This window comes from Indicator indicator, chromosome 32 (assembly GCF_027791375.1).
Source record: "Indicator indicator isolate 239-I01 chromosome 32, UM_Iind_1.1, whole genome shotgun sequence".
NCBI lineage: Eukaryota > Metazoa > Chordata > Aves > Piciformes > Indicatoridae > Indicator > Indicator indicator.
Window position 1 is genome coordinate 4,316,884 of NC_072041.1, and position 142,723 is coordinate 4,459,606.

Below are 142,723 nucleotides of genomic sequence, written 5' to 3' on the forward strand. Positions count from 1 at the left end.
TCTTCATGTCCAGGAGAATGGGACCATTTTTCTAAGTCATCACCTGATCCTTAGGTTCACTGCATCAGCTGAAAGGAAGCCAGGGAAGCATGGTTAAGAGTAGGCTTCTGAGAGGTGAAAATCCTCACATTTGTCCTTTGTTGCCTTTTCTAGCATGTGACCCAAAACTCCCCTACATTTCTAGCGGTCCTGGTGCAGATTAAGGACCTAATCCTTGACTTCATTAACCCCATCTATTCCATTTTGGATAGCCACTAATTACAGACAGCTCTTGAAACAGCTGTTTCAAGTGCTCCTCAGGGAACTCCAGAATGATCACTGACAGCCTCTTCACAGTTTCTCAGTAGCTGCCCCCTCCAGACCACAACTTCTTCAAACAGCTTTAGAAGAATCAAGCAAACAAAACCCCACCCCACAAGGAAACACATTCCCTACATATCTATTAAGAAGGCTCAGCAGCAAGGCAGTCAGATAGGTGCAGACACCACAGAGTCAATGCTCCTGTGGCTTTTCTTCTCAGAGAAAGTTTTCAGAGATTGGAAAAGTTTCCCTTGGCAAGCTCCTGAGCTAAGACAGCTCTGTAACAAGTACAACTAGGTACTACCAGGCTGAGCAGGAGAAATTCAAGTTACACCAAGGGAGGTTTAGATTAGGTACTAGGAAAAAATTCTTCACCCCAAGGGTTATCAGGCACAGGAATAGGCTGCACAGGGAGGTGGTGGAGTCACCATCCCTGAAAGTGTTTGAAAGATGTCTGAATGAGGAGTTTAGGGACATGGTCTAACAGCTGTGCACAGGGAAATGTTAGGATATGGTTGGACTTGATGATCTTAAGGTCTTTTCCAACCAGGCATTTTTACAATTCTCTGAAATCCGACATTTGCATGCAGAGTGATGCTGGAAGCTTGGCACAGTGAGAGGCCACGTCACATCCAGAGAACAGACTTTGTGGAAGCAGAACTGCAGCACACATCAAAGCACATAGAGCCAGAACACCAGTTTGGAGCTCTAGAGGATGTGCTCTTCTCCCTGACTTGCCTTGTGTAGGAAACTACAGAGCAAAGGTTCACAGCTTTGTAACTCAGTGGTTTGATTTCTTTCTTGGTCCCCAGGAATTAAATGCCAGACGAACTCCCACTTTGTCTTGATCATGCAAGACCAAATACTGTGACTTTCTCTGCTGCTGCTACTTCTAGATGAATCCTCACCACTCTCCTGCTCCCCATCCCACTGTTGTTCAATGCCACCACAGCAGAGTGCCCTTCGAGGCAGGCAGGTCACAGAATCACAGAATGCCAGGTTGGAAGGAACCCCAAGGATCATCTGGCCCAACCTTTCTAGACAATAGGATAGTTGAAGTGAGATGGCCCAGCAGCCTTACAAGCTGACTCTTAAAACTGTTCAGTGTAAGGGAGTGCTTTACAGAATCACAGAATCAACCAGGTTGGAAAAGACCTCAGAGATCAAGTCCAACCTATTACCTAATACCTAACACCTCCTGACAACTAAACCATGGCTCCAAGTGCCACATCCAATCCTTTTTTGTACACCTCCAGGGATGGTGACTCCACCACCTCCCTGGGCAGCCATGGCCAATTACTCTTTCTGTGAAGACCTCTCTCCTCACCTCCAGCCTAACCTGCCCCTGGCACAGCTTGAGGCTGTGTCCTCTTGTTCTGCCACTGGTTGCCTGGGAGAAGAGACCAACCCCCACCTGGCTACAATCTCCTTTCAGGTAGTTGTAGAAAGCAATCAGGTCTCCCCTGAGCCTCCTCTTCTCCAGGCTAAACAACCCAAGCTCCCTCAACCTCTTCCCTTGAGAAATAATTCCAAGACCTCACTGTTCTTATCTCTTTATCTCAACCCTGAGCTCACTGTGGAGCAGGCAGGTTACCCTTGCCCTAAACCACTACCACCCTTCACCCCTTGTCTTTTCCATGAGACTCCTTGCAAAAAGGAAGACTCCCTCCTCTTGGTAGCCACCAAGGTCTGCTTCCAGAGGACTAACTTTGGTGTTAGCTATTACTCCACACTGGCTCCTTGTGATTCTCAGGACTGAAACACTCCTTTAACCAGACCAACACGACAGGCAACTCTTCCAGCAACAAACTGCCAGCTGTTGGCAGGCTCAGCACTAGGATGGCCCTGAGGCAAGCAAGGCAGCATAAAAACCTGCTGGATCAAGATGAGTCTGAGGTTTGTGCAGCCTTTCGTGTTCCTCTCCAGAGCACCAGACCCACAGAGCATGTGTGCACAACTGCTGAAACAGGACACGCTCCTCACCTACCACAGAGCACTACGCTGGAGCTGCTCAGCAAGGAGACTGCACAGGAATTCAAGACAGCAACTCTCCAAAAAGCCATGAGCAAGGAGATTTTTTTTTTCTTTTTCTTCCTCTTTTTTTTTTTTTTTTTTTTTTTTTTTTTTTTTTTTTTGCAGGCAGAATGTAATTAGTCACACTGCTGGAGCGGAGTCAGCACAATCAATGAATTAGAGTATGCTCCATGTGTTGTGGTGGGGTTTCATTTCAAATTTAGATTAGGAGATGAATCTGGGATATTCCTTCATGCTCTGGCTGCGTGGTGAAGAAGAAAGGTATTAATGTTGTATGTTCACATTGACAGGGAGGATGCCATGAACAAAAAGAAAAATACTCAATTGAAGACCTAGTCTTAAGGTCACCCAGGTCAGACAAGTATGGAGCAGAGGCACTTGGGGAAAGGGCATTAGCACAGCATACAAAGAGGGACTCCAGTGAGCTTGGTGGCAATCTTTCAATGCTGTTTTTTTTTTTCTTCTTCTTTTTTTTTGTTTTTTAGCCATTCTCATTCCCTAAAAATCAAAATGTATTGACTGCATCTCTTGTATTCAATAGTAGGAAATTAATAGCAGGACAATAGGCCAATAGTAGGACAACAGGGCAATTTTGAGGGTGTAGCTTTTACTGTGATTAAAACTGGAGGTATTTACACTCTGCTTTGCAACAGAGAGGTCTGCCTGCAGCATGCAGTTTTAACACAGATGAGAGAGGAATATAAAAATTAATAATGAGACCCTCAAGTAGGAGAAGTCAAAGCATGAGAGCTTGCCTAGTTACTGAGCTAGACATCTCACTCAGGTTGTTTCACACAAGTTATTTCCAAAGTGTGACGCAGCAAAAAGACAATTCTGTTAGGGGAAAGGGTGCAGCAGAGCCCAGGAGACTGCTGACAAAAGGATATTCAACATCTACAATCCCAACCCCAAATCTGACCTCGAAAATAGGTTGCAAAGCACCAGCTCACCCTCCTTCTTTGCAAACAGACATAAAACATTTGTGTTAAACAATTCACAGATTCTCTCTCCATCTGTGGGTGCTGACTGCTCAGCTCCCAGCACAGCCACTACCATTCATCCAACTGAGGAGTCAGCCACAGTCACATTCCCAATGCAGAGCTCCAGAACACCACTTGGCATTCAGCAGTGCTGTCTGCAGCAGGCCTCCTTCCCAGGCAGCAAAGAGCACATTTAACAGACCTGTTTGAAACCAAATGCCCACATTTCCAGAAACTAGCTGGCTGGTCAGTCACTACTAACCATCCTGGTTTAAGCACCACTGCAAAGTTAAGCAGAGGAAACTTGAAGAGAACTTGATCTTATAACCTGGAATTCAAACCCACTGATTTTGTAAGCACAGGTGAAGTTGCTCAGCCATAATACGCAAAGTGAAACAGGTCAAGCCCCACATGTTTGTCACCCCAGCCACATTCCAGTCATTGCATCAGTTCCATTCAGCCAACAACCAGCTCAGACTCAAGTGTGGAGCAGTGGGAAAGTGGGAGAGTGGGAAAAGGAGCTAGAAGGGGCCAGAATACAAAGAGGCACTCTCAGTAACCATCTTCATGGCCATCTTCCAATGATATTTTTTTAGTCTTTCTCATTACCTAGAACACCACCAAACATGTGGCACTGATGGTCATCTTTGGCTCTATAAAGGGAAAAAGAAGCAAAAAGCCGTAGAAAAGGAATATTTTATCAGGAAGTGTGATGTATTAACTCAAAACATCTGTCTCATGACAAATATTCTGCAAAGACAGAGATGAAGCTTCAGAAGATTTGCAGCAGATGGGCACCATGCTCCCTTCTGGCCATTCATCATCTTCTGAGTGCACAACTTCTACAGACAGTTCATGGAGTTTCACAACTCCCTGTAATCAGTGCAATTTTGTTCATGTCTAGGAAGAAAAAACCCAAACAAAACCATGCAGAAGTGTGGGCAAAGTCACAGCTGTTTTTTTAAAGAGAGCTGGGCCTCCACTGACCCTGGATCATGACACCCAGGCTCATGCCAGGCTAGTGAGGGCCACAGAGAACAACTTATTTTGATCAAAACTAACATGAGCTCTTCTCCTTTATGGCAACAATGGAAGGTTAAAGATTTAAGCAAAGGTCAGGGTGCATTTTCTCCCTTAAAACAATCCCATATCATACACTTATCCCTTCCATAAATCCCCCTTGCCTTCCTCCTGTCCAGACAAGATAACAAGCCATGTCCCATTGCTTAATTAAATCTAATTTATTCTTCCCCAGAAACATCAGCTGAGGTTTTGGGCACTTGACTGCATGTATTTGCTGCTGACCAGCACCCAGGAGAAATAGTGACTGGAGGTGAACTGCTCCCATGCTAGGCCCAGAGCCAAGCTGGCTTGTCATCACCAGCCTGATGTTGAGGCTCAGATGAATTCTTCCTAAAAGCAAGCCCTTCTCTCACTATCTGGAGCTGCATTTTTGCAGTGTAACAGAGTTGGCAATTTCCTCTCAGGAAGATTCTTGTGGGGAGGACAAAGAAAGAGCAAAGTAACTTCAAACTCTTTTAGGTTTTCCCCATCTCTTGCCTCTGATGCAGTGACCACATCGAGGATCCTGTGGCATTCCTCACAGCAGCCCTCTGCTCCATCAGACACCCCAAGCTCCAGTGCACCACTGCACACCTGGGCAGCATCCCAGCCTGGATCCCATCCACCTCTCAAGCCACGGAGATACGAGGCAGGCCCAACAACGTGTAGCACTTCTAGGGCAGTATACTTGCTGATTGCTTCCTTGACTATTGTTCACAACAACCAGCTAAGACACTGCCAAAGAAACACTCACAGCTGGCATCATACAAGGAGGGAAGTTAGGGCAGGTTGTTCAAGCTCCTCCTCTTCTCATTCACAGAAGGGGAATGTCTGGGGACAAAGGAAGAGTCAATGAAGCAATGGCAGCAGTACTTAAAAACCAACAAGCAAACAGCTTTCAAGGGAGAAGAGGCTCAAACCCATAAACTGACAATCACCCTGTCCCTTAGCCCCAGTCTGGGTTAAGGCTTCTAAATGACAAGCATTAACAAGACAAACCCAGCTTACTTGTCTGCAATCCACCTTTCTCTCAAGGAGTTCCCACCTTCCACACAGCACCATTCAGGCAGGACAGGGGAACAATGCAGTGTTTCCAGATGCTTAACAGTTTAAGACATAAACCTGTTTAAACTCTTGGTGGGTTCACTTGTCTGCACAGCTCTGCTCCTAGGTCACACACAGGAGGACTCAGTGGGAACACAATCACCTGCAAAACAAATGGAAAAGGGACCAGTACTTATCTGCACTGAAGCCACTTGGCATCCCTGTTATACAGCTGGAACAGCCTGAGATACACAAGAGCTGCAGTTAGCATTCTTGTAGTCCTCAGTTCCTGGAAACACATGAACATGTAGGAAGACAACCTTCAGGGCAAAGCAATTCTCAGCTCTTGCATCACAGCCTCTAAAGCAGGTTATTACTCGAGGGTCTCTTGCGCAACACTGGAGTATGAAGGTGAAATATGCTGCAGGACTAGAAGCTCACTGGCTTTTGTCAGCCTTCAATTTCTCTCAGTGATCCACTGGCAACACTGTCTGGATATTGAGACATCTAAACCTTCTCTTCCCCTCCTAATGCACCAGGTTACACAGTCCCAAACTCAGGAATTTGGTTTGTGTTTGGATAGGAAGACAGAGCTCAGATTTTAGATTCTGTCTTGCTCTCACTTCGTTTTCACAGAATCATAGAATTGTGTCAGTTGGAAAAGACCTTCAGGATCATCAACTCCAACCATCAACCCAACACCACCACTGCCACTAAGCCACATCCCCATGTGCCATGTCTACACTGTTTTTGAACACCTCCAGCAATGCTGACTCCACCATCTCCCTGGGCAGCCTGTTTCAACACCTGACTTTCAACATTAGAGAAATTTTTCCTAATATCCAACCTAAACCTCTTCTGGTGCAAATAGAAGCCATTTCCTCTTGTCCTATCCCTTGATGCTAGGGAGAAGAGACCAACCTCCACCTTGCTCCAGCCTCCTTTCAGGTAGTTGTAGAGAGCAGTAAAGGTCTGCCCTCAGTGTCCTCTCAAACTGTATTTCATCTACCACCAAGTTACCAGAAACCTGCTATCCTGCAGAGGAAGGCAAGAACTGGAAACTCTTCAAACTGCAAAGCAGGGTTAAGTTAACCCCCCAGGTGCTGGCTGTCAGGATGTTTTCAGAATGGGCAGCATGTTTGGGTTTTGTTTTTCCTGAAGACAGGCAGTAACCCAAGACAAAACTGCTGGGTTTATTGTGAGAGTCAAAGTCCAGTGATTTCTATCAGGTGATGGGGAAGGCTCCTGCCCTCTGTAGAGTATCAAAGGGGACTGACAAAGGTGAACTGAAGTGCTGGAACAACACACCAATCAAACCAGCCCAGCAGAGAACAGCCATACCCACCAGGCACTGTGATAACAGGAGGAGGGCTCCACTCCCTGGGTCCCTGGAGACAGCACCAATTAATTAACAAATCACTCCTTGACTGTCACCTTTTTGCCCTGAGGAAAAAAAAGCAAACAATTCCAAACCATCAAAATCAAGATTTGACAAGCAGTACCCATCTTCCTGCCCTGAAAACCTGTCCCACTCTGCAACTGTCTTGTTTAAACAATGACCTAATCATCCCTCCACCATTTCCCATCAGGAGCAGAACAAACCAGACTATCTCAAAGGCAATTAACAGGTCAGGGACAAGCACAGCTATAGGAGAGCAAAACAATCTGGTACAGAAGAGGAAGATACTACTTCATCTTTCATCCTTCTCTGGGGACATAGGAGACTGCAGAATTGCTGTTTTGGGAACTGTAGAGCTCTCTTTTGAGCCACTAAAAATTAAGCCTGACAGAGCCAGGGAAAATGATGCTTTTAGGAACAACCTTTCATCTGTGCAGCAGGATAACGATCCTGCTTTTAATTTTTCAATACATTTTAGCTCCCCTCTACTGCTTGCTACCTATGAGAATTCCTAGTGCTTTAGGAAAGGAGGAAATAAGTCATCCAACTGAAACTGCTTAACACTCTGGGAGAACATGGAGCAGCAAAACCACCCCTGTACTGCAGCCTCACAGGAAAATCCCCTCTGCAGAGACCTAGAATCATTTAAGTGGTTATTCACTGCTGGGGCTGCAGGAAAAGCAAGCATTAGCAATACCAGAGGAAGTTCCCCAGCTCTTGAGCTTGCTCTGATTTCTAGGTAGTCAGAAGCTGTCTTTCTAGTGATGGCTGACTTGGGAACAGCATTGAAGTCTTATGGGGAAACCAAACAACTTGGCTAGTTGAGTTAGACAAGACCTCTGCAAAGGTGCTGGCCAACAGGCTGAGCAACTTTTCTTTTTCAGCAGCTTGTCCAGCAGAAAATCCTTTTCCTCTCCCTTTAGTTCAAGCACCTGGCAGATTGCCTGTGATTGTGCATTTCTGGCAAGCACTCTGCTTTAGGGAATTGTGACCAAACCCACCAATGACAGCAGAGTGAGCAGGAGCATCCCCTGAGCACAAGTTCAAGGCCAGAGCTGTGACTCTAAGTTTACAAGGTCACACCACACGTAGTTGGAATTGCCAGCTAAGGGCTCACTTGCCCCCAACAGGCAGGGTTTTTTCTTTAGAGAAAAGCTAACACATGATCTGCTTCACTTCACATTGGCTGTTGGGGTGCATTTCCTCAAGAGAGGTGACCCAGTCTGCACCACCTCACATTCATCTTGCCCTGGGTCAAGTGGCTAGATGCAAATTTGTGCTCAGTCTGTTACTGTGTGGGTGATAAAGCAGCAGGAAGAAGTTGTGTGGTGGATCATGTAACAGTGGAAGGAATTTGCCTGTAAAGAAATCACCACTACAACCCAACAAGCTGATGGGTGTGGAAGATGGAAACACTCTCCTGTTACAGAAATACTGCATTCCAAGAAAGGTAAGGAGTCCTGCCAGGTAAGATCTGCAGCACTCATTTTGTCACCCCAGAAATATGTGATAGCATAAGCTTCATTAGTCAAGCACATCTATTTCAAGTTCCTTCCCAGCACTGTGTCATCCTCCTGTTGTTAACAAGTGGAGCTTTAAGCTATGACTGACCCAGCCACAAGCCTTCAAGCTAGTACCTGAAGAATTACAGACAATTTCTGTAAAGATTTGAACAGCTCCTGCTGGAAGCCTTGATGCAAACAGATCCTCTCTCACTGGAAGTTTCAAACACTTCCTGTTTTAAGGCAAAACAAAGTTGGATTTTTTTCCTCTGTGACATTTGTGGGTGAAATGCAGCAACAGCAAAAAGCTTGAGCGATAAGAATGAAGTTTTCAGACTTCAGAAGGGTTTAGGTTGAAAGAGGCTCCTGGATCCTGGCTATCAGCTAGTTCAATTGCCTCCTGTAAACAAGGCTAACTTCCAAACTCGAGCAGGATGCTCAATGTCTTTTACACAAGTTGTTATTGCAAACCCACAGAACTAGAGCTCATGTCTAGCTGAGTCCATTCTTCTCACCAGCATGAACTGGCATCCCAGAGAAAAATCACCTTGAAGCTATACCAAGCCACTCGTGGTGGCTGCAGAGCAAATTCTCTTTTCTCCCCAAGAAGTGTCAGCTTCTGCTATCATGAACCTTCAGGGAGGGGAGGAAGTGTCTTGCTTCCTCAAACTCAGGCAGTTTTCTTTCTAACCTTACAGGCAGATTTCCCTTTTTAAGATAAGAAGACATTTGATTAATTCTGACTTGGACTTGGCACAAGTTCTACAACATGGATCCTGGGTTTTGGGTTAGTTTCTCCCTAAACTACCAAACTAGAGCTGTATGATGCCATCTTATACTACCACTCCTACAAGATGCTCCCAAATCAACCAGAAAATGGTTCTAGGCTATGACTCTTGGCAATGCTCATGAGGCATTGTCATATTACCACACTTTCCCTGTCACTTTCTTCTCATCCCAACTCCCTGTAGCATCCCAGTTCCCCAAACACAGGACACAAGCTGCTTAACCACTCCTGTTTGCCTTTTTTTTTTTTTTTTTAATTAATCATAACACAGAAACTTTCCTTCTGAGATATATTGACATGACCCTCGATAGAAAAAATATTTACCAGTTTCTTAACAGCTGTGTGGTAGGAGATGATCCAGCTGGCAGTGGTACCTGAAGTCCATCTAAGCTCCCAAGTGACTTCATCTTTCCAGTGCTAGGTCTGGCACCCCACAAGCAGGCTGAGCACAGGCTCCAGAGAGGTGCAGACACCTGCTTCAGGACTCAGACTGGCTGTGAGCTCCAACAGTTCCTCCTTCCTTGATACAGTCAGGGCTCCACCCCATGAGCTGCCAGCACTCCTGCAGGCCAACCTCAGCTCGTAAGGAAATGGGACAATGCCTTTGCAGTGAGTCACAGGCTGCCTGCAATGAAGCAGACAGCATTAGCAATTTCTTTCTGTAAAGCACAGTAAGGCAGGCAAAAAAAAAAAAAAAAAAAAAAAAAAATCACACGAGAGGTAAGTGGCAGAATGACAGGGGGGAAAGATAGAGTCCTAGTCTGAGAAGGCTCAGCATTTCTGCCTGCAGGACAGCTGACTCCCTGACCCAAGTGATTTTCAGCTCAGAGGGGCACAGCCATTTGGGTAGCAGGCTATCTTCACCTCATTGCAGGTGACAAGTGAAAAAGCAGCAGCAGTTGTGTGGCCCAGGGATCATCTTGCAGATGGAAGCCAGACCTGCTCTTGGTAGCTTCTTTCCACACAGACTTTCCTGCACTCTGAGAAGCACAAAAGTTCTCAGACACAAGAGGGAAAATTCAGGAAGGAGTTCAGGTTCTTACATTGCTGAGATCTGCAGGACAGCTCTGGCTGCACTCAGTCACCCTCTCCATAAACTACAGGCACAAAAATTCCATAAAACATGGTACAGTTGAGGATGCCAAGAAGAAAAATCTAGAGCAACCATCTCTTCTATTCCTTAAAAAGCACAATATGTAAAATCTATTGCATCTCACCCAAGTGAATCCTCATTTGGGATCTCATTGGGCCTGGCTGACATTGCTGGCTTAAGCAATATTAAATCCCCACAGCAAAACAAGATAAAGTCATGGAATTAATATTCACCTCATTTACTGAAATCCTCCACATACCCTGCAACAAGAAATACACAGAGCACATCAGCCCTCTGTCTTCTTCTGCAGCAGGGTTAAACAGGTCATTCCCTGCCAGATTCAGAGCAATTTCTTCCTTTTCAGACTTCATTTTGCTTTTTATATGAAGTGAAAAAAAAAAAAAAAAAAAAAAGAGCCCTCCCCACTTTCCTCATTCTAGTAAATTCTTTTCCCCTTGTAATAACAGTATTTAACAAAGCTTTTTTTACCTTTTTTCCTCTAGCTTCTCTCTCAAGTGAGATCAGAGGTGTCCAGCAGCAAAATCTTAACTTTGACTGCAAGCTCTTTCAAGTGCTGCAGTCTCAGTGGCTGGAGGAGTACCTAGCACTTGTGTCACCAAAAGGCTGATGCGCCATCCTGTTTCACACACTGAGCTTACTGCCTGCTATCTCTTCCCTTTACACAATTCCCTCCCCATATCTTATCTCACTTACATAAAACACACAGCCTGAACCCAAAGGTTTAAGAAGCAGCAGCAGTAGTGTTTTGTTAAACCTGCTCTGTGGTCACTTGTCAAATACCATAAACACTGATCCTTAGCATCTCGGAGAAGGTCTTTAAGGAGTTGCCGTCTTGGAGCTCACACAAACAGTTCTGCTAGCACCTGAGTTAGGAGCTACATAACACAGAATCATAAAGGCTGGAAAAGACCTCTAAGATCATCAACCCAACATCACCACTGCCACTAAACCATGTCCCAGAGTGCCATGTCTACATGATTTTTCAACGCCTTCAGGGATGGTGACTCCATCACCTCCCTGGGCAGCCTATTCCAGTGCCTGACCACTCTTTCAGTATAGATTTTTTTCCTAATATCCAGCCTAAACCTCCCCTGGTGCAACTTAAGGCCATTTCCTCTTAAGCCCTTTCTACTTGTTACTTGGAAGAAGAGACCAACCCCCACCTCACTCCAACCTCCTTTCAGGGAGTTGTAAGGCACAAGAGAGTCTCCCCTCAGCCTCCTCTTCTCCAAACTGAACAACCTCATCTCCAATCTTCTACACCTACCTAAGTGCCATTACTTTTTGTGCAGACATGCCCCAGGCTAAACTCCTTACCAGCAGTGAGTTGTGCTGGAAAAGAGTAAAGCATGGTGGCTAGTGCTGCTGTAACTCCTGGAACCAAGGTCACCCCTCTTCCTAGCTGGCTCCACTCTGCACCAGTCTGGATAGGCAGAGAACACCAGGCTAGTCAGGGTTCTGCTGACTCAGTGCCTCAGGAGAGGCCTGGGCAGAGTCCATGCACTGCAGGTTTCAGAGGACTGTAAGCCACACAAGCACCATGAGTCATTAATCAAGCAGTGCACAAGCACTAGCCAGAGATCGAAAACCCAGAGTCATTGCTAGCAGCAGCCCCTGCATGACCATGGAAGTCAAAAAAAAAAACCCAAAACAACACCCCAAAACTTGTTGTTTTATAGCCTAGAAGGGCTTGGAAAAGACAAGTTTATCCAGCCCAAGAAGTTCCTGATCTGTCCCCCTGAGCTTAGTCTGCTGGGACAGAGAGGGCACTGCCAGGATGACTGAGAGCAAAGGCTTTACCATCACAGCAGTTCTGTCCTTCCTTGCTTGTTAGGACCAGGCTCTTCCTCATATTCTAGACACAGTAAGTCTTCCATCTTAGCTCTTCCTTTGCAAAGAGGTACAACAGTAGACTCATATCACCAGGAGAGAACATCTACAAGAGGACTCGAGGGGAAAAGACTCAAACTCCATTTCCAGTACTATAACATTTCTTTAATTCCTCTTACCAAAGCCTTTTCTTGTCCACTGAGTGAAAGATTCATATTTCAGGGAGAAGATTGCTGCAGCCAGGCTGGGCATAGCTTGGATGCCTGGTCATTTGTCCTACGATACAAATACAAACAGAAAAAAGTACATCAAAGTGAAGGCTGGAATTAGAGTCCCACAGTTGTATAAGCCCCTTCAGCTGAGTCTCTCTTTGGAAACAAAACAATGGCTCATGTGTTAGTCAACTTCACTCCATATGTATTAAGAGATGGTCTGTACCAGTTACTGCAAGATTACTGGGTTCTACCTTCAAAAGATGAGGAAACACAGACCTGCTTGTGAAAGGGACTAGCAAATTTCATTGTATGCACAACAGGAGACCCCTGTTCATACAGGGAACACTGGTGAGGAGAAGTCCTCTCCATCCAGCTGTAAAGGACAAGCAGAAATCCCTGTGTTTTATGAAGAGGAGGATGGACATCTTTCCAGCAGGAAAGCCCTGGGGTTTTGTTTCTCATTTAAGCACCTTTCTTCAAAGGCCACAGTAAAAGTGAGCAAAAGGAAAAGACTTTTCAAACTCTGTACTGAAAACCCTCTAGTTCTCCCATGCTTTGAGACAAGGTACAGGCACTGAGATGTCAATAGGTCAGGACAGGAAAAAAGCTCTCTTCTCCTTGCTGGTATGAAACCTGCTATTGTGTCACTTAGTTCATAACCCTGTCCATCCTCCCTGACACAGAACAGAGTGAAACAAGAGCAAAGTATCAGACAATACAACTGGTCAGCTAGCACAGACTATTCATGAGTTACTGTTCTCAGAGGAGCCTTTCCTTTCCTGCCCTGATCAAACTCCTTCTCTAAAGCTTATCCATGGTTCTATCTAGATAGAGATATTTTTTGTCAGCATTTAAGTGAGAAGAATGTTCCCAAGTAATGGAAAGGTTCCTCTCCTGTGTGCTGCAAGTTATCTACATAACTTGCATACAGATAATCTCATAGTTGGTTTCCACACACACCTGAAACCTCATGACAAGCAGGTGAGTGATGCACAGGACACCCAGGTGGAGGTAAAGCCAAGCTTCATGAAGGCTGAACAGGGGCAGTGGGGAGCAGAGCCAAACACAGCATTACAGCTTCCTATCCCTGTGTGAGCATCAGCTGACAGCAGCATTTCAGCTGTATTATTTATCCTTTATATCATCAAATTGATGCAGAGAGAACGTGCTGAGCCAGGTAACCACACTGTAAACAGCACAAATCGTGCCCTCCATCCTAGATGTGGCAGGAGAGGGGGAGAGCTGTCAGGTCCTTGCAAAGAGAAAGGCACTAACCCCTCAGTTTCCTTGTTCCCTGATGTGAATGCTACACAGGACAAGGAACCACAGCGTGGCTAACCCCACGTGAATTCAGTTATCTGGATGTAAAAATCCTAGGATAGTTTGGGCTGGAAGAAACCAGGCAAGTCATGAGAACCACCCACCCCTCAGCAGACCCGAGCTGCTAAGCAGCATCCCGAGCTTTCCCCTCACAGCTGCAGCACATTCAGGCAGTGGGAGCACACAGCTGAGTTTCTGGGTGCTGCTGCTTTCTGGGCTCCCTCAGAAACCCCACTCACCAGCATCCCCACCTCCGCTGTGCATTTGTGTTTGGGGGGCTTGAAGGCAGTGGGCTACAGAAAAGGAAAGAAAAGGAAAGCAAAAGGAGCCCCCCCTTTCCCCCAACGGCACAGAGTAGCAGGGGCAGTTACTGCAACATTCTCCTACAGGACTTTGAAGCCTTTCAAGCCTTCTGAAAGCTTACCAAGCTGTGCATTTTTACACAGACCACCACCCCTTTCCCCAGCCCCACACAGACATGGACAGGCTCTGCAGAAAGCAAGCTGACAGAGAGTAAAACACAGGGAGACAGAGACAGGGTATCTGCAGGGACCAGTACAAACACAGACTGCACCCACCTGGGGTCTGAAAAGCTCCACTTTAGGGGATGGCTTCTGGAGTCTCTCAAGGAGGTCTTGTCAGCAAGGCAGCTGCAAATTGCAGAGGCAGATCCCCTCTGATCCCTGTGATCACAAAGACAAAGGCAGGCTCAGGCCTGAACAAGCCCAGACAAGCCCCAAGAAAGCCTCTTCCTGAGCCTGCCCCTTCGGAGAGCAGCCAGCCCTCGGCATGACAGAGCGAGGTACCATGGATGGTCTCTGGTGGCCCTCAGGCTGGTGCAGACTGCAGAGGTCACCACTCAGCAGTCTGTGACAGCCCAGACCTCAGTGCTTCAGTGTCTCACCAGGGATGGCAACGACTGCAGCGCACTGACACCTCAGCACCCTTGTGCCAGGGCGGAATTTCATCTCTGGCTGAAAGAAGCCCACGCTAGGAGGAATGCAAAGGTTCCTCCAGGATTCCTCCTGGCAAAGGAATGTAAGCCACAACTTTGCAGTCGCATCAGAAGCTCCAGTCATTGCAAAAAGCAAACTGGCAACAGAGGGAGAGACTGCAGCAGTGACATCAGAAACCCATCGGAGCAGGTTTGAAACACATTCACCATCCCACCCATCCATCAGCTGGACACTTCCCTCCTGCCAGCACATGCAGCTTCAGTCCACCCCTCCCAAAATCTGCTCCCCCCTCTCTCACCCCAACACTAATTTTGTCACAGAAGCCAGGGTTGTGGGGGGAGGCTGAGACACCTCATTCATTCTCCAGAGCAGCACTGAGTGTGCACACAGCTAATTAATAACCAGCCCTTCAGAGACAGAACCACAGCAGCCTCCTCCCCACTCACACCGTGCAGAGGTTTCTCCTCTCCTTTGGATCACTCCGTGCCCACATTTACTTTCCTGCACAAAGCTGCAGGGCCAGATTCCTGCTCCAGTGCAGCACAAGCTCAGAGCTACTGCCTTACTGGGCACTGGTACCTGCTTCAGAAAGTACAGGATTGGGCCCATTACATCCATAAAGGAGAAGAAAAACAAACCTGTGCAAAATGAAGCCAAACTTACAACTTTCGTGGGTTTGGGTTGGTTTATTTTTGTTATTGTCGTTGTTTGGTTGATTTCAGGTTTTTGTTTGGGGGAGTTTTGCCTGGTTTGGTTTTGTTTGGGGTGTTTGGGACTTGGTTTTGTATGTTGGGAGGGGAATTGTTTGTCTAGGGTTTGGTTGGTTCTTGGGCATTTGGATTTTCTTGGTTTGCTTGTTTTTGTTTGCCTTTATTGATCTGTTTGGGGGGTTTATGTGTGTAGTTTTGGAATTTTTGTTGGTTTTTTAATTTGGTTTGTTTGGCTGGTTTTTTTCTGTTGTTGTTTTTGTTTTGTTTGTTTTTGTTTTATTATTTGCTTGTTCAGGGGTTTTGTTTGTTTCCCCTGGTGCTGTTGTTCGGGTGTGTGGTGTAGTTTTCAAGTTGCACTAAGAGAGGTTTAGGTTGGATTATTAGGAACAATTTCTTTACTGAAGGAGTGTGATGCTCTTCAGATTAGGGCTGCAGCACAAGAGGACTCCTCAGGTGTGTCCCTGGGCTGTGCCACTCTCCACACTCATGCACATGGATTCCTTTGGGTTGACCTTATGGCATCACCACAGGCCAGGGCATGCCTGGGAGCTCCATTTAAAACAGGCTTTGAAGCCAAATGCTTGAGATTTGCCAAGCACTGGTGGCTGTTAGTCTGATAGACCCCAAGCAGGTTCAATGGCTGGAAACAGACTCCTCCTAGTCCCTGGGCAGGGCCACCACAGGAACAAGTGGATGTTTGTCAGTTCCCAGACAGCTGAGACACTTTCCACTTGAACAGTAAACCTGAGCTCAATGCCCTTGTTAAGTGCACACATTTGGAAGCCAGCAACCCAAGGCTTCCTGCAGGCAAGCTGGCAGCAGGACTGAAGGGTTTTTTGAAGGACTGGCAACCTGCCATGCAAGGGGCAACTGCTGCCTTCAACCTGCATGAGCTGTCACCACTTCAAAGCCACAATCCCATCCTAAGTTCATTAAGGATGGGTCTCACTGATGAAAGCTCTCCAGAGCAATGGAAACAGCAACTAGCAGCTGAGCTACTCTTGCTGTAATGCCAACTCAGCATTTAGGCCTCTACTGACACTTGGGGAGCACTTGAACTGGTCTCACTGAGGGAGTCCTTATTGCTAAACCAAGCTGCCTTCAGACACAACCTGATTACAGGGAAAGAAGCTCTTCTGAGAGTGAAATGCTGGCTGCTGCTGCTGCTTGTTCTCTACAGCAGCAGTGGGAGGCAGAAGAGCCAATGGCTAAAAGCCAACACCACAGGTTCAGTTTAAGCTAAACAGAGAAACTGCACCTAGGATTAAAACTCAGTATGTAGGCAAATGGTGGAGTATTTTATCTTCAAATCCAGCTGAATCACCTTTCTGGTATTCTGGTTCATCCCAATCTAGTAGACTGAATCATAGGTCCCTTCCCACCCTAACCATTCTTTAAAGCTCCAACCCCCTGCAGGAACATTCCCAACTAGATCAGGTCTGCTCAGAGCCCTATCAAGCCTGAACTCGAGTATCTCCAGGGATGGGGCTTCCACTGCCTCCCCTGGGCAACCTGTTCCAGTGCTCTACCACCCTTGTGGTAAAGAACTTGTTCCTAATGTCCAATCTAAGTTTGCCCTTCTCTAGTTTAAAACCATTGTCCCAGTGAATATTCACTGCTTAGTAGTCACTTTCCTTTGGCAGATTCCTTCTATCCTCGAACTCTAGGGAACTATGAGCTGAATGTGAATTTACTTCAACCTGTATTTTACCTTCACAGCTTTATCCTTAATCACAGTATCATGCACTAGTTAAAAGCTTGCATTCTCTACAGGTAGCAGAAGTAGGGTTTAACATCAAATGAGAAAGAGAAATACATATGCACAGAAAAATGACTTACCAGTCCTCACTGAGCAGCAGCCTGCTGACCTCCACCCTGCAGCCAAGACATCATCAGGCCAAGTTACCACATCACCTACCAAGGGTTAGAGGATATTCTCCAATAACCTGGAGGAAAACAACAGGATCAGTACCTCCCCTTTAGGTTCTCACCCATTCCAACCCTTTCCCCTCAAAGGTCCCACTCTGGAGGCAGGCTCATGGACACATATGCAAACTGTCTGTCACAAGTCACTACCATGAGACTTCTCTCCCCTCAAAACATATCCCTAACATACAAATGGTAAAATTGTTGGCAAACAGGAAAAAAACCTCAGGTTTTCCCCAAAGTGCATGTTTCCAGGTCTCCTTTACAACAGCAGGTAAGAGAGGGCTTTGTAGCTATCTACCTGTAATGAGCAGAGCACCTCGTTAGCTTAATTACAACAAGGTGACCTGTTAACCAACAGAAAGAGTGTGGACACCACTAGTTACTGTGCTCATGGTTGTATCTATTACATAACCCTAATAGCTTGTGCATACTCACCAGACCCTTTCACCTTCTATTATGAGCATTTCTCACAGGCTATGCAGAACATGGCTGAAACACAGCCCCAGGCCTTCATACAAACCTGACAAACCTCAATAACTTGTTTTGCACCTCCCATCGTGGAAGCACCTTGGTTAGCATCTAAATGGGGAAACTTTAGCAGCCAGTGAACGTGGAAGGCATCCAACTGCAGAGTCATTGCTTTGCACAAGCTCCCTTGGCTTTGCTGGGGAATGGCATGCTTCAGCAGAGCTGGGTTGGCTGTCTGGGGGGACAAGCTCACAGGCTGTGTTCACATCAGATAGCACAAGTATCAGCTCACACTGAGGAACCTTAGCCTCAACCAGCTACCTCTCACATGCTGCAGTCTAAGAGCATGAGGGCACATTTCACCTGATAAGATGGTCAGGGTCTAAGTACATCAGCACTGAACTCCTGAAGGTAGCTCTCTGCTGGAGTTTTCGCTCACAGCGACCAGAAGGACAAGGGCTGGAGAGGGACTAAGACACATTCACCAGATCAAAGAATCACAGAATTATTGAGGCTGGAAAGTACCTCTGAGATCATCAAGTCCAGCTTATGACCTAACATCACAACATCAGCTAAACCAGATGGAATTGAACATAAGCACAAGGAGAGATCTCAGGCTGCTAGAGGAGCACAAGTTGACATCACCTCGCTGACTTGAAAGCTCAAAGACAAGTTCAGCTCTCCTCAGCAGATACTCTCTCCCTAGACTGCCTGCTGGCAAGACTGCTGCAGACATACCTGCCTGGACATGCACACTGTGTAGAGGCTAACTACAGCTAAAGAGACAGGAACAAAGACTCTTCAGGCATAACCATGGAGCAGAGTGACTAGCACCAGTGAGCACACTGCTGCTCAGCAAATGCTTAGGTTGCTAGGTCACTGGTGCCCCCATCCATCCTGCAAAGCTCAGTTACCACAGCCACATGAGGGACACAGGTCCTTCTAATCCTGAAGATAGTTTGTGTAGCATTTGGATAGTTCTTTAGCTGTCCCATTCTGCAAGTACACCTGCCAGTGCTGGCCTCTCCCTTTCTTCACACACAAGGAAAAAGTGACTGGAAAGACTGCCAAAGACCTGGCAACAAGAGCAAAGAAGCCCTGAGACACGAGTCTGCAGAGTTCACTGAGTCTTCCCCAATCCCTCCATGGCTGGCAGGTTGTCAAGGATCCTGTATGGGCCAGGCTGCTGGCAGCAGTAGGGTTTCATCCAAGAGGGCAGAAATACTTTGATATGAGGAAAGACCATCACAGATAGGGGGCTAACATACAAGCTACCCCTGCACACCACATGCTAATTAGTCTCCCCTCATCAGTGCACAGCAACTCAGGTCCAGTTCTGCCTCCTGTGCTGCTTTTGTCTAAACAATCAAACCCCCAGTTAGCCATCACCAAAAGCATCATTTCCCAGAAGCTCCTGGTCTCCAAGAACACTGGCAAATTCTTTTCTGAACCACTTTGTGGGTAGCACAGCTTAGGAACCTCCCCCCGCTCCTTTCTGCAGAAACAGGAGAGAGAAGCAGAGTGATGAGCACAAGGAACAGGACTAACTCAAGCACAGAGCAAGAGGTGACATTCCAGGCAGCTGAGTGTTTCCAGTGATGCCTGAAACATCTGACTGCTCAAACTGAAGTGCCTTGTTCACTCTGATAGTCTGCTTGGCCTTGCTCAGACATGTACCAGTTGCAAGAACAGGATATTTCTTTCTTAGTTAAGATGCTCTCTCTCTCTCTCCTGATCAGATGGAAACCAATGCAAGGAGACACAGACCAAAACTCCAGGCTGCACAGGAGATGGCATCCAGCAGTAACAGGGACATTCAGGTACACCTCAACACATTGACCTGGCTTGCAACTGCTCTGTGAGAAAGGACTGCCCAGGGAAGTGGTGGAGTCACCATCCCTGCAGGTGTTCAAAAATGTGCAGATGTGGCACTTCAGGACATGGTTTAGTGGGCATGGTGGTGTTGGGTTGGTGGTTGGACTCGATCTTAGAGGTCTCTTCCAACCTTAACGATTCTCTGATTTGTGCCACTGAGACTGGGAAAGGGTGGGCTGCAAAACCCCAAGTTGAGGCATTTTTGACACACTAATTTTTCTGCAATGCAAAAACCTGTCCCTGTAGTGTCAGGGAGCAGAAAGCTACAGGACCCAGCAGTCACATTGCTCCTCTAAGAAGCAGACACCTCTTCAAACAGCCCTTAATCTCCTCCTGGACTGCATCACTCCTGCCCCGTGTCACTCCCACTCACAAGAGCAGAGCCTGGGTGGCACAGGGATTCTGTGTATTAGCTGGTGGAACAGATAAAGCACAGCAAGCTGGAGACAGCTTCAGATCCAAAAGGCAAGAAAACAAAAGGACAGACTTTTGTAGTAAGGACGTAAGAGCAAAGAGCCACAAGAAACTGAAGTCATTCAGTCCCCTTCCTTGGGCTGAGTTAGGGCTAGCTACAGTTCACCAAGTTCATCCATCCACCTTGTCACTGCTTTCCTAGCACTTCCATCAGGAGTTGACTTACCTCTCTCAGAAAAGCAGGGTCTCCATCAGTCTCTTGCATGGCTTTGCCTCTTAAAGAGAAGGAAGATGCTGCCCAGTTCACTCATTCAACCTCTCCAAAGGCACAGACCAAGCCTCAGCATTTGCTCTGGCATGAATCCAGTAAGGACTGAGCTAAGAATAGTACCCAAGGTGAAGGACAGAGCCTGCTAGTAGGATTAGCTGCTGCAATTACAGGTAGCAATTCCCTGCTACTCAAAGGCTTTGTCATTAAGCAGCAAGAGAAATGCCTCTTTTTTCTTTTGGTGAAGTGTTGGGGGGGATTTGTTTGGGGTTTTTTTAATGACACCAAGGCTGAAAAAAAAAAAAAAAACAAAACAAACCACATTGCAGCTGAAGGATGCATGACTGCAACTTGGTGTGCTGCTGCCTCCCTCTGCTGGGAGTCTGGCAGCCAGCAGACCCAGCTGAGGGTCACCACATCCTGGGGACAAGGCATCCTGTCCTCCTCTAACGTGCTAGTGGGGATACCCCCCCACTAAAGGCCTTTGCAGATGGCCAAGGTCACAGGAGTAAGGAGGGGGTTTTCTCTCCTAGTTCACAGCTGGGGACAGAGGGGCACTTTGCTCAATCATTTTCAGAGAGCTGCGCTTTCTGCTCTCAGATTTGGCTCCCCCCCTCAATGCCCAGCAGACTGCAGGTATTTTTATGGAACCAGTGGAGTTTTCTGTACAAAAAGGGGTCAAGTTCAGTTGCCCCACATGCAGAGCAGAAAACTAACAGGTCTGTTAGCCCAGCCATGCTTTTTCTACTGCTGCTGCAACACCTTGATTCCTCTTAAAATGCCATGGAAAGAAATAGTTTTCCTAACCCATCCTTCTCCAAACTCCCTGCTTGTTCCTGCCTGGACAAAAGCAGCTTTGAACCCATTGAGATGGGTCCTGTGCTTACAAAATCACAGAATGCCAGGTTGGAAGGGATCCCCAGGATCATCTGGTCCAACCTAGTAGTCAAGAACACAACTGCAGCAACTCAGAGCTCTGGAAAACACACAGGGAGAGGTCTCCACATCCCTCCCGGCTGCTACTGTGGCTCTTCAAGACAGATGAGGAGAACATAGCAAAAAAAAAAAAAAAAAAAAGAAAAAAAAATTCCATTTAAATCAACTACCACACTTAAGACACACAAATGGCAGTTCCGTGTCCACACCTCAGGTCACTGGTTTTAGATCCTGTGCCACTCAAGTTTATGTGACTAAACACACCAACACTTCCAGCAGTGTCTCAGAGTGAAGAGCTTTGTTACCAGAAACACTCACCACATGTAAATCTGAGTCAGTTTCTTAAAATAGAGGGTCTGAAAATAAGCATCAGCTAAATATTAACATCATGAATGCTACCTAGCAACAGAAATAAATTCATTGCATGATGTATTCGACTTGTGTGTCATAGAGGAATGGTCAGAATAGAAACAACTGACCACTGCAATTTGGGGTTTTTCCACATCTGAGGTCTCCTGCAAACTTTGCTTGTCCTATGCTAAGCCATCAATTCAATAGCATCACAGGAAACTACACATAAGGTTATCATCCCTTCTGCCTCAGTATGATGACTGTAGTGTAAGGAGTCACAAAATTTCTTCAAATCCATGGCAGCCCTGCACCTGGCCCATGGATCAGTGAGTCTTCTTCCACTCTTGAGCTGCCCCTGGAGGTGTAATTCTCCTAAGAGCAGCAGAACAGATCATCAGGCCAGGTGGCCTGCAGGTTGCAGTCCTCCTCTGCAGCAACACTGTATTTGTTGGGGGGCCAAAAAAGGTTGTTAGCAACTGGAGAGTTTTTAATCCCTAGTAGATGAGATGAAGGAACTGCCCCTTCATCCTACTGCTTGCCTCCGGGCACAGCCCAGGCACCTTGCTGCATGCTGCAGCCATCATCTGAGGAGCACCTGCACTGCATCAGCAGCTCTCCAGTTCTTCATTCCACAGTTCCTTTCCATTACCTGCTCTGCATCAGCAGTTCCTCAGCTCTTGGTTCCACACGTCCATCACCACTGCTGCTGCACAGTGTGCTACATCTGCCATCTTCAGCCCCAGCACATGACAGCAGCCTGGCTGAGGCCACTGCAGAGCAGGTGCTGCAGTGGTGGTTTGTCACCCAACTTCAATTGCCCTGTTGGAGCCTTGCTGCTTCCTCATCCTGGCTGTTACAACAAGCCCCTGGGGACACATCTACATGAAGCACCAATCCCTTGTTGCAGTTGAAGGACATCCAGGAAAAGGATGCTGCATTGTACTCAGACATAAGGCACTGCACTTGGCCAACTCCATTGCTAAATGACTGGGGGGTGGGAGCAGCAGAGTCCAAGGGTTGGCTGTCACAGAGCTTGCAGCAGCATCTTTCAGTCCTGTGCGGTCAGCTGTTGCCCCCCCCACCCCCCCTTTCCCTGCAATGTCCTTTGCTGAAGAGTTCTCAGACAGGGCTTTTGCTGCAGTGCATCAAAGAGTGGGTGACTTGCCAGCTAACCACAAAGTGTTCCTCCTCTCCACTTCTCCCCCATCCACCCAAGGCACAAAGCTGATACTTGGCAATGGGACACAGAAGGGCTGCCCAGCCTGTCTGTAGGGCTGAGCCTTCAAGGAGGAGCAGGACTTATTTGAACCACCCCTGCTTTGAACAACCCCAGGTGTACACAAAGATGCTGCTCAGTTCTACCCTCTGTGCACCATAACCACATTGCCAACAGCTTCTCTGCAGAGCACTTTTGTCTCTGCCCTGAGGCATGCTGATGTTCCTAGCTCTTGTAGGCAAAGCAGCCTCAGAGCTAGGAACAGTTCCTGGGATTCAGCCCAAGGTCTGTCTCCCCAGGACTGCAACCCAGTGATCTGACTCACATGCTCTTCCACAGACTAGGTTAATTCTAAGGTAGGCTTCAGTGACTAGATTTCTCCTGCCCTTCAGTTCAAGGATTTTTGCTTCAGGCCCCTGTCTGCCCAGAGCAGTTCAGATATTGCTCTCAGAAGCACCACAGACACCCTCAAGCCCTTCTTAGAAACTGTGCAACAGAGACAGGTGAAGGTGGCACATTCTGCCACTGACAGAGCTGCTGCATTGCAATCATAGAATCCTTCTGGCTGGAAAAGACAGAGAAGTTTGAGCCCAACCATAATCTAGCTACCAAGTCTTGTGCTAAACCATGTCCCTCAACACCACATCAGTTAGCACAAGGAGGACTTCTGTCAAGAAAAGCATGTTCTTTGCTATAGAGGTACACTCAGGTATCCCCTGGGAAAAGACAGGTGTGGGGAAGCATTTCAGAACCTGGAAGCTCCACAGGAGCCAAGACACAGCACCTTAGGGATGACCTCAATCAGCAGCTTTCTCCCCCACTACCCCCAGTCTGACAGTGACCTTCAAAGTTGAAAATGGCTTTCCACATCATTTCCCTTTGTTTAATCAATCTGCACATAATCAGCCAACTCTCCACTGTTTTTTGAGTGCCAGGACTGGCAAGGGACTCATGACTGATGCTAAACTGCAACCCACTGGTAATTTAGCCCTAAGAATTTCCCCACCAACTCAAGGTCAACAGCTAGTTCCAAGCTTTTCTGCAATACAATAGACTCTTGTCTGTGAGCTTTCTAGGGCAGGGACCTTCTTTTGTTTTTCACAGGACTCAACACAACTTCTGCTGCTAAACCAAGTGAAGGGCATCCTCAATAAGCACACCCTCACTTAATTTTGCTCTTTGAGTCAAGGGCAGAGGTACTTTCTATTCACCACAAGTAAGCTTTTAAAATGAGGTAAGCTTTGCCCTCTGTTTGTAAACACACAGAGTTATTTGCTGCAGAATATTGATGTGAATTAAAACCCATTTAAATCTGCCAAATTTTAGTTCTTACTCACTCAGCAGTAGGGATTCTCCCTTCTCAAAAGGTCAGCTGTCTGAAAAGCAGGGGACAGCCACATGAAGGGTAACCGAATGGCAACCTCGCTGCAGCTCAGCACTCCCAGCATAATTAGAAATTCTAAGGGCTGAGCTGGAAAAAATTACATCTTAAGGAGGTTTATGCCTAGGCATAGAGGTAGGAGAAGGTAGCATTAAGATTCCTGACACATGGGAATTCTTGTGTTCACGTGTCAGAGAGGGATGGGCAGAAAGCAATGCACAGCAGCTGGTGAGGCTTTTTAAATACACTGGTGCATCACATCACACGAGTGAGCCAACAATTTCCCCCACCCCTTGCACTCCTGATCACTCAGGATTCTGCAGTGGAAGAGCCAAGTGGAAGAATCTGCAGAGGTTTTGCAAGCAGCAGCCTCTTTCTCCCTTGCCCCAATCCAAAAGCTTCAGGACTGTGGGACAGGGCACACAACCGCTCAATGCTTCACATGAGTCAGGAAAGGAAGCACATCTTCCCCTTCCTCAGAGGCTGGACATTACCACCAGTGACCCTCCAACTGAGGTCCAGTAGTCATTTTTAAATTGCCCTTAGTACAAGAGATTCTTCCTCAAACCACTTCTGTGTTTCTTCACACAGAAAACCAGACCTCCTGGAAGCAAGAAAGATAACTACAACATGTGAGTTTGCTGCAGTGCTAGGAAATACCCATGGAGCATGTCATCCATTAAGGGGAGGGCAGCAGAAGCACATCCTAGCTTGGAAATCAGCTACATCCCTGCAGCCTGCTGTGGCACTACACTACATTAACCTTAGCAGCAGCAAAGACGAGAGTTAAAACAAGCTGCAGACATATCCAGATACCTAAAGGGTATGTGCCTTTTGCAGTGGGGCATCAGGCACAGAATCCATGACCTTCTCCAAAAATACCTGCTGTCATCTGACCCTGTCTCTCTTAACCATTCCTACACCAGCCACGGGAAACAGCTAAGTCAGTAACAAGAAGCAAACCACCATTTAAATCCCACTCATATACATGTGGTGAAGCAGAGTTATCAGAGGCTCTTCTTGTAGTGCTGGCTATAACCACAAGGAATTTGGTATGGCATATCTCTGTGCAAGCTCAGGAGCCTCAAGAGCTGGCACTAGGGATAAACCTCTGTTTTATAAAGTCAGGTCTCTGTCAAGACACCTTACTCATAAGAAAAAAGGACTCTAGCAGAAACAAATACCCCAGGCAGCCCAAAATGCTAAACCTCACTCTAGCATCAACATGGCAGCCAGGAAAAGATTGCTGCTGTCCAGATCAGAGACTGGCTTTAAAGGAAGAAAGCAGCTGAAATATGGTCTTTTACCAGACACAGCAAAGTCAACACTCCAGAGGCAATAAATCTACACACTCAGGCTTTTCAGTACACTGGTTTATGTTATATTCACACTATCTGGAGATCTATCATGTTGGATAGCTGTAGGCATAACACAGAAGTTTAAGGTGGTATTGGAGGACCAATTAAGACTTAATGTGTGCTGAGGATGCCTTCCCTGTGGAATGCAAAGCAAGAACTGCTAGGGCAGTAAGGGATGTAAGAGGAGAAAGAACATGAAAGCTCATCCTCCCTCCCCAGCCCTTGCACTCAGGTGGTGTTGTACTTTTGCAACTTGTCCTCCCGTTGCTCAGCACAGAAGGGTTCTTTGCCCCTAATTTCCTCACAGTGGCATGTAATCAGTTGTACTCCACCTGAATGGGAGCTTACCAGTGCCATGACACTTAAGTAACAGGCACTACTGCTGGAAATGCACAGACCTTGGATCTGGCTCAGTTTTGTCAGTTATAAACATTGTTTTCTCTATCTGGTAGACAGTCATCCTGCCAAGATTTCAAGGAGATATGAAGAGATCTCTTTCAAGAGGCTTTCATGTCCACTTCTCAAAAGCTGAACTCCAGAGAGCATAGCTGCCTCTCTGCAGTTCCCATGCTTTCACCACTTGTGCCACCTTTGCTGAAGTCTGTTCTTCTGTTCAGTTTCAGAAATTTTCTTTCAATTTTAGGAAATTTTCTTTCAATTCCAGGAAATTTTCAATTTTCCTAAAGGCAGAGACCAATATGCCTTTCTGCCAGCTGCCCTTCCACAATGTTCCTATGTTGGAACACTCTGTCACGCCCTCGGTGCTTTATATCAAGCCTGGTGTTAGCTTAGACATTTCTATTTTGTTCATACCCTACCACTATGAGTGGTTCTTCATTTATGCCACAAAGTGCTGCATAAGCACTTCACAAGTGCACTTACTCTCTTTGCTCATTAGTATGATGACATAAGGCAACCAGAAGTAACAGTATTGGTGGGCTGCATGAAGTCTGCATCACAACTATCTGAGTTTCAGCAATTTGTGATCTCCATCATGCAGAATTCAAGGGTTTGTGCTTACATCCTCTCATGTCTTCAAGACTTGGGGGCCAGAGATCTCTGCTGGAAGATCTGAAAGTTTCCCTGAATTTAAAAGAACGACTTTGCAGTTGAGGGTGCCTAGGGGCTTGCCTCTCCCAGCAGCTTGTGATGTGTGACCTTGAGAGATCAAGCTTTGGGCTGATGAGGAGAACACTTACCTTTCCTACAGATCTGACTGACTTTTCTTAGTCCTTGTGCAAGCACATGATAAAAAAGCCACCGCAATTACAGATCTAATCAATGTAAACACACACACCACTACTCTCAAATAAAGTTGCAAACACAAGTAATTGCCTCAGCCTCAGGGGGGCCAAGAGCACCCTGCCTGATGTCAAGAGACATCACTAAAAAGATTAGTCAAATATTTAGTCATTTCAGATGCTGCTAATGTCATCCAGCATCAACTCCACGGCAGCAGCAAGGATCTAGTGTGGTATGTGCTGTAATAACTGACTGCTCAGTAGCTTTCCCCCCTCATCCCCCAGACACAGAATATGAAATCCTTATCTAGAGGGGTTTTGGCACAGTTGACTTCACTGTTCTGCTATTTCAACAGAACCAATAATTGCTCAAACTGCATTTTTCCTCCTGCCTCGTTCATTCATACACTTACCGTGACTCTGGAATTGGGAAGAAGCTACCTTTTACTTAATAGAAGCATTTTTGTCCTAGGGAAATGAAAGTTGCTAATACATATCCAATGCAAACTGTACTTTTGAAGGCTGTAGAAAGGTATTAGTGCTTGGAGGTCATGAGACCACTCTTCACAGGGTCACAAACCACACTTTTGCAGCTTGGTTCAGCAGATACAAGCACACAAGGATAAGGTCTTTGGGGATAAGGGTGCTGAAGCTGTGGGCTGAGTCTGAACATTTCAGGAAACAAACGGCTTTTAATGGTTTGCTTAAAAATTCAGAGGTTAAGCAAGTCAGTTTGGGCAGCAAAACGCCCAATTGCAGCTGGCAGCTCCGGAGGGCTCAGGACTACCGCGAAAAGGGGAATCCCTGGCTAAAGCTGCTGCTTTGCAGATCACTTGAAGGAGAAAAGCACTGGCACTGCTGCACTCTTAAAGCTGCAGTGTCCAATTTCTCCTTCGTCCTCCTGCATCTTGTCACACAAACCCCCAGTTTCTTTGCAGGGGTGACAGGGAGCGAGGATGGGGAGACAAGCTGAGAAGTGCCAGGGCAGGGAGACAGGAGGGGAGATGCAGGAAGTTTCCTCTCCTGAAGTGCTGCAGCAGCAGCAGTCAGCGCGTCCTGCTGCACTCCTGCAAAGGCTCTGCAGCTCAGCACAGCTCGGACTGCAGCACAACTGCACCAGCCTAAAGGCATCCAAACCTCCACCACCTGCTTGGGAAATCAGCAGCAGACATCATGCAAACCCCAAGCTCCTGACAAGTCATTTTAGTGGCTTTCACTCTGGTTTTGGGGTGGGGATTATTTTTTAGTTTTTAAAAAGCAGATTAAAAAAATAAAAAAGACTTCACTGACTCAGCTTCCCTCATGTTGGTCCCAAGGAGCATTAAAAAGGCAGAAAAGAAACAAACTGAATAAAGTTGAATTAGCAAGCATGCCCCAGAAGTTGGGACTTTAGAATCTTTTCCCAGTTAAGATTATTAATTACCAATCCAACCCTGCAGGAGGAAGCACTCTTTAAAATGCCTCCCTTCTTAAAAGAGCATACAAAGGAAAAAGCATCTATTAAATCAGGTTAGAAACCCCCCCTTCTCCCTCCCTCCGAAGTTCTCTCCTCTTACCCCAAATCCACTCTGCAGAGCTCTGCTTCCTGAGAGATGAAGCGTTGTCTAGAGCAGCAAAAGTTGCAGGCTGCTGCTTCTGCGAGGGAGGCAGGACCTGGCATAAGTAGTGTCAGACGGGTCCTTGCACTGAAGTGATGCCGGGAGAGCCCAGAGCTCTTCACACAAGCAAGGGAGGGAAAAAAAAAAAAAAAAAAAGGAGGGGGGGAGGGGGAGTTAAAAAGTCTTAAATCCCTGACACTGCAAGAACCCTGATCCTATAGGATTGTGTCTCAAAAGCAAGCACTCGCTGTAATACAGCCCTACTCCTGACAAGGTGGAGACTGAGCCATTCCACTGCCTGCAGGGTTTTCTCACCTGGTGATGTTGCTCCTGCAAAAGCAAAACTGAAAAGCAAATCAGACAGAGCAGAAGGCTCTCAAGTGTACTCTGCTCCCACCTGGGCTAGTCTAAATGTGGGGTGGAACTCATTCAGAAGGCAGCAGTGGCTTCTCAGGCAGGCAGAAGCTGCAAAGATGCAGGGAGCGTGCTCTTTAACTTTGATCAGTGAGGACAGCGGGTGGCAAAAAGAACAAGGAACAATCTTGTTCTCTGTGGTATTGCTAACACCAGTTTTAAACACATCAAGAATTCAGACAGAAGCTGCAAATAAATATTACATTTGGGGGAAAAAATAATCCAAAAGCTCATACCTTCCACAAGCATTTAACAAGTCCAATTTTTTTCCTGATCCACAGAAGAGTGTCAACTCTGATCCAAAGAGTTATCACTAACTTCAGCAAAGCTGCTGGTTTAGACCAGCTCAGGCCTAGAACAGCTTTTTGCCCTGTGTACATTTAATTTTTGCCTCCTACTGGTTTGACAGAAGGCACTGTTTACCCCTCCACTATTCCATTGATGAAGCCTTTGGAAAGGCTACAGCTCATGAAGCTGTGTAGACCCCTGGATTTCATGGTAGATTCAGCCCCTGTTTCATGGCAGAGAGATTCAATGAGCACAGAGACAAAAGGCACCAGGCCACCTTCCTTCTGTTTTTGTGGAAGTGAGAGTCAGCACTATGGAACAAAAGAAGTGTCCAGAGAAGAGACTCCACTTTACAGCCTGGAGTTACCAATTACTGATTATTTCCAGATCTAGTCTCCAGTGCTAAGTGAGACTGAAGAAGGGGAAACCAGTTTAAGCTCAAGGTTATTGAAGGATGTTGCTGGGGGACAACTGAACCAGACAGCATCTAAAATGTGGGCAAGAGCTCTACAGCAAGCTGGCCCTGGAACCAACAGTTGCAGCATGATAGTTTTGAAACATGTTAATTTTTCATCCACATATCTCAATGCACCACAGCAAAATGCCAAGTGCACATCAGGGTCAGTCTAAAATTATTATTGCCTTTTGGTACCACCCTTGAAAGCTTTTAGATCAAATTTTCAAATATGCTGATTATCTGCATCCAAAAGAGTCCTGGCACTGAGTGGAAAGCTTTTTTTTCTTCCTTTTCACCTTCATTGCTTTTCCATTTGGAGATGAGTTGTCTGTTTTTTTTTTTTTTTTTTTACTGGACCACATACACCTACCTGCCTGTCAGCTGCATAACCCAGACACACAGGATACTTCTTCTTTCCCAGGTGGGATGCAGTAAATGCAGCTCAAGATCTGCATCTAGCATGCCAGTCATTACCACCCACTCTGCAGAGCTCTAGCCTCACATTCAGGGTACTGGGTCAGTTTTCACTATTTTATACCTGTTGCATAAGGTAACATATTCAATTCTTCTGGTTTTACAATGCCACAGAAGAGCACAGAGAGAAAGCTGGGCATTTAGCTTTGCATTTCTAGTTACTTTTGCTTTGCTACCAACTGCTGCAGCTCCTGAATGACAGTTTGCCTTAACAGGCTGGATACTGTCAGTGTAAGAAAGCCACCACCTCTGCATGCCTCCAGCAACACTGCAAAGGAGGCTAAAACCAGCAGGAAGAGATTCTCCTGACTGTCAAATCATTTCACTGAAATGTCATACATCTTTGCCAAGGCTTTAAAAGCATGGATTTGCAGAAGTGTTCCACAGTACTTGGAGGCCACTCACTCCACAAACCAGAAACAGGCAGTTACAGTTCATCTGCAGCAGACAAGATGAGAGAAAGCAGCACTTCAGTGGAACAAAGCTCCAGTGCACAGCCTGTGTGCAGCCTGCCAAGGAATGCACTGCACATGGTGAACCATCCCAAACTCTGCACCAATCTGCTGCTGCACCACACTCCATTAATAGCAACATGGTGATGCATTCTGCTGCATTTCACTTTGCTGTAGGAGAACAACTATGTTACTGGTGCAGGATTTTGGTTTCAAGCTTTATCCATCAGTCTAATCTTAACGTGGCATTGAGATACAGGCAGAGAGGTATCTTTTTAATTGCTTTCCCATTCAGCTGCCAGGTGCTCAGAGAAAACCTTAGACTTTCTTCAGCTGCACTCACACAGTTCAGATCTTCTGGAGTACAGCAGTCCTGGGCTGCTCAGCTTTCTGGCATGAAGTGCAACACAGTTCTGCTGCAGCATTATGCCATCAGATCCTGTCTAGGCCACTATTTGTATCAGAACATAAAAGTGGTTGGTAGATAGTGGGTTTACTTTTATTACAGCTTCCTAAACTTCTTGAATAGAAGAAATAAACCTCCTGCAGTGGCTAATCCTGTATCATTCAGTAAGAATTCAATATGAAGGTGGATCCTGGCATTCAGTGTTGCACCATCCACATAATAAAAACCCAGGACTGCAGATGTAAAAGGCAAAGCAAGAGATAAGATATTCCTAGACTAAGAAGCCTTCTTGTATTTGAAGGTTTCTTCTCATAAGTCTGCTATTTATATACTATTCATGTTTAATTTTTTTCCGTTTTTTTTTTAATCTGGGACAACATATCAATACAAATTACTCAGTCTACTGATTACCAGCACAACAATAGCTATTATTAATTTCAGAAATTCAGTGTGTCAGTCTTCCTCAATCAACACTATAATAGATATTAAACTCCAGTCAAGTAATTTTGGGAATCTTCAGGTAGCTCACTGATTACAGTACTCCCTACACCCCTGTCTCCTGCTCACCTTTTACATCACAAGCCAAGAAAAGTAATTTCTTTCCTACCCAGTTCCAAATAGTTTGGAGAAAGGCAGCATTGTGCATTGGAAAAAGCCCTGCCACAGCAGAGCAAAACCTTCAAAGGCTCCCATTTCCAATTCCTGAGCACTCCAGAAGCTGTCAGAGCCAGCCAGCCAGCAACACAAGTTACCTGTCTTGTTCTTCCTTCTGAAATAAATTAACTGATTAAGCTGCTGCAGTTCTGAATCACTTTGGATCACATTGAGAACAGCTCGTGTTGGAGAATGAGCAAGAAGAGATGATTGCACTTAATACCAAGGGCAGTCAGGAGACAAACACTTCATCTGTGAACTACCTTTGCTTACCTTGAGCAGACAGATTTTAGTCCAGCTTCACTCTTATCTACAACAATATGAATCAGTAGTTTCTCCATAATTTTTTTTTCCTCAGATAGGATAGGTACAACTTATTATTTTTAGTGCACAGGAGCCACAAGTAATGTCACTGGAAGCTAGCAAAGCTGCCTAGCTTCCTTTGCCCTCTTGCCCAAGAGGAAGACAGCATTTCCCAATGAAGAAAGAGCATGTTTAGCCTATAATTTCCATCTCCACAATCACTCAGCCCAAGACTGAACAGGGGACTGAAGACAGCTTCTCCCAGTGCCTGAGTTCCTGGAGAAGATGCCAGCACTGTAATCTGCTCATCAAGCTGATGAGAGCATCACTTTGTTAGAACAAAAGGCAGAAAGTAGCTCATCTTATTTGGTTGATCACTCTGTTTTGATTCAGGTAGAGCACTGGGTAAGAATTGGCTATCCTCCTCAGTTCCCAATTAATTTCCTCTTGTCATAGTTTTTGGGGAGAATTTGTGTTGCAGCAGTCTCCTGGTTGCTGGGGGGCGACTGCATTATTACTGCAGCAGTGCTGCTGAAGGACTCATCTAGTCTTGCTGACAGAACTTCACAGAGGAGCACTAAGCCATGGTTTAGTCCCACGAGTGGCTGGGGATAGCAGCAGAGAGGTAATTGGATTAACTGGCAATGCTATTCAATCAAGCTTTGCAGCAGCTCAGCTGCATTAAGACACTTCCCTGCCTCACTCCAGTTGCACACCCATGGCTGACCTGAAGGAGAAACTTCTTTACTTTGAAGGTGATGGAGCACTGGAGCAGGCTGCCCAGAGAAGCTGAGAAGTCTCCTTCTCTTGAGAGATGCCAAACCCACCTGGGTGTGATCCTGTGCAATCTGCCCTGGGTGAACCTGTGTTAGCAAGGGGGTTAGACTAGGTAAAATCCAGAGGTCCTTTCCAACCCCTATCATTCTGTGACATGATTCCTGCCACTTCAAAGCTACAATTTGAGAAGTCAACAAACAACAGAAACAGAAGCTCTTAAGAGGCAGTATTATTCTAATACTCTCTCACCTTGGAGTGTCTCAGCTTTACTTTCATGCTAAGCTCTTTAAGAGCCAAGCTGTGCATAGAGAACACCAGAGTGGTCAGGTCTTGGGAACATCACCTGCCATCTCTGCAACACAGCTCCCCTGCAGATAAGCTTTCCAGGCTCTACACAGTTTGCCTTGACACACAGGGATGGCATTGTTTAATACCAAAGAGCAATAAGTACTTAAATACTTGGAGATCTCCCTCTATCAGGCCCATTCAAAGCTTCCAGGGAGCTTTGCTTAACCTCAAAGCAGTTTCAAGCCCAGCTGCAGCTCAAGAACTCATTTTGTGGCTAAATCACTAACTTGCCTCAACAGCCATAACAAAGCATCTCTTTCTTACTCTCTCCCACACCAGTTTAAGAACTGCTGTTATGCTTTTTAGTTTGGTTTTCCAGAAGCCACAAGACAGTAATTTTATTTTCTGCTAAGAAGCCCAGCTGCTGTACAGCTGTTCTTTATGGCTTCACAGCAGGAGTTAACAGCCTTACTCAAAGTCATGTGAACTTGATAGCCTAGAACTTCAGAGCCTCCCTGGAAGCTTGTTCCCCAGCACAGAGACTGACCAAACTCCACCAGGCTTTTCAGCAGCATGACCAAGCAAAGCTCATGAAACAACACACAACAGCTGAGGCACAATAAAGCATCCATGGAAGTCACTCAGTCATTTACAGCCACACCTACAGACCATTGGCAGGAGTTGGCTTTGCAGAAGCTAATAAATATGACCTGTATCAAGCAAGTTCCTTTTAGATTACTTCATCCAAAGCTTGCTACACTGAAGCACACCTTACCTCTTCAAAGAAGCACAGACCCCATCCTGGCTCAGTTTCACCTCTTAACACCTTGGGACTAGGCTCTGAAAACAACACCAAAGGTCAAAAACCTCTCATGACATTAAGCTCAATTTCTGGGTTATTTTTCCCACTCCTAACCAAAGAACCCCTTGCCACAGAATAAGTTTTCAGTGCTCTGCCAAAACATAACCTTTACCAAAGATTTATTGACTAGAAACTTTCAACTCTGTTCCGGTGAGGCTGCATCTGGAATATTGTGTCCAGTTTTGGGCCCCCCAGTTCAAGAAGGGCCTCAGGGAACTGCTTGAAGAAGTCCAGTGCAGAGACACAAAGATGCTGAAGGCAGTGGAACATCTCCCTTGTGAGGACAGGTTGAGGGAGCTGGGGCTCTTGAGCTTGGAGAAGAGGAGCCTGAAGGGGGACCTCATTTATGTTGATAAGGATGTCCAGGGCAGTGTGGGGAGGATGGAGCCAGGCTCTGCTCAGTGATGTTCAATGACAGGACAAGAGGCAACGGGTGCAAGCTGGAGCAGAGGAGGTTCCATGTGAACCGAAAGAAAAACTTTTTGATTGTGAGGGTGACAGAGCCCTGGAACAGGCTGCTCAGAGAGGTTGTGGAGTCGTCTTCTTCTCTGGAGACACTCAAGACCTACCTGGATGCAACCTTGTGTGACCTGCTTTAAGTGATCCTGTCTGGCAGGGAGGTTGGACTTGATGATCTCTGAAGGTCCCTTCCAACCCCTATCAGTTCTGTGAACTGGTATAGTGTCCTCTTCAACTTAACACTTCCTCCTCTGGAACACCACCCTCAAACATCTACAGAAGAGCTGTTTGCCTACAGAGCCTTTATTTGCTTGTAGAACATGCAGCTCCTTAATGCCTCTTCCCTTGCTAGCTACCTTTTATTCCTTTATTGGCATCACATGTCTCATCTCTCACTCTGGACCCACTTCCCTTAAAGGAGCATGCAGCCAAGGAGGCACTGACAAAAGCACACTTTTTCTGACAAAAGCACATTCTGATCCAAACCATTATCCTGATAAAATCTTACTTGCCCCAAATTATGAGATGTTAGAGCTCCTTAATGAAACAGCTGAGATATTTTTAACGTGATCAAAAAACCTATTTTATCTTCTGACCTTCAGCTCAGAAATAGCTGCACCATTTTTTTTTCCAAAAAATAACTGCACAGATTGAACCCCTCCCTGCAATTTCAGCCTCAATATTTAAAGCCTGGCATCAAAGAACTAGCTGAAAACATGGTGTCTCAACAGAAGATGTTCAACAACTGCTGCTATTCCCAACTTCCAGCTCTATCTAATAACAGGCTCAAGTGACCAAGGCCTCAGCTGTTCACCTCATTCAATGTGCCAGAAACATGCAGCAGGGAGAGCTGCACTTTAATGATTTCTGCTAAAGTAGATAGCATCCCCCTTAGCCCCCTACTTTTTCTTTCAGAACAGAAAACAGACTGTGAAAGGTGATTCCCATTTACCTCTTCTCACAGCCTGCTAAACCCAGAAAAACCCAGATTAGCTCCTGAGAGCTAAGCAAGCTTTGTCATCAGAGCATTAATGGGTTAAATACACAGCTATGGGATATAGCACTGATTCCCTTAAGCTTCTTGCTAAATGTGCTGTGTTATCACACAGAGTAGCAAGGGGAGATCTCTGGAGATGGATTATTTGTCCAGCTGGCTCTCTCAAATGAGTTATTTACTCCCTCACCAAGTTTAATTTGTTAAATTTCATCACTTGAGTTATGTTTGTGATCTGCTGCCTCTCACAAACAGGGCCACTGTTGGAGGCATTCAGACTCTGCTCAATCCAGGGCTGCATTAGTGACATGGTTGGAATCCCAGAGCAATATGCACTGGGAAGCAGGACAGACTGCAGTCTCCTGCATCCCTACTTTGAACCCATCTCTTGTAGACAAACCAAGGTGTGACACTTAGTGTCACTCTGACACCTTTGCAAGACCATAAAGGGTCTTTTTGAGACCAGGCATACATGCTGATGTAAGAACATCCAGAACAGAATGGTGAAGAAGGTTACAGCATCAAGAAATTATACTGTAAACATAATTGAAAGCTGTATCACAACTATTGTGCAAAGCTTGTCTTGCATAGCATGGCATTGCTAGAGTACCAACCTGGGCAGGAAGTACTCCAGTTCTCAGTTAGAATCACAGAATCATCTCATTTGGAAAAGATCTTTAAGATCATGCAATCCAACCATGATCTAACTCTATCAAGCCTAATGCTAAACCCCGTATGTACCATGTGCCCATCCACGTGGGTGCCTTGGGTGTCCCAAGGGTGCAGACTGCAGTCACAGCGCCGCTGCTCAGCTGGGTTGGACAGGGGTGGCTATCTGCCACACGGTGCTGGCCGGGCACCCCCAGAACCCTGCGATTTTTCGACCCTCCCGACCGTCCCTGCCTGGCGAGAACTCGACGCCAACCGCAGAGTCTGTGCGCGGTGGGCGGAGCGGCGCGGTGGGCGGAGTGCTGTGTCGGGCCCGCCCGCAGTCGCCGCCGCCGCCCCAGTGGCGGGCCCGGGGTGGGAGGGAGGTGAGTGGGGGCCGGCGAGGGGACGGGGCGGGGGGCGGAGGGCGGAGGATGGGGGCGGCTCTTTGTGGGTGGGCAGCCCGGAACCGGCCTTTCCCCGTGCGGTGCGTTGCACTGCCCTGCAGCGGCCCTTCGCCTGCACGGATGGGGTTGAGCGGCCGGCGGAGTCCCGATCCTCTCGCCGCCCCAGCGCCCGGGCAGGGCAGGGCAGCGCGGAGCAACCCGCGGCGGGCGGGTCGGTCGGTGCAGGTTTCCGCGGTGCACGGAGGAGCGGAGGGCAGAGCAGCTCGTTGGGGAGCAGAGGGCTTGGCCGCTGCAGAGCCGGGCCCGGTCACGCTTCCTCTGTCCGGCGTCCCTCCCAGCACCCCCAGTGCAGTCAGCCTGCCTTACTGGGATTGCTGCTGGAGCCCTGGCCGTGGCGAGGGACCTTCACCGAAGTCTTTCTGCATCCCCAGTGCTCGGGGAAGCGGTGGAGGAGCCCGGAGAAGGGTGATGAGATGTCTTCTTGGAGGTGTTCAAAACCCATGCGGACATGTGACACTTGTGGACATATTTTAGTGGGCATGGTGATGTTGGGTTGGCTTCATGATCTTGGAGGGCTTTTCCAAAGTGATTCTATCATTCCCTGTGGCTCCAGGCTGGAGCAGCAAGGTGCACCCACTGCAGAGCTGCAAGGTGCAACCCACCACTGGTGCCTGTGTGCCTGAGGTGGTGCCTACACTCTGTGGTCATTCTTCTCACTCTAACCTTGTCCTCCTACTTTTAGAGGGCTTTAGAAGCAGAGCCACTGTCACCGTGCTGGCCATAGCTTCCTTTTGGAGCATGGCTGTGCATCAGTGCTGCATTGGATGGGTATCAAGAAAGGCCAAGTACTGGTTCATGCATCTTCCAGCTTGCTTTGATGTGAGTCAAGAAAGATTCAGGGCTTGAAATGAGAAATGCACATCCATTTAGTTAGTGATATAATAGTAACCTGCTTTAGACAGGCAAGCTGAAGGCGAGAAGTTGGACTTGATGATCTCAAAGGTCTCTTCCAAAAGAGAGAAAAGCACAGACATGGCACTTCAGGACATGGTTCAAGTGGGCGTGGTGGTGGTGGGTCAACAGTTGGACCTGATGATCTTAGAGATCTTTTCCAACCATACAATTCTGTGTAATATACATTCCTTATTTACATTTAATTAGTAATCAGTTCAAGGTAACCTAAAATAGTTTGGGTTTTGGGTTTTTTAAGTTTTTTCTGAAAAATACTCATATCTAGGTTTTCTGCTAATTACTTAAGTAAATTCAAAACTGAATTGATAAAATTGAGCAGTTTAAATATATGTGGACTTGATCAAAAGAAGGATCAAAGAAGGAAGAGCACCTAACACATAAAGCCAGGTATGGGGCCTTGAGCAACCTGCTTTAGTAGGAGGTGTCCCTTCCCATGGCAGGGGGATTGGAACTATATGATTTTTAAGGCCCCTTCCAACCCAAACCATTGTATGATTAAGCCTCTAAACTTTCCAGGTTGATGGTGAGATCATTCCTGCTCTCATGTTTGCTTGTGCAGAAGACCAGTATGTTTCTGCTGATTCTCAAAGAATCTTGGTAATTCTTTCCTTCATGTGCAGAACCTTGCAGGAGCCCCAGGCCACCCAGCTTTCGTTCATGCATCTGTTAATTATTTTTCCAGTGGGGATGCAATAGTAATAAAGGAGATGGGTTTAATTTTTTCCATTCAAGACCTGAAATGAGCTCCTGTCAAACTGGAACTGCAGTGACTGTGCAAGGGAATGCCTAGGCTCACTGCTAGGTTAAACCCTTCCACTGTTTTGTGTGGATCAGGCCCAGGAGTCTTTTCCTGCAGCCTGACTGAGAAACTTTGTTCTGTCAACCTGGGGGATTTCTAGTTTTATTAGCAGAGTATTAGTTTTTGATGTGAACAGTGGTGATTATCTGATCTCAAAGCTGTAAACAAACATCCCTAGGTTTGCTGTGCTTATTCTGGGCAGTGTCACACAATATTTTGCAATTGGAAGTGTTGTGAAACTGGTTTTCAGTTGGCTTGGAAATGCATGTGACTGGGTAGCTGGATCTGCCAGGAAACTGTGTGGCTAATTCACTCATTTCCTTGGGTAGGTGGAGAAGAACAACCCACCCAAAGCCTTCCCTGCCATAGCAGGTACCTGCTCTGCAGCTGTGGTCTCTGTACAGCATTGCAGTACCAGCAGCCTGCTGAGGTGCAGTGGACAGCATATCAAACTTTGTTCCTGGAGCAAAGGTTGCTCAAGCAAGTGTAAATATTACTTTGTGGCACTGAGAAACTTTGTCATCTGCTTTATAACCCCAGAGTGGGAGAAGGAAAAGCAAACCTAGGAGGGCTCAATAAAAGTGCCCCTTTCTCCCTTCTTCTTGTGAAGCCCTTACTTTTGAGGGTTGGAGTAGAGGATTGCTCCTGAGGAGGCTTACTAGGGTCTCACTTGGAGACCTCCAGCACTGACCTGAGCTCACAGGCAAAGCAGAGGGGTTGCTCAGGAGCATGATCCAGGAGCAGGAGTTGCCACATATGCCTGTGCTGTGCCTGCTCATAAACAGTAGCCCAAAGGTTTCGCCCAGCCAGCGTGTATGGGCTGGGAGCTGGGGTGTGCTGGGAAGCTGCTGGCACAGACTCATTAACTTTTCCTCTGCTGTAATTGGGTCTTTCATCTCATTTACCAGAAACGGAGCAACCTGCCTTGTCTTACTTGCTCACCTGACCATCTGCTGTCCACTCAGTCACAGGAGAGGAGAGATTGTGTTCTGGAGGGGCTGTGAAGAAGAGAAGTTTCCAGCTACTTTTTCCACTGCAATTGTGAGTCTGCTGGGGAGAGAAATGCAGGATTTATAAAGACCAGTTCAAGCTGCAGATAGGGAAAAACACTCACAGGTTCCTTGTTTTGATTTAGATATCTTCATCCTTTAGCTGAATTAGATCCTGTGTTGATTTAGTGATGGAACAGTGACTTTTCTGGGAGCTTTACAGGAGGGGAAGAACTCAAGAACTAAGACAACATCTTTGTTTCATCCTTCTGCCATTCAAGGGGAGCAAGGACCAGACTTCTTGCTCTATGCTAGGAAAATCAATCCTGAGTAAGTCTGGGGATCTGAGTGTGAATGTATGGATCTGGTGAGACACTTTTCTGTCTCATCTCTGCCTACAGAAGGTTAAGATAATCGTGTTCATTTGCATACCCAAGATCCATTTCTCAGTTGTAGGCTCACAAAACTGCCATGTTAAAGTGGTGTAATCATACCAGTGCAAAGCTTAGTGAGACTGCAACTGCACCAGTATAAAAAAGGCTATGTAGTTTTCCCTCTTTCTGTCAAATAATGGCTGGTTTTCCCGCACAGGCTTGTCTCTGAGCTGCTATGACAATATTGACATGAAGCAGTGCCAAGGCAGCATAATACGATTTGAGCAAAGTCCCACACAGGAGGTTGTTGAAAGCAGGGCTTAATTTGCAGGCACATGTGTGTGTTTGTAGCCAGCTCTGAAATTTGTATTAAAATGGGTTTGAGTTTCCCAGACTAAAGGCATCGACACCCTCTCATTAACTCAGCTGTGAGAACAGTGCTTATGCTGCTCAAAGACCTTCTTGGTTTGCCTAAGGAGCCTGCAGTCTTTTCAAGAGCCCCAGTTACTACCATGATTCAAACTGTGGAGGGAAAGAGAGCCTCTTGGGTGGAAATGCTGAATCCCACAGAATCCCAGAATATTAGGGGTTGGAAGGGACCTCAATAGATCATCTAGTTCCACTGCCCCTGGCTCTTCAGCCAGGGGAAGCAGGTACCTTGCCCTGTGTTTTGCAGTGTTACAACATGCATTGACCCACTTGCTTTTTTGTCATCTAGTGCTCCTGGGTCTGCCTCTTCTCTCCCAAGATGCTGGGAAGAGTCCTGTGTACAGTGTTGTTCATGGGAGCCTTGCCATCACTGGCTGAACTGTCCCAGGGCCACATCTCAGTGGTCTTACTGGGAGCCACAGGTGATTTGGCCAAGAAGTATTTGTGGCAGGGACTATTCCAACTCTACATGGACCAAGTGAGCAGTGGCCACAGTTTCACCTTCCATGGGGCTGCACTGACAGCGCTGGAGCCAGGGCAGAGGCTGATGTTTGATGTGCTGAAGAAGCTGGCCTGTCCCCCAGATGAATCTCCCAACAGGTGTGCTGTGCTCAAGGACCAGTTCCTGAAGCTGAGCCAATACCACCAGCTGAAGACTGCTGAAAACTACACAGCTCTGAACAGAGAGATCGAGGCGCTGCTGCGGCAGGAGGGGCTGCAGGAGGCTGGAAGGATCTTTTACTTCTCAGTCCCTCCATTTGCCTACACAGAGATCGCCCGTCACATCAACAGCAGCTGCAGACCCCCTCCGGGAGCCTGGCTGCGTGTGGTGCTGGAGAAACCTTTTGGCCATGACCTGCAGTCAGCCCAGCAGCTGGCTGCAGAGCTCAAAAGCTTCTTCAGGGAAGAGGAGATGTACCGGGTGGACCACTACCTTGGCAAACAGGTGAGCAGCTGGCAGTGTGCAGCTCCCTGCCAAGGTGAGGGACCTAGTGGCTGTGAGTGTTGGGTGTCAGCTCTGCATCTAAGGAGGTTGTTCCTCTCTCAGATTCAGGCAGAGCCCATGAGTGTGCTAAGCCTACACTTGCTCATGGAGTACTGTACTGTACTGTTCTGTGCTGCTGTCCATCCTCTTACAGGGCAGAGGCAATGTGCAGACTGAAGCAGGGCTTTCTTCTCTTAGACTGATGAGGGTCTCCTCTCCAGAGGGAAGCCAGGGTGTAGGGATGAACTCTGTGTGTGTGGAGAGATGCAGAATTCCTCTGGTGTGCTCACCAAGGTCAGGGCTTTGATTTCGCTGAACAAGCGACACCCTTCTCGTCTCGCAGCTCTCCCCTCTCATTGCACACAGGCCTCTCTGCTTAGCCCTGGCTTCTAGAAGCAGTTTTTAATTTGATATGATATGGAGCTGGTGGATATTAATTTTGGAGGATGCTTGGGAAAAGGTTTCTTGCTGCCCTCTGCTCCACTCAGGGCATGGAGAGCTGGCTGCTGCAGGGACAGCTCAGTATGCGGAGCTGCATTGTCCCAGAGGGAATGTGTTGAAGGACATGCCATCCTTGGTTTAGAGGAATGCAATACCACATTTTGTAAGCGGCCTGTCCCAACCATAGCATTCTGGCCAGATTTTACTCAGGGTTGCATGTCCAGCTGCAAGAAGAGCATCTCTAATAAGAGCAGGGGGGGATTTTTTTTTCTCCTCTCCCCAAGACAGCAGATGGCTTAGTAGAGTAAGCATCAGATCTGATGTATTTCAGCACTTTGGAACAGTACATTAGTCCCAGGATGGTCTGACTCAGCCCTTTGTCCTTTGATGGATTTAAACTGAGTGCTTTGCAGTTAGCACTTCATCCTTTTTCACCTGAAACCTCAATATGCCTCAGCAAGACATTTAATGTCTGGAGTCTGTGGTGACTCTACAGAGCATTGTGCATCACTGCAGGCTCTCTTGCTAATTTTCTCTTCTTTGACCCACTCTGCTCTCTGCCATGTGGCATGTCTGCTGGCGCTCCAGAGCTGGCCACAGCTGTGGAAATCTAGTGAGTTTGGGTTAGGTCTTGGATTTCTTTCCCTTCACAGGCTGTAGCCCATATCCTGCCTTTTCGAGATCAGAACCGACAGTTTCTGGATCCCATTTGGAACCGACATCACGTGGAGAGAGTGGAGGTTGTCCTGAAAGAGACTGTGGATGCTAAAGGTTGGTGAGGAGAGTGTGCAGACCTTGGGTGCATGAGTGAGGACAACTGCCAGGTTCATGATTTATGTGAAAGTGGCCCTTAAGGTAGTGCTGGTTGAGAAACAAAAGAGAGCAGATGATGATTATGTTGCTCCCTGGAGATGGATAGGGACTGTCTTACATTTCATATGCTAGGGACTGACTCACTTCCAGGTAGTGTTGCTGCTTCCAAAGAAAGATTCCCATTGCAGTTCAGCTGGGAGCAGGGGCAGAAGCTCCTGTTGTTTCCTGCTGCAGAGCTTTGGGGGCATTGCACCTCACTTTTTATCCCAAGTCTTACTAAAAGGCACTGGATTTGGAACTGAGGCACTCTAAGGCTACTTAATTTCAGCGCTGCAATAAACTGGCTGTTGAAAGACCAACCCTTTAGTATTCCTGTCCTGTTAGCTGCCAGGCTCACACTGAGCACACATTTGTGCTATTCTTTGGAATATGCTCCTGCATCTTTTGCCTGGATGTTACTTGTATCATCATCTCTGTCAGTGCTGGTGCCTGGGTCAGTCTGTGTCTGCAGAAAGAAAATCCAAGCCCAGTGGTGCTAGCATGGGTCTCCTGCCGAAGGACAGGGCTGCAATCCCTCCCTGCAGTGCTGCAGCATCCACTCTGCAGTGCTCAGCATAAAGCACTCGGGGCTGGGCTGCCACCCGCAGCACTTTGGGATGTCAGGTGCCCTCAGTTCTGCAACATCAGGACTGCTTCTCCACTCCCTCTACCTCCTCTGCTCTCTTCCTCCTCCCTCCCTCCTTCCCACGTCAGCCACCACAAACCCAATTAATGCAGTTTTATCAAACTTGGAGTGATCTTTGGTTTGGCAGCCCTCAGGTGGGGCTGTTTATGGGTGGGGGGTGCACTGCAGAGAGATTTAGGGAGAAGAGTGTTGGTGCATAGCCCCAGCTACACTCTTTACCCTTCCTGTTCTGGAGCACTTTGTAATTTTTCATTTGATGTCTTTTTCTCCCCTGTGCTTTCATCTGGCAGCCTGGCTCCCAGCAAGTCTGCAGCATTGATTACATTAATGAATGTGCCTTTGGATTAGAGCAAGGGAGATAAATGTATCAATCAATAGGGGAAGCCTATGGCTGTGATGTGGTCTGCAGTGTGCAGTGTGGACTATAAAAAGGCATCTGTTTGAGGCACTTTCTGAGTGCGTTGTCCTTCTGCTCCTGTTCTCACCTGCATGGGAGAGAGAAGGAGGGCTTTGTACATGAAATACTGTCTCTCAAGGGCATGGCCTAGCCAGAGCCTTCTGAGGACATGAAAACCATGGGAAAAGAGGCAGTGAAGATCAGTGCTCATTGCCAGGACCCATCTTCAGCTCTTCTGTGGACCTAATGTGTAGTTATAGAGCTATTGAGGTCCCTGCTCTGACCCTGCTTTCCAGCTACTGTGTCAAGGTTTTATGCAGAGCTGCATGTTGTGACCTGTGGGACAGTACTGTCAGGCTGAGGGCTATGCAGGGGACCTGCATCATGCTCTGTGTGGGAGGTCTGAACTGGATATTGCTGCCAATCACTATCCACAGCTTCTGAAAGCACAAGTAATCCAAGAAAGCAAAACTGCCTTCTGCTCTCTGCAACTGGTTAGTATCAGGCAAGAGCATTACTGCTGCTGGGTTTAAGCTCTGTAAGCACCCGGAAGGAGGATTATGTCTGGCTCTGTGGAGGACAAGCAGTTCCCTGGGAACCTTTTTGCTGTATTTGAATAGCAGAGACATTTTGGAAGCCCCTCCAGAGAGAGAAGAAAGGCTTAGAATCATAAAATCATAAAATGGATTGAAAATGGGTTGAAAGGGCCCTTTGAAAATCATCTAGTGCAACCCTCTGCCATGAGCTGGGACATCTTTCATTAGGTCAGGTTGCTCAGAGCCCTATCCAACCATACCTTGAGCATGTCCAGTGATGGGACATCCACAACTTCTCATCGCTTTAAGTTCATCATTGGGCCAGGAGAATGGGAGCTTGGTGCAGACCAGCTAGGGCTTGTGCTCCTTGTTCTCCATGGCACGCAGGTTGTCCATGCAAAGGGCAAGGCTGCAGGAAAACAAAATCATTTTACCACCATCTTACCTCCTCTTTGTCCTCAGGCCGCACCAGCTTCTACGAGCAGTACGGAGTCATCCGGGATGTGCTGCAGAACCACCTGACAGAGGCCCTCTTGTTCCTGACCATGGAGCTCCCAGCCAACGTGAGCAGGGCTGAAGAGGTTTTGCAGTGCAAGCTGCAGGCCTTCCAGTCCTTGCGGCGGCTGGAGAAAAGCAGTGCCGTGTTGGGGCAGTACCAGGCATATGCCAGCCAAGTACAGGAGGAGCTGCAGAAGCCACAAGACTACATCAGCACAACACCAACCTTTGCAGGTCAGAGTCTGGGCCCTGGAGAGGGGAATAGTCTAGAGCTGAGGAGAGCAGGACAAGTGAGTCCTTACCTCTGGATACCAGCTCCATAACTCTGGACTGCTGACACAGGGATGTCTCCAGGCATCACCAGCATGGTAACTGGGAGCTGTTACAAGACAATATTGTTGTCATGTGAGCTAAGTGATGCTCCAGTGAATGGGAAGCATTGCATAAGAGCAAAGTCCCATTACTCTTGATAAGATCTCTGCCTGATTTTTAGAAGTGGCCTGCAAACTCTTTTGCCTTTTCATGAATTCAAGTTGCTGCCTGCTTCCAAGGGATAAAGCATTGGCAGTTCTCCGTGATTAATAGACCACAAGGGCATCTCTGTGTCTTCTGAACACTTTGAATGATGTTCACACTCAGAAACTGGTTTTCTGCAAGAGGAAAGGAGGCTAATCAAGTAGGGTGCCTGGGAGGAAGGACAGCAGGGTGGCTGGAGAGCAGTTAGTCCAGTGATGCTGTGAAAGGACCGAATGCAGAGCAAGAGGCACAGTGGATGCCAAGAATTCTGAGAGCTGAGGAAGGACAGTGCTGGGTGGGTGACAGAGATGCCCTTGGATCCATTTGCTGTCCAGGTTTCATGTGGTAGCTGAGATCACTCTCGTTTCAGGTGTGCTGATCCACAGCGACAACCTGCGCTGGGAAGGGGTCCCTTTGCTGCTCACTTCAGGGAAAGCCCTGGATGAAAGGGTAGGTTATGTCCGAGTTCTCTTCAAGAACAGGGCCTACTGCACTCAGAGCGAGACCCTGAGGGACGCAGAGCACAGCCAGTGTAAAGCCAAGCAGATCATCTTCTACATCGGGCACGGGGCACTCAACACCCCCGCAGTGCTTGTGAGCAGGAACCTCTTCAGGCCTGTCATGCCGAAAGGCAGCTGGAGAGAAGCAGTGACTCGGTCTGACCTGCACGTCTTTGGGCAGCCCTTGTCTGATTACTACGTGTACAGCCCTGTCAAAGAGAGAGATGCGTACTCAGTCCTCATCTCCAACATCTACCATGGCAGGAAGGACTTCTTCATTACCACTGAGAACCTGCTGGCCTCCTGGGGGTTCTGGACACCGCTGCTGGACAGCATTTCTCACCAGCCTCTGCGCATCTACCCTGGGGGTGTGGAGAACCAGCACCTCTTAGACTTTGAAATGGTGAATGGGGAAGTGACATTCACTCTGGCAGAGCCAGAGGAACTGCTGAACCCCAGCAGGCAGATGCCAAGTGATTACAAGACAATTCAGTCCAAATTTCGGCAAAGTCCCCTGGTCTCAGCGTGGGCTGAGGACCTGATTTCTCAGCTGGCTTCTGACATTGAGAAGGCAGCAAGCAGGACTGTGGCACGCCGTGGGCAGTTCCACCTGGCCCTCTCTGGTGGCTCAAGCCCAGTGGTCCTATTCCAGCGGCTGGCCAGACACCATTATGCCTTCCCATGGAAGCACACTCACGTCTGGCTGGTAGATGAACGCTGTGTCCCTCTCACTGACACCGAGTCCAACTTCTTCAGCTTGCACAGCCACCTCCTCCAGAGTGTCAGGGTGCCCTACTTCAACATCCACCCCATGCCTGTGTACATGAACCAGCGGCTCTGTGTGGAGGAAGACAGAGGTACAGAGCTGTATGCCAAGGAGATCATGGCCCTGGTGGCCAATGCCAGCTTTGACCTGGTGCTGCTGGGGATGGGCTCTGATGGGCACACTGCCTCACTCTTCCCCCAGTCTGAAAATGGCTTGGAAGGGACTCAGACTGTGGTGCTGACTGAAAGTCCTGTCAAACCTCACCAAAGGATGAGCTTTAGCCTACCCCTCATCAACAAGGCCAGGCAGGTGTTTGTCCTGGTTTTGGGGAAGGGTAAGCATGACATCACCACCCTGGTCAGCAGAGTGGGCCATGAGCCAAGGAAATGGCCTGTCTCTGGTGTCAGCCCCAGCTCTGGCCAGCTGGTGTGGTATGTGGATTATGAAGCTCTGCTTGGGTGATTCCTTCAGTGTCCCTCCTCCCTTGTCTGCGTGTCCCTTACAGCCTGGATTTTCCTACACAGTGTCCATGTTTTTCTGTTGCCAGCAGCAGCTTCATCTCTGACAAACTCTTCTAACCTTCTGGGAAATCCATGGCCTGCAGTGCCTCTGACATTTGAGCCCAGAAAGGAGCTTGGCTCAGTGTTCTGAGCTAAGTAGGAGCCAAGAGCCCAGTGCAGCATTTCTGTCTCTGCTGGGGATTCTGACTGTGACTTTGGACAAATTACCTCACCTTGAAGTGCCTCAGTTTTCCCTGTCAGGCCTTTGTGGTTATTAGCATTTAACTACCTCGCAGGCACTATGGGAGACTTGTTAAATTAAGTACCTGCCAGATTGTTTTGTTGTTTTGTTTTGTTTTGTTTTTTTTAAATTCTCAGGCTAGAAGACATTAATAACATTTTCATTCCCTGCCCTGCTCAGTCTGGCTGGGACAGAGTTGTTGTTTTGGTAAAATGATTTGTTCTGTGCACATGGGTCTGTAGTTTTATCTGTGCAGCTCATCTTGGTGTCAGTGAACCACTGCCTGTGGTTCTGCTGCCCTGGAAGCACAGACACCCCTTTGCCCATCTTGTGTCAGTGAACCACTGCCTGTGGTTCTGCTGCCCTGGAAGCACAGACATCCCTTTGCTTTTGTGGCACGTGGCCCCTACACACTGACACTGATTTGTGAGCTCACTGCGGTCCTGAGCCTTTGCAAATTGCCCAGCAGCAGAGGCTGAGTTTATAAGCAGTAATTTGCTGCTTTCATTAAGTGGATAGCTGGTACCATGGGGGCTGGAGAAGGAAGACACATTGCTTTTTAGGCTGTTAGAATAACAGGGAGAGGGTGAGGAATATGGAAGTTCACAGAGCTGCTATCTGCCTGCAGTGCAATAATTACTAAGGGAAAAGCTTAGTGTTCAGAGGAGCTGTTTGAGCTTAGCTAGCAAAGAAATGTTTTCTTTAACTGTGTCTCATTCTGTGAAATGAACTTTTCTCCGTCCTCAGAATTGAAGCTTGCAGTGTCAGTCAGTGGCTTACAAGATTTGTACAGGAGGCAGCTTTGTAAACCATCGAGGTATCTGTCATTATCGCACACATTAAGGTGGTTACAGTGTTTGCAGAGGGAGGTGGTGGATTTGAACTCCAGGACACTGGCTTACAAGGGGAGGAAGTTTTCTCTGTACATATCTCTTGGCCACATGGAACTAGTAAATTACATCTCTGTGTTGACAGATATTAAGTGGTTATAGAAATGAATAGTGCCATTGCTCACAGGAAGGGTTGGAGACATCTAGTCCTACCTAGAGACCCTACTCCCCTTCCTAATTCTCACCTTCCCAGAGTGCTGCCGTACACAATGGGGGTCTCTCTGCTTTCATGGTAGCCCCAAATGCTCTGTGATCTTCTCTGATGGGCAATTTACCACAGCAAACCAGACTGCAGCTTTTGGTAAGGAAATCAAGACAGTACAAAATGGGAGAATTTGGTCTGATGGCCCATCTGGAGGCTAGAGACAAGCACAGTCATTTAGGGCAGCACTAGAATGGGACAAACTCCCTGCAGGAAGCTGGAACATGGATGTGGGACTGGCTGCCAGCAGGGAGGGTTCTGCATAGGAGCAGAGGCCACTTTCAAGGGGATTTCTCTCTTTCTGTGAATGCTGGCCGTGTTCCTGTAGAGAAATTGCTGTGTGGGGGTGACCAGGTGGAGCTGGTGGCTCAGAGGTGACGCAGGGATCCCGATGCTGACAGGAGATGGCGCCCTGGCCGCGACGAGCAGCACTCAGTCGTGCGCTGCTCTTTCAGCAGAGCTTGGCCACCCTCCACAGCCCTGGAGCATCACAAGGGAAAAGTGGGAGTCTGGTGACCCCTTAGGGACCTGAGAGTCTGCAATACAGGGAAAGAAGGAACCTTTGCTTTAGAAAGCTGGGCAATAGGAATTGGCTTCAGATCCTTCCCCGTGCAAGGATCTGCTGAATTGTGGTGATGAAGATGGAAATCTGGGTGCTCCAGTCTGGCAGCACACGGAGAGAGCTGGGCAGGTCCATACAGCCTGTGCTCCCAGGTTCCCAAGTTGTTGCCTTTCAGCATAATGCTTCTGGTTCATGCAGAAATCAGAACTGTTTTCTGCTAACTTCACAGCACTGAGCAAGCTCTAGGGAGCCCCTTACTTGTCAGCAGTCCCTAGGCAAACAGAGCCAGGGAGAACATAACCTGGCAGGAGCACTGTGCAGCAGGAAAAAGCCAGATTCTCAGGGGCTGGCTGTGATTTCTGGCAGACACCCTCCCCCACCTCATAGATGGTCCAGAAAAGCTGCATTTTACATTCTGTGTTTGACCGTGCTGGGCTGAGTTGCACTGCTGCACATCGCTTTGCTTTTGCATGGGAAAGGAGGGAGTTGTGGTGGTGCAGCTTGCTCAGATGCAGAAAAGATCCAAGTGCCTTAAGGGCTCTGGTTTGACAGCCACTGTGGCTGCTTATCCATTGTCCATCTTCTGTGGGTGTTCGTGAATAAGTTTTGTGGCTACAGGCAGGTTTAGCTACCAGCACAAACACCAAAAGCTGAAAATAAATCACAGGGAAAGGAGGGTGGCATAGAAAAGTGGGATGAAGGTGAGCACTGCAGGTTCCTTGCAGCAGGACTTGCTTGTCAAGTGGGTGTGCTGACAGTGGAGTCTGGAAGAAGAGCATATGCCTGGGACTTAACTGGAATTACTCTCTTCATAGATGAGTGCTAGCAAACACTGGCTCCAAAATATAGCAGAGTGGCTGGAGCAGCTGTGCAGAGGGAGATGGTTTAGGTCTGGTATGTCCATAAATTCAAACTTCATTTTTAAACCAAAATAGCCATGCTAACTTCATTCCAATTCTTTTGTATTGGGTGTGAGGGAATGTGTTTTTAATGAAAAACTGACCTGTGTGAGGATAAATGTATTATTGTGAAGGGCTGAATTTAGTACTATTGTACAGATGGTTGTGGCATTGGTGCTTTGTTAATATCTGGCTGGCATCTTTTGAAATAAATACTGATTTTGGAGAGGTTTATTTGCACTTTTAAATAAATATATGTTTGGTGTTTGTGTTGGTTTTTTTTTTTTTTTTTTTTCCAGAGAACTACTATTCTTTTCAGCTGAAAATAAGGTTGATTTGCCAAGTCTCCAATGGATCAGCCCAATATTCATCCTAGGTGTTGTTAAAATCCAGCAAAAGCTTACAGTGACCAGAGCTATCTGGGTTGTTTGGGTTTGTTTGGGGTACTTTCAAACTATGTTTCCTTTTTACACAGACAGTTCCTATTTGACTCTTTAACACTTGAACATGTGCCAAATGAAAACCAAATATTTTTATGTATGTATCAAATTTGTGACTGGCAAGAGAGAGACTGCAGATGGGAAAAAGGGTTAAATGAGCAACAAATCTGATGAAGAGGAATGGTAGAAATCTACTGGGCTCCAGGCCAAGGAAGCAATGCTATTTTTATTTTGTGAAAGCTATTAATAGGACATGTGCACCTTCTTCAGAGCTTGTATTAACCTTTCTTTGCAAAGGCAACTCCATGGAATAACTTCTTACAGTCTGTTTCTCCTTATTGATACCAATTTTCTTACTTTTTTTAACTGGCAAATGCATTCCTGGAATTCAGTGGTGTGATGGTTTATGTATTTTACAAGGCAACTAACACTGGAAGTCATCAATTTTTCCCTTCAACTTTTATAAATCACATTGTCAAATCTTATTTTTCACAAGTAAAGTTTTGTGATTCATGTTGTATAATGAATAAAGAGTTACATTTATTATAAAAATAAAGAATTTTTAACAAAAGTGTCTTTTAATTTCTTGTCAAGATTGGTGATCATTCTGGGTTTAACACTTTAGTTAGTCTTTTATTCTTGCAAAGGTTGGTGATCATTCTGGGTTTAACTACTTAGTGTTTTTATTCTTGCAAAGGATTGATGGTCATTCTGGGTTTTTCCTGTCCTCTTGCTGAGTTACACTGAGTTGCTGAGTTTGAAAGGCCTGGTTGTACAAAGAGGGCTATGTTGAATTTTCTGTCCTCTGAAACTAGCAGTCTTAAATGTTCACTCTTGAGTCTCTTTTGTCTGTCATCCAAACAAGGCCAGGACTTTTTCAAAACAGATGAACAGCCAAAGCCCTTTTAAGGTGAGGAGATGGAGTCACCCAGTGCTATGTAGGGTCCTCAAATCACCAAGCCTTAGGAAAGTCTCCACTGATTCACATTTACTCTCTGAGTTGCATTTCCATAGATACTATCACCATAGTAGAGAGCTGCTTAATAACATAGACTTTATAGAGCTGCATTTTTAACTCTAATCTGTTCAAGATCTGTGAGCAGAGATTATGCAGCTGAACTTCCAGAACAAGCTGTGCTGTGACTCTGGCTCCAAAGGTATTACACAGCATAGTGGCCTGGCCTCCAGGTCAGCTGATGCCCAAATGTTCCTCTCCAGAACCAGCCACTTCCCTTGTGAAAGGGAAGTCTCCACTGGCACCTCCATTACATAGAAGAGGTGCAGTGTGCCCTAGGAAGGGGAGGAGGAGGAGCAGGGAAATTTCATCATACGGTCCCAGGGGAAGGCTTCCTTTTCCTGGCAAGAGGAGGGTAAGAGGATTTAAATCAGATGTTTTCTTGCTTAATGTAGCAGAGCATTTCTATAGTACCGAGTGACGTAGGTCATTCAGTGTCCAAATCTTCTCCAGTGCTCCCCTGGGTATCCAGCTATGTTGCTATGATGAGTCTATGATACTTTCTGGTGCTGTGGGTGATGCTGAGCTACCTAAGTCACCCTACACTTGAAGATGGCTGTGTAGGCGAGGAGATTTAACAATCATGTCATAAGGCTGGGACAGTATTTTCCCATTCAGGTCAGATGTGTTTTAATTCTAGTTTGGAGTTTTGTTTGTTTTGTTGTTGTGCTTTAGAGACCACTGCACATCACTGAAAAGATGTTCCAAGCAGTTTGAGGATTAGTGAATCCTCCCCAGACACAGGGAGCAGAGGCAGTGGTGGTCAAAGCAGCAAGACTTTCAGCATCTTAATGACTTTCAGAACAATTTGTTTGGTGCTGTGCTTAACTTCTCCTTTGGCTACTCTTCAGGGGAATCCTTAGTGGGATTTGTGACCCTGGATTCATCACCTGCCTTAGTAGGGATTTGGGTTTTTGCCTTCCTTCCCCCAAAAGGTGACTGAAAATGTGGCTGCTGCCTATAAAGAGGCAAGAAGGGAGACAGAGAGGAGGGTAAAACCCAGTACATTTCAGGAGTCAGAGTGCTCCTGAAGCAAGCTGCCTTGTGCAGTGTCTGTGGGTAATGTGAATCGATCCAGTTCATTCCAGCTGCTCCCCCTGCAGAGAGCTGGCATGACATCCTGTAGCAATGCAGCACCAGGTTCACGTGCAAGCAGCATTGCAGGCTGTGCCAGGCTGGTGCCCTGGAGCTGCTCCCTGCAGAGGGACAAGCTGGCTCTGCACTGACAGAATTGCTCTCCAGAGAGGAATTTCCTGCAGAAACGGTGTCCTGGTGGCACGCTGACCAGACATGGCCTCATTTTGTCCTTAAACAGGGCTCCCTTCTGTAGGCATCTCCTTATCCATGAAACAATCCAGGTCTTGTGTGAGTGATGTTTGGCTCTGAATGGTGTTGCTGTTGCTGAAATGAGACCTTTGCACAGATTCAAACTACTCATCAGGTTCTTTTCTGTAGATCCCAGGATACCTTTAACAGGACTCAGGCATTTTTTGCATGCTTTGCTTTTCTTTCTGTGGGCATATTTCGTGGGCTGGCACATAAAATATGCCCAAGGCACACATCTGTGTGTTTGAAGACTGGGAGAGGGAGATGGTGAGATGGGAGGGGGAGGATGGAATGTGAGCTCAAATGTATAATCTGGAGCTGCAGCTGGTACCAAGTTTAAGGAACCCTAAGGTCAGATGCTAGGGAAAAGGGCAGCCTGCATTCAGGAAGAGAGAAGAAACAGGAGGAAGAGCCCAAGTACTCTGTCTGTCTGAGGTGTGCATATCCCATATAGTAATGTGCTTGTGGGACAGACCTGATGTGAAAAAACTTAATGTGGAAAAAGCAAAAAATCCTCAGCAAAAGGGAGGGGAGAAACATGGGTGAATAGGATTCATCTGACTGCAGGGATCCTGCATCATCCCACAGCTTTCCAGGGAGCCAGTTCAGTAGTGACACAACATCAGGCTGCATGCCCCATGATAGGAATGCTCAGGGGTGGGAGGATTAGGAATCCTTCCTCATCTTCCCAGCCGCATGGGAATCTCTGGTCCATGACTAGCAGGAGAGCTGGCAGGGCAGGCCCGTGGGTGGGTCACGTTGCTTTGCCTGCTTCCCTTTCCTCTGGCTGTGCAGCAGTGGTACATTGGCTGCGTCATGGGGATAGGAAATGTTTGGAAGAGGCTGGAGCTTTATCCTGCCACATCCCTGTAGTGTGTGTCGAGTCATGTTCGTCAAACACCATCAGCCAAAGCACTTGCCAGCAACAGCAGCAGGCAAAATCTTTTCAGCACAAAGCCCAGGGCTGTTCTTACTGCTGTTCCCTGCTGCAAGCCCCTGCTGCCTGGCATCCCCTTTCTCAGCAGCAGAGCTCTGACGTGACTGAAGTGTCACACAGCCCACCCACATGCTGCAGTGTTTTGAACCTGCAGAGGGACATCGCTGTGGGTGCTCTTCCTGAGAGCACTGAGGTGTCTGTAAGTAAAAAGTGCTCAGGAGGCCAGCAAGCCAGCAGCAGAGGGTGCTGCTTCCTCACGCTGCCGGAGCTGGTGGGAGCCACTTTTCACAGCCCGGTCTTGCAAAGGGAGCTTTTCCCAGAGGCACAGGGCAAGGCAGCTGGGCCTCTGCCACCATCTCTTTTGTTGCTGTTCTTTGAGCCACACACAGCGCAGAGATGAGCTCTGAGCTGTGGCAGGGGAGCCCTCTGGTCAGCCTGCTCTCCTGGGAGCTACTCCACAGCTGCTATTCCTGTCTTATCCTGGTTGCTACCATTTTCCTTTTATGGTTCTCCATCAAAAAGGCACAGAAGTCCTTTTTCTGCTTCTCCACTCCCAATGACTTGTCATGCACAGACCCTGGCCAAGTGCTTGGCACCTACATACACACTTGTGACACAGAGTGCAGGAAGCAAAAGGAGTGCTGTGATGTGTCCTTTCCATTGCAGACAGTTGTGTCAGCCAGTAAAGATACCTGGATCTTAATGGGGTGCTCCTGACGTGCTCTCATGAGGCGGCAGTCATGTCTGTAGTACATGTGCCTCAGAGGTAACTGGGCAGCTAGCAGCTGTTGGAAGAGTTGCTCCAAAAAGAACTGGGAGTTTGTAGAGTATCTTCTGTATCCAAATTCTCCAAAGTTACATGTATCCCACCCTTTAAGGCAGGTCATGTCACATCCAGTACCCTGTGCTGAACGGGAGAGGAAGAGGAGTAGTGCCAGGAGACATCACAGCAAGCTCCTGCTTTTCCAGAATGTAAATCAAAATACCTGGATTCCACTTTGCTCTGGATAAGGGGTTTAATTTTACCCACCAGCCTCAGTTACTTGCGTTGCAGTGCCAAGTGTTGCATTGACTGTGCTGACATCAGAATTCACAAAAGATTAACTAATAGGAAGATGACTTCTTTTTTTTTCATTTTTTTCCCTGCAAAAAGCCCTCAGGGAGTATTTCTCTTTTTCTCCAGCATCCCACTGTCTTTTACTCCCTTTTCCACCACATTGATCTGTCCTCCAGCTGAGGAGGGCTTGTTGATTGTCCTCTAAGCAGGCTTGGCAGGATTTCTACCTCATGAGGCTGCTGTTTTAACAGGCTTCTTCTCTGTTCTGCAGCACACTGGGTTACTTTGGCTTTGTGTCTGTACATTACAGACACTCATTGTTCACTATCTGTTGCATTGTCTCCCTTAATTCCCACAGGCAGAGCCTGCATGCAGCACGTACATGTTTCCGGGCAGAGTGTTTACTCTCTTTCTCTCCCCCTCTCCCCAGGGTGTAGAAAGCTGCATGCTTTCTGCCTGCCTGTCTATAGACACCCCACACACACAAATGAAAAGCAACAGGATCCCCTTTTTTTGCTAGAGTCTCCCAGCCTGCTGCTGTGAGGTCAGAATCAGGCAGGCATAAAGCACATCCACAAGTCTGTACCAGCCTGAGAGTCTGTGCTCTTAGGAAGGATTCAGGTGCTTCGCTTCAGACACTCAAAAGAGCCTCATCTCGCAGAAGGCTCAGCCACTTCCAGACCCTGTAGTCAATCTACAATACTCAATGCTGACCACAAAAAGAGGCATGCCAAATCATTCCCCCTCCCACCTCCTTGTTAATAATCTTAGCATAAATTCACAAGGATGATACCTGGAAAAGTCCCTTCTAGTCCAGGCTCCATCCCCAGTTAGGCTTAGAGGGATTCCATTGCAGGCCATAAATGCTGACATTCCTCACTCCCCCCTCTCTGCCACTGTTTGCACTGCTGTTTGAGATGTGGGCAGTATTCAAAGCAAGTGATTGAAGATTAGTAATTCCTGCTTCTTAAGGAAGCAAGAAAGTCAAACAGTAAGAAAATAAAAGGAGACAAGATTCCATAGGAGCTGTGATCTCATCTGGCGGGAAGCCACCACAAAGCTGAAATGTTCTGCTTCAGCACTTGTCATGTCTGGTTTCCTCCAACTTCCCTGCTGCTCTTAGACCTCCTCCACCCCATTTCTCCCTCTCACTGTAAAGAACAAGGATCTCTGTTCCAGCAGGAAACCCTGGCACACCTGGAAATGGAGCGCAAGAAAACACCAGCCTGTGAGCAGCCCTCAGAATGAAGCAGCTCACACCTGACAATGGAAAGGTGCTGCAGGGTGCTGAGGCAGGGATAAGGGGTCAGTGCTAACCAGTGCTGGGAGGCAAGTAACAGGACTGTACTGGAGTTAGCAGAGCAGCTGAATTCACAGGCAAGACTAAAGCCTGCTGAGTTTCCTGTACAGCTCTCAGACATCATTCACAACTTTCCTGGACTTGGTGATGACATGTCTCTGCTGCTGCAGAAGGGACTCATGCTGTGCTCACCCTGGAGAGCTGTGGCTAGGCAGGCCAAGGAGAACCTACTTTTGAGTCTCCACAAGAAAGATCTTGGCCTTTCTTCATGACCCTGGCCCTGGTCATGGCTCTGTTACTCATCTTGATCGCAGTAGATAGGCAAGAAAAGGTCCTGGGGTAAGAGGAAAATTCCCCCTCCACATCTCTAGGCATCAAGAGCCAACTCATCAACCACTGCCTCACTTCTGCCTTCTAGATTAGGAATCCATGCTTGCCTCTGCCCCACTCCCATCAGTGAGACTCTCACAGCAGCTTCCCACCTGGGCAGCAATGAAACAAATGATTTCAAGTAGGTGCACTCTAGTAAGTGTAGTAAAGGAGAACCTGGTCCACAAAGCTCCAATTCTAAGCAGTTTTGGAGCCTTCCTACACAATGCTTCAGTTTATCTTTCTCTCCAGGTAACACATGCCTGACATATTACTCTAACAGCTTTGGCACTGACAGAAGAATCATAGAAAGGCTTGAGTTGGATTATCTACTTCCAACCCCTCTGCCATGGGCAGGGACACCTCCTACTAGACCAGGTTGCTCAAAGCCTCATCCAGACAGGTCTTAAACACTTCCAAGGATGAGAAATCCACAATTTCTCTGGGCAACCTGTTCTAGTGTCTCACCACCTGTATAGTAAAGAACTTCTCCCTGTCAAAGAAATAGACAGGAGAGGATCTTTGGAAAAGTGATCAACTGGAAGAACTCTCCACAACACTGGATTTACACAACCAGCTGCAAGTGTGGCGACAGCAAACACTGGAGCAGTCTGCAGTGTCAGACTCCTTCCTCAGCTTCCTCAAAGCAGTATTGTCAGGGTCTCTGGGTGAATGTGGGCCCCCAAAGCTTGGCCAACTGTCCAACAACTGAAGAGTAATCTGCAGGAAAAGCCCAAACAGAGAGATTTTCACAACAGGCTTGGGGACAAATGTTGAAGAACTCATTAGTGGGGAAATTGACTCAAATAGGAACAGCACCTGGTCAAAGCAAGATGTTTTGGAAAAGCTACCCAAATATATGTATCTGTTTATCATAAATCTTCTCTTCTTTCTCTCTTGCAGGGTGTGAAAGAACATAGTTGTGCTGTATCTACAATCTCTCTGATGTTTCTGGTCAGCCAAGTAATAAGTTTAATCTCATGTGAATGTGTTGTTTTTTTTTTTTTTAATGAACCACAATGGCTGGCATGGAGCAGCTATTCCCCAAGGATTTCAATATATGCCTAACAAATTAATGCCTTGGTCCTGCAAAGGTATGAATGCTCCTATGAACAGCTTCATACTCATGCACTGTCCCATGTTTAATAGAATTTCTTTCTTTGACTGAAATCTTCTTTTGGGATTTTTTTTTTGACTGCATGGAAAGGTGTAAGGAGGTGGGCAGTAATCAGCAGACTAACTACCCCCTCTCAGCCTTTGCACTGCATTCATATCTTCTGCGTTCTTCTCACAGTTTGGTGGGTTCAGCACTGGATCCTACCCCATCTAGGTCACTGGCTGTCCTGCTGTGACCACCTCACAGAATCACAGCTTAGAAGGGACTCCAAGGATCATCCAGCCCAACTTTTCTAGGTGATAGTGCAGTTGAAATGAGGTGGCCGAATACCCTTTTAAGCCAAGTCTTAAAATCGTCCAGTGTAGGGGAATTCACTGCTTCTCTTGGGAATTGATTCCAGTGTCTCACTGTTCTCATTGTGAAAAATTTTCTTCTGGACTCCAGTTGGAATCTCCCCAGAAGTAATATGTCCCCATCACCCCTTGTCTTCTCCATGGGACTCCTAGTTAAAAAGGAGTCTCCATCCTGCTGGTAGCCACCGTTTATGTACTGGAAGAAATAACCTAGCAGTGGGGAGTTTACGGTCCCTTGGGACTATGTGACTTGATTTCATCCCATGTGCAGCTGCAGGATTTTAAGCACTGGCATAACTACGTCATACATTAATGTATGGCCCATGAAACATGTCCAAAAGCCTGTTCAGCTCTCAGCAGAGTATACCTCCTTTCACCAGCCTCCCCAGAGATCCAGCACATGCATACATAAGCAATCACTTTACTCACTGCTCACCTTCCCACACCCTAAGAGCACAGCCAGGAGAAAAAATGGCTTAGAACCCCACTTAATTGAATTAGCTAGGTCAGGAGAATGCACTTGCACATTTACGATTGAACTTTGCTTCAATTAAGGACCTGTGCTGGAAATGAAGTTCAGCCAAGATGAAAGCAAAAGTCCTCTGGAAGTAAGGACATAAAAATGAGGACACACAAATGAACCCTGCTCTTTTTTTAAATGTGCCCCAAGCCCGTGAGTGATGAGAACTGATCAAGGCCCCATGTTAATGCCATCCCCCAAATCCAGCCAGCTCAGCAGGATGCAGGGGCAGTGGTTCTGCACTCGGCAGGCTGCCACCTCCTGAATCACTCACACCACTTCCTGCAGCTCTTAGGTGGTCCTCGGTGGGATCCCATGCAACATGGCTTGCTTAATTCATGACAACCCACTGGTTTATAGCCCCAAGCAGTATTGTTACCAACAGAGTCTTTTTGTCTGGGAACACTGGAAGATGAATCACCTCAAAGAGAAAGGACTCGATCAAAATGGTCCAAAAAGTTGCTTTATGGAAAAAAACAAACCAAACCAACATAACAACAAACCAAACCAAATAAACAAAACCCTGAAATGAACAGTTATTTTGGTAAACAAATCAGTTTTTAAAAGCACACACGCGTTCCCTGAAGCGTTCCCAAATATTGTGACACCGAGTGGCAGGCGAAGGACGCCGAGGATGCAATTCATTAAAAAGTGACGAGATTGTCCACAGGGCAGCCACACAGCCTCGGGCCTGCCCCTGGCCGCCGTTTTCACCCATTCTCAGCGCAAGCCGGGCAGCACAGAACGGAACCAGCCCGATCTCACCCCGAGACCCTGCCGCTGTTGACCCCGGACCGGGGCTGTGTATCGGAGGCGGCCGCTCTCCCTCTCACAGTCCAGCGACCCTCCCAGCCGCCGACTATACCCCCAGGCCCCGCCGCTTCCTCCGTGCCCCCTGGCCCCGCCCCGCTTCCCGCCCCCTTCCCGGCCCGGCGGGCGGCCCGCAGCGGGGCGGGGAGCGGGCCCGGGCGGAGTGGGGCCGCGCCCCGGGCCACGCCGGGGGCGGAGCGGGGCCGCCGCCGGGCGCTATTTGGGCCATGTGACGGCCGGGCTGGGCCCCGCTTGCCGCGCCTGGCGCCGGGAGGAGCCGGGGTGCTGCGGCTCCAGCCTCCCCGCCGCGGCGGGGAAGAGGCGGGCGCTGCCCTCTGCACGCTCAGCACCACGGCCCCGGGAGCAGCCTCCGGCGGGGCCCGGCCCGGCCGCTGCCATGGTCCGGCCGCCAGCCTGGGAACGGTAGGAGTCTGTGGCGGTCGCTGGGCGAGGCGGGTTGGTGGATGCTCGAGGGTGCCCGCAGGTGCCCGCGGGCCCGGGCGGCTCCGGGGTGGCCCTGTGGTGGTCCTTCCCCGGGGTGGCGGTGACAGGCCCAGCTCTCCGCCTCCGGCTGCAGCGGCCTGCGGCTCTCTCCGTTCCCAGGGGCGAGGAGCGGGATTCCCCTTTCCTTTGCTCCCCTCTGTGCTGCCCGCGATTGCCGCCAGGTTAAATCGCGATAAATGCAGGGCTGGGGTGAGGACGCTGGTTCTGAGCCACCCGAGCAGCGCCAAGGCGCTCCAGACCCCCGGCGGCTCGGGCACCGGCTTGCCGCTGTTGTGGCTCCCTGGGGAGCGCTGGTGTCGGCGGCTGGGCCGGAGCAGCGGGGCTCGCCATGGCTCAAACAGCCCCTGGGGTTTCGTGGGGCTCCTGGGGCTGGGGGTGGGATGCCGTGAGGGATTGGGAGGGATAGTTTGGGGTGGCTGTGTGTGGCTTTGAGAAACCAGTGCTGATCACGCTCAGTGCGGGGAGCTTCAGCTGGGTAAGAAAGGAGGGTTGGTTGGTCAGTGTCTGTGATTACCGTGGTGGTCTCTGGAGTACACCCTGGAAAGCCTCATTAATGTCTGGTATTGTACTACATAAACCTATGCTACTGCAATAGCAGCTTACATAATCACATATCTGAAGTACCTCGACTGTGGTTGTGGGAAGAGATGACACTTGCTGTAGTCTTGTGCTGAACTGTGTCGTTTGTTCTCCTTCTACCTGCTGGAGCAGTGGGTGCTCAGTGTGGCTGCAGGTAGCCATGCCTGCAGCCACATTGTCTGAGCCCCTTGCTCCAGATGAGGAAGCTTGCAATATGGTTATAAAAATGGAATTGCCCCCTTGGAGAAAGACCAGCTCTCTTTTTCTGTATGGCAATGCAGGATGAATTTATGAACCTTTCATTCTAGAAACAGTCTTCACGTTTCCCACCCTGCTAATGTCTGATCTCTACCATTGCCAAGCATAGTGCTGTAGGCAGCTCAGTCTTCCTGGGTGCAAGCTGATGGCTGAATTACTGGGACCAAACTATGTGGAGTTCCCAGTAGATTGTAATAAAAGAGCTGGCTGAAGAGAGATGGTGTCCAAGTGGCTCTTGCAGCTGATGAGGAAGTTCATTTCTGTGGTGAGTTGGTAAGAAAACTGCTGGGAATGTGACAGAGCCGTGCTGCTGTTTACGAAGTGAATGGCGATGCTGAGAAGCACTCCAGTGGCTTTGGAGGAGTGTCTGCCCTGACCAACCAGTGGCTACTGTGCTGGTCTCCTCCCTGCTCTGTCACTGTGCCTGGCCACTGGCCCTGGGATGGCTCTCAGTGCTTGTGATGATGGACACATAAAGCAGTAATTTATTCTTCTCCTCCCTTGTAGGCAAGGGATGAACTTCAGCAGTGTATTCCTCTGGGGGGGATTGTATTGTTGCAGAACATCAGCAGCAGGCTTTTGCAGCCTCTCCCCTCTATTTAGAGGTTACTGAAGTGCACTGTACTGTGGTTGGAGTCTGTTTGTAAACTCATCTGAGATACTCCTGAGATGTGGGTTTGTGTTCCAGGAACTGGCTAGCTGCTGTGTCCTGCAGTTTTGTGGAGTCAGCTCACTGCTGCTAGATCCTGGATGTGGAAAATGTTCTCTGCTTCTTGCTCTCCTGTCTTTTTCCCCTGGCCCCTTACATTTCCTTTTCTCAGGAACATTGAGAGCAGTCTGCAAGGGCTGCTTGTCTTGTCAACTCAGGCTTGTGAGAGCTAATTAAGAATTCATGAAGTTACTGGAATTAAAAATTTGTAGTTAGTGAGCCTGTCAGGACAGTGTGTGTGCCAGGCTTTGTGAATGAGAGCAGACCATGCTGACAGTTCCTCTTTGGAGTCACAATGTAGTTCTTGAAGGCTATAAGATGCAGAGGGGATGATGAATGCAGTGGAATTGGCATCTCCTAGGCTGGCTCTAATAGACAGTTGCTGGTTGATTTTATCGTTTGTAATATACATGCACTGACTGAGTCTGGAGCTGTTGAGGGCTTGTGTTGACAAGGGGAGTGAGGATTAACTGGTGTTGGCAGGGAGCATCAATGAGATGACCTCAGCTGGTCTGTGTTCATGTTCTGTGGAAGGAGATTTGGAGGTGTATAAACCAGCAGAGTGATGTAGCATCCTAGCAGTGGAGAAACAGCTTCCTAGACCTGCATGGATGATACTAACAAGCTCTGTTTTGGTGTGAGTTTCCCTAATCTGGCCTCTGCCAAAGGCTGATGTATGTGGCTGGCTGTGAAACTGCTGCCCTGCCCCTCTGCCTGCAGGCATTGATGTGAATTAGGAAGTGAAGTTGCTGGTAAAGGATACAAGTTAGGCACTAGCTGCCTCCAGACACAGCTGTATGAGGCCTGCAGAATAAAAGTGAGTAAGTGTCTGAGAACCAAGGTTACCAAACTGCAGTCACTGGACTGCTCTCCTGGTGGTCATTGCAGAAGGGGTTGATGTCAAGGTGTTGACTCATTTCCAGTTTCTACACTGAGCAACAAAATGTGTCTCTTGAATTGCTCCGTGTGAGTTACTGCTAGAGCTGCCACTGTTTCAATGAATAATTGCTGGAGGAGGGGGAGGATGAGTGCAGTTGCCCTTAGCAAAGATGGGTTATGTGCTGCATGTTTCCCCGGGGACTACTAAAGCAGTGTCACCTCTTCAAAAGAAGCAAGGAAAGGATGTTCACAGAATCAGAATGCTTTGTGTTGGAAGGGGCCTTTAAAGGTCACCCAGTCCAACCACCCTGCAGTAAGCAGGGACTTCTTCAACTAGATCAGCCCCATCCAACCTGACCTGGAATGCTGAGCTGAAAATTAGTAAAATGTTATCTACCAGCCCAAGGGACTGCCTGGCTACTGCAGGCTCCCTTTGCAGAGACCCCTGCTATGGAAATGAGGGGGTTCTAGGAGGTGCAGATGCAAGTCCTGGCTACTGAGATGGGTGTTTGGTGCTGTCTCATGACTGCTGGGGACAGTTCCTTTTGTCCTATGTTGTCATGCTTGGGATTGGGCTTAAGGTCCAGAGCTTTCCAGACCAGCTGGTGCTCATGGCAGTCTGACAGGAGTGTGTGTGTCCCAGGCAGTGTGGTTTAGAGGGATGAGTGTAGGGACAGAAGCCAGGGACAGCTGTGGGCTAATCCTTTCTATATATCTGATCTGATGTGTGCCCTTGCTTCAGTTACTCAACACTTTGCTTTAGAACTTTTGAACAGGGAGGAGATAAAGCTAACACTTTCTTGCCTGATCACCAGGGATGGATATGAATAGCAGGTTTCATTTAATGGGGTCTGCCTTGTGGCCCTTCAAAACAGTGGATTTCTGGTAGTGGGGTGGGACATGGCTTTTCTGCCCACAGTGTGGAAGTGCCACAGCTAAGAGCAGGGGATTTAGCATGTCATCCACTTCTACCATCTGAATGAAACACTAGGCTGTCTTGCCATCCTCCCCTCTGGCTGTGTTGTTTAAGCAGCATTGACCTTCAACTTTAAGGATGTTTGGATTAACATCTTCTGATCTTAAGAGTGAAACAGCCACCTGCCCTTGCTGTATCTTTTGTTCCTTAACCCTCAAGAGTCTTGTCTGCTAACATTTCCTTGTCTTATGGCTCTGCTGACTGGTTTCATCTTCCAGAACATGGGAAGCTACTAATGCTTTTAACATGCAAAACTAAAAAAACAAAACAACCACACCACAAAAAAACCAACCCAAACAGACACTACCACCTGCTTTATTTCAAAGTGAGAGCAACAGCTTTTGATTGGAGAGCTCTGGGACAGAAGGTGATCATGTCTGAATGGAGTTACCAAAGATGGGCTTTTTCTTTTAGCCTTGGAGGGGAGTTTGATGAAGCTTGTAAGTCAGAGCAGCTGTGTAGATGTTAGTTTCAAACTGCTTTCTTTGGATAGCTGCTGTGTTATCAAGTCAGGAATCTGTCCTGAGGAGATCCCAGATGGGGCCTTGACACCATAAATGTACAAAGGCACTCGGTTGCACAAAAACTGCAGAAACAACTTAGTTCTAAGGAACGTGAGCCACAGATGGTAAACAGCCAAGAAAAGCAAGCAAGGGGTAAGGCCAAGCTGTTCTCTACATGAGAAGGCTACATTGGCCTCAGATGTTTAGAAATTCTTAGTTTAAACTGTTAAGAACTTCTGGTTCCAGTGGCCTTTTGCAAGTTAAACTCTGCATTAAGTAGAAATGTGACAAATGTCTGCTTTCTGACTGCAGTGTTTGGAGGCTTGAAGGAAGTCCTGGAGTTTAACCAAGTGTAGTTCTTACCTAGATACCAGAATTCATGATCAGATGGTGCTTCAGGATCCCTGGGTCTGGGGTAGTGTGGTAGTGGTGCAGCCTAGTGAGCTGTGCTGCAAAGAAGTGAGGCAGCACAGTGAGGAGAGAACAGTGCTCTTGAGATGCTTCCAAACAGTCTCTGGTCCATGCTATTGGGGGAACTGGGACTCAGTGTGTGTGGAATGGTTTGGGTTGGTGCTGAGTTGTCAGCAGTTGTATGTGGGGCCTCTCTCCCTGTGCTATTTTGAAGTCTAAGCTGGTTGTGTTGTTGAACTTGGACGGTGAGGGAGAGATTCTTTTGTTCCATGCTAATCTCAGGGCACCAGTACATCTGAGACTTGAAGTTTCAGGTGGTGTCCATGTAAAGAAACACCTAAAACTTTGTGGGCCAGTTGGTAAGGGGTAAGCTGAGCTGGGAGAATTACTGCTTATATCCTAGTTCCTATGAGCTGTTGAACAGCTGAAGAAACCTGTTGATGCTTCTGCTGAGAAGAGATTTGGGGCCTGTGTGAATCTGGAAAGTACCTGGCTTGACTTCTATGGGTAGGAAATGGAATTGCTTGGACTTTATGTTCTGGGGTTGTATGATGGGCAGGAGCTGCTGCAGGCTGTGCTGTGCCCTGACCCTCAGCTTGCTGTCAAGGTTCTGCACTACTGGCTTGAACACTTGGCTTCCTTGCCTGATGTCCCACACAGTTTCAACTACTAATGTTCTGGGGTTTTCCATGTGGCATGTTGTGTGCTTCCAGCTGGAATGAAATGGAGCTGGGGGTGGGAGTGAATCAGTTTGGGTTTTTTTTGTGTGTGTGTGAGCTGAGGCATTGCTTCCTCCCTGCTACCTCACTGGGTTTGTGGAGTGCTGTGTGTCCCTCTTGTGAAAAGGATCAGACAGGCAGTTAGGAGTGGTTTCAGCCTCAGACCTGACTCTGGCATTGATTCAGGCACATGCATCTCTTAGATCTTGCTTAGCTTGCAGCCTAAGAGGAAAAGGGCAGAAGAGCTGCACACATGGCAGCAATTCCAGCAGGATATTGCTGTGAGGTTAGGTATGTGGCACATGGTCTTGCCAATGTACAGCTGCTGTGTAGGAGTTAAAAAGGGTCTGTGAAGTGGCTGTGGGCTTGGGTAATGGTGAAAAAACAGAGTGAAGCAGACCAGCATGGTGATGTACTACTGGTGTTCCAGGTTGTGGGTTTGATTTGCTGTATGTTGGAGTGGGAAGAAGACAAAAGGGCAAATTGTGTACCTTAAGTTTATTAAAGTCCATTTCAGTGGCTGAGGTCCATCCTGGAATTCAGATACTCTAGTTCCTGATATCAGCCTTAGTTAATTGATCTTGAGATGATCTACTCAAGGACCAACAAGCTGCAAAATACTTCAGCTTTCTTACCTTGGTGTTTGCAAGATGCAGCTTCTGAAGGAACTGAGAGCTTTTCTGGAGGGATATCTTTCCTGTTTTAGTGAGGTGCTAGTGCTCCTCGTGTACTTTTCTCTGGGTATGTGGCATGCCAAGTGGCTGCAAGATGTTGATTTCCAGAGGGATTCTTAAAGGGGCAGGTCATATGGCCCACACAGGCCCAAATCTGTACTTTTGGCATGAATAACATGAAATCCTGAGGCTTTAGCTGAGTAATCAGATAAAGCCTGGTGTGTGGACACTGAACTGGACTTGCAAGAGGCACAGCTTTGTGTGTCAACACTCTAAGTGGGAGGGGACACCTGGAAGGAGCTGTAACTCACATCTGCAGACAGGCTGTGATTGTGCAACTGCCCCCTTGCTTGCTGCATAGCCAGAGCAGTGTATGGTTCTGCTAGGGGAAAGTGGCTGAGTGTGCTGTGTCACTGCAGGGTGCCAGATCTGTCCAGATGTTTGCCTACAAGGAACTCCTGTGATTCTATTGCTTTACTAAGCTTAGCAGTTTTAGAAGAGGAGCACCTTTGTTGCTAGAGGTACTCGCAGGAAGGCTTGGTGGTATTTTTTTTTCTATAAGGACTTGTGCAGTACACATTCTGGTTGTGACTCAACCAAAGGGCAGTGAATTTGGTGGAGGGTCTTGAGAACAAGTCTTTTGAGGAGTGGCTGAAGGAATTGGGGTTGTTTAGTCTGGATGAAAGGAGGCTGAGGGGAGACAACTCCCTGCAAGGAGGTTGGAGTGAGGTGGGGGTTGGTCTCCCAGGTAACTATGATAGGATGAGAGAAAATGGCCTCAAGCTGCACCAGGGGAGGTTTAGGTTGGATACTAGGAACTATTTCCTTCCTGCAAGAGTGAACAGGCTGCCAGGGAGAGGTGGTGGAGACACCATCCCTGGAGGTGTTAAAAAAAATGTGTAGAGGTGGCACTGTGGAATGTGGTCTAATGGCCATGATGGTGCTGGGTTGATGGTTGGACTTGATGATCCTGGAGGTCTTTTTCAACTTCAATAATTCTGATTCATGAGGTGCATTCAATCTTTGTCCTTTGTAGAATATGATGGTAAGTGCATGCTGGTGTTCCCTTCCCCAGCCACCCACCTTCCAGGTAGAAGAGCTCACCTTGCTGCTGTGGGCACAGCCTTGTGGCAGCACACGAGCAGTCAGGGTAAATAGAGCTTCCACTGCCTGCACAGAAGCCAAGCACATCTAAGACACCCACAGAACAAGCTTGTTGTGGAAATCGTGCCTGAGCCAGGGTTGTGGTGCTGAATAGGTGTCACCTGGGAGTCCTGTCCTTAGTGGACAGAGCAGATGGCCCAGCAGGTGGCAGGCTGGCAGCAGTGAAGGAGGTGGCTTCCCAGGTCACCGAGTGTGGCCCTTTTTGTTTGAAGTCTGATGGAGAAGCTGTGCAGCCCAGTTAATAGGTGGCTAGGTGCAGCTATCCAGGGTGCACAGCTCTTTCAAATCCTTCCATGGTATCACCAAGGCATTAGGGTGACTTCAGCTCATACTTGCATTGGCTATTAGAAGTAGCTGTGTAACGAACTGACTGTGGAAAGAAAACTGCAAGGTAAGGTTTTTATTTGTGGTGTGAGGTTTTTAAGGGAGGATGTTGGATGTGGTGGCTTTCTTTGATATTCCAGTCATTAGATATTCTAGACAGTTTACTTCTCTTCCATGTTTGGGAGGTTGTAAAGCACTGAGTGGTGGGTGGCAGTAGCCTTCTCATTACTTTCAAATTGCTGGTTGTGCACAGCAAATCTTGGCAAAGCCATCCAGCCTCCTCAAAGGAGGGGTAAGGACTTCAGCAGCTGAGAAACAGTGGAGCATACTTTGGTTGAGACTGAGCAGCCTTAGAAGAGACAGAAGCTTAGATAATGAAGGGAGCAGCTAACAGAACTCTGCTGATCTCTATATTTCTTACTTACTGAACTCTGAAAAAGCAATGCAGCCTCTCTGCTTGTTCCTAAGTATCTTGAGTGCATCTTTAAGGACAGATCCTTTGACTATTGCTACAAGGTTTTTTCCTATTTCTCAAGTTCTATTCATGTGCTTCAAACTTGGTTTCCTAATTGGAAACTTTCCATTGATGTCATGGGAGCTTTCTGTAGCCCACATCAAATAGCTGGGTTCACCAGGAATTAAGTGACTGTACAAATGTTGATATTAAACACTTCTTTAGAAGGCATGTTGACTTATGAGGACCTATGATGACTGTGGTATGTTGGGAGGATAGGTTGACTGTACAGCTTTTGTCTTGCCTTTGAACTGTAAAAGTACTGGCAGCTGTTTAATGCCTAGATAAGAAAACTCAGGCTTGCTTACAGCTAAATGAACTTGTTCTATCCCTGGCTATTGTGCTGTTCATTGTCTCTTACATAGGAGAGGTTTTTGAATGGGTGGCTTTCATGGAGAGGACTCGGATGGTGGTGTGTGGAATAGTCACAGCAGCAAGCTGTTGGCTTAATTACAGGTAGAGGAATTTTGTTGTTTTAGAGAGGAAACCCACAGTTTAGTCTGCTGAGAAGCCCTAGGGAGGGAAGGAAGAGATGATGAACATGCATGTTCTTCACCTCTGCTTATTCAGGCTTCTGTGGTAGAGTCAGGGCATACAGAAGAGATGAAAAAGCATCTTGGCATCTTCACTCACCCCCAAATAGACCTCAGACACTGAGCAGTAGCCATTTCTTTTCTTTCCTGCAGAAGATTGTACTTCTAATGTAAAAGAAATATCTTTTTGAAGCTGCTTGGGGTGTTATGGAACCTTCCTTATGAGCATTGTGTGCTAGTAGCTCCTGTCTTTGCAGTAGATTCTTAGCAGGTAGGCAGCCAAAACCTTTGCTTTGGTCACCTTTCCAAGACTTGCTGGAGTTCTGCCTGAAATTTCATTGTGACATGTGGCTGTGCACTCTGTGTGCAAGACCAGGCTGTTTGGGAGGTAAGGGAGCAGAAGGAAGTCTTGTGTGGAGCTGCAAACTGTGTTCAGTTACTTGGCTTCTAGAAGAGAGGGCAAAATGTCTTTGAAACCTTACTGTTTGAACCTAAATTACAAGGAGAGCAAGACTAAGGTATGACTTTGATATCTGCAATTAAGCATAATTGGTAGGCAGAATCTTTCCAAGCAAAGAATGCTTAAACACTTTATGTAGTGCTCTCTCCAGCAGTTAAACGCTGGACTGCTGTCAGGCTCAACTGCCTGGAAAGCCAAAAGTCTCCCTACCTGAACTGGCACTAGGCCTCCAACTAGACCCTGCACTGTTGATCACAACCCTCTGTGCTCTGTCATTCAGCCAGTTCTCAACCCACCTCACTGCACTCATCTAACCTACACTCCCTCAGCTTACCTGTGGGATGTGGGAGCCAGTGCCAGAAGCCTTGCTGAAGTTGAGGTAGACAGCAACCACTGCTCTCCCTGCATTTCCCCAGCTGGTTACAGCATATGTTCCCTCTGCATGGTTGAGAGTGCTTAGCTCCTAACCAGTTGTTCTAGCTGCATCTGCTGAAGCAACCAATGTCAACTGTGACTTCAAACTCACTTTTTCCCCACTCTGCTGGACTTAATCATACATATTTACTTCATTGCTCCAACTAAACTGAGGTGCAGCTGAATGTTGGCACACAGCAGGTGATGAGGAAAGTACCTAAAATCTCTTGCTTTACAGAGCTTAAACTGGTAAAGCTGTGCTTTAGGAATGTATTTCTGAGTGTGTCCCACTAAGACTAAGGGACAAATTCCACTTCTTGCCACTTGAACCAGCCACTCTGGATACTAACTGCTAGAGAAGCAACTGAACAGTGCTGTAGGTGCATGTCCTTGTCAAGCTTTTTGGCAAAAATATTTCTTCTATTACCACATCTGTTATTTCCAGGAAAAAGTTGCTCTTGGATATCTGGCCACCTTACAGAGCAGATGTCCTCTGAAGCAACATATGTGTTCCTGCAGCCACGCTCTATGTGGTGTACTTCAATCCACTGCACTTTGGTATGCTCTGCCTTTTCTGATTTGCCTTGTACTTGTGTAGGGATAGGACTTCATGCAGCCAGGCTAGAAAGGCTTTCTAAAATTGTGCTGTGTTATGTGAAGCCTTTTGCTGAGTGATGTAAGAAGCCAGCTGAAGCTTTTGGTCATGCTGCCTATCTCAACCAACCACAGCAACTTCCAAGGACTCCTTCAGGTAATGGTGAAAGCAAAACATTGCATCATGCTGAGACGGTGCCCAGCTGTAGGCTTCACTGAGATGGACGATGTCTCTCTTCCTAATGATGGTATGTCCCAGGTCAATTACATTTAAACACAGAGTTCCAACCATGTCATTAAACTTTTTTTGGCTAATGACAAGTCAGAAATCTAGTGAGGCATCATCCCAGCATGCTGTGCTTTGGGGAGTTGCTGTGTGTGTTCCAGTAAAGCTGGCAGTGTGAGTTGTGTCTTGTGTAATCCGTCTGCCAGGAATATCCTCTTAGTTCAGCACTTGATTGGAAGCTGCTGTGAGGTTGCTGGTTGCTGGTGTGTATTCCTGGCTGTGGAGGGCTTACCTTCCTAAGCGTGCTGCTGGAGTGGTTTGCTGAATGTTGACAAATGTCTCAGCCCTAGTCTGTTGCATGTTTATCTTGCTCGCTCTTTGGGTCTTTGCTCATATAACCAATGTTTGAGTTGCATAGCTTCTGGCAGCTGCCTCACAGAGCAGAGGCAAACATCTTTCTGGAGACTGGCGATGGCTTGGGTCAGGCAGAGTGCACTGTTGGCTTCCCTCCACTTGGTAGTCTCAGTTTAAAGCTTAGATGGAAGCAGCTTTCCATATGAACTGTAGAAGCTGCCATCTCTTGCCCTGATGTGTGAAGTGCTGGTGTACCCACTTAGAGCAAAGCGTAGCAGATGGACCTCTGGGACAAACTTCAGTCCTTCTCTTACTGTTACAGGACTGGAGCACGTCTAAAAAACCTGTGTTATGTAACCACCTCCTGATGATCCTGACTTGACTTTCTGCTAAGAACAGCCTGTCCTAGGCAGACAAGAAATGCCAGTGCTTTTTTCCTTTCTCTGCTGGCTGGATCACAAGCCATTTATGCCCAAACACTCTGGAGGTGTTCTGCCATGCTGTGACTGTTTCTTCTTTGCTGAGGAATATCCCTAGGAAACTGCTTTCCTTCTGGAGACTTGGAAGAGAAGTGAGTTTTGGAAGCTGAAGGGGGGATATTGTGGACTTGAGCAAGCCAAGGTGCTTGATTACACTGGGATAGCAAGTTTGGATTTGTCTGGACTCTTCACCTCAATTGACTGTTGCAGCAATTGGAGAAGAGAAATTGCATCTTCCGGCGATGTTGTTGGATTTGGAAAGGGTTTTTCCACAGCTTTTGTTATGTTTTAAGGGTTGTTGTTGTTCCCAGATCAAACTTGAATAGACATCATAAGGCTGCTGCCAGCTTTCTGTCACAGACACCTTTTATCTTGCATTCATCTCTTACAAGCAGATGCTGCTTTCATTTCTTTTGCTTTTTTTTTTTTTTTGCTACAAGACTGAAATTAACAGCCCTTTGATGCAGGGGAAGAAGTTGTATTTCAAAGCAAAGTACCTAGTTAACTTTGATAATAAAGTTCTTGTTGGTAATTCACTGTACTTTGAAACAAATCTGAGGGTCAGAAGCTCCTGAACCCTCTTAGCTCTGATTTAACATGCGGATCCCTCCTTGCCTGGGAACATCAGTGAGAGTTCTTTTTGGGTGGGAGCTATGATAAAGCTGAGCTTCTGGAGATGAGGCTGCACATGGGGACTTGTGTGGCAGACATGATTGCTGCTGCACAGTGTTTCTGCAGTTTGCTTTCGTTCCAGCTGCTAAGATGCAGTGTGGGTGATGCTGTCACAGGAGTGCAAACCGCATTGCTCAAGGTGCTGCACAGCAGGGGGAAGGAGCTGAGGAGAACACAAGTCTTGGGACACTTCATCGTGGGAGTGAAGCAATCTGTGTCCTCTAGACAGTGTTGTTTGTTCCAGCCCTCCCTAGCCTTCCTGCCTTCAAAGATTTGTACAGAATATGAGGTTTGTATGAACATCCAGCTTCTGGCTTTCATCTTTTCCACTTAAAAAGATAAGCCCTGTTCTTGCAAGGTGTGATACTTCCTCAGGGGTGATGTGGCTGAGCTGTGTGCTTCAGGAGGGTTGTTTCCAAGGGGGAAGCTGAAGCCTGCTTGCCTTTAGAGGGAGGGAACTGTGGATAAGGCTGAGCCACAGCTTTGCATCTGTAGCAGGTCTTTGGGAAAGGAAGAATGCCTAAACTTAGGCCAGTGTTGGCTTGGCCAGTGGTCAGGACATGGAAGAAAAGATGTTGCTGTCACCATTTAGCATGTTACAAGAACTACCTGATGCAGCAGAGGTACAGGTTATGGGTCCAAGATCTCATCTGAGAGTAGGGGCTAGGGGAACTGGTGGATTTTTGCTTGGATTAAAGGAGTGGAAGATTATTTTCTTCTAGAAAATGGGCAGGCACAGATCCTTCTGGAGATGAATTGCAAAAGGCATTTTTTTCCAGTGACAATGTTTTCTTACTTGCCTGGTCTTGCTAAAACTACCGGACTTGAAGGAGGCCACAGAAGGGTTTTTGGTATATAGGTGGGTGCAGAAAGCTCTGAAGAATCTGACAGGCTTTCACATGAGGAAGCCTAAACTTGGTTTAAAAAACCTGTCATGATTTTGTGATGAGCTCCTGGTCTGGATGCATGTGTATCTTCTGAAAACATCCTTTTGCTAAGTGAACAAGAATGATTTCCTAAACAGTCTTAAAAAAATCACTTCCTCAGTGACTCAACTGTCTCCTCTTGTGAGGTTTTTTGTCTTCAGTGGTGACAGCCTCAGTCTCCACAGACCTCAGGACAGGAAAGACCTGAATCTGTAGTTTAAGCTGTGAAAGATCTACTGGATCTTTATACATGAGGATGTTAACTTCAGTCTTCTTTATCAACACTTAACCCAGGATGAGGAGATCTGGGTAAACATTGTAGAGGAATGCTGAGTTTTCCCATGTGACAAGGTAAGACAGATACCTGGGAACTAAATCCCTTTATATTGCAAGAGTAATTCAACTGTCCAGTAAGAAGGCACTAACAGCTAGTCCAAGAGGCTGGACTACATTTGCTGCTTCAGGATTTATTTGACCTGAGGATTAGCTCTGCATTCAACCTGAAAGTGGCTGATTAAAAAAAAAACTGGAATGCCTTGGGAGAGAAAGATGTATAACCCTAAGGAGAGCTTCTGTCAACATGAGGCTTGTCAAGCATTGGAACAGGCTGCCCAGATGTTGTATGGGCTCTAAGATTTATGAGAACAAACTGGATGAAGCTCTGAGTAACTTAGTCTGGCCCTGTTTTGAGGAGGAGATTGAGCTAAAGATTTCCTGAGGTTGTCTCCGGCCTGAGTTGGGCTATGATCCTGTGAAATGCTGTCTCCAGCCTGAGTTAGGCTATGATCCTGTGAAATGCTGTGCCTCTGAATCCTTTGAAAACTCCTTGCAGTGCTGTGGGCTGGACAATGAAGCTGCTTTTGCTAGGTGCTTGTCCTTTCTGAAGAATGCAGTGTGAGAATCCTTCAGTTATGCCTTTCTCAGGGAGCAGTGAGGGACAGAGTTTTAAGACATTGATCAAGCAGCTTCCCTCTGCTTTTTGGATTTACAGGAAGGAGCAGCATCTTGAATTGTCCTTAGAAGGGGTTTTGGAAGTGAGGGAGTGATTAACAAGGTCAACTACCTGCTCAGTATTGTAGGAGAAGTTCATTTGCCTTAAATCTGCAGGATGACAGATCTGGCTCGCAAGCTCTAACTAAGGTCAGTCAAAGGTAGCTTTGGAAGATGTTTTTCTTCCCAAGCAGTGCTGCCCAAGGCCTTAGCAGCCATGCTGTGTCTGCCTTCCAGGCCCATTACATGCTGTTCAACAAGTCAAGATAGAAACTCAGCTGCAAGGCTCAGTGCCAAGGCTTGGCACTTGGATTGAGTGTTGGATGTCAGCTCCTTTACAGAGGGCTGTGACTTTCGTGGTAGGTCAAAGGAGCACAGTGAACTTCACCTCCTCACCTTCTGGTGACAGAGTGGAAGGAAACGTCCTGTAGAAGTTGAGGCTGGTAACAAGGTGCTGCTAGCAGTGTTTTTTAAGCTGGTAGAAAAGAGCTTGGGGGAGTAGTTGTGCTGGTCCTTCTCTGCCCTTTGCTGCTTAAAGCTGTGTGTAGATTGGGTTATGCTCCAGCACTGGTCATGTGGAGGATGACACAGCACCTATGCAGAGCTCTTAACTGCATTGAATTCTGAGAGTATGGAATGATTTTCTTATGTCTCATGATTTGATTGTTGTAGTGTTTGATCAGGTGGAAAAGACTCAGTCAGGAAACTCATTAGCTCCTGACTGAGGGGCTTTGTTATTTCCTCCCTGAAAAATAGCAGCCAGCAGGCATGGTTGGGTGGGAGTCTGCCTGCATCCATCCTCCTGATTCTGGTGGGGTTGCTCTGACAAGTCAACACAGTGACTAAAAGCAGACTGTAAAAGGGAGGATGAAAGGGATGAACTTGGACGTGGAGCATGATTGTTGAATGTGAGGAAAAGAATGCCAAGGGAGTTGCTTAGGATGCAAATGTAAATAAATTGTAAAACTGGAGAAGAAAGAAAAGTTAACTTCTGCTTCCTTAAATGTCAGAGACAAAGCAGCTTTTTGTGAGGAGGAACTGGATGCTGTCCTGCTGGGTACCAAGCATGCTGGGCCTTGGAATTTGTTCTTCAGTACCAGGCAGTTGGTGGGAGATCCTCTGTGGATCTTCTGCCCCAATTCTCTCCCTGTGCTGCAGTGATGAGAAGTGTGTAGCACTTGCATTGACCTACTTGTGCAAAAAGCCTTTTCTCCTGCTCTGCATGGCAGGTTGGTGATGGTATTGCTGCCCATCTCAGTGGGGGAAATGCAGCTCCAAGGATGTGATATGCTGCATGCAGAACCTACCTGGATGTATCCCTGGGTGATCTACACTAAGTGATCCTACTCAAGTAGGAGGGTTGGACTAGGTGATCCCAGAGTTCCCTCTACCGTTCAGTGAAGCCTTCCAAGCCGAGTGACCATGAAGCAGGCATGGAACATAGCTTCAGTCCTGCTCCATAAAGACCTGATTTTGCTGTGACAGTGTGAACAGGACTCAGTTTGTGGTGCTGTAAGAATCTAAGACTTTGCTGGAAGGGAGCAGAGAGACACTGCTGTAATGTACCAAAGATTATTTGCTTCTAGCACGTGGCCCAGATTTCAGCTATGCTTTTTCCATGGTGCTGGTGAGGAGCACCAGGCATTTGCACAACTTCCCCTCTGGCATGGCTGTGTTTGATGCAGATACACGTACTGAAGTGTCAGACACAATAAAACTATTTGAGGGCAGCAGGCTGAGTAATCTGGTGCTTGGCAGCTGCTCTGATGTGGGGATTTTTGCTTTACTGTTAGCAGTGCTTGTGACATCTTTAAATGAAAAGAGGAAGGAGGTGGCAGTAGCTGAGCACCTTCATATTCAAACGGCTGAAACTGCACATGGTTTTCCTGAGGGAAGGATTCCTGCAGGATTCTACATGTCTCCTGGCAGAGTATACTGTTTCTTTTACGAGCAGGGATTGGAATCCCCAGTCTGCTGTGTCCCTTACATTTCTAAGCCATCTGTTTGAGAAAATGCTACTTCTCAGGGCTGTAATACCCAAATTGATGCTCTAATGCAGTAAGGGCTCAACTCTTGTTCTCGTGCAGCTATTAGTACTTGTGTAGTAGTGACTTCATTCAGCTCTTAATGGCTCTCTCTGTCTATGGAGGTGTTGTGCATTGCCTTATTCTGCCCACTGTAAGCAGCACAGCAGCTATCCTGGAAAAAAGCTGGGACAACTGAAGTAGCACTTCCAGCAATTAGGATACCATAGTTTTACTCTTAAGCCTGTGATAAGCCCAATGGTGTTGCCTCCCCCATGCCCTTAAACACACAGCATACAAGAAAGGCTTTCTAAAAAAGTTGCTTCCAGGCAAAGGATGGCTAAAACTGGAGGCTGACCTGCTGTGAACTGGGAGAGGATGGTGTAACTGCAGCTGTACAGGTGGCTTTGCTCTGCCCTGCTGTCTCCTAGGAAGGAGACAGAAGGGGAATTTCGGTAGTGACTGCTGGGAACTTTAACATGGATTTCTTTGAATGCAGCTGCTGCTAGCATTAAACCACAGTGATTCATTAGCTGCTTCAAGGGGAAAGTAGTGCTTTGTTACCAAAACCTTTGTCCCAGTGCCTTGTTTTGTTGGCCAATCTTGCAGTCATAGCAAAAAAAGCACTTTCGATAGAGGAATGGAAACTCTGGACAGAGGTAGAAACATCAAGCTTCATTCTTTCCATCCACTGCTCCCCTCCCCATCTACTCATTATCAGACAAAACTAATGAGCCAAGATGAGGGGTGCACAGTGGGTTGTGTGGGTTGCAAATCCTCAGTAGGGAAGAAAGTAGAAGCAGGGAGCTCTTGTGCAAGAGGGTGGCTTGTGGATTATGTGGGCTGCTTAATGCAAATAGCTCTGAACATAAGCATCTACTATTTAAAATTTTATGGTGGCTTAATTGTGGAGGAAATGCCTTTCTAAATGCAGCCCATCCTGTGGTGTTAGGGCTCCAGTGCTTGAGGGAAGGAGGGAGAAACATGAGGCAGCTTGGCCAGGTGCTGAGTTCAGTTTGCAAACATCAGTACTGAGCAGTTACTGCTCTTGGAGGGTAGTGGCTGTCAACATCTTTGCTTGCTTTGGCTTCCATGAGTTGGGGCAACTGTAGCACAGGGAACAGCTTGGGGAACAAAGTCATCCTGGATTTGGTTCCCAATTCAGTCTTCAGTGTGATTGCACTAATGCTTGCTTTGGTAGTGTGAGGGAGTGGAACAGCAAGGGCTGAGGGAAAAGAAAATCCTAAGTAATAGATAGTTAGACTGGGGGTTTCATGGCACTGGAAAGATCCCTGACCTGATGTTCATCCTCTGGTCCAGCCGATAACTACAGTGAAAGAGTAGACTGTCCTGCTTCCCCTGCTTCTCCCCACTTCCAGATAAGACTTCAGCAAAAGCTTTTGAGTAGCAAACTGACCCAGACACTGTCTGAAATACTTCAGAGTGAGTAGCTGAACTACAGCCCTGATGTGCTTTAGCTTTGTCAGGGCAGGTGCCTTCAGTCCTTTGTACCTCTTCATTTCCCTGACCATATACTAATTTTTTTAAATGCTTGCTGCTCTCTTGACTTTTTGTGAGGATGGACTGAGTAGAGCCCTGGAAGACTCTGGGATTTCTTCCTGAGTAGCCATCCAAGCTACAATGTCTTGAAGATAAGCACATTTTGGACACTTCCATGGTGGCTGCATTAGCACTTGGCTGTCTTGGCAACTTAGCTGTTGCTAAGCTCTTTGGACAGATAAAATGACAGCCCCATTCTCTGACACAGCTTTATCTAAGGGTGCTACAGGATATCTGAACAGAAGCCTCAGTATAATCCTTGGGTGCAAAGGAATGTTTAAAAATTGGGCTGGTGTTTAATTTTAAGAGTGTGGCAGTAGAAAAGCAGCACAGAGTTGGCTGCTATAGGACAGGGAAGCTGTAAGACAAGCACTGTTAGACAAGTACTTGGTAGTTAAGTCCTGCAGACTAGTCTTTCAAGTGCAGCTTGTTTATAAAACTGGGGGGGCCAGGGGGGTGTTAGCTGTGTGCCAAGTATGGGTTTGAACCTCCCAGGGATGTGAGGCTTTCCCTGGAAGCAGTGCTTGGTTACATGCAAAGCCTTAACAAAAGGAAGAATCGAGTGAAGGTGGCTGGACAGAAAGGTGAAGAAAGGGGAATCTCTGGACAAGATGAAAAAAGGTTGCATGTCACCTTTCTTCCTGCTACCTATGTGATGTATTTCCCACAGCACTTATTCTGCAAGCAGATCAAGTTATCTCCTGAGTGCATGTGAAGCAATCACAGCTGTGAAACACCTCTGTCTTTTGCAGGTGACTTCTGCAGTTGGTGTTTCTGTGCTAGCCTAGGTTTTGTTTTTTTTTTCTCTCCTTGGAATAAGCTCTCTTGAGACACAAGTATTTGCTTCAGTGCAGTCTTTACCTTAAGAAATAATCTGGGAGCAGCCTGCCATAGCTGTATCAGTAAGTCTGAATTGCTGTACAAGCAAGCTCCATCCCCAGAAAATGGGGGGGTTTGTAAAAGCAATGAGGAAAATCATCACATGACTGATGGATCTATCCTGGAAATGGGTACCAGGAGCTAAGAAAATATGACTTTGCCAAGTATGACCAGTGAGATGAGAACCTGGTGTGTGGGAAGTGTCTTGGCTGGTCTGGAGGCATTTGGTCTGCTGGTGTTTTCTAAATGAGCATCCACATGCTGAAGCATGCAGAGAACCTGCTGTGCTGGTGGAACATCTCATAGCTGGAGTGCTGTGAGCTGCCCAAACCAGCTGAGTGCATCAGCTGTAAACAGGTTGCACTCCAGCATGGGTGCTGCTGATGGTGTGCAAAGCACTTTGAGAGGTCGTAGGCCTGTACACAAGGACATAGTAATTGCAGCAGCTTTGGGGTTTTTGTCCAGGCTCTCTGCAGTGGCTGCATTGCTTTGTGCCCTTGCTGTCACATCTCCCTGTACCCTCTCACAGAAAGAAGGGAACGTGGATCTTCTCCTGTGACACCACTTAGAGATGCTGTCTCAGACCTGACCACCAAACCACAGCTGCTTTGCTATTTCCTCCACCAGAATCTATCTGGAGTGCAGATCTATGGCTCAAAGCTCAACTTGACACATCTGATCTTCATCAGCAGTATGTCCCCACTAGAGCCTGGCCACAACTTCTGCATTAAAAACAAGTGATGTCTGCAGTTGATTTGTATGAACTGCTAACTCAAGAGCCACAGGCAAACAGCAAGGCTGCCAGCAGAGCTGGCTGTCATCTGAGCATGTGGCAGTCTGTTCTGTGGCACCAACCATCAGCCAGATGCTGAATTCTACCACTAACCCCAAGTTTATCAAGGTCTGTAGCAGCTGTCTGTAAATGCTTACTAGAACACAGAGCTTAAAGCTGCTTCTGGAAAATAACACTTCACCAGCTGGCTATGGAGAGATATTCTAAACCAGCAGGAAGTTAGAGAGGAGCAAAGGGGAGAGGTGTGGGGAAGGTCAGTGCTGCAGCTGCAGATGTGGGACATGGGAAGGGATTCTGGCTCAATTTCTCAGTGCTTAGCTAAGATGTGAAGCTGTCAGTTCAGTGTGGGATGTTGAAGTCAAGGCTCCATCCTCCCTTATGAGGGAAGAGCTATAGCTGCTGGCTTTCTGTCCTGCTCAGTCAGCTCCTGCTCACTGTGCATCCCTTACCATGGCTTCTCTCAGACCCCCTGGACACCTTAGCAACTCCTCTTACACCATACACTGGTGCTTACTGTGCAGTACAGGCACCAGTGTACCTGTGTGACTGTTCTGCAGTGTTAGGGCTATGTTGGGACTAAGTTTGTGTTGTACCACTGACATGCTGGGAAACCAGAGCAGATCGCTTAACTCCTTTCAACATCTGGATGTTACACTACCAATACATGAACCAGAGTCTCCTTGTCCTGATTTGCACACAGCATTTGCTCTGTAAAGATCACAGACCATGGGCAAGGGTAGAAAGGAAAGAGATGCATCAGACAAGGAGAAGCAGTGCTGTTGGTAATGCAGAGGTCTGAAGCCAGCAGTAATCGTTTAGTCTATGTAGCTTTCTAATGTTGCTGTCCTCAGAACACTGAGGATTGTGTCCTCCAAGGTACTCTTAGAAAAGGTAGGAAAGAATTGCTTTAGGGTAGTGGTCTAAGGCTGACCAGAAGATGGCCTAACAGGGCTTGCAGTCACTGAGTCTTCTAAAAAGCTGCTCCCAGCTTCTTTATGAATGCAGCTTAGTAGCACTCAGGTTGACTTCCTTTGCTTCCTGAGGGGGGCAATGAAGCAGATGTCCTGAAGAGTTACTTTACTGCCATTTGTCCTTTAAGGAATGCAAGTCTGCAGCCCAGCATCTGCCATGAAACAATCCTTTGTGCAGTACCCTATGCTCAGGCAGGTGGGATGGATGAAAGGTCATGGATTGTGCTGGTGGGCAGAGCCATTATGCCCATGTGGCATGGGGACTGTAGGGCTGTGCCTGTGAGCACCTGCTAGTCATAAGTGGGAGAGGCTGAGGAAGAAGGTGTTGCACAGTGGGTCTGTGGGCTTATAAGGGAAGAGAATCTTGTCACTTCAAGTACAGGGCTGCAGTGAAAAGGGAAACTTCAAGTATTTCATTGTTTTAAGACCTGATGCCCACCCAAGATGTCATTGCCAGAGCAGGAGAATGGCTGGAATCTGCTTCTGAGAAGCTATTTAAAGAGCCTTGAGGAAACACTCTGCCTGACCTTTAACACAGTTGGCATTTGTAACGTATTTGGGAGCTACCTTACACAGAGGTGTAAAGAGTCTAATGACTTTTCTGAAGCATCATTTAACTTTCTTTGTGAGGAAAACCCAGCCTGAGTTCATTTTTTTTTTTTTTTAATTTACGTATCCTAATTTCTCTGCAACCAACACTGTCATTTGTAACGACTTCAGTAGGAGAGATTTCTGGCAGGAGCTTGTGGATCTCTGAGTTGCTTCCATCATTACAAACACCTTGCCAAGTAACCTCTCTTGTTGCTTAGTGTTTTCTGCTAGGTTATGCAGCACTGCAGTTACCAGGAACTGCCTGGGACAGTGGAAGCTTGCTGAAGCTGGTTTCTGGTTGAGTGAGGCTGGTTGTTGTTGCTTCAGGTTTTAGTTTACTCAGATGTGCTCCTCTGAGTAACTTCAGTGCTTTGCTTTGGAGAAGCAGCCCCTCTCTCTACATGATGCAAGAGGGCATGCTGCCTTCATCACAGCTGCCTTTCAATATTGCAAAAATAGCTAGAGAACTTCTGCAGAAACTGAATCACCCCAAGGAGAGGAAGGTTGTGCGGCTGTGGTCATAACAGACAAGCTGTTTCCCAGTGGTTACAAGTCCCAGCAGCGTTTGATGACATGCTCTTGGCTGCCTTAGACAGAAGCCTTTCCTGGTGTGTGTCTCAGGGTGGGCATGCTTATGCTAGCTGCCTCATGTACAGCAGAGCAGAGCTCTTGCTGTCTGCTGGGCAGATGCTCAGCCAGGCAGCTGGTTAACTTTGCAGTCCAGGTAAACCAAGCACTGCCAAATGTCTTCTTCTCCCCATCCCTATCATATCTTGCACAGTTACTTCTCAAGTGCCTCTTACTCTGTTGGAGGATTTTCCTGTTTGCTGGGACATGTGCCATCTTTAATTCTTTCTTACCCAACCTCTTGTGATCTCAGTGACTGCAGTTTCACTTTCTGTGGAGGCCACACAGCCCTGCCAACAGCTAAACCTGCTGAGCCCAACTGCTTCTGCTCTTCAGGTAGGTGGGGCTGAGGAAGTTGCCCCTGTGGCAACCTTCTCTGTGTCGAGCAAGGCAGCAGTGAGGCTGGCAGTGCTGCCAAACCCGGTGCTGGGCAGTGAGAGTTGCCTGCCCAGCCCTGATCTAAGCAAAATTGCAACACTCCGAAACCAGCTCTAACCATGTTGCCGGTGCAGTTGTTCCTGTCTTCTCCTCTGTGGCTGCTTGGGCTCTGCTAACACAGCACTGAAAGACATTTTCAACAGCATAGGTGAGTTTACTTTTTTCCCAAGGTTTGATTAATATTTAGTAGAGTGGGAAGGGTGCCAGAATGCTGGTGACGTGATTGCATCAGTGCTGGATGGAGTGTCACCAGTTCCTGTGGTAGACAGGAGAAACACAGCGCAAGGAAGGTGGTGTGGTGTTGATGCTATGAATTAATGCCAGGGGAAAGCTGAGTGTCCTGGTTCTTTGGGGCTAAAATTTGAATGCTGTTGGAGGCATGCGAGTTGTTCCCCAGTCTGGTTTTTAAGGAGGTCTGTAGGGTCAAGGGATCTGTTCGCAGCACCACAAAGGGAGGAAGGGGGAAACTCTGGTGTTGAAGCAGCATCTAGAGATGATGTTAAAGAAGAGCTAGCACTGTCAAGGCACTTGGTGGACAGTTTCTGACTAACTGGTTGTGCACATCTGGGGTCACCTTTCACACCCTTTAGCTGCTGCCAGCACGTTTGTCATCAGACTAGGAGCAGCGTACTTCCTTTTGTCTGTTGCCTTGTAGGATGAACTTTCAGCCCAGGAGAGTGGACCAAGAGTAGGAAACTTCCACAACTGTACTAGAAAAACCTGAGCAAAACTACAGTAAAGTTTTTCAAGTCTTTCATTAATACTGTCTGGGATCCTTAAGTTGAGCTTTCCAAAGCTGTAAGCCAGTAAATGACCATGGGCAGGTGGTGTGTTCTTTTTTTCTTCTGGAATGTCTTCCAGGCTGGAAATCTTTAGGGTAGGTCTCCAATTTACTGTCTGTAAAACACCTCAGCATATGCTAGGTGTTTAAAGGTCTGGCCTCTTATCTGTAGAAGTACACTCAGTAAATATTATGGAGGAAGTTGTGAGTAACAGAGCCACAGTAAACACTGGAAGAAATAGACTTCAAGTAAGTCTGGATCAGGAATGGAGGAATTTCAGAGCCTTTATGTATTCTCATAATTGATGTTCCAGACAGGTATGTCCTATGGGTGTTGAGCTGCAGAGCAAGGGAGGGACCTATGAGGTACACAAAGCTATCAAACTTTATGTACCTCTGAGGTGTTTCTGGTCCTTCTTTCTGTAAGTTGTGTAACTGGAGGAGAATGGTTTGCCAGTGTTCAACGTCAAGGAAACAGATGTTTCTGAGAATGCCTCACAGGTGCTCACAGAGCAGGCATCTTCCAGTAAGATTTGGTGATTTTTGCTTCTTGTTTTGAAGAGGGTGGTTCTAGAACTCTTCATGCTGTGGATTTTTCAGTTGTGGAACTCCATGCTATGCTAAGCCTCTGGCAGCAGGAGTTAGGTTGGTTAATGGAGCCAGCAGTGACAGTGACTCCTGAATTGACTGATAACCAATGCTACGCCTTGAGTGCAGATGCTGGAGTGGGACTTTGAGGGCTCTGGCTGCTGTGCACGTTGCTTCCAAATGGAGCTGAAAATCTGTACAGCAGCCTGTTAATATTCCTGTATCACTTTGAGATGTAGCTACCTGAAACAACCTCCCACTGTGTGATTAAAACTTGAATGGGAACAACTTTTTGGCTTTATATTAAACAATGAGGGCATCATGGCTGAGTAGTCTTTGGCTTGAGTATTGGTAGCTTGGATTGCATTTCTAGTTGTGCTTAAGATGAGGTAAATGGATTTGAATGCTGGCATGGGTAGGAGTGAGGTGATTTGTCTGGGAGCAGTAAGGCACCTAGTTCTGCATGTGGATGACTTGTTAATCTTGCTGTGTGATTTGTTTAAAGGGCACTCTTTAGCCTCATGTTTGCAAGGTGTTCCTCTAGGTGTTTTGGGACACAGGGGAAGTAACTGAAATAAAGATTTAGTTGATTGATTCATATTAGGGGAAAAATATTCTGCTTTGAGTAGTTGAGACAGCTACCTATGTGACATCTGCTTAGCTGGGTTCATGGTTACATTTTAGGAGGTTCACTGCCAGCTGAAGAGAGCAGAAGAGGACTTCATGGGGATGAGCACATTGTAAAGCAGAGCAGGACTGCAGCAAGCCTGAACAGTTGATAGGATAGATAAAAGTACTTTCAGTGCTTAGGTTTGTACTTAAACCTGTAACAGTTCAAAGGGCTGAAGCAGGTTGTTCCCTTGCATACCTCTTCACTTAGAACTGCCTGTGTCTCATATCAAGCTCCCCAGGGCATCAGTCCATTAATTTAACAGGGTAAGCTTTTCTGTATCTGCCTCGCTGAGGGAAAGTGCCTGGTATTGTCTTGGGCATGAAGAGACTTTTCTTTGTGAAAAATGAGGGCATAATTGTGCTTCCTGGCTGTAGGGCAAGGTGCTGCTCTGCAGTTCTAGACCAGGTTAGTGCCAGGAACAGCTGAGCCAGCTCTGAGCAGGAGTTTTTGCCTTGCCCTAATAAGGAGCTGTGATGTGCTTAGCTTGGGATATGGGTCTCAATATATCTGACCTGCTCTCTCTGACCACTTTGTTCCAGTCTTTTTTGTCTTTCCCCCTTTCTCTCTTTCTTGCTGTTATCTTCATCTAGTTTTAATATCTGCCTGGGAAAAGACTCATAACTAATGGAAGTGATGTGTGGTGCTTGTTTGGGAAAGGCTTTCTCTTTGGAGCAGGCAGCGAGGTGTAGTCCTGTCCCATGTGCTTCAGAAGTCTCCTGTCTTGCACTGTGGTGATTCCCTTTCTGGTACCAGCCTTGAGAGATGTATGATGAAGCTGATGTTTGCAGAAGGCAAAAAATTTAATACTACACAAGCATTGCTTTGCTAGCAAAGAGCACAGAATTCTGTCTTCTCCTGAGCATTTTGTTTCAAAGCAGTCTGTCCCAATACTCCTGCAGTCTGCTGCCTTTGGGTTCTTGCTCCTGTGCAGTGTTCTTTTATGTACTGTACAGCTCTCAGGAAACCTCTGCCTCTCCTCTTTCTGCCAGTGTTTTGTTTTTTATCCTAATCAAAGTTCCAACAGCTGAATTTGCCTGTGGACTTCCAAGCATGCTTTAGCCTTACTGACAGCCATTGTCCATATGCTACAGGCCCTGGGAATGCCAGGTAGTTCATCTGGTACTTTCTGTAGGACACTAGAGGATTCTATTCTGTCTCAGCAGCCTGATGGTCTTTGTCTCAGCCTCAGCAAATTACTTACACAGGAACTTTTAAAATGATTGGTTTTGGACAGCATTAACATGCCTTTCCTAGGGGAGGTACCTGTTAATCTCTTCCTACACAGAGCTGGTGTCAGCTTTGAGGAGTAAAACTGGTTTTGAGTGTACACAGGTATGAGGGCTTCAAGATGGAGCAGTGGGATGACTGGGAGGAACTGCTGCTAAATCCTTGGATGACTGCATGCAACACAGGTGGTGAGCTGAAAAATACCAGCTGCTGAGGTGGTTTGTAGGATTCATTATGATGTGCACAGTCTCTGGAAGACAGTTACAACACTGTACTTGAACTCTGTCTTACCAGCTTGTTCTTGGGATCCCTTGGTTTGAGAGATCACTGCTCCTTGGATTTACAGAGCAAGGGAGCCTGTGCTCTTAGGTGTGCAGTGATTTCTATCCCTCAGATGGTTTTGCTGTTCCTAGCTTATTTTCAGCTGCTGACCAGCTGGCTTAGGTAGTTCAAGATTTGCTTTGGTGTTGTACATGGTACTTATTTAACCTGTATCATGTCTCAGTTATCTTACCAGCTAATGAAGTGATTGAACCTTACTTAAATGGCAGCTGCTTAACAAACCACCTTCTGTCCATCAGTGCCATACCTCTGGGGTCCCTGAAGAGGCTGACATAGCTCTATCACTGCCTCTTAATGTCCATTGGGATGTGACTTTGATAGGACCTCAGGTGTGAAAAAATAGGAAGGGAAGAAAAGTAGTCTGGGCTCTTTTTCCTTAAGAGCAGCATCATTTGAGCTTTGTACCAATGGCATGTCCTGGACCAGTAGTTATAAACCTGTGGGGCAGCTGGTGAGTTGATCCTAAACCTGGAGCATACAGGAGCCTTCCCTGTCACCTCCTAGCTGCAGCCATGCTGCTGATGTCCAGTAACATTTTTCAAACAGATCTGATTCATGCTCTGTTTTCTATGCCAGATGAGGTCCTTGCTTGTGAGTAAGTGTTGTGACTGTAGCTGGCAGGAGCCCTGCATGATTGCCTCACTTCAGGAAATGTTAAAATAACACTTTTTTTTTTTTCTTAGAAAGCTAGTTTGTTCCCCTCCCACTTCTAATGCTCCTAATAGCTGCCCCCAGTTTGGCAGCTGTCTTACAGAGGGTTGTTTGTGCTGCTGAGTGAGAGCAGAGACACTTTGGTGGATGGAGGAGAGGTACACAAAGTCAGCTTCTACCTCTGGCCAAGCTGCCTTGAGCATTTGAGAGGTTGTTCTTCAATTTGGAAGGAAAACTGCTGAACTGTGAGAAGAATCTTGCTTCTTCCCTCTGGACTCTGAAGCTGGGGAGTTTTGTCCTCTTGGAGAAGAGAAGCTGCCCCAACTGAAGCTGCTCATTTCAGACAAACCATGCAGCAGGCTTATCTCCTCTAGACTACAGTAATTCCATGGGGCAGATGATAGCAATAGCTGCTGGAAAGGGTGGCCCCTGAGGCTGGACCCAGCAGATTTTGTCTGCTGTTTTGGACTTGCAGTCAGGCTTCTAAGGCACTCAGCAAAGCTTTAGAGGTGTTGAAGAGAATTATCTCCTCACCCTTATCAATGGCTGCTTGCTGCTTTGCCAGCTGGTCTGAGGAAGGTTTGTAACTCCAGATGGAGAAGCTTTCGTTTTTATTGCTGGGCTCCTACCTTGTTTGATTGTTGCTGTGGGGAGATGGTTTGTGTTCAGTGCTTTAGTTGTCTTTTGGAACTGTTTGTGCTGGAGGAAGAAAATGGCTTTTTATAAGGCATTTATGACTGGGTAAAAACACAGGCAATAGGTGTGTGTGCCTTTACAGTATGTAGCCTTTATTCTAGAGGATTTCTAGAGGTTCCCCAAAAGCCGTAATTTACAGCTGTCAGCCAAAAAAAGAAGGCTGGAATTTGGTTGTCTTCATCTAACATCTGTCAGATGTTACAGCATTGCAAAGGAAGCACTGGAGTACCTGTGCTAGGAGCTAAGAGAACACCAAGTGCTAATCTGGTGTGGTACATGAATGAACTGGTTTGGATCCTGGAGAAATATTGCAGGTGGTAGCCTGTTTGTAGTACCTTCCTGCTTGCAAATCTGCGAACCTCTTCTGGAGATAGACCACACAAACATCCCTCCTAAAGGCAGCCTGCTTTCTTTTATCACTACTGGAAGCTGTGCTGAGGAATGTTTTTCACTCTGAAGGCTCATTCTACCCTCTCTAGAGCAGCAGAGGGGAAGTCTGTTCAGTAATGCCACTCTTTCCTGCTAGGAACAGCTCAGACTGAAGCTTTGCAGAGCAGTTGTCCATATAATTAATCCCTCAGTACTAGTCAGCTGTAGGATGTTAGTACAGGGTCCAAAGATAACACAACTGTCAGGTCTGATCTGTCTCTGAGAGGCTGACTGGAGCTGTTTGGATTCTTTTGAGTGTTAAATGCCTGGTGTGATTTGGTTCCATTGTAGATAGCTGTAGAGATGGCTTTGGCAGGAGGAGAAATTCTCCATGGTGGTTGGAAGGAGCTGAAGAGTGAACACCAGTGGGCAGCCTGGGCCTTCACTGGGATGTCTTGTTCAGTCTGACCTTGTGGTATGAGCTTGGGCTGTGATACCAGACAAATTTATGCTTATACAAGACATAATGTTTTCTGTCTTCCTACTAGCTGAAGACTGTAAGGAAAAAAATCTGAAGTGTTAGTGTGTACTGGATTCGGAGTCTTCAGCATTGTAGAAAGTCTTTTCCAGCCTGGACAGCTTATAGATGGTCATGATGTGAAAGCAAGGTTTGCTGGAGGCAGCCCAAATACAGATGTGTTCTCTTTAGGTTTAATAACGCAGTAATAAGGAGCAGTGCATTCTCTGTAAAGGGGAGATGAGCTCTGAAGGCTGAATCTATACCTTCCCTAGATCAAGAACCAGAAAGTGCCTTACTGGAGGGAGCATCAGAGACTTGGTAGCTATCTATTTCATCTGTTATCTCTGCTGTGCAGAGTGCGGTGTGTAAGTAACATGCATTGTCCTTCCTTGCTGGTGGAAAGGGAGGACAAGTTGTTAGGGCAAACAGGTGAAACCCCTGCTCTGTAAATGTTGCATCCGAGGCTTCATGTGCTAATGTTTAACTCTCTTGTTGTTCTTTCCATCCATTAGGCAATACTGACCAGTGCACATCTGGGCAAGGTTTCCCAGCAGCTTTTCTGTGGGGCTGAATGACGGCAGGAGCAGCCGGATCAATCGATGAGCTTGCCTTGGGAGCCTAGAAATAGGCAAATCAGAGCACACAATGGGTCAGAAGGTCACAGGTGGGATAAAGACTGTGGATATGAGGGACCCTGTATACAGGCCACTGAAACAGGAGCTCCAAGGACTCGATTACTGCAAGCCCACACGTCTGGACTTGCTGCTAGACATGCCTCCAGTGTCGTATGAGGTGCAGCTACTGCACTCGTGGAACAACGACGACCGCTCGCTGAACGTCTTTGTGAAGGAGGATGACAAACTGATATTTCACCGGCATCCGGTGGCGCAGAGTACAGATGCCATCAGAGGCAAAGTGGGCTACACACGAGGCCTGCACGTGTGGCAGATCACCTGGGCCATGAGGCAGCGAGGCACGCACGCCGTGGTCGGGGTGGCGACAGCAGATGCCCCTTTGCACTCAGTAGGGTACACCACGCTGGTAGGCAACAACCACGAGTCCTGGGGGTGGGACCTGGGGCGTAACAGACTCTACCACGACGGCAAGAACCAGCCAAGCAAAACCTATCCTGCCTTCTTGGAACCAGATGAGACTTTCATCGTGCCAGACTCCTTCCTGGTGGTTCTGGACATGGATGATGGGACGTTGAGCTTCATTGTAGATGGGCAATACATGGGTGTTGCCTTTCGGGGACTCAAAGGGAAAAAGCTGTACCCGGTGGTGAGCGCAGTGTGGGGCCACTGTGAAATACGGATGCGCTACTTGAATGGACTTGACCGTGAGTATAACTCCCTCTGCTTGCTCTGGCAGCACAGATCTCTCTGCTGCTTCAGTGCGGGCTTCCTACACCGTCCTGAGGAGGGTTTTGCTTTTTCTTGAAGTGAGGCTTTCATGTCAGCAGTAGGATTGCGAGATACAGCTCTGAATCCATAAAGGCCAATTGAAATGTTTAGCTGTGCACATGTGATTGCCAGGGCACTGCAGGGAGCAAGCAGGGCCTGGGAGGTGCTGTGGGGGAAGAAGGTGATGCCAGTGGTCTGTCTAGAGATGACTATATTGCTACCAAAGCAGCAGCGGGAATGGCTTTCTGACAGTTATGTTATTGGCAGTGTGATCCCGGTGTCTTTTTCCAGGAAACAGTCTCTGAGGGACCATTGCCTTCCTTAAATGGCTGATAAAGGAATTTTCAGACACCCATGCAGGCAAGAGTGGGAAGATCTGTCCCTATGTAAGGAAAGGAGGATGTCTCCTCTTTCATAGAATGTAGCTCACTTTTGCTTCTTTCAGAGCAGGGTGTGCTCATTCCTGGTGTGGGGTTGGGTATTGCAGCCAGGCCAACTTGCATGCCAGGCCCTTTACTAATAGGGACATCAATCTCTAGCTAAGCTTAGTAATCAATTTGGCTGTCCAAATGTGCTAAAGTCTGTTATCTCTCATAGTCAGAACTTCCCATGGGGCCAGGCTGTGACTCAGTCCTTTGGGTAGGGTGGAGGAAAGAGGTAAAGGAAGTGGATTAAAATTTGGATTTATGTTGTTAGTGAAATAAGTTTGGCGGTATTGATATGAAAAGAGTAGTGTTTCCCCTGCATTCCAGAAGTCTGCTCAAAAGCTGTAGCATACTGGGCTCTTATGTTTGTTCTTAGAACCTGTTCTAATGCTGGACCAGCAGTGGCAGAGCCCTTGCAATGGTGACAGGAGATACAAGAAGCTGACACTGAGCACCAGGAAGACTGAGCTATCAGAATAACCAGGAGAGTCTGACAAAAGGGGTGGGAGCAAAATCCATAAGTGCTGTGAGAAATATGCTTCAACTCCTCAAGACCAAACAGAGCTCTGGGCAGAGCACTTTATCTCCAAAAGCAAAACCCAGCTCCTTCTGCCACAGCAGCTTACAGGAGGGCAGCAGCTCCAGTAACCAGGCTTTCCTGAGGGGTGAAAGCCAAAATCTGCAGCTCCCCTCGAAGCCAGCAAGTCTGGGGAGCTGTTGGCACAGAAGCACACTTAGCAAGGAAACAGCCACCTCCAGCACTGGATCTGGTTGTAGTGTGCTCTCAGCATGGGAGTGAATTGCAGGCGCCAGGCCAGGAATGACAGGACGCTATTTTGGCAGAGATAGAAAGAAGGTGTCTGGCTCTAGGCACTCGTGAGCATTCAATAGCAACACTGTCCAGTGATTGGAGAGCTTGTGAATGGAAGGAGGTCAGATGTGTGTGTGCTTTCCCTTTCGTCTCGGCTCTCCTGTCAGACTGGGTTATCAGTGCAAACTAGATGAGGACAAACTTCTTTTCTTAATCTCTGTGGGAAGAAGATCCTCTCCTTTTAAGGCCCTTAAACTGGAGTTTATTTATGTTAATGTCTATAGGCTTTGAAGGTCAGGGTCCCTTGTCCTTTTTGGGATGCTGGCTAAACAATGTCTCTGTCCCAGATATCTCCATAGGGGACAGGGGGAATTGGGTCACACTTTGAATGCAGCATATGTGTACCTCAGTGACTGAAGAGTAAGCTACACTGGGAAGTGCCAGAGGAGTGTTGCCAGTAATAGGCTTCTCTGACAGTCTCACAGCCAGAGCACAGATGTGCAGACCTGCTGTGGAGACCTGTCCCTGCAGAGGAGACAGCATGGATCCTGAAGTAGGTCATGAGCAGGCAAGAGCAGCAGTCCCTTGGGCTGAGAGCAGCCACGTTTTCACCTGTGACACAGAATGTGTATGACAAATGGTGGGGCTTGGGCAGCGACAGCACTACCCTGATGGATCTGTTTGCTCTCCACCCAGCTATCAGTGCAAAGATTGCATACAGAGGTATGAATCCTCAGGAGTAATTAATGCTTGAAGCACTGGGAGAACTTTAAAGAACTGCTAGAAAAAAATAGAAAAAACACGTTCCATTGCGGCTTCCTCTGGAGCAGGTAATTAGCTTGTGATCTGTAGTAGGGAAGGAGAGAGGGGAAATAGGGCATCAGTTCAGCTCTGGCTGCTAACTTTGAGAGACAGACCAATTCAAGCATGAATTTCCTGACTTTATCAAATCTCTCCTCAGCTAACAAACTCTCCTTCTCACAGGTTTGGTTGCTTTTTTTTTTTTTTTGCCAAAAAATAGATAGAAATTAGCCTTTCCCACTTTTCACTCAGTGTTTTTCTGTGTGGAGCAATAGGACTGTTTGTTTTGTCCAAAGCAAAATCAGGAGGGGCCTGATCAGAGGCTCTTGACAACATTCTTCTGTTGAGCTTTTTGGTGTTAACTGTTACCTTAGAACCTGGACAGAGGGGACTTGTGCACGTCATATTGGTGGAATCTATTCTAGTTTAAAAGAAGGCAGTAACATGATGAGGCTCAGAAAAATCTAAGCTTACTGTCTCAGCTGTTTAAAACAGTTGTGTGAACAGTCAGATTAATTTGGCTTGGAGTAGTGGAAGCTAGAGGTGTTGGCATCTACCAGCGTTCCTGAAAACTACTGCTTCGTAGCCAAACTTTTCCATTCTTGTGGATGTTTTTTAGGTGTCTGTTCAGCCCAAGATATCTAAAAGAAGCTTTCTAATGGTCTTTGCTCAGCCCTCAGGCTATTAGAAGGATGTCCAGGTATCTGCCTCATTTGGGATGGCTTTAGGTTAGCCCTCTCATGGCAGAGGAGAAACCCCTTAGGCTTGAGCAGCATGGTGTGTAAAGGAGAGCTTTGACAGTCCTGAAGCTGTGAAGAACTAATCTGTACTTTCCTGTTCTTTAGCAGTGGTGTGTTTGACCTTAGTCCCCTGCATCTTGTGAATGACTCTCTGGCATCCAAGGGCCCCAGTCACCATTCCTGAAAAACAAGTGTTGTCTTGTGCAGCCTTTATAATATACAGGATACAAAAAAAGATAGCCAAAGGCTTGCATTTTTCCCAGCACAGGAGGGAATCCTCTAATGGAAAATGTCACAATACAAGTAGTGACATGAAGCCTGGACAGATGGCTTTGCTTTCCACAGGAAGTATGTAGTGCAAATGAAGGGGCTGACAGCTCTTATCCTGCTGTGAGACAAATCATGGTGCTTTCTGGGTACTCATTACCACACGATGCAGTCAGTGGGAGCTGTTGTCTTTTACTTCAGTGACTCTCTTACAAAGGTGGTTTGGATACTGCAGTAAGAGGCACAGGCTAGAAGATGTGTTCTGAGTTCAAGTGCCATTGCTGAGGGGGAACTTCCATTAGGGGATTCTAGCACTATTTTTGTTCACACACGTGTGGCTTAACCTCTATAGAAACATCATGCTCTGCCTGGCTGTTTGATGAGCTGGCGTTGCTGATACATATATGCTGAAAGACTTGGCTCCTGCAAACATGCCAGGCACTCACTTTTCTTGCTCAATCTTTTCTGGGAGACATGTAGAACTAGCAGAATGAATGTATAACTTGTGGGTTGGGGTATTAATGTTTTGGGTGTCTCTTTCCAGCTGAACCACTGCCTTTGATGGACTTGTGTCGGCGAGCTGTGAGGCTTGCTCTGGGCAAGGAAAGACTGAATGAGATCCCTACACTGCCACTGCCAGCCTCCCTCAAGAGTTACCTGCTCTACCAATGACTTTCATGTTCAAGGACAGAGTTGGAATCAAGGCAAAATATCAGAGCTGACCCACTGAGCAATGGGCTCTCCACCCTTGTGTCATCGCTACTGTTGGAACTCCTTGGCCCAAGTATTCCTGCTACTGCATAAGTCTCCATGTGCCCTTATTGACAAGCTCTCAAGTAATCTTTGTTTCACAACTGAGTGTTTTGTTCTTTGGAAGTAACTTCCCCAACACACTAACAAAAGGAACATTTACGGAAGCTCTGTGCTTCCCTGCTTCTCCTGAGAAAAGGCTATGCTGCATCCTTAGGGTTGTAGAGCCTAGGAGTGAGTGATTTTTCTGTACCAGCTAAAGGAAAGAACACAATTTGGGGGAAAGAAGGCATTAGGACTGGAAATCTGAAGACCAGGTTCTAAGAATGGAAGGGCACAGGGTGGCCAATGGAGTTGGGAAGAGTCTGGAATACCAAGAATTAATTGCTGAGTGTTAAAACCAAAAAAAAAAAAAAAAAACAAAAAAAAAAAAAAAAAAAAAACCCAAGCCCTGAATCACCAAACTCAAAAACCCTTCCACCAGGACACCTTGGAGAAGGTGGTTATGTTGCTGATGTCTGTTTCTCTGCCAGGATTTCTCACCATGTTCTCATGTTATTTCATAAACACTGAATCCTGTGTTCTTGTTTATCACCATTGCTTTCCCACTTCTGCTCCATCCTCTCTTCCATCCCCCCCTAGTGGGTTTGACTCATGGCTGAGCAGTCATACTATGTCTTTACCTGCCCTCTTCCTGACTTAAACCTGCAGGTTTCTAGTTTGGGATCAGGGGTTTCTTGCTGATGTGGGGACAGGGAAGTGACCAACTTCTCCTGCAATAGGGCAAGACAAGCTGTATGAGCTGAGATTTGTTACACAGCTGAAGATCCTACCCTCTTAGGTCAGCCTTCTATATAGCCTGTTCCATGTTAGGCTTTAGAGAAGCATACTCATGGGTTTCTCTAATGGCTCTGCCAGGGATTCCTCTTGTTAGATAAGCTGCTGAAAGTCATCCACCCCAGGCCTTGTTCTGTCCTAGACAATCGGTGTACTTCAACTTAACTATGCAGCAGGAATAGTTCTCTCTGTCTCTTGCTTAGGGGTGGGAAGTTGTCCTAGAGAAGGTGGTAGCAGTGTGGCTGTAGAAGTACCATCAGCATCTCTTGTTAAGGTCTAAACAGAGGCCAGTGGGATGATCTTTGGGCATAGCAAGAAAAAAACTGAACCTCTCCAGAACTGGGAGTGGGGGCAGGAGAGAACTGCAATAAACAGGACAAGCAATTCAGGCAAAATCAGCACATCCCAAATAGATGCTCACCTCAGTAGCCAAGTAAAGAGGATGACACTCCTTCACTAGCAGGAGCTGCTCTCTTGACCTCTCCACAGGTTACTATGCTGCCTTTCTGGGGTTATTTTGCACATTTCTTTGTCTTGAAAAATGTTTGTGTGGTTGGATTTTTTTGTTGTTTTTGTTGTTGGGGTTTTTTTCTGCTCTTGAATTATCCTTTCAGTTCTGTGTAGGTACAAATGAGTTTAGTTGTTGAAAATGTTAATATATATATATTTGTGGTGTATGTATAAGAACATGTTTTAAACAGCTGCTGTAGGGTACCTTTTTTTTTTTTTGAAAAATAAACTACTTGCATAGTATATTTTTTCAAGCACAGAGTTGGTGCCGAGACTGGGTGGGGTGTGATGTGCCCCTTTTTTAATCTAATATTGTATGATTTCTTTTTTTTTTTTTTTTTAAACCTAGGGGTTTGTACTAGTTTCCGTCACAGGGTAGAACACAAGAAAATTATGTGTATGGAACCCTGCTTGGTTGCCTTCAGCTTGAACCAGTGTCTTCCAGAACTCCAGGGAAGCAGCTGTGTTCTTCCTACTTCTAGTGCTTTGTGCTCCCTTGTTCCCATCTCTTCTCACTTCACCAGTACACTTTGTACAGTTTTAAATTCTGACTTTCTATTTTATGACTGTAGATAATACTCAGTAACCTAATAAACTTTATTGACTATTACATAATGCTGGGTTTTATTTGCCTGGAAGGATCTGAGACTTTTCTGTCTGCTTCCTCCATGAATGGTGAGCTTATTTCCCAAGAAGCCATCCCAAACAGGTAATGCAAGGGCTGCTTTGCCTTTGTTTCTGCTTGGAAGAATACCAGTCCAAAGCTGGAATCTAAAAGGTGTGTACAGGTGGAGGACAAGCTGCTATTGATACAGGGTGGTGGGGTGTGGTGAGCTGAGGTTTTATACAGCTGCCACTAGTGCCTGAAAATGGCTGTTCCAGAGGAAGTTGAATAAAATCTGTGGTGAGACAGCTGCCTCGGTTTCTGAATTTCGTTTGGTTTAGAACTGACTTTACTCCATACTTGACTTACTACTCCAGCCTGCTTTTCCTTCAAGGGCTCTTGTATCTTGCCAAACTCAAAGCATTCTGCAGGTTTGCAAGCCGTACTCCTCGGTTGCAGAAAAGAAGCTCTCGTGAACACAAATCGCTGACCTCCTACCTGCCTGGCCTTTTTCTGAGGAAGGAGGATAGTGGATAGAAGAAAGCAAAATAAAATGAGTGTTAAAAGGCTCCCTAGCCAGTAGAACAGCATAGTTGAATACAGAAGGTGCTGTGGCAAGTTAAGCTTTGGGAGATTTGATCTTGTACCATGTGTGCTTGAAAAATGGCTGATTGATGCATTCTGGATAACTTCTTCAGGTCATGAACTTGATAAAGCTCCAGTCACTTGGTATTAGTTTTCAGTCACTCCCTACCCACTGCTAGAAGCTGCTGTGTTTGTGTATATTTTGAGATCTGTTTGCACAATAGGCTTCATTCCTGGGCTGTGAGGAGAATACTGTCATGGAGTCCAAACTCTTTGCTTGCTGGTTATGCCTTCAAGACTTTTCCACTTCCAACCTGTTACTGAATTGTACCAGCACTTAGGTTAAACCTCTCCAAAGTGACCCCAAGAGAGATGACTTGGTGCTTTTTGTCAATTATGACACAGGCTTTGATTCCTCCTCCTGTCCACACACTTCTGTTTTCCCTGCAGCTACCATCTTGTGTGTGGAAATGAAATCATTTAACGAGTTCACAAAAACATTACAACATGTGAGGCCCAACTCAAGCTGAGAGATAAGCTTATGAGCTGCCTTATAAGGGTACTGGGTGAGGAGAGCTTAAAAAAAAAAAGGCCAGCAAGTGGTTTCTTGCCTTTGTCTCCAGCTTTGAATTTTGGATGTCAGTTTTGTTTGGTTTTCCCACATGGAGAAGATAAGTTCTAGTGGAGCCTTTGTTTAAATATTCAATAATCATCACTTGTTTTGCTGCAGGTAGTGGAGGGCTCCAGTGAAGCAGTTTCTTGCCTGTATATGAACAAGGCCAGCTTCCTCTTTACCTTCTAGTAGAAGGCTGCCTCTGCTTTGCTGGAAGTGTGGCTGGAGGGGTTCTGGGAGAGCAGCAGGCTGGGGAGGGTGCACAAGGTGGGGCGGGTGCAGAAGGCTGCGAAATTAGTTCATACTCAGCTCCAGACACCCAAACAGGCTTGTGTTCCAGCTGCATGGAATATTTGAAACAAATGACCTGCTCAGAGCTGGGAGCCTGCAGTGTTTATGTACAGCACTATGGCAACAGTGGAGGAAGTCATGAGATGGGGATTGGACCTGGTGGAATCAACAAATGATATCACAGATTAGTGAGTCCTAATGAGTCAGTGGCTCTCTGCTTCCCCTACTCTTGCTTGTGTTCTAGCACTGGCACTAAGCAGGCAGACCACCTCCTTTTTGACTTGCATTAAAACCAGCAAGTCCTGCTGGAGTTGGAGCCTCCTTGAAAACCAACTCTGTTACCTTGGCCAGCTTCTCATCTTCCTGCTGTTGATGACTAATCCTGTTTATGCACCTGGAACTCTTCCTACATTTTATAGGAGGCTTCTGGCTTTGATATTTGCCCATTGGTGATACAGAAGTGCTGTGGCAGTTCTGCAGACTATCTTGGCATCCTGATGCTCTGGTCAAGTCAGTGGAGGAGTTTTTGTTTCTTGAGGCTTTGGTGAAAGTTATGTAAGAGAAGAAAAGTGTATAAGAGGGGAACTGTTCAGTGACTGATACAGAAGTTTATCATGCTACTTTTATAGTCCTGTCACAATTCCTTTCAAAAAGAAAGCCTGTATTGGGTGCAGGTTACACTCCTGTGCAGCTCATCTGTGCCAGCAAATGTCCCTACTGGGGGTCTTGGTGACATTTGAGGGGGGAAAAGGATAGTTGCTAGTTCTTTTCTTTGTCTGCAGAACATAAAAATTATTCTGAGCTCAAACAACTTCCCTGCTGGAGCCCAGACATCAATCTGTACCTCTCAGGTCTTTAAGTGCAGCACAGGGCAGTTGTCCCTTTCCCTGTGCCCGAGATGTACAAACTTATTTTGGCAGTCACACCTTCTCTCCTGCATAAGGTAAGACAATAAACATTTCCTAGCATGCCCCTCTTCTGTCCCATATGCTTCCTATGCAGAGCTAATGCTGTTGATCTTATGCCAAAGGCTGAGTTGCATTTGCCTGGAGAAGGAAATGCACAGCCATTTATTTAGCAAAGTCTATTAAAATTAAAAGCCTAACCCAAAGCACAACTTTCCTTGGCATACAAAACAGTGCTGAAGGGAACAAAACTCATTCAGTGCTTGCACAAAACACATCCCAGTGCTGATCCTGTCCTTGCACATGTTTTGATTCTAAACTATTGCAGGCTTGTCTGCCCTTCAGACAGAAAACTATTTGAGGCAGCTGCCAGATGTTTTGTCTGCCTTGTGTTTTACAGTTTGCTTACTGCTTGGCGATGCTCTTCCCATCGGGTGCTGGAGCTGCCCTGGTGCATTCTGTTCCTGTAGCACCTCTGTGATGGTTTTCCACCTCTCTGCCCTAGTCACATACACACGGAGCAGAGGGGAGATCCAAGTGGGAGTATTTTACTCCAAGGCTTGGTATTGCACGTCTGCTGCCCAATCTGATGGCCTCATCTGGGACCTTTGCTGGGACTAGCACAGACCAGCTACATTCCTCTGCTCACATGTTGCCACAGAGTATAAAAGTTAAGGTGATTTACAATCTTATAAAAGCACTTATGGCCTGAATGTAGGCCTTGCTAAACAGCCTTACTCTGAACACCCACAGTTCATGGCTTGGGCAGCCTCCTGAACTAGCTGTAAATTAGCTGAGTTAAATCTCCCTCCCTCCATGAGTAAGATGGGCAATAAATTCTCAAATACAATGAAGTGGGACAAAGATCTTTATGTTTTTCCAGAGCTGTGACAAATTTGACTCAATCTGCAGCCACACCCACTGAACAGGGATACCTCAAGATTTCCTTTGTGTGCCCAGCTCCAGCAGCATCCCAACCAGCTGTGCTGTTTTTGTACAAATCTCTCAGCTGGGAGGTGCCTGATATGTCTTACAAGGGTTAGAAGCACACAGCCTTGGCTTTGTGGTCCTAGAAAATCACATCTCTACCAGCACAGCATCTTAAGGGAGAGTCCTCGTTAAAGGGGTTTAACCAGCAGTTCTTCACTTTGCTCAGACCTGCATCTTTTAATGCTCAGAGGGCTTGGGTCCACACTTCCTAGGCAGTAGCATTGCATTTTCCTCTGCTACCATGCATGAGTGTTCTGCAGGCAGCAGCTTATGGCCCAGAGAGGCTTTGCTGTGTGATAGTATTGTGGGGGAGACAGGCCAAGAAATAGCTGTTACTTCTGGATAAGCTTGTAGACAGCACCTTGTTTGTCCTGACTGTCCATAAATGCCTGTTCCTACTGGAGTCTGTCATCATTTCTCTTGTTAACTATGACTTGGGAGAGCTTAACAAAGTGTTACCGTCTAAACCCTGCGTAAGCAAACGTGCTCTCCAACTTATTATTACACAGGGTACATGAGCAGGCAAGGAACACCTGTCTAAACTGGAATCTGGCTAGGACACAGGTGTTGATCTTTTTCTTTCTTTTTCTCCTATGAAAAACATAGAGGATTTCCCACAACTGAGGGTCTGAACTTTGGTCTCTAACTTTTCCCTAATTGGGTGCCTTTGGGAGTGCAGAACTTTCTTGCAGGCTGCACAAGTGCTGCATTGATCTGAAAGGTGAAGTGCCACCCACTGAACCAGTAACTTCATTTCCTCCCACAGGCTGGATGTTTCCTTTGGAAGAGGACCACCAAATATTGATAAGGTCTGTTCCTACTTCATTTGAGGTCCAACAGAGAGACCTGAGGAGTAACAGCTGTTACCCCTAAATATGATCTCTATTTTTCAAACTGTCTAGACACCTGGGTGGGTTGTGCACATTACCAGCAAAGCTACTTAATCATGTCAGACTCTTTATTTCTATAAAGGCCCAGCTTTGGTTTGGTTTGTATAAGGAGCTAGATGGAAACCCCGGGGAAGACAGTGAATCAAGCAGACAAGCAGGGAAATTTGATCATGAAGGCTAACATTTTGATGTTTTTCATTCTGACCTGGTATAGACAGAGTACACATTCCAGGGTTTCAGAAGTTATTGGCTGTGGTGTCTGATAACACTGCACAGCTAACTGTTTTAAAGGTTTACTGTACTGATATGCATGTGGTCTCTTTGAAATGCTGTTAAATGACAACTGTGCTGCACCATAGGAAATTGCAGCAAAGAAAATTGGATTCACAGACTGCTAGAAATGAAGCTTTCAATTGATTTTTGTAAAGGAGAGCCTAGAAAAAGGAGCACTCAAGAGTCCTTATCCTGCTTGGGTAAGTGCAGACATTTTCAATTAGTTCTTTCAGAGATGCCAACTATCTCTTCCAAAATGAAGTGCTCTGTGATAAGATCCTCATTGTTAGAAAGGAAAGAAGGTGATTCTTCATCGGCAATCTGACATTTTTATTTCCATTTTAAAAAGAGACAGAGAAATGCAAGTAAAGCTGGAGTTTAAAAGAGCGACAGACGTTTCTGGACAGGATTCAACTCTGAGAAGCTGCATCCTGGAGTTCAGACATTCTTGAGGTAGACTTGCAGATCCACAGCAAGTGATGCCTTGCAGGATGCCTAACCTTTAGAGTAAGAAACTTGTGCCACACGTGCTTTAGGTCTGCATTTTCTTGTGTTGATGTCTGTGAATTATGTTTCAAATTTCATAGGCAAGACTGTGACCTTGAGCTATTTTCCTGTCCAAGGATGCCTGCTGCTAGCACTGATCTCCAGAACATTTCAGAAAGCACAAGGCAGGTACATTTCCCTGCAAGCAGCAAATGCAAGTAAAATAATAGTATGGTCATACATGTAGGGTACTTGCAACCTAAACAAGCATGAGAATTCCAAGACAAGCTATGATGCACTTCCCAAAAAGTTTATCTTGGAGTCTAGGCGAAGCAGGCACCAGCACTGAATGTTACCTTCCCAGCTGGGTGCTAAACAGTATTTTCAGTGTAGGATGATCGCTGAGAGAAGATCCAGCTTTGGAAGAAGCCAAGCCAAGGTGCCTAAAGATTGTTGGTCAGGAAAAGCCTTTGACATGTCAATCTCTTAACAGATACATTTGGCAAAGGTTCAGAATCTTTCTTTGGAAAACAAAGAGGAGGAAAAGATTTAGCCTAGGGTCCAGTTCATTGTTCTGATCCTGGACCCAGCAGTTTAGCTGTTTGATGAAGATTGGTAGGCACAAGCTGGCAGCTGAGGCTGAAGCTGCAACCTTGCTTCATCTCCAAAATGGCAGGCTGGGCACTTGACCAAGTCAGGGTGATCGGCTTTGGTGTCTTTCCTAGTGGTCAGCTGCTAGAAATAACGAGAGAAGCAGCATGCTGCAGACTGCTCTGGTCCTGAAGTCCCTCAGATATCTTTTGTGCCAAATTCTCTGGGAGGGAGATTGTGTAATCAAGCTGTGTTGCATGTAAAAACACACTTGTGTACGTCCAGGCGTGCAGGGTATTGCCAAAGTGGACAGACTGTCCTGCCTGTGCCTGCCAGAAGAGTTATGTTTTGTCCAGCGGAAAAGAAAACATCCTTTTCTCTGTGCTTTGGAATTTGTCTCTTCAGACTCTGATCTCATTAGCACTGACTCCATACTATGACAACTTTGGCTATCTTGGGTCAGGACCATTGGCCAGTAAATTCAGTGACTCTTGCAACAGTAGCCAAGATTTGGCTATTTTCCACTGAAAGTTGCCCTCTTTGTCTTGTGGCAGATGCCCCAAAGTCCGCAGAGGCCATGCAAGGAGAAAGGGAGCAGATCGTTGTTTTGCAAAATGCAGTCCTGTGCTAGTTGTTCTTTGTGCTCTAAATGACATTATCTGCCTCAAAACAAAGCAGACAGAGGGAATAGATTCATACTCAGCATGTTTTAAGAGCTGAATTTTAGAACACAAGCAGCAGAACCTATTTGTGCACATGAGCTAGAAATTAAATGCATGCCCAGGGTGCACTACTGACGTGCACCTTTCTTTCCAAGCTGTCCCACAGAGCTGCAAAGGCTGGGGGTTTTTGGGGTTTTGTTTGTGGTTTTTTTTTTTTTTGTGGGTTGTTTTTTTTTTTTTTTTTTTCCTCAAGAACCTAGCACCTGAGCAGAGTGATATTTTTGCTGTGTCTAGATTTAAACTCTGGTCCTAATCCAGCATTGACCTTTAGTTTCCTTTTTTGCTGTCTGTATTGGATTAAAATGGCAGATTTCTTTATAGATTCATAGAATGGCTTAGGTTGGAAGGGACCTTAAAGCTCATCCAGTTCCAACCCCCACGCCATGGGCAGGGACACCTTCCACTAGCCCAGGTCTCAAGGCCTCATCCAACCTGGCCTTAAACTCCTCCAGGGAGGGGGGCATTCGTGACCTCCCCTTCTTTGGGTTGTATGTTCCCAACCATAATTGGCAGTTTCATTAAATATGGCTCATGCTCTGCATTCATGTTTGGGGGCTGCCAGAAGGGCTACATGGGAAAAGCCCACTTTGCTCACCAGCCAAGTAAAATAGAAGCTCTTAGCACTCTTCACCTGAGGATCACAGAACCCAGGGTTGCTTCTTCCCTCAGAACCTCCGAATCAAAATACTTTCAAACTGCTCAGAACTGCCCATTGCCCTCAGCCCAGCTCTTGTCCCTGCTGGTGCTGCACAAGGACAGTCTGTGTCTGGTGTTCTCCTGCGGCTGCTGCCTTCTTGATTGAACTCTCCTTGTGTGGTTTGAGCACTGCAGCACTGCGTTGGCCAAGTAGTTATGCATTAAGTCTGAGGCCTTGCTTAATGTGAACTTTCTGCTTCAGCAAGGAGCCAGTGACTCCTCAAAGGGGAAGGTCTCATACCTTGGCATAGGCTGTCTTTAAAATTTGGCAGCCACTGTGTAAAATTAGAGGGTGATTCCATCAAACTCTCTTTATATGCTGCCCTGGGTAATGGTGCACTGCTCATCCAAGAGAAGGGAGCAGATGGAGCCCAGAAGTTTGTTTTGCTCTCTTCCTGCTTAGCTATGTCTGGAAAGCTCCTAAAATCTGTCAACTGGCAGTGAAAAATGAGTGTGGTGTGCAGGCCAAACAGGTGGTCTGTACCACAGCCATTCCAAGTGCAGTAGGCACCAATCACTGCCTGGCAGCAAAAGGGCAGATCAAGGACTCCAGCTATCTACCTCCCTGCTTTACTTTCTTTTTTTTCCCTTTTTTTTTCCTGCAGAAACAAAAATGTTGTCAGATGTCAGTGTCAACAGGGCATTTTGCTGTCTGTGACATTTGGAGTCTGATGAAAATACAGCAGCTCCAATTCCAAGGATTTTCTTGGAAGGGTAAGAGTTGCCCCTCTCCAGTCCCACTTTGCAACTGAGTAACCAGTTTGTTTGGAAAATTCCTTGCTGGGGATGTGGATAGGGATATGTTTAAAGCAGCCAAACAAAGGTGGGAGGAGAGGAAGCAAAAGGAAACACTCTTCTAAAGCCAAATTGTTTTGAGAGGGTGGCTAGAAGGGGGAAGTTTTTGTTTTGTTTTCTAAGAAAACATTTCTACAGCCAAGACAAACAAAGATGCCTGGTCTAGATCTTGTTACCTTTGGTCTCCTTGGGCTCTGTGTCAATTCCCAGATTATTTTTATGAACTGTTTAATCCAGGACTTTTATTTCCCCTGTAAATAAATGGTATTTCAGATTCCAGGACAGCTTCAGATACTAATACCAGCTGTCTAGACAAAGAATGGCCCATGGACTTGATCGTAAATAAAAATAGTCCTGAGGCTTTGGGTTTGTTTTTTTCCTTCATTCCTCCTCCTGTCTAAGTAGCTTGCAGACAGAGACCTGCAGGAGAGGCTGGCTGTGTGAAGACAGGCACAGCACAGCTCTTATCTCCTTTGCCATCTCTTGGAGGGGACTGGAGCTGGCTGAGGCCATGCCAGGGGATTTTTGATGTCTCAGAAATGTAAATAGTTTCTAAACAAGAAACCAGGGGATGGAACTTACGATTCCATGGCACATCTCCTAGGTTTGACAGAGGAACAGTGGAGATGTTCTTATGCTTCCCACGACTTTTGCTATACAGATCTTCAACTGGTTTTTTTTTTTCCTGCAGGAAGGGGAAGTTTCTTGCAGCTTCTGTTCTTCATTACAGCTGTGCAGAGTCACTATGCAGCACTCTCCAGAACCTGCCACCCCCAAGCCTTGGGAACGTGCAGGAGAGAACAGTGTGCTGAGACCTGTGTTTATTAACTGTAGGAGCCAACAGCCTTCATACAATGTGGACATGTAGCTCAGAACACCAAGGGAGGTGAGGACCACACGCTGAAACATCAATTATTCCTGCAGCACTGCTGCAGCTGTTTGTAGTGTTCTTTGACCTGCTCCTGGGATGCCTGCCTATAGCTTCTCTCCAGGCCACACGTACCTGTCACAGCTGGATGGGGATGTGCACCTTCCCACATGACTTTTGGGTGCTTAATCTACAGTTTTATTGCTAAATTCTATAAACAAGGAAAGGAGGAGTGGAAGGAGAGGCTGGAGATGCCCTAGCAGAATAGCCTGTTGGCCTGTCCTGCTCTTGCTGCTCCCTGACAGTATTGTCAGTCTCTTGTTGCAGAAGTAAATAGTATTTATTTGTTTGTTTGTTTGTTAATTGTATGGGGTTTATGTTTAGGAAAAACCTAAATATTTGGAGCTGTCCCAGTGCCTCCCACTTTTTGTGAGCCTGTTAAGACATCTTGGTAAACGTCTCTTGGAGAGATCAGGCAGGGCTTTGGTGCAACTGGGAATGGAACATGGCCAGCTTTCTGAAAAAGCCCTCATGTTCTCAGTACATCTAATGAGAGAGTTTAGTGCTAGTAGTCAGCAAAAGGGCTGCCTGGAACAAAGATGCAGAGCTGACCTGAGCTAAGATCACAGAAAACGCCATATAAATATCCTAGAACAGTCAGCCACAGAACAGCTCCCACTGAAGTGCTGCCTGCAAGTTAAAGAATGACAACACTTAAAAAGAACGAAGAAAAAGAAACTGTCTTGATCATGGGAAATTCAAGGTGCAATCCTTTAAGTTTCATATAGCAAACCCAGATTCCTGGCAAGAAAACCTATGGGAGGATGACATGTCTTTTCCAGACACATGGACATGTTCATTCTCAGCTGTTCAACATTTAAAATTATATTCTGTAGCTGCTTGGCAACAGCTGATTTGTGCTCTTTGTTTCAAATGGAGGAGATATGCATGAGACTGTGGGTGAGAAGTGGTGTCTGCGTCCCTTCATTTAAGGTCCTTAGAATCTTTTTGGCTCTACTTTCTAGAAATTACACACATGGCTTACTAGTGACCACCCAAGGTTCCACAGAGAAGGAAATCTCAGCTCTAATGTCACTCACAACTACTGTCTTATGGCTGAAGGGATCCTGCCCACTGCTTTTATTTTTCATCTGTCTCATCAATCTTGGTCACTACTTCTGTGTCAGGAGGGTCTCCTTACAGCAGCTGCAGTACATACCTACTGGCTTAGCTGCAGAGATGCATTAATCCCCTGCCACGATCTGAGGCTGCAGTGAGAGGCACAGGGTGCTGATTCCCTTTCCATCTGTCCAAACAGGAAAAGTTTGCCTCCATTTGTAAGAGTATGAGAATGAAAAAGGCAACTGAAGTTGTATGTTTCTATTTCATGTTTCAGTACTGTCTGCGGTACCTCCTGGTGCAGGCTCTGTGTACTAAGCAACTGCCTTTACTTCATGTGGGTATCAGTGGGAAGGAAGGAAAAATAAATTGCCCTAATAGATATGGTTAGCTGTGAATTTTTAATAGTTCTACACCTTTCTCATGATTATCAAGAGATTTGTGAGCCATAGGTGCTTAAACCAATCTCTCATCTTCCAGATCAACGCAGTGTTCAGGTAGGTATTGTACACGTTAAAAACAATTGCTCATTTGCAGCCCCAAAGCCTCTGAATTTTCTATTCTAACATAAAGAAATCCCTTCCTGCCTGTCAATACCATCTCCTCCTTTCAAGAAGTTTCATGGATATTTTTTGCATTAATTGAAAGAACAAACCTTTCTGAGAGACTGATGGCTGTGTCCGCTGGGAATTGTCTTGCCAGCCAGCCAAGTGGGTCCAAGCAGTTACCATCACCTCCAAGCCATACCCAGCCTGTGAAAAGAGCAGCCTAACTGCAAATATTCCAGAGGAGCAGGGCAATACCTAGAGAAGAGTCTTTTCAGCAGAAAGCATCGTGCAGCCTGTTAAGGTCCCAAGCACCACTTCTTTCCAGGGATCTGATTATCTCTTCGCAAAAGGCCTCTTAAAGAAGGAATAGGCAAGGAGAAACCATTTTAAATGAACATTGATCATTGTCCTTACACCCATTGATGACTCATGTGGCCTTTGCTAAACTGTGTAAAAGGAATGGAATTTATTGCTTGACTCTGGAAGACAGGGCTAGGAGCCAGAGTGGCATCCACTTGGAAACTGCTGTGCTGGGGAGCAGACAAGATACTTGTGTGCTCAACACATTCCTTTCCAATCTGAAATATCAGTTGTACCTTATAAAAGATATGAGCAAGGCTACCGTCAAGGCTCAGCACACTTACATCAACCAGGGGTGAAGGGCATAGAGCAGTGCCTAGAGATCAGGAAACCAAGGACTTGCCTTATAAGTGTGATGACAATTGCAATGAGGAATGGGCTCCTGCAAAATCCTATTGCTGTCAGGGGCAAAGCTTGATTTAGTGATCTCAGTGTCTGCCTGTCTTTGGCCTCAGCTCAGGAACATGTGAAGTTTGGGGTTTAGCACCTTCTCTGATTTAAACACTCACATAGGTGACCTCTGTAAGGAGCACTTGAGTTAACTTTGTCTGTGGTTACCACCAGTTCATAGCTAGCATCCCTGAAGGGAGGTAGGAGTTAGGCATTACAGAGCCAAAAAGGGTTAACATTTTCACATTGCCTTTCAAATATTGGAAGAGTCACACATCTAATTGTATTGAACATGGATACAGTTTAATGGTTCCTGACCAAAAAGAAATTCGGAACTCTCATTTTGTGGGAAATGTCAACATTTCAACATTTTCCCAATACTGTAATTTTTAAGAAATCCCCCAATTCCTGCTCCAAACCAACCTTTGTGGCCAGAAGTATTAGACACAATGCCAAAACCCAGCAGAAAGTGACTTTTAATAGCATACACATAGCTTGTTTATCAAACCTGCACTTTGTTTGTATTTGACTCAAGGATGTTCAACTTCCTCAGCATTTTATTTCCACAGGTCCTCCAAAAGCTTGGGGTGTTCTAAGCTGGCTGTGAGCCAAAGCAACCGCAAATCCACCATGCCAAGAAGTTGCCTTCTTCTCTGTGTTTCTTTCCCATGACAGCATTTTGGGCAGCATAATATTTTCATTTTATATGCACAACTAGCCTCTGCAGTGTCCTTTCTTTGGCATTATGATCTCAAGCAATTTTAAAGACAGCCATTCTATGCAAAATGCTTGTACACTCCATGTGTGCCCATGGAGCCTGCTGTGATGCAAGGACAGTAATGGACAGGACAGACAACCGTGTTCGAGCATCATTTTTCTAGGCTACATCTTTATTAGGATGCAAAATCCAGGACTGCAGCTTTGTTCTGAAATGCCTTACAGATTGTGAGAAGACCCAGAAGGGACATTTGTCACTGGAGCTGTGGCAGGGAAGAGATTTGGACTTCTTTCTCACATACAGAGAAAGGTCTAGAAGGTGTGGGTGTTTTGTTTTTTTTTTTCTTTCTTCTAGGAAGCTGTCTGTGGTTTTTAGCCTTCCTAGAAGGTGACAGCAGGTAGTGGAAAATGTATGGAGGTCAGAAAGACAGCAGCATTTCTATGAGATGGTATGGTTTCTAAACTTGGTATGTATTACTACAGGGCAGTGCCTGGCAGGTGAACCCACAGAGCAGATATTTATAGGCCAGGAAAAAAGTAATAAAATATAGTATCCTACCATGGGATGTGGCACTTCTACCACAAAGAGAGTCTGTCTTAGGGCTGCCTGGTGCACATGTCCAGTTCAGTTCAGGGCATGCTTCCTCCTCCAGTCATCGGATCAGATCTGCTGATTTTCCTTTAGGAAGGTGAGGTGAGACTGGTCAGGAAGCTGGTGCCATTACAGCTGTCTCCTGAATTTCCCCATTTAGCTAGCAGCCAGGGCAGAGGAATGGTGAAGGGAGGGGGAGTGGGCAGATGGCTTTTCCAGGTAACACCTGGTGAAAGAGGGACTCCAGAGTCTCACTCAGAACAATGGGTTTGTTTTGAGCTGCTTGTCAGGAACTGACCTCTTTCCCCTCCCATCCTCTGAGCATGTGATCCTGAGGGTCTTTGTTTTCTTTCTGCTCTCCCTCCCTGAGATGACTTTTTCCTCTCAGCACAGTGATGCATACAGTGTCCATCAGGTCTCCTTGACATCAGTGTCTCTAGGCTGGGTCCTTGCTGGTGTGTCTGTGGGTGTTAAAAGGCTGTGAGGGTGGACTCCAGTTGCAGAGGCCAGGTCATAGTAACTCCCCTCCTAAACCAGCTGTCTCCACCTGCTGCAGCCCAAGACAGGTATGGTGGTGATGTGAGGGTGGATGTCCTCAATGCCCTTTCACCCACAACCTGAACACTGTGCAGGGCAGGCACACTTAGCAGGTCAGTTGTTGGGGCTGCAAGGAGAGGAGGCACAGCACTCGAGTTCTGATGAAGGAAAATGCAAGTGCAAGTGTGGTGGGGAGGATACAGCTGCATCCTCCGGGGTGTACAGGCTGTAGCGGATGTGGCCCTCCCTGTCAGGGATCTGTTGCTGTTCTACTGGCTGCTTTCTCCGGAAGCCATACCCATGATACACCCACTAGGAACGAACGTTGCTCACAGCCTCTGTAATCAAAATAGAATCTGAACCCATAGTTACAGCCTGTCCCCTACTCAGAGCCCCTCTGCTGAAACAATGCACACAGGAGGTGTGGGGCGAGGGGAGAAGCAGGCCAAGGACAGGTCTCAGGCTCTGCTCTTCATGCTGGCCTGGCAGGTTCTGAGGAGGGTCCTAACACTGCATTCCTCCTTGTGACATCCACAAGTCTGCCTCCAGCCACACAGTGCTGATTGCCTTTCCAAGGCCCACAGAGCCAGCAACAGCTGCCCTGTCAGTGCTGTGACATTGCAGCAGGGGGTGGTGGTGGTTGGCATTGTACAGGCTGTGTTGTGCTGCTGCTAAGCCTTATTTGACTAGAAGGCACTGCCACGTCAGCATCAGCGTGACGTTCTTCCTCCCTTTGGATGGGCCACAGGGACTGTGCCCAGGGCCCCACCGTTGCTGTTCCTCTCCTCTACAGCATGCTCTCCATGGCTTGGATGCATGCAGGCTGTTATAGCCTGCGCAGGAACCAGGACCCGGCCTGCAGCTGCTGGCCAGCCAGGCTGAGGCAGTGCAGAGAGGGTGAGCAAATCCCTGCACTCCCCTCCCTGTTCACAGCAAGGGAGAAATAAGAGGAAAAACAAAGTATGTGCCTTTAGCCATGAGGTGATGGCCCCCTCTGAGAGGAGCAGTAAATGTGACATCTTCTGAGAGAAATGCTCTGGCTCTGCTGCAGAGGACAGAAGAGCCCTGCAGCCTGCATTATGTGAGGGCAGGAGAGACATGCCCATGGTCTCTGCGGGTTGTAATGCCTGGATGCAGGCCACGTGAATCATCTGCCTCCTCCCAGGGACTCCTCCCTGCTCTCACACTTCACAGCTGACAGGCCACTGCTTGGAGCAGCTCTCCATGACCTCCCTTCCCCAGGGGTCTGGCCAGCCATGAGGAGCAGCACGAGAGAGCAGATGGCAGCCAGGCTGCACCCTCCAGCGTGTGACTGCCCAGCCCTGTGTTTTTTCAGCCTGTGACAGGTATTGCTGTGGCATTTTGGATGCATGATGGCCTGCAGTCATGGGTTAGCAAGAGGATGTGTAGATAAAGCTGCATAGTAAGTTTGGAGTATCAGGGATTGTGCATTAACACCAAGGTTGTGAGGGTCTCTGTTACAACTAAAGACAACGCCAGCCTAAGCACCCATAGCGCAGCATGACTTACCCTGATTTAGGACTGAAAAAAATAATATAAAGATATAAAAAGAATGCAAATTAAAAGAGAAAAATCATCACATTGTCTTTAACATAGAAGATTGGCTTTTCTGTGCAGAAAAACAACCTTGGAAATGCCAACAGCATATCTGTTAGCAATTCTCACCATGGAGTTGGAGAATAGGGTACATCTGCCTCTGGGCACCAATAGTGACTTTAGCCTTCAAATGTGCTTAGCAGCCAAGACCTGCCAGCAAAGCTTTTGTGTGGAACTTCTCCTGGGAAGAGGTCACTGAAATCACACCAAAAAAAGGGACAAAGAAGGTAAAGAGACTTCACTTTTTCTGTTGTACTTTTTTTTTTTTTACATTTTAAACTTGGCTTGGGTCTAATTAGGTGATGCAAATTCTTCAGATGAACTCTGGGCCTGAGGGGGAATATAAGGTTTTATAGAGCCCGGCATGAAGTTGTGTGTTTTGTACCTTGTCTCCTAGCAGCAAAAACCACATGGATGTGAGAGGCTGTTTTATGATCCGCCAGGGCTGTTATTGGACACGCTACAGTGAGCAGTTATTCAGACTACACTGCATTGCTATTCCCTCCCTCTTTTTTTCTCTCTCTTCTTTTTCTACCCTTCCTCCCCCCCCCCCCTTTTTTTTTCTTTTTTCTTTTCTCTTTTCCTCTCTTTCTTTCTTTTATTTTTTCTCCTTACCAGGCAAGTGTGAGAGGGGATGGATGCTTTCTTCCTCCTTGTGCCAGAACTCTCTCACTGCACTTGGCATCAGCATGCTTCTCAACTCCCTTGCAAACCTTTTTTCCCATGCTGGCTAGGATTTCACCAGGCATTTCTAAAGAAGCAGTGAACTATATTGGTTACTCTTTCAATTGCTCATCTCTTTAGTGTTAAAGAAAGGGGGGGACCCAAAAACAAAACCAAAAAACCCCACCAAACCCTAAAAACAACAACTTTGTGCTCATGCTGTGCAGCAGCTTCCGTCAGAGGATTTCTAAGCAGCTTGGCAAACATTAATGAGCCTCAGCTTGCAGTGCTCCTGTGTAGGAGAGAAGGGCTGTCATCTTTATTTCACAGCTGGGAAACTGAGGTGTGGGGAAGCTAAAAGATTTTCCTGGGCACACTAAGTGTCTCAGTTTTACCCCAACCTGGGCTGATTTCCTTTGGTGCTTTACCCTGCTCAGGCTGATTCTGTTCTTGCCTTGGCCCCCCAGCCTTTACACTCTGACTGCAATCTTTCCTGTCTGGTGGCTTTGCAAGTTCTGATTACAGAAATAACATCCCATCTTCTCTATGTTATCCCTCTCCCAGTCAGTCCTGGGAAGATTTATTCACTGAACTGCAGGACTGTTTCTTTCTCTTAGGAAAGAGCTTGTAGGTGCTGATCATAGAGCTTCAGATGTGCATCAGAGCATCACACAGCCCTGTTACGTTCATGTTTCACATTGCTTTTCTTATTCTGCTTTTTCTCTCTTGTTTTCTGCTTGTTAGGCCCTTGCAGAAGAGATAAATTTTGACAGATATTCTTGCATTCAGCAGGGATTCTGGCAGAGCCATTCAGTGTAAGGGCAGTGTTGCCTTTGAAAATATCACCTGTTCAATCTTTTTAACTCACCTGAAGTTCAATCCAAAGAAACCTGTAAGAACTGTGAGTGTTTGTGTGGGTTTTAGAGGCCTTTGGGTCATAATCCAAACCATATAGCACAAGATTTTGAAGACTCTTGAGTAAGAACCTTCCCTGCCCTTCCACTCAATTCACAACACCAAGAATTCCCAGGTTCCTCATAGTTCTGCGAAACATTAAGGAGAAAAAGCCCAGCAGAGGAAGTGCAATTGCAGTGCACCTTCCTCTCCATGGAATGCTTTTGGGTTGCTGTAGCTGCCACCCACCATTCTGTGTGAAATCATGAGTCATGGCACAAAGGAGCAAATTGCCTGAAGCATGGACTAGGAAGTGGATTTGTGATTAAAGATGTGATGCTAAGATATGGCACTGGTTCCAGACAGCTAGAGATGCAGACACAGAACACAAGCAATGAATGAAGAGCTGATAGCATCAGATATGAAATGTGGATGCCCCTCAGAAGACCATGTGTGGCCCAGAAGTGCAGTGATGGATTGTGTTGGATACGGGGAGGGTAATTTTCCTAGATTTTACCACTTGGGTTTAGCCTGGATTTAGGCCCTTTGACTGCCTGTCTGCATGAACAGTTATTGGCCTATTGCAAATGGGTCTAACAGGGACAAAGAGGCTCCCAAGTGATAGCCTCTGCTGGGAAAGGTTGCCTTGTGAGTTCATCTCCCAGGAATTTGGATTTTTCCCTCCAACATAAGAGGAGTTACACCTTAGAGGCATGAGAGGATCCAGTCACAAGACACATACACAAGAAATGAGGCTTATGTTAGTTCCTCTGCCTGCTTATGTTAGTTCCTCTCCTGTCAGATGCAGTCAGCAGAGTAAACACACTTCTGGTTTGATTTTTTTTTTGGAGGTGCCGAGCACATCACAACCCATGAAGCTACAGGGACTTAGAGTTGCTCAGCATCACTGAAGCCCAAGCTAGGAATGCATGTTTCCAATCCTTCATCTATATCATACCTCCCATCCAAATATCTTTTGCTCAAAATAAAGGGCAGAGGAAGAAATACCAGCTACATTTATATAGCTGGGGAAACTGAGACACAAAAGGTCCCACAGTGAGCCAGCAGTAAAGCTGGAAAACAAATCCACAGAAACCTGACTCCCTTTTTTCCATCTGGGCCTCACAAGCAAACGTCAGTGGAGATTCAGAACAGTGAAAAGGTGGTAGGTACTCGGTCACAAGTCTGAAACCTGACAGTATCTAACCCATCTGTTCATGGGAGTAAGGGAGTGAATCAGAGGAAGGATCACAGCATGCTTGTAGTATTGTCCTAGTTCTTTAAACATCTGTCAGACCACTGTCAAAGACAGATACATGCTAGAAAAATGGTCTGACTCAGTGTGGCATTCTTTATGAGTCCTTGAGCAGGAAGAAAATACAAATCAGCTTTGCTCCTTCCTGCCCTTTAGAGGGGGAAACTGTGCATTGTCCCTCTCTTGCAGTAAGTGGAAACAGGCTGCTTATGGAAAGAAAGTCTGTTCTGAGATGAAAACATCTGACTCAGCTCAGTTTTACCCAGCCCAGGCTGGGATTTGGACCAGTTGTTATCTGAATCTTCTGAGTGCTTGTTTCTGTTCTGCCAAGGCTAGCACCAAGCTTTTATTCATAGTGGGGATGTTATTGCCAATGTGCACATCCAGCAGGGGTGGGCAGGACTTGGCTGATTGTAATGGTAGCTGTGTCTTGGCATCAGTAAACTCAAGACTATGCTGCAATACAGCAATTGCTACCTAAATCTGTGTGGGCCAGAAATGCCCATTTCAGTCCTGAATGCAAAGGATATGAAGGTGAGGAGGCCTGTCTGTAGACTGAGCTTTTGTCTTAGCTTCTTAGATGATTTTGGGACCTGAAAAACACTTTAATCTGTCCATGCCCTCAATATTAGGGTGGCAACCCTGCCCCAGGCAGATGGCAGGGAGAAGTGACCATACTACTTGCATCCAGTGGTTCCTTGGAATACCCTTTGCTTCCTGATTGGCACAAAATTGGATAGGATTTATTTCCCACTGCCAAAGGAAATGTCTGTGATTAATTTTTTCCCCTGGACAGCCAGTTTGCTGTGTGTGAGACAAGTCATGCCTTCACGTCAGCCAGAGTAGAAAGTCTGCAAAGGACACAGATCTCAAAGGTTTTGCCTTCTTTGCTTGTGACCATAAGGATTCATGATTAGAGTACTACGACCCAAGGAACTACCTAAGGAGATTTTGAATGTAGTGCTGCTCTCATTCACGCTGGTATGAAGCTGTTGGTTCCTTGCTGGTGATTACAGAAATATATCTGGCTCCTTTGTGGTAAGAATAAATCACCAGGGAGCTGAATGGTGGGGAGAATCAGCAGAGTTCAAAGCCCTACAATTACTCTTTGGTCCCTTCTGCCAGGTTAGGATCACTGGATGTACACGATTCCTGCAACAGCTGGTGGCCAAATGCCACCCAAGCTAAGCATCAGAGGCAGGAAAATCAGCTGTGCTTAAAAAGAGAAGGACAAGCATGGAAAATCCCCCTAATTATTATGAATTGCAGCCAAAACCACTTGAAAGCAGGATAGCTTGTGCTGGATAAGGAGACTTCACAGGTTGAAAGTGTCATATTTAATTGCAAATCACTTTAAGATCACACAAGCAACCTGTTATAAGGTACAGCACACAGCCACACCAAGAGGTGTATGTGAAGGCTGCCGGAAGCAAGCTGAATGTGCAGAAACTTCAGTGGAGATGTGTTGTCTTGGGAGCCCTGTAGCAGCTGGCATTCTACATTTATGTAGCAGGGACACTTCTAAGAGCAGAGGTGACCCTGGAAATGTCAGAGGTGCAGGAGTGTTTCATCTAAAGGAAACCATCTAGCTCTAGGTTCTTGTAGAAGTCCATCTGACTGAATTCATAGTGAACAGGCATCCACCACCTTTTTCCTACCTCTTCCTCCCTTGGGACAGTGTTCTACTAGAGATAATCCAGGGTTTGCACTGCAAATTACTCTAGGAACTAGGAATTTCTTTTTCTAGACCAGGCTTTCTTAAGGCTTCCTGTGCTGGAATTCAGGTGGAGGACTGGGCTCTAGGGATCCTTTGCCCCTTTAGGTGTGGTTCAGTCTCTGCCCTTTGTTGCTCTGTAGCAAAACATGGTTCCAGAAAAAGAGAGGGACAAGCAGCTATGGTTTGAGTGAGTTCATTTCCCTTCTGGTTGGAGTGCCACAAGTGCTGTGTGCGTTACTACAAATATGAGCAGCACCTTCACGTTTTTTGTCTAGGGAAAATGCACTTTTTCATGAGCCAGGGTCTCTGTTACCATTCCTTATGTGGGACTGTTGATCACTAGGAAAAAGAGAGAGCAGAAGAGGCTACTTGTTTCCTATCCCCTGGCCTGATTTAAAGCACTAGTGGAAATCAGTGTGATGGATGACACTGACTTCAGCTATCTCTTATGCTCACTCTTCCCCAGGTATTTTAAGAGAGGATGTGAGCAAATTCTGCTTTGGACTGGAGCTCACCCTGTACATGGTAATGAGCCTGGCTGTGTGCACCAGACAGAATGGCACAAGAGTGTCTGAGCCAAAGGGCTATGAGGAGTCTGTGCTTTACCAGATGAAGGTATTTCTGAAGGGAACAAAGTGTGTCCCCTTGGAGTGATCAAATCCAACTGCATAGTATGTCTGCAGACATCAGTGGATTGATACTGCAGATGGAATTGATCCAGCCCCTCAGACTGGTTTGTCTCAGCCTTTCTGAAGTGATTTATACTAACGGCTGGATTCGTTTTTCTTGTTGCTCTGCCTCTCTGGTTTTATTCTTGCCTCTCATTCCTGCTGTATACTCTTCCTCCCTGAGCAGGTCTGCATTCCTCCTTTGCTCCCCCCTGCCTCTTTCCATCACTTGTGGAGAGGATGACATCCTCCTGCAAGCCACCTGGAAGGCCTCTGTGCTGTGAAGAGAATGGCTTCCTGACAGTGAGGGGCCAGACAGTGCAGTGGTTCATTCCTCCTGCTCTGGCTCTGCTTCAGAGAGCTGAGGCAGACAGCTCTGTGGAGTGGTGCTGCCCACATGGCTTTGTGGAGAAGCAAGGAATGGGCTGTAACTAATCAAGATTACACTGCAATTAGTTAAAAGACAGGGAGTGAGTGCCCTGAGTAAGGAAGGGAAAGAACAGCCACGAGGTCCCTATGGCCCTGATCTGCAGAGAGAAATACTGCTATAACATTCTGCAGTGCTTTTCACCCTCAGGCACTGCACGTATTTTCACTAAGAGTGTTATTGGTGCCTTCTGGATAGCTCAAGCAGAAAAAAATAATACTGTGTTCTACATGTAGGGTAAGAACTAAATTGGTTTATCAGCACCTTGGCAATATTTTGGATAAATTTTTTGTGTCCTGCCTGTAGTTTGACTTCCACTGCAGACCTGCCCAGCCTCTCCAAGCTGTTCTGCATTACTTGCTGTGCTCTGATCTGAGGAGGCCTGGGAGCAGTTGTTTGCAATGCAGAAACTTGCTGGCCCGTCTTAGACACTCCATCTATTCAGTACTGGCTCAAATATGCCATGCAGCTGGTCTGCTCTGTGCTCTGCCTGCTTACAATTTCTGTTCTGTGGCAGAGACAATTGTGTTTATTTTTAATGTTTGGTTGACATGCAGCCAGTTACAGAGAAGCAATGCGAAGAAACATGATCCAGTATAGTGGTGTTTACTAAACATACATATTATGCCTGACTTCAGACATCCAGCAGAAGGGCTGTGCAGATCCTATACCTAAACATACTTTGTCAGTCTAACTTAGCCTATGCTTCCCTAGGAGGTATAGATCAGTATAAGGTGCTTAAAAAAATTTTTTTTTTCAACAGCTCCACGTATTTTTTCCCCTTTACTTGTTAGAAACAGACTGGAATTGATTCTTCTCCTTATTATACTTGAATAGTAGCCATCCAAAAGATAGTTTCCAGTCCAAATGCCCTCTGATGTCAAGGACGTTTCTGTAATTTCACAAGCAGAAGATGGTTGATTGAGTTAACTGTAATCACAGCAAATATTTCTGGCAGTACTTTCCTGCTGAAAATGGTTCATTTTGATTGCAGGGCCAATCTTTGCTCTTATATGAAGCACAGAGTGACCCTATCACAGTTGTAGGGTCAAAGCCTGCGAAGCAATACAGCAGCTTCTAGGTACCAACCATTTTCACCCCGTTTCTTTAAAAACTAGTCCAGAGCACACCTTTATTTCACTAATGACATGCTTACGTATTTTGAGGGAGGAACACCTTTTCTGAATGTTGTTAACATTCAGAACAACAGAACCTCCCGGTTTGAGCTAAACCTTGGTTTTCAGAAGGCCATCTCCTGTCAGGTGTTGCTGCAGATGATCAGCCACAGAGCTGGGGGGAGTTTCCAGCAAACAGTTTCAGTCTCTCACATACGAGCTCCAGACAGACTAACCACAACCACAGGCTATGGCAACTGTGGCAACAGTGGACAGGAAGCAAAGAACATCTGGCCTTTGACTTCCTTTAAAGAGGTTTGGGGTTCAGTTCTTCTCTTCCTCCCCCACTGTTGGCTTTCACTGCTGCTTGGCAAAGAGGAGGCAGACAGGATTTGAAACCACACATCTCGATGTGCCAGAGAAGACAGGCACCGGGGTCAGCCCAACCTCTGCTGTGCCTTCATGAGGTCATCCTTGAAAAAGGAGGGCTGGCTGCTTCTCCCCAGCTAAAGGAGTTCATTGCTGTGCAGTTTCCGTCTTCTCCTGCTCCCCAAACTGAACGTGCCCTCACTTGAGGACACAAAACCAGATCCACTCACAAGATGCTTCTTGTGCAGTTAGCAGTTTGCCTGGGCAGGATGTCACCTAGCCAAATAAGTCTCTATGTCTGATTTTTTTAATGTTTTTTTTTTTCTTCCGGACTGATAGAGCTGTGGTTTGTTTGCTTATTAATATAGTTTTTTAGCCTTTTATTCTGAGAAGAAGCATTTAAAGTACAGGATCCTTTAGGAAGAATGAGGTCTAGTAAAGACAGGGACCATGCTGAGGCTGAATTAGGCTGGCCCATTAGCTTGACATTTACTAATCAGTGTTCAGCAGCAAGCCCTCAGGGGTGTCTGAATCATTACCTGTAATAGAATTAGGGAAACTGAGGCACAGATCAATGAATTGCCTTGTTGAATGGCTGTCAAAAGGCCAGGATAGAGTTAGGAATCGAGCCACAGAATCTGGAATTCCAGCCCAGAGGTCTCTTCACAGGGATATGATGCTTCTGGGTTTGGGTGTTGCCTAGTTTTTATGTTACCCTGTCTGCACAGGAAGCAGTTTACTCAAGACATGAATAAATGTGAATAGTGCTCCGAGTTTGATTTTGGCTTCTCTTTTGTTTTGTTTTCTTTTTAAAGGACAGTGTCCCAAAATAAATGTTCCCTTGAGTCAGTTCAGTTCTGGTAGGAAGAGTTTCCACAGGGTAAAGACCTTTACCATCAGAAGTGTACAAATGGGTGAGTCAAAATAATAATAACAAAAAATAGCTCCATGATCATATAAGCTGATACATTGGGACCTTGTGTAATTGAGTCTTCTGCTCAGCAGCTTCTGAGAATAGCTGGTGCAGATCCTTCAGGGAACCCTGTGTTCCCTTTCACCTGCCCCTGGGTGTCTATAAAAGACTTTGAGTCATGCTAATTTCTCTGTAATCTCATCTGTGTCTTTGGGATCAATGTTGTGACCCTTCCAGTCTTTGCTTTCTAAAAATGACCTAACCTCAACTTTGGCTTCCCAGCGGAAGTTCCCATAGGTGTGACAAAGAGACTGCTCAGGGCACAAGCAGCACTGCTCTTTCCTCTGTGCATTTGCTGATGCCTCTGGTATCCCAGACTTGGGGATATCAGACTTGAGCACCTCAGTGTTGTGACTTCCCCTCCTTTATTCACCTGTCTCTACTCTGACTCGCTCGTATGCCCTGACTGTAGCTTCTTTACTGAGCACAGTGTTTGAATTGCAGTAATTATTGTCACAAGGGCAGCACTGGTTAGCCACCTCCCTGTTCTATGGCATAATGCACTTTCCAAAGCACGTGTCAGAACAGGAGAGGATCCCAATGAATGATGTCATCACCAAAGTGAGTGTCCCTGCAGAGTGAAGAAAGGGAAGGGAATGGGAACAGAAGAGGCAAAGAACTTGGAGAGACAGGAGTTAATACCCCATGGTGCAAACACCTCTAGGAAGGGAGGAGAGAGTGAGACAGACCAAGGGTGGGAAATGCAGTTTCCTGGTGGAAGAACTTTGGCTGGCACATTTGCTGTGAGTAACACAGACTTGGTGACCCCTGTCTGATAGCTATTTATAACTCCTCAACAATGATTCCCTTATCACGAGGCTGTGGTCAGTGTCTGCGCACCACACTGGGGGAGACATAAAGTCAGAAGTGGTGTGTTTGCAACAGGAATAAGTGAATTGCCAAGATCCCTCTCCTCTGTGAGGCTGTGGTTCAGCAGAATACATGGACACAGAAGGGAAGGACCCTTGTGCTACCCACATGCTGTGTAGATAAAGGAATTCAATACAGGCTGTCATGGCTCTTCAGCAAAGCACACAGGTCCATGACACTGCTCCTTTCGGCTGGGAGCAGACCATGAGGTGAAAATGTAGCCAGCAAACATATCACTGGGACATTGCTGGTCTGCTGTGTGCCATGACCATATGTGGTTTGATGTTCACAAGAGCTGGCTAAATAGATAGATTGCCCATACTGTAGAGAGGTGGTGTTGCTTTACGTTGTAATTTACTGCATGTTTATTTATGGCATCAGATAACCTTTAGCACTGGAAATGAGAAACGCACAGAGCTTAGGGGTTAAATTCCTAGAACAAAAAATACGAGAGAAAAGGTTGTTGTGTACAGCAGAATATTTCTTGTGTGCATGCATGAATTTCTTAGGAATCTTTAACAACAGAAAGTGTGCTGGATCTAGTTTGTTTGTATCATTTCCTTCCTTCCTTCCTTCCCAGTCCTAAAAATAACCCTAGCAATCTCCTCATGCTGCTGAAGCTGTGTTGCATTACATAGCAGTCTTACATACTGTAAACATGATGTGCCTCCTCGTTCCTGAGTTATTTCTCCATCCGTGAGGTCAGTGGAGTCAGGACAAGTCTTGGAAGTCCTTGGCTGTGAACAAGTGAATGTACTGACAGAGCTGAACACTGCTGAGCATCCATATAGGTGCTACTTTCCTGTGACCTATTCTCACCTGCAAAGATCAGGTTCCTTTTGTGGCAGTGAAGTTGTATAAAAGGCCATAGAAAAAGACTGGAGTTGTTAGAATTCAGTGGAGATGACAATCTGGCTTCAGAGGGGACGACTAATAGCAATCTTCCAAAGGAAGGCCAGGGCAAGGTGTGTAATTTAACATGTGGATGTTTCTGATGACTCCCTGAGAAAGACTAGCAGCTTCCTAACTCATGTCACTCTGGAGCCATTGTTCTGTGTGTGACAAATCTGCTGATGGTAACAGTTCATGCAGAGTCTTCCCTCTCCCAGCTGCCAGCTGTAGCAGGCAGAGGGGAGAAATCTGTTACCTGGCAGGCCTGGTGTGAAATGCAGTGAGAATCAACAACCAGTACAGCTCTGATTTTGTTACATTTTGTGTCAGGAAAAAGCTTGAGGTGATATTACTTTCTTTTTCCTATTTTATTTGTTATTAATTTTGGCATTTTTGTTTCTGTGCTCTACTATTAATTAAAGGGACATGTTAACAAACTAATGTCCCTCCAAGAAATAACGTCTGTGTTTAATATATTCTTTGGGCTCTCTTTGAATCTGACCAAAGCTGGCAGCATAAAAGGAAAGGAAAAGGATGCAGGACCAAGTGATGATGAGATGACATCAGTGAGGCTCCAGTACTAAATGGACTGAAGAGTACTGCTCACTTCTGCCGCACTTGGGTAGTAAAGGAGTAGGGAGAATTGTTTCTAATCCCTGCCCATGGCAGGAGGGTTGGAACTAGATGATCCTTGTGGTCCCTTCCAACCCTGACTGATTCTATGATTCTTCAAAACTGGCACAGAGTTCTGTTCAAATAGAAAGAGCACTTGGCCTAATCATAGGGGTAAAGATGGGGTATGACAGGTTAAAACTACATCAAGGGATGGAAGGAAAGAACCCAGTCAAGCTTTGCCAGCCCAGAGCAGGTAAGAGGTGGCTACAAATCCACCTGGCTTTCACATTCCCAGGACCAGGCCAGTGCCTGTGAGCCCGTTCATTCCCTTCAGCGTTTGCTGCACTGGGAAGGGAAGGTGGTTTTATTATTCAGTCAAATAGCTCAGCCTGTGTATGAAAAGAATGACTCAAAATGCCTTGGAAGCTGTGGCAAGGGTGATGGCATCACTGGGCAAGTGCGTCACTCCAGTAATCTTGGTGAGCTCATTAGCAGATAAATCTTAATGACAAGACAGGAAATACAGTGATAGAGATCTCCAGCAGTGAGCCTGGGGAAGTGTGAAGGCTGTGAGAAGGGAAAGCGTGCATGGACACAACCAGGTTCTGATGATCTTAGGCAAGCCTGGGCCACTCCTAGAGGCTTCAGGCACCTGGGGATTGATGCCAGCAAGGGGTGGCCCAGGAGGGAACACTGCTTATTGTCTTCCAGGTAGGAGTGATTCACCACAGTGCACAGTGAAAGGATTCAGTAGAGCCCAGAGACAGCTGGTTGTGTCATTGATATTCCTGGATGGGAATATGGGAAACCTGAGCATAGCTGCAGAGACAGCTGAATGGAGCTTAGCAGAGCTCTGTAAAATCTAGCTGAACTTGGCATTGTAGTCTGGCTGCAGCTGCTAGGACTGTCCCCCAGCCACCTCCCCATACAAAGGGGCTGTATACTTTTGTCAGCCCTATCATCTGAGAGCCTTGAAGCCAGGTGCTGTCCTGTTAAGGCAGCAGGAACAAGAGTGGGAATAAACTTACACAGTCTTTGCAGGTACACATTTTGAGCAGTGCTCCAGCCACTCACCAGGAGGGGGTGCAGGGGACTGAGAGCAGCAAACACAAGCCATGACCACTGCAGGTATCATGTGTCATCTTCCTCAGCTTGCCTGGGTGCCTGACATTTCTCCTCATTCCTACATAGTCATGCTTATGTTTTGCAGGTCTCTCATGATTACATGGGAAAAGGCTGTGGAGGAGGAAGCCAGATATTAGTGGTTTAGGGCACCCCATTCATCCCTCTCCTCAGAAGCAGAGGAGATCTATGGAGAGAGAAAGAAGGCCCAGATGTGCTGCAGCTGTCTGCAAGGGCAGCCTGCCTTAGCCAGCGTGGGAGCACTGATACTGCACCACAGCTGCACATCAAAGTGGGAGTTTTCCTTGTGCCCATTCTTTCTCTACACAGCTGCTGCTACATCACTAAATCTTTTAAGATGCCCTTCCCACTTCCCTTCCTGGTCAGAAGGGGAAGAATTCTTTAAATCTGGTTCTGTGTCCAGGAGCCTCTTGGAACCTCTTTCTCCCCGATTTCTTTTATTATGCCTCATCCATGCCCAAGGAGATGTGAATTGTATTCCTGTACCAATGGCCTGCATTCAGCTTCACCTGTTTATGAACTTGCCCAGTTTGCTAGTCAGAGAATATGCATCTGACATGCTGTAAGACATCCCAGGAGCCCTTTCCATCTGGTATTGATGGCAAAGTAGAAGCAACATAGAAATAGATGTCCATTACTTGGGGTTTCCAGGGAAAGCTTGGGACGATGGATGCCCAAGTCATGGAGAAAGAGAAAGGTCAGAGCCAACTGTCTGGCTGGAAAGTTTGTGGAATGGACACCTGGAAGAAGGCTGCTGCAGCTTTGCCATCGTTTCCTCTGTGCCACTTTTCTTTAGCAGCTTGCCTCTTGGATTCCAGAGTGCCCTCAGTGCACTGGGAGGAGGCAGAGCACAAGCTGGTCCACAGAGAAACCACCTTTCTAGCAAGGCTGCCTGGTTCCCCCGGACACAGAACTTCTGTAAGCAAACTACAACATTCACAAAGCTTTCCAGCTGTCCTCAGGGCTGTGAGGAGAGAAAGACATAAATGAGAAAACCTTAGCATGAATTTTCCCTGGTTCTAATCCATGCAGGTGCCACTGAGTTCCACCCTGTTAGTGAAAAATTAAGTAGACATTGATCACTGCAAGCTGACAAGTTCATTTCCTTGGCACATTAGGGAGTTATGCTCAGTCATGCAGTGGGTTGCTCTGGGTGTGATGGGTGAAGGTGAGATTCTGACTTTGAAATTTTGAGCATGACAGTTTGCAAGCCAGGTATTCTGAGCAAAATATCTGGGCTCTCCCTGAACCCCTACAAAACAAGCAAAATGAAGGGTTTGTTCTTTTTAGCTATCTGACATTTAGAGATGTTTTAGTGAGCAAATGTGTCTTGGCTGTTGAAGTCTTTCTCCCTATCTGATCCTGCCTTTACTATTTTCTCTCTGCAGCTTGAGAGACCTGGATTTGAGCCCTTTCTCCTTCATAGATGTTCTGTCTGATCTTTGCTCTCTGCACACACCTAGGAACGATGCCCTGTCCCATCTCACAGAGGCACCATGAATGTAGTGTACTTATGAGGCTTGGACATTCAGCTGCTATGGTATTGCAGACCACTTCTGTTTCTTAGATAATTTTAAGCTAGTTTTGCAATGAAGGAAATTAACATAGAGCAGGAGTGGAGCACAGGCACAGAGCCTAGAGGTGAGTGAGAAAAGAAAAACAAAAAACAACCAACAACAGGAAAAGTCAATTTCCATAACTCAAACTAGGAGCAGATCAACACTTGCCTTCTCTCCCACCCCCATCTATCCACTGGCTGTTTTTACAGTCTCCTGGCACCATGCTGTGTCAGCACCTTCCACTGAGGGCAGATGCTGGCCTGGGTGAGCAGCACAAATTCCCCTTTCCAAAGCAGCTTGAAAACTCTCCCTTTCAACCAGTCACTGGCAAATCACTGTGAGCAAATCTGTTGGGGAAACAGGAAAAACTTTCAACTCGCTACTTAACATGCCTAGTGCAGGGGAAATCTCACTGTGAGCTCAGCTGAACAAAGAGCAGCTGAAGCCCGGAGCCAGCAGAGAATGGAGAGAGCAGCAGTTGCATTTTGGAGGTTGCAGACACACAGGGACACTGGAGAGAGCAAATGGCATTCCAGAGATTTTTCACGTGCAAATGGATATCTCCTTTGAGAGTCTCTAGACTAAATAATACTCCTTGTGTCGTAATGGACAATATATCCTGCTGACCTGGCAGCATCCTCTTAGTCCAGCACAAACCAAATAAAGCCCTACAGCTGCCTGAGAAGGATAGAGAAGGGAGGAAGAGGCATGAGACAGCTTGAACTTCTTTATCTTGTCCCTGCCTCTCTCTGTCTCACACACGTTTCTCTCCTGTTTTTCATACCTGTAAACTCTCAACGCTTTGGATAATGTCATGCTGGAAGTCAAACCAGAAATGGTCTGAGCTGGTTGACTCAGATAAAAGAGAACACTTTATCACCTCCACATGTAAAAGCACAGATGGGTTGTAGCTTGTGTTGCAGCATGGAGGGTTCAGAGGATGTTTGGATCAGGTGCTCAGCAGTAGCCCAAGAAGGGTGCAAGGATTTTTTAAACAGAAGGGAGAGTCTTCAGGTCTTTGCAGCCTTCATGCAGGAGAATGAACTAGGTGACCTCTCAAAGACTTATTCTGGGATGAGATGATTCAGTACCTCCACATGGATACTCCCTCCTCTCAGCTGCATTTATGGCTGTCAGATGAGGGCTTTGGCCCACTGAGATGGCCAGTGGTTCATTGCACTGCCCACGTCTCTCTCTCTGTCTAAATCCAAGTTCCTGGGCTGACATAATTCTCACAGGCTAGATGGGCATGAGCGAGGGGAGAACCCATTCTGACAGATCATAGCACTGATTACTGAGTGAGGCCTCCCACCACAAAGCTTCTAGGATCTGCAGGTCTCTGCACTGTGTTGTCTGTTCCTTTCCCTCCAAAGACTAGATGCTGCAGAAACCATTGTCTGCTGTCAGAGAAAGCAAAGAGCTCTTCATCCACACCAGTGTGAAATGGGGCTCAGCAAGAGGAAACGGCACCTTCTTGTTCTTGCAGTGTGGGAGAATCTTGTTTTGCTTGAAACTGCACATAATCAAAGACAGTCTCTTGCTCTGAACCCTTGACAAAGGTGGCCAACAAAACTACAGCTGTAAATGGGGGGGTTTGTCCTCCAGTTTATCTAAAAGTTGTACAACCATGCTCATGGTGAGAGAGAAACAGAGTGAACAAATCTCCTGGCTTAGGAAAACAGCCTCCTTAAAAACCTGCTAGGGAGAAGGGAACACACTGAAGGATTGACTCTTTGACCTTTCTCTGACCTCTAGGATGAGCTAACAGTTAGGCAGTATACTTTCTGCTTGGATAATCCATCCCTAGCTATGAGTGACAGTGACATCTCTCTGCTCAGGGCAGAGGTTTGTAGGACAGATGTTTGCCCAGTGCATGGGACTCTCAGGAGAAAGTTCTGTGTTTGTGCAAGCTGTTATTAAAGCCAATTATGTCTCTAAAAGTTTCTTTCCAGGTGGAAGGTTGAGGTGTTTCTTGAGATGCAAGTCACACAAAGGGGACAGATGGATATTTATTGTCACACGAGTCCAACCTTACTTTTCCCCTTCTACTCCCTCACTACCACCTGCAGAACCGGTTCTCCCCAGCTAGAGACAGTAACCTGAACTCCTTTGTGACAGGATGGAGAAAGGAAAGGGAAGAGCAGCCATATCCATCTTTTGATGTCACCCTCCTTTCCCTGAAGGGATGAAGGAAGATTTGGCATGGAGCCTGCCTGCACGCTGTTATCACTGATCACATCACTCTCCTGGTTGTCTCAGCCAGCCTGTCTCACAAGGTGTCATCCACGTTCAGAGAGGCTGGGGACATTCATAGCCACCAGACATGGCTTAGCCATGCTACAGTAACATACCAGAGAGCTGCTGCAGGGGAAGAGGTATGAGCCATTAAAACCCACATCTGATTCCTGTATCAATGCCAAGATGGAACCAAAATCACCCTGTGAGCCTACTTTTAGGGTACCTCTTCCACAAGGAATCCAGAGGGCTGGCTAAAAGCTCAAACTCTGGGCAGATAATAACACATTTTTCATCAGTCCCATTTCAGCCCTAGAGCTCCCTCCAACTAGGTCCATTTTATCCATAAACAGGCTAAGGTTCTGGAACAAATCATTCATTAACTCTTCTGTTTACTCAATTTGATCTGTAGCTGACAGTGTCAGCTCAGGACAATGTCACCTAAACCTTGCTTGACAGCAGACTGCATCTGTGTCACATAAAACTGAGTTAATGGAAGGAGCTGCAGAGGTTGTGTATCCAGCAATGCCCTACTCCCTCGTTGCCTGAGCAGGCTCACTGCTCTCATATTCTCTTGTATTCAAGACACAGTATAGATGCTGACTTCTGTTAGTGTCATGAAATAGCCAGTTCTTAGACTTACGGCCACTCAATCCACTGGATGGTGTCAAAGCACCAAGAGACTTTCATTGTGACTATTGCCTGCTGATTATGGACGTTTTTGTTGTGACTGAATGGAGATTTGTCTACAATAACTGAGCCATTCAGCTGTTCCTCACTCTTCTCCTTGCTTGTAGAAACAGGTAAAATCAAATTTATTCTTGAAAAACCTCCTGCAGTTCAAAATGATCAGTGGGATGTTGTCAGTCTGGCGTCTTGCTTGTGCTCAGGTATGGGATTAGACATGGATCTTAGCTCCTGTTGTGTCCCATTCCCCACACCTGATGATAGGGCAGCTTCTTCCTATCTCCAGTAAATTGTGACTGCTGCCCCCAGGGCTGTGGTACCCTCCATTCAGCACTCTGATGTATAAATAACTTTGCACCTCATCGGCTTTGAATGTTGTTTATACCCCACTGCCTGCCACACCATGTGCCAAGGTTATAAATACACCGCTGTGTCTAGACTGTATCCAAACTTGGCATGGGGTACCCAGCTTCATGAGAGGAGCAGTTTCATCTATTGGCACAAAGAGTGCCCCAATGTGTTTGATCAGGGGTCCAGAGGGGACTTGGCAAGACTTCTCCTGCCATGCCCAAGAAGCACTGGCCCTGCTTTCTGAAGGGGCTTTGGAAAATCTCTTCTTCCCTTGCTCCAAAGCTACTGGGCACCCAGCCCAAAGGAAATACCTGACCTTATCCTTTCCTGATGTGCTTCAATGCACCATTGAGTGCAAGAGGCCCAAAACATCACAGACTCACCTTCACTAGGCTGGGCAGATCCACATGAGGCTGGGCTTGGGTCGGCAAGGCAGACAGAGATACCAGAGTGGAGAGGGCTGCAAATTGTTGCAGGAAAGGAAGAACAAACAAACATTAGCTGCCTGTTAAAGTCACACTGATACAACTACATCAGGAACCTCTGCTAGTAAAAGGAAAGCTGATGTATTTCCCCATGCACCATGCAAGTGATAATGTGTGTTTTAACTAAGGACAGTGAACCACTTAAGGCCAGATTCCCTGTATCTCTGTGAGGGAGGCTACAAAAAACCCTTCCCACTTCTGAGTTTTGTTTGGAGGCTAAGAGCACTCTTGGTATAATGTGGGACTGTTATGTGATGGATAAATGACAGAATAAGAGATCTCATCTCCTGTCAGAGCACTGGCTGTGACTGTATTTTGTGCCAGCATTGGTGAAATCTCACTTGGACCATACAGACATGCATGAGAAACCTCCTATTTCAGGTGACATTGCAGGGGACACTGGCACTTTGCTCCCCACACTGTGCTACTGCCCACACAACTTGCATGATCGCTCTCAGGTCTTAAAAAGCAAAGAAAAGAATGAAACAAACTTGATTGCAGCTGTCCTGGCAAAAATTACTCAGCTCTTCAGTAATCTGAAAACTGCTCCCATTCATGGAGTTAAACATTCCCTCATATCACAGCTCCCAGCACGGGAACAGTAAAAGGAATTGAATAACAGCGCAAACAGATACATGCTGGAACACCACCATCATCTCACAGTATTTAAAACTATTGAAGAATTCCCAGGGACTGCTTTGCCAGTGCCTGACTGGGAGCAAGCATCCAAGCAGTGAATATTTCTGCTGGGGAACAATTTTCACCCATTCCGAGGTGTCACCTCGGATTCCTGTGGACTTTTCTCCAGAACACCTGGGAGGTGCTCTTGCTGCCTAGGAGGTGTGAGATCCATCCCATGTCACACATGGTCTCTTGCAGAAGTGCTACCACACTTGCAACCTCGTTTCCTTGTGCTTTAGGCCAGAAATGCCTGCAAGCCCACCAGGGCTGTGAGTGAGGCACCCTTATTTAATCATGATTCATCAAGCAACATGCAGAGGGGTTTGTTACCTGATGGCAGGGTGAGGCTCAGCACTATCAGAACTGTGTTTTGACTTGGTAGATGAGCACATTAGATACCAAGGCTATCAGAGGGGCACCAAGCTTGATGCTATCTGCCTTATGTACATGATATTCCCTGTGACTTACTGAGCTGCCTGCATTAGCAGCAGAGGATTGCTGAGTGCCTGCCACAGCCTTCATTCCAGCTCCTTAACCCCTGCAAGGACTGAAGGGCTCTGTGTGCTGGGTTCATGTGTGTCATTTCAGGCTGTGTGGCTCAGGAGGGTAGCAAGCATGCTGCAGGGCTCTGCATTTGACTGTAAGGACTCTGTGTGTCCAAGGACATATACCCTATAGAGAGTATTTGATGGGGCATGCCTTTGCAGGTAGGGGAGAGGTACTGATGGGAGTGCTGGGATCTTGGGCTGTGTTTGCCTCATGGGTGTGCTTGTGTTTGGAGAAACCCAGGGTTGTGAGGAGTGATGCTGTAGATTTTGTGTCAGGCACTGTGTGCTGAATGAGGTGCCTGCCCAGGAATCTGGCTGGGGATGTTTCTCCTCCAAGCTCTCCAATATTCTGGGATGTCCTGGGGAGGCTGCAGAGCTCATTTCCTCAGTGCCTGGCACTAAGTCTGCTTCACAGCTCTCCAGCAGCAATGCAAAGCTGCAGGGAGGCCATGAGGTGAGGCATGTTTGAGCTGTTTCCTGGGCAACAGCTAAACACTGACTTCAGATAATAATTGTAAAATAACTTAACGTCAGGGCCATGAGGTGGGGGGAGAGGGGAGCTGCCACTGCCTGCAGTCCCAGCGAGCCCCATAAAATCCTCAGTGAAAAGCTACTTGTGCAAGCCAAATTGGCTGAAGCTCAAGCTGTGCTCAGAGTTCTGACAAACTATACCCAGGTAGAAGCACTGTGATGTCCTGAACCTTTCAGGTGGCCTCCTGCATCATCGTATCCAGCCTCTTGCTACTGCCTGTTACCTCTCTGTGTTGTCTGTGGCTTTAACAAGGCTCTGGATGGCTCCATGAAACACATCCAAGGGGGACAATTTGCACACAGACTTTTTCCCAAGGATCCTCAAAGCAGCACAACCTCTTGGCACACTCCTTATACAGTCTCTGGGTCCTTTGCACCCAACAGCTTTGCTAGGCTTAAGTTATTTTGGGGGTTCATCATTGAAACTCACAGCAAATGCAACAGAAAGCACTAGGGCAGGTTGCAACTCTGCCAGTGCTGGCCCAGTACTGTGCTGGATACACAGGTACCTGTCTGTTCTGTATGGAAATAGCCTGGGCACTATGAGCATAGCTCAGACATGACTTCCATCTTGCTTTGCTGTTACAACAGTCTGGCTTCAACTGGACTTTGCTCACTGGATTTTTAGATGCCTCTGAAATGGGAGGGAGGAAGCAATGAGCAGTGATCTGTGGAAAAAGCAGGCACCTTTCTTCCTTATCTTCTGTGCCTGTGCTTCTGGGTAAGAGGGACCAGGACATTCTGCAGCTCTACCCTCCCTGCTCAGGTGATGATCTGTGGCCAGTTCTTCTGTAGCTCATCAGATGCCCTGGATGCATCAGCTACTGCTGGGATGGCTGGACCACTTTTGGAGGTGACTGGCATGAAAACCAAAAACAGCCAAGAAAAGTCCCCAGTTTGCCAGCAGATCCATGTGTTGAATCCACTTATGGCAAGGTCTGAAGTTAGCAAACATGTAAGAAGTTTTGAGGGGAAGCACCAGCAGGTTGTTAGCTGCTAGGCCATAAGCATGGCAGTTTACACAGTGTAGAGGTTAGATGGTTTGGTTTGGATACCAGTGCCAAAGCCAGAGTGAGGCCCATCAGCACTAGGAGAAGTGGAAAATGCCACAGCTATTGTATAGTGAGCTGTTCCAGTAGATTCCCTCCAACCACATGCAGCCTTGGTCTGAACTGTATTTGTCTGAGCAGCTCTCGTACACAGACAGCATCACTACCAGGTTAGCTGCAAACTGCTGTGGTAACAAACCCCAACTCTCCTCCCAGAAGGGCTGGAACAGCCTGAAACAGTCCAGGACTGACAGTGTGAACCACCAGCTAGCTGGAGAAAATGGGTATCAGCTGGTGTAAGTCCCCACCCAGTGAGGGAGAGGATATTGGGAATAAACATGCTCCAAATTTTGCCTCTGAACAAGATGTTCTTGGTGTCTGCCTGGAGCTTTTCCTACCAGGTCTTGTTTAAAGAAGCCCAAGGTGACTGTGCAAGTCAGCCAGGTGTTCTCACTGCCTCTCTTTGGTCAGCTCCTGGAACTGCACTAGGTCACTCTGGTGATGAGTGCTTGGGGTTGGAGATGGGAGGACAGCAATGAAACATAACTGATCTTGGAAGTTAGTTGCTGCCTGTGATTTGTTAGCAAAGAAAGCCTTCAGGCTAGTGTCTGTGCTAGCAGTGACAGCGAGAGCTTCAGAGGAAACTGCACCTCTAACTGCTTGGAGAACACCTATCACAGTCTCACAGTCTCACAGTATATCAGAGGTTGGAAGGGACCTCAAGAGATCATCAGGTCCAACCCCCCTGCCAGAGCAGGATCCCTTAGGGTAGTCTGCACAGGAATGCATCCAGGTGGGTTTGGAAAGTCTCCAGAGAAGGAGACTCCACAACGCCCCTGGGCAGCCTGTTCCAGGGCTCTGTCACCCTCACTGTAAAGAAGTTTCTCCTCATGTTGAGGTGAAATCTTCTGTGTTAAAGTTTGAACCCATTGTTCCTTGACTTATCTTAAAATATCTAACAATTTCTTCAGCTTCAGCTGCTCTGTTTCTTTCAGCTGCTGTAGGCAGCTGTCTGTAGTGACCTTTTGTGCCATCACTGCAGTGATGGATCTGTATACCTTGCTGGTGGACTAGTGTTCCAGTTATCTGTGGGTTTATGCTGGTGGCTGAGAAGTCACAGCAGTTCTGCACTGGGCAAAGCCAGCTGATGATGCTGGAAGAAGGGCAGAGATCCCTGAGATGGGAGGAACTGGAGCTGTGCAAATGGTAGACAGATGCTGAATTCCTCCATCTTCCGATTACTCACCAGAGGAGAATGCTGTGCTGTAGGCATAGGGACAAGGTGCAAGTAGGAAGTGTATAGGGAAGGGGGGAGCCTCTCCCACCAAGAATATGTGCTCTGTACCCTACACTTCTCTGTTTTTCAGCCAGCCAGCAAAATGAAAAACATGTGAGGGGTGGAGCAGGAGGGCAGGGATTTATGGGTTCTTTTACAAGAGATGATATAAAACACTTTTATTTCAAGTTCTCTGTTGTGTTAATTTCCTCTCTCCTTCTCTTGCTCTTTGCTTAACCATATGCAGGAGAAAGGCAGGGCAGGCTAGACCCAGGCCCTCTGCAGTCACAGCATCAATTTACCTACACAATGCCTGTGGTCAGTGGCAAGCCCACCCCTTCTATTGCCATGCCATTTATCCTGGCTTCTGGGAAACAAAACATGGAGCCAGGTGGTGTCTCTGTGCTGTGGGCACTGCAGTCTGTGCTGGTTCACCAGCTGTTCCCACAGCTCTGCAGGAATGTGCACTTATAACAACAAGGCACACTATTTTCTTTATGAACAACCCCCCTTCCTGAAAAGCACACAGATTGGGACTGAGAAGCTGCAGAGCCATTTCTCATTGAGTAAAATCACCTTAGCCCCACCATAAAATTCCAAAGAGACAAAAAGGCAGAAACGCACCAAAAAGAGCAATAAAATAGCCATGGTTGTGTGTATGGATACAAACTCTCTCCAGCTTTGGGGAAGTTATTATCAGTGATTCTGGCTGTGGCTATTTTTCTCTGTCACCCAATGACAAGGTTCATAGCTAGTGTGTAAGACAGTGTGACTGCACCACTGCTTTGCATCATCTGAGTGTCTGTCCTTGATACTTCAGAGCAGTTCTTTGGTATCTAGAACAGATCCTTTCACTCTGCTCAGTTGCTCTTTTACAGCTCTCCCTTGCCTCTTAGTCAGATATTCAAATGGATTTGAAGCGCAGAGTGATGGGGTTTGATGATGGTTGCTTTGTCCTTGGTATGGACAAAAAGAGAAGGAAACAGGGAGAAAGAAAAATGGAGAAGGGAAAAAAAATATAAGTGTTTAATTGTACATACATACTATAAATCAGTGGAGAGCTCTGACTGTGTCCTCAGTGAGGTGGGAAATCTGCCCCCACCAAAGTTGTAGGACATTTGGTTTTGCTGTCAGCTCATTTATTTCAGATGTTGTGTCATGGAAGCACCTTAAGGCTGCAGAGCCTGAGACCAGAATGGGGACTGGAACCCTTATTGCTTCTTATGAGTCCAGTTCCAACAATTTAGTTTGGGTAGGGAGGGAAGAGATGTTGTGTGGAAGATGCAGGGTATGGTCAGTGACTCTCAGGCTTTGTTGTGCTGGAACTGGAATGTTCCTCTCAGACTGGCTTGTTGCCCTGGGAGGGTGGAAAGCACCAAATTGGAGCCTGTACCTTTTAAGTTCCCCACCCAGCCCACTCCCCATTCATGAGATGTTTGATTACTGAACTCACTCCTGAATAGGGTCCAGGTAGTGCTTTGGTGCTTCAGCTGCTCATCCTGGAGCTCTGGACCACAAACTCTCCTCCCAGATGTTCCTATTAATCCTAGTCATGCCTGCAGAGAAGCTTGCTATGGGAAATGGGGGAAATGGGCTCTCACAGAGGGATGCTGCAACTTTTTTCATGCTTCCTTTTAAATTCTAGCAAAATCAGGATCCTTACTTCTTATTTTTGGTTATTTTTGCACGTAACTACCAAGGGTGGAGGAACTCTGCTTACCCACTGCACTCCAGTAATGCTTGCTCCTGGGAAAAGGCTTTTGTGGGCTCCTGGTATTCCTCACAGACCCTCAGGAGTTTCACATATTCTTTATAGGGAAACTACTGAGGTGTCTCAGCATTATGCCATGGGTCATTCTTGCCCACAGCAGAAAGTCAGCAGGATTTTGTCATGCTCACAGCAGCAGCAGAGCTGATCTTCCCACAGTCAATGGCTGGCATGTCCTTTGGTCAGCACTGAGCCAGGCTCTACCTAGGCAGTCTTTTAACAGTCTCCCAACCACCAAGGACTCTGAGACACTCATTCTGACTGGCTGCACTTCCTCCTACTCTTCTAGAGAGAAAACCCAAAAGACTGAATTCTTGGCTCCAGTGGCATCCTCTTACCACAAGCTGCTGAATCCAGTTCGGTGTTCATGTGGAAAAAATGTCTTTTGCCAGTTTTAGTTTTACCCAGTTTCTCACTGCCTTGAATGCCCTTCTTGTCCCCATGCTGACAGCCCGCTGCTCCCGGTGTTGGGTCAGCCCTGCAGTGGTTGCATGGCACAGTATTTAAAATGGTAGCTCCTTCTTGGTGTCTTGGCCCTGAAAGTGGAACTAAGTCCATTTCAGCAATAACAAGAGGTCTAGTACCAGCGGCCAAGTCTTGTAACAAAGGAGGCTCTCCATCTGTAGCATCTGAGCACAACTGCCTGGGAGGATGTACCTGTTACACAGACAACTGCTGGCCTTTGGGCAAGGCAGTCTCTGCCCTGGCCTCATCTCTGCTGGCTCATTTTGTGCCTACTGTCTTTGTGCTTCAGCTTTCCACATGTAAACCAGGAGGAGTCAATAATCACTCACTGCAGTGTGAGACAGATAGAAGGAATTCAAATCATGTGTGCACACTTGACAGCCTTTAGGATGCTCATTAAATCCCTCAAAGTACTCTTAACCAAGCGTTGCTGACAGAATAGCCAGGTGAAGTGTCTCCTCTCTCTGTAAGAATAGATGTATGCCCTGCATGCTCCTACGTCCCTGGACTTTAGATACTCTGTGGGATACACCCTTCTCCCAAGGATCCTCCCAAAGTCTGAGCAATGACCTCAGCAGCTATCAGTGTCTTTATCACCACCAAAGAGATTTCTTTGATGGTGCTCCTGGCAGGGATGCACTCTGGAAAAGAGAACAGAGCTTCACATATGTATGAGCCTCCTGACAGACACCCACTTCGTGCAGCCTTCCAGACTCCTTTTGCCAGGTGTGTTTGCTTCTCTAAGTTCAGACCTTCCGTGTTTTCAGGAAAAAAAACCATAATTCCTCAGGCTCTTGCTCAACGGCGTTGCTGCTTTGAACTTGAATGCCAGAAAATAGCTGAGTTGCAGGCACCTATCTGTTATGTTGGACTATTTTACCAATATTTCATCTAGCTGAAGAATTGAGACAGAACTGTTACAGAAATGGCAGACCCAGCTCCAGCTGCACTCAGTGGAAAAAGAGTCACTGACTTCAGTGGGAGCTGGATCAGGACCTAAAACAGTGAGTGCAGTGGTGCTGCAATGTCTTTCATCTCAAAGATGCTGGGTGAAATCCAAGCTACGCTGGTAATGGTTGGGAAGCTGCCAGCTGCTAATGATGTGGAACAAGTTGGTGAGTCCCTTGCTCTGGTTTGTAGGAAGCCACCAGACAAAACAAGTACCAAGAATAAACAGCTCAGTGTTTTCCTGGTTGGGTTCATGCTGTATCGGCAAGGGAGTAATTTAGGAACTTCTCCTGATGTGGCTCCTGTGGTGTCTGATCTGTGGAGGCCACAATGCTTCTGTGCACATTTATCCTCATGAAATTCCCTAGAAATACTCAACATGCTGTAAAAACAGTGTCTGGAACATAGTGCTTTCCTAGAACTGGCCCACTCTCCTGGGGCTTTGATAGGCTCATAACACAACCACACAAACTGTCTTCATCTTTGACTTCCCTGCCTGCAGCATCTCCTGGACTGAAGAGCTACTCTCCACAGTGCTCTTCATTTCAGCTCCAGGTGAAGTACTCTGTGTGATGGAAGAGCAGACACGTGGTGTGTGGGGTACCCTAAGAGCTCCAAGTCAATGGATGGCTGAAACAAGAAAGACATTGACTTTCTAGCCATATCCCACTGGGCACGTGAAGCAGGGTGGGAGACTGAACAGTCATTTTTTTTCCCCAATTTCAAAACAGTGCTGGAAAGTGCTGAAGGTGAAGGAGAGGCAGCCCACTGCACAGACCATCTGTACAGCTGTCAAGGCAAGCAGACACAAGCAAACACACCTCCTCGTTCCACCTGGCTGAGGAAAATGAAAGTCAAGGTGATGACAGCCAGGAAGCAGGTAATACTTCTGCTGTCTGGCTCAGCCACTGCCAATGGCTTTGTTTTCCAGAGCTTCAGAAAAAAGTCCTTGATGCCTGAGGTTTTGAGAACTGGTCTCCCCTTTGAGATGTGTTTCATGAAGGGGAACAGGAGTCACAAGACAGGGTATCTTCAGTGTCCAAGGGGGACAATAAGCGTTTATAGGCAAAGTTGGAGGTGCAGCCAGAGAACATGTGCAGGATCTGTTAGATCTCGCACGCCTAGCTCCTCACCGCTCTCAGGCGACTCTGCTTCTAACACTGCTCTTACAGTGCTCTCTGCTGGCATTGAGAAGCAGAGGCAAGCAGGCTGCGACTATCCTTTAGCCCAGAAGGTAGAAAACCATCACAGGCTGGGGAACAACCAGCATTGCTCACGCATTGCTCCAGTAGCCCACTCGTACAATCAAGGCTGAGCCTGTGCTCCAGGAAGCATCATAGAATCATAGAATTGTTTTGGTTGGAAAACACCTCTAAGATCATCAAGTCCAACCATCAACCTAACACCACCATAGCCACTAAACCATGTTCCAAAGTGCTGTGTCCACACATTTCTTGAACATCTCCAGGGATGGTGACTCCACCACTTCCCTGAGCAGCCTGTTCCAATGCATGACCACTCCTGCAGTAAAGAAATTGTTCCTAATATCCAGCCTTAACCTGCCCTGTACAGGTAATTTCCTTCTGATGATACTAGGGAGAACAGACTAATCCCGACCTCACTCCAACCTCCTTTCAGGGAGTTTTAGAGAGGATTTTCTAGACAATGCAGGTGAAGGAGGCATAAACATCTGGAGCCAGTAACTTCTTGTTGTTCTGTTGGTGTGACAGGCAAACAGGCTTCTCATGCAGCTTGGAGCACATTCAGGCTGCCCACTTAAAGGCACCCAGCTGGGATCAGAGTCCTTAACGAGCTTGGAAAAACAATTAGTGTCTTGCACTACTTCCACCATGGTGAATAGGGTAAACAGTGAATTTCACTGGGATGATTTCACTGAATTTTCACTGGCAGTTGTGGATGCCCCCACCCTGGAAGTGTTCAACGCCAGGCTGGACAGGGCCTTGAGCAACCTGGCTTAATGGAGAGTGTCCCTGCCCATGGCAGGGGAATTGGAACTAGATGACCTTCGGAGCCAAACCATGATTCTATGATAACTGATCGATTAGTTAAATGGAAAATCATTAGCTTTTGATTACCTAGCTAGACTGGCTAGGAAAGGCCCTGTTAACCTCAGATTCGGTGATGAAAGGACACTTTTGTCACCTTAAGGGATGTCATTTTCTGAAGGTGCTAATGATTAGCCTGGTAAGCAAACAAAGCCACCTCTCTATGCTCCTAGATGATGCTTCCACCAGAGGGCTCTGCGGACACATCGTCACCGTCGGACGTGCCTCCCGCGCCGAGGAGCACGCACAAAGGTACAGCTTTAAACAAAATACTGGTTCTAAATACTACGATGTTATATTATGGGGAGGTTCAGTCCTTTAATTAATAGTCTCTAGAGGCACTGCTGTCCATTAATAGCCTGTAGCTACTTCACTGACATTATGTAAATCCCAATAGCTTGCAACTTGTTCCTAAACATTCTTAGTGGGGATAAACAAGGATACATGGTTGTATACCCTACAGCGAACACAGAACTGAGCAGAAAAGTGTTCATAGGTAGACAGTCTTGGTGATTGCCTAAGAAACCTTCATTAGCTGCTGCAATGTATTCAGCTGAACTGAAATCTGCAACACAGCCCAGCTGTGCTGGGCTTGTAGGTGTGGTAGGTGAGGAGTCAGCTCTGTGACTTCTGCTGCCCACAGTCAGACATCTCCTAAATTGCTTCCAAATGAATTACAGGAGCTCAGGTACCAAGCCTCAATTGCTGCTGCATGTCTCTCTGGCAGTACTTAGGGGTATAAAGCAAGTGAAGCTGATTCTGTAAGAATGAACTATTTAAAGAAGTCATCATAGGCCTGAGAAATCTCACACACAGGCAGACAGGGAGTTGCTGAGCTCCACTCTGCCCATACAGCTTCTTTCTGCTGCTGCCCATCTTTGCTTTTCTATGGGACCACAGGATGCAGAGCATACATCAGACTGAAGTTATAAACAGTACAAAGTCTGCTGACCTTCACATGTCCTACCTCAGCCTAGCCAACATGGAAATAAAGTGGAAATCAGCTTTAGTGTTGAGAACTGTAACATGACCCTCCTCCTGCATACACAATCCTGCTATGAGAGGCAGTGAACCAACTCCAAGTGCTGTGTTTAAAAACAACAAAGCTCTGGACACATCCATCCCTAGGTCTCAGATCACAGGCAGCCCTCCTAGAAACCCTTGGCCAGAGGCTTTTCTGGGAAACTGTTTAATCAGTAGCTGTCTTGAGCCTACGCCTCCCACACACCCCCACCACGGGCTGCCACCCAAGACAAGCTTCTTCTCTCAACCATCCTCAGCAACTTTCCATACTCTTTCACACAGCTTGCACACCTCTGGCCTGTCAGATTCTGTCACAATCTTTCCCATGTCTTTGTGCATCTGAAACAGCCAATACCTTTCCTACTTGGACATCTCACCTTCTTCCTTGCCCTCCCATGTTGCCCAGGAAAGTAGACTTCTCCCTCTTTTCCTCTGCCCTCTTCTTGCAGATTTTCTTCCTTCACTCAGGTAAAACTTCTGTTTTCCCACTCTGTAAAGAACTGCCTGGCTCCTTCCCAGGCTACAAAACCCATTTGATCTAGGAGCTGTTTTTCCCAAGTGTTTTGGTGAGCTAGAAATAACCTTCTGCTACTACATCTCCCATTATAAACTGTTGTGTTGGTGCACATTCATACACTGGGAGAAGTGGAGGCTTTGCCTCCAAGGAACTGAGAGCACAAGGCTGGGGCTCAAAATTGGTTTTGATATGTATGGGGAGCTTTTTTCATTTGGGCATGTGTGTAAATGAGAAGATTGGCCCGGCTTTCACTGTGCACATGTGTGTGCTTATGAATCCTTGCCTGTCCAAAGCATGCATGCGTATCACTGTTGCATTGAGCTGGAAGGTTTAGCACAGGAGTCCCTACAGCAACTTCTGGTGGTGTTGATGTTACCAGGTGCCACAGATGTGTTTTCTCAATGCTTATATCTACCTAGAAGTTTTTATCATTGTGTTGGTGTGGTGGGGTTTTTCTTGCTAGTGGGCCTCCAAAGATCATCTGGTGATTGAATCACCTCCAGCAAACAAAGAGCTATGTTAATAGGGTCATCCGCATTTTGATAAACCTGCAATGGTTACCAGGTCTCTTCTGAGTCATCTCCTCTTAGATTAATTTGCATGATATGGTGAAATCACACTTTAGAGGAAACTTCACCTATTTCCTTTTATCCCGTCGCTGGTTATTTGGAGAAGAGACTGACACCAAATTCACTCCAAACTTCTTTCAGGGCACTGTAGAAGCAAGAAGGTCTCCCCTCAGACTCCCTTTCTTTCTCTAAACTGAACAACCCCAGTTTCCTCACCTGCTCCTTACAAGACCTCTGGACCCACTCCAGGCCCTCAATATCCAGAGGGCTGGAGCACGTCTCCTGTGAGGAAAGACTGAAAGAATTGGGGCTATTAAGTCTGGAGAAGAGAAGGCTCCCAGGAGACCTTATTGTGGCCTTCCAGTATCTTAAAGGAGCCTACAAGAAAGCTGGGAAGGGACATTTTAGGGTGTCAGGTAATTATAGGACTAGGGGAGATGGGAAAAAACCAGAAATGGGTTGATTCAGATTGGATGTTAGGGAGAACCTCTTCCCCATGAGGGTGGTGAGAGACTGGCAGAGGTTGCCCAGGGAGGTGGTGGAAGCCTCATCCCTGGAGGTTTTTGCAGCCAGGCTGGATGTGGCTGTGAGCAACCTGCTGTGGTGTGAGGTGTCCCTGCCCATGGCAGGGGGGTTGGAACTAATGATCCTTGAGGTCCCTTCCAACCCTAACAATTCCATGATTCTTATAGTGAGGAGTCCAAACTGAATCCAGTATCAAGGTGCAGCTGCACCGGTACAGGGGCACGATCACCTCCCCGCTTCTGCTGGCCACGCTACAGCTGGCACAGGCCAGGCTGCAGTTCTGGCGCAGGCTGCAGACACGGACCCGCACACAAACACCCCCTCCCTACTCCCCGCCTTCGGCCCCTTCCAGCACCCCCAGTTTCTTTCACAGCCCCGCGTCCTTCCCTGGGTTGCGGCCGCTCCGGCCACGCGGGGGCGCCGTTGCGGCTGTGGCGTCACGCGCCGCACGCTGGCGTCACGTGCGCGCCGCGGCCCAGCCTCCGCCCGCTGCTGCCGCTGGCCAAGCGCAGCCGAGCTCCAGCCCCAGCCCGAGCCGGCGGCAGCAGCAGCGGCAGCGCCATGGCGGGCGGCCCGCAGGAGAACACGCTGCTGCACCTCTTCGCCGGGGGGTGAGTGCGGCCAAGGGCAGGGCCGGGTGCGCGGCGACGGCCGCCGGGAGTGGCCCAGCGGAGAGGGACGCGGCGGTGCCCGCCGGGGTGCCCGGCTGTCGCCTCGGGCGAGGGGTGGGCTGACGGCGGCCGCCTCCCCCCCACTGCGACCGGTTGGCAGCGGGGAAACGGGCGATGGGCCCCGAGCGCAGGCCCCGTCTTTTCCACCGCCTCCGTCGCAAACCTGCGTGCCCTCTGGCCACCCGCTCCGGTGACAGGCTGCTGTCCCTGGCTGCCTGTGCGCTGGAGATAGGGCGAGTGGTGCTGCCGGAATTAGCAAATACATCCCCAGCAGGCTGAGCAGGAAGGGTCTGAAAGGATCATGGTGTGACTTCAGGTCAGCTAGCTGGGCTGCTGTGACATTTAGCTATATATATAATTTCCACATCTTACAGAGCTGTGGCATCCATCCCTGTTAAATGAAACACTTGAACTCCAGCCCTCCAGTGTGGCTTCTGCTGAGCAAGCTGTAACTGAGGGATGTCATCCAAAAAGCATCGTCCAGACGGCAGGCTTATGGGATGGGATTTCGATTGATTTTGTAAAAGGACATATTTGTACAATACTTGAATAAGCTCTGCGTAGGTGACAATAGCTGTAAATAGCAGAGGTTGTGTAACTGCCTGATCCGTGTAATTACACTGAAAAGCAAGTACTGCAAAATGGAGAAAGGAATGGGAGGAGAGAAGGTCCTGGTACTTCTAAGTGACCTGCTATGCCAGACCTTTTCGTTTAAGTTCTTGCAAAGGGTTGTAGCACTCTTTATTTTTTCTTGTGTTAAAAGCTTTCAGTAACGATGTCACCCACTCCAGCCTACAAACCCTCCCCAAAAGCCTTCTTAATTAACTTGTTACAGCAATTTTAGGTAGTAGTCCAGTAAGATCATTTTATGGTGTAAAATGAAAATAAAATAAATCCTCTATTATACAGGTAATCAGTGCTGCTGTATGCAGTTCTGCTCGTATCAGGAATGTTTTTTTATTTCATCTTTTTTATTGCCTAAAACTATCTAAGTAGTAGAATATTCTGTAGTGCTCGTCAGCTGGCAGTAGTTAGGAAGCCATCTGTTGTTAGTTCAAATCTGTTTAACAGCAGACTATTTTTTCTTCTATTGCTAAACAGGAGACTTCAGTCTCCTCTGACATGTTCCTGGAGCAGTAGATTCATTTAATATAATATTAAACCCCAAACCCCAAAGTTTTTCAGAGATACTACCCCTCTTCTGCTGGCTCAGATAGCATGTGTTGGTTTAAGTCCTCTCTTTCCCCTGCCTCCTCCACTTACTTACATCAGAGCAGTACCTGGAGCGTGTGACTGAAACTGGACCTGAATGTACACGTGCAACTTGTGTGGATAGTCACAGTGTCTCCCCAGAACTCCAGGTGTCCTCATGTAACTCATCAGACTATAAATAAACAGGAATTTTCAAGTCATCCATGTTTTAACCTTGTACTGGATGATCAGTGTCTTCCTTCCTTTCTTAATGTACCTTCTGCCCTCCCCGAGGATCCTAATAAACATTTTCTGCTGCTGACCTAGATGTCACCATGTCCTATCTGGAAAGAATGGAGTCCTGACTACTCTGGTATAAGAAGATTGATCTATTTCTAAAACAGGGATGAAAATACAGCACAGAGGAAAGAGATGGTCATTTAGGGCATGCTTTTAAATGTTCATTGCTGGACCTGGTTCTTCTTCTGCATGTCTTATTTATGGAATCACAGAAAAGTGTACCACCATTTGTCTTGCTGTGATGTTACAGAAAGGAAAACAAGACAGCAAATTTAGTCTTCTTGTGCACCTGCTGATGCTAAAGTATTTGGTCCACCACACACCTACCCACCAAGCACTTTATTTCAGAGTGGTGTCCTCTTCAAGCACTAAACTTCTATGTGGTGTGTGTGAACATACCTACTAATGCTATTGTCTCTTCTTTTCAAAGGAGAAATGCAGACTTCTTACAGCTTGCTGGGTTTTGAACATTAGCTTTGAGCTTGCCTGAGTTATCAAAGCACTTTTCTCAACATGTAAGAAATGTAGTGGGAAACACATGATGTGTTCAGAGGGATGCTGGACCAGCCAGCGGTTAGGCAACCTGGAAACCTAAATCATAGCAGATAAGAGGCTCTGTGCTGTGCCTGCCTTATGCATTTTGATTTTTGGCAGTAGTAGTGGTAAAGGATGCCTGCTCCATGAAATCTGATGGAGCTCAGCTGGCATAGTATTTTACTAAGTCTATTACATTATTGAAGGAAATAATTAAATATTAGAAATAGTTGTTCATGTGTTAGCTCTTGAGTAATAGTCTCTGCTGAGATCCTTCCTCAGTCCTTCAAATACCTTTACCTTTGCACTTTCAGAGAACTCTATTGTAATGAATGAGTTGGAGTGGGACACAGCTGTTTGCAGAACCAGGACCTTGGATCAAACTACCCCTCCAGCAGAACCAAGTCAAGTTGGAAGTTCAGGATGCTCTAAGTTGTAGGAGATGCTAACCTATGTTCAGTTAAAGTGGTTTTTGCAGGCAAAGCAAGCAGCAGCCCAATCACTTGAAATCATTTTGATAGGGACATTATTGGTGTATGAAGGCTTCCTGTGAAGGTGATGATGAGCTGTGATGTCAGCTTAAGAAGGTAAAATACAGTGTCCTTATCTGTGCACAGAGATGGCAAGCCAGTCTCAGATAATGGCTAGAATTGATTAATGCTTCAGAGACTCAGTGATCACCTGCACTCAAGTATTAGAAAGTGTTTTGCAGTTGTTGAAAGAGATGGCTTCCTATTAGCTGCTTTATTACAGACTCTTTGGATTCCTTTTGTTTCTGTTAGTTCCTTTTAAGGTTTCAGTAGTAACAACAAACCAAAGGGGCTTGGTATTTTGATGGGAAGATGACTCTGAGGGCAGGGCAGATTTTCAGAAGAAGCAAAGAGAAACAAGGCCTGAGTTGTACAACAGCTCTGAGCATGTTTACAAGTCCTGGTTCCTGCTTCCCTGCTGATCAGGGCAGTTGTTTGTTTTGTTTGGGAAAAACTGTGCACTAGGCTGCAGCAGAGGTTACTCCATGCTGTCTTTCCAGGTGGAGTAATACTGTTTACTACAGAGATTTCCTAAGAAATTTATTTAGAGATTGCAGTGCCCTTCATCAGACTGGCAAAGAGCTCAGTATTAAGAATATTGCTCAGTGATTAAATCTAGGACAGATGAAGTAAGCCCTACTCTTAATTAAGATTCTTGGCATCTCTATCAATTGTGCTAGTGGGTGCTGAGAGTTTATTTCAAATGCAAGTCCTTGGTGTGATGGGGGTGGACTAGGTAAAGATAGAAACTGGCAGCAAGAGAAAAACTGGAACTGGATGTTGAGATTTGCATCCTTGGCATGCTTTAAAAAACTGTTTTCTTTTTATGGAAGTAAGCACTTTTTCTGCAGCTGTTACTGTATGGTGTGTTATGAAGCTCCACAAACACACAGCCTGTTTCATATTTGCACACCAAGATGTCACAGAGATCTGTATTTTGCTGCTGTAACAGCAATGCCTGCCTGGCCCATCATGTAAGCCTGAAGTACAAACACTTTTTCTGGCAGTAAGTTACAGCTCAGAGCTGATGGATTGTTGGATGTCTCACAATGAAGAGATTTTTGCATCCATGTTACCTGCAGAGCTGGGAACATCTTATCTGCTTACCCTGTGACCTGGTGAAGATACTCTGCCAGAGTGTTTTGTTTCTAAGGAGGTTTCTATCTTTTGGCTAAGAACAGGTTTAGACGTTGCTTTGGGATTTTTGCAGTAAACACTGCTTAGCATCTCTGAAACTCTAATTCTGCATTGATCTATCAAAAAAAAAAAAAAAGAGGCCTGACTTAAACCAGTGTGAAGGCTAGGAGGTTTTGCCTTCATTGCAGCATAAGATTTTCCCAAAGGAAATTCATCTGCCTGCGTATCCATGGTCTGAATCTTTTGGGGCTGCTGGCTGTTGATGTAGCTGAGCAAAGCTGGTTGTTTCTCCTTTCTTCCCAGAAGCAGGCATTTGGAACACTTGAGGAATACAAAGTGTTTCTTTCCTTGCACAGCATGTTATTTTTCAGCCCTCTTTCCAGTGAACAGAACACCAGGATGCATAGAATTCCCATGTGGAGGAAAATCAGCTCCTCTGAAAAAAGCTGCCCAATACATCCAAGTCCTTGCTTGAACTATCTGCTGTGTGTTTATATTTGGGACATAATGTCTGCACCCTGTTGACATTCTGACAATTGCTGTTAGATAATGCCGGGTTTGTGAAATGCTACACTGGCAACAAAAACTCTGAGCTGTTAAAACTGCTGATGCAGGTATTAACTCTGTGTTGAATAGCAGGATTATGTGTGCATTAGCAGAAGTGCTTCAATATTGAAGGCTGCATCAATTAACTGGATGATCATATTTAAAAGGTTGAAAAGCAAGGAGTGGGCTAGGAAGGCAAGAAGACAGCTGATGCAGGAGGGAATCAGCCAGAGGGGCTGAAAAATTGATTGTCAAGATGTGACTCTGAACTGAGCAGCTGCTAGGTCAGAAACAGCAAATGGAGTTTCATTGTTCTGAGTTTGATTTGTTGCTGTGGAAGTATTGTTTTAATGTTCATAAATGTGAAATAAATGACTGAAGGCAGAGTACACAGCAGTGGAACATTGGTAGATAAATGAATTGGGAATTAAGGCAATCAAATTCTCTTCATCGAGTTCCCACAGACTTACAATTTCTCTTGAGGATGTTGATTAGCCAAGTGTTAATTATGCATACTTGTGTCTGTATTGGATACACACAGTAGGAGAGGTGGCAGTGGGAATCTGTGAGATCCTTGAGAGTTCCTGCTCAGAGTTACAAGTGTGAGGTGTGGGAAAAGGAAAGGTTTTGCTGGAGAACCCATTTCTGTATTCTTTATTTTTTTCCCTCAAGATCTCATTTCAGAGAAATGCAAGCTATGTGAGATGCAGCTGACAAAACAGAGAAGGATAAACTAAAGCAATGTCCTCCAGATTAGTATTGACACAAGAGAAGGCTTGTGTCCAGTACACAAAATAATCTGAAGCCTGATAAGGTCTCTGTGAACACTCATTTTTGAGCCAAGTGACACCGTTTCAGCTGCTGTCTGTCTAGTTCCATGAACAACTTTGTGGCTTTACTGAACAGTCAAAGCAGAAGTTTAAAAGAGATGAAGGCAAAGCTCTTTCTTGTACTGTCACTTTGGATGTGTGGTTTGTCTCTAGTTCAGTTTTTGCCCCTTTCAGCAGGCAAGAGGAAGCAGCAAGAACCTAGAGGAGAAAACATTGAAGCATGCTGTTAAAATCATATTGCCAGTCTTGGTGAAAACACAGCTGCTTCTCTTGGATGCATCTAGATCTGAAAGGCATGGTGCTTGGGATCATGTACTTGGACAGAATCTTGCAGAAATGGAAACTGCAGTGAGGAAGTTACATTCCC

The 142,723-nt window shown here is 46.7% G+C and overlaps 3 protein-coding genes across 3 annotated transcripts in view; all 3 read left to right on the plus strand.

The window, feature by feature from the left end:
- The first annotated feature begins 40,053 nt into the window (after positions 1–40,053).
- H6PD (hexose-6-phosphate dehydrogenase/glucose 1-dehydrogenase) lies at positions 40,054–46,333 on the plus strand. Its single transcript, XM_054395019.1, has 4 exons — positions 40,054–40,680; positions 41,814–41,931; positions 44,054–44,323; positions 44,976–46,333. Exons 1-4 carry the CDS (start codon positions 40,054–40,056, stop codon positions 46,331–46,333), a joined length of 2,373 nt encoding a protein of 790 aa, XP_054250994.1.
- Positions 46,334–58,804: 12,471 nt separating this feature from the next.
- Positions 58,805–91,602, plus strand: SPSB1 (splA/ryanodine receptor domain and SOCS box containing 1). Its single transcript, XM_054394891.1, has 3 exons — positions 58,805–58,832; positions 86,514–87,340; positions 90,993–91,602. The coding sequence occupies exons 2-3, from the start codon at positions 86,647–86,649 to the stop codon at positions 91,118–91,120; spliced, it is 822 nt and encodes a 273-aa protein (XP_054250866.1). The 5' UTR covers positions 58,805–58,832; positions 86,514–86,646; the 3' UTR covers positions 91,121–91,602.
- A 45,576-nt stretch (positions 91,603–137,178) lies between these two features.
- Positions 137,179–142,723, plus strand: part of SLC25A33 (solute carrier family 25 member 33) — a 16,192-nt gene continuing 10,647 nt past the window's right edge. Inside the window, exon 1 of the mRNA XM_054394942.1 lies at positions 137,179–137,228. Within this exon, the coding sequence (XP_054250917.1) occupies positions 137,179–137,228 (50 nt within the window). The remainder of the gene's footprint in view (positions 137,229–142,723) is intronic.

Bases quoted from the DNA above. Each gene is read 5' to 3' on its own strand.
- H6PD (XM_054395019.1), top strand. From the start codon at position 40,054: ATGCTGGGAAGAGTCCTGTGTACAGTGTTGTTCATGGGAGCCTTGCCA. The intron at 41,932-44,053 runs GTTGGTGAGGAG...CTTTGTCCTCAG, and splicing joins AGAGACTGTGGATGCTAAAG to GCCGCACCAGCTTCTACGAG. The intron at 44,324-44,975 runs GTCAGAGTCTGG...CTCTCGTTTCAG, and splicing joins CACAACACCAACCTTTGCAG to GTGTGCTGATCCACAGCGAC.
- SPSB1 (XM_054394891.1), top strand. From the start codon at position 86,647: ATGGGTCAGAAGGTCACAGGTGGGATAAAGACTGTGGATATGAGGGAC. The intron at 87,341-90,992 runs GTGAGTATAACT...GTCTCTTTCCAG, and splicing joins CTACTTGAATGGACTTGACC to CTGAACCACTGCCTTTGATG.